At 35.5% G+C, this 144,179-nt stretch overlaps 1 pseudogene across 1 annotated transcript; it reads left to right on the plus strand.

The window, feature by feature from the left end:
- The first annotated feature begins 81,260 nt into the window (after positions 1–81,260).
- LOC309963289 (zinc finger protein 148-like) lies at positions 81,261–82,004 on the plus strand (annotated as a pseudogene). Its single transcript has one exon. The product of its transcript is annotated as a zinc finger protein 148-like (transcript).
- The last annotated feature ends 62,175 nt before the right edge of the window (positions 82,005–144,179 follow it).

Genomic DNA, 144,179 nt, shown 5'->3' on the forward strand with positions numbered 1-144,179 from the left:
GACCTCAAAGGAGCCATGAGTATTGATTTTAAGGTTACAAATAAATGTCAACAAGCAAGCCAATTTGCAAATACAGAACTCACAAATAATGGGATCCACTGTATTTCAGTGGATCATAAAAGATGTACCTCCTTTAAAACATTTATTGGTGGTCATATTCAAAGATAGGAAGACAGTGACTAATGATTTACTTCTCTTGCAGTAATGAAAGAAAATATTTATTAAAAATGGCAGAGTAAAACCCCAAGAGAACTTAATTGTATGTTGACTCTCAGTAGCTTTATATCAAATTGAGTAAAAATCAATTGCAACTTTATGGTTTTCCTGAAATAGTAAATGTAAGGCAAAGAAAAATTGCTGATTCTCTCCCAATCGGTTACTACCAACTAAATAACTTCTGGTTTCTGCCTTTTATCTGGCCTTATTTCCCAATATTTAAGTATTAAATTACAATGTTTCTAATTTTTTAAGAAATATGTTTGTTCGATACGTTACTAGAAAACATATTGTCCCTTTTGCATGTATTTAAATATCAAGCACAATATTGAATCCTATTGAATCTGGAAGGATGTTTTACAGTCAGCTGATCCTAGGTTACATATTACACATATGGAAACTGGGGTCAGGAAAAGTTAAGTGATGAACATTTCCACATAGAACTTTTAAAATTAATGGCTAAATCGTACAATTCGTATAGAAACACAAAAGACCCCAAATAACCAAAGCAATCTTGGGAAAGAAAAAGGGAGTTGGAGGAATCAGGCTCCCCAACTTCAAACTATACTACAAAGCTACAGTAATCAAGACAGTATGGTACTGGCACAAAAACAGAAATACAGATCAATGATACAGGATAGAATGCCCAGAGATAAACCCAAGCACACATGAGTACCTAATTTATGACAAAGGAGGCAAGAACGTACAATGACAAAAAGACAGCCTCTTCAATAAGTGGTGCTGGGAAAACTGGACAGCTACATGTAAAACAATGAGATTAGAACATTACCTAACACCATACACAAAAATAAACTCCGAATGGATTAAAGATTTAAATGTAAGACCAGACACTATAAAACTCTTAGAGGAAAACATGAAAAACACTCTTTGACATAAAAAGCAGCAAGATCTTTTTTGACCCACCTCCTAGAGTAACGGAAATAAAAACAAAATATTAAAAAATGGGACTTAATTAAACTTAAAAGCTTTTACACAGCAAAGGAAACCATAAACAAGAAAAAAAGACAACCCTCTGAATCGGAGAAAATATTTTCAAATAAAACAACAGACAAAGGATTAATCTCCAAAATATATAAGCAGGTCATGCAGCTCAATATCAAAAAAACAAACAATCCAGGTAAAAAGTGGCAGAAGACCTAAATAGACATTTCACCAAGGAAGGCATACAGATGGCCAAGAGACACATGAAAAGATGCTCAACATCACTAATTATTAGAGAAATGCAAATCAGAACTACAATGAGCTATCACCTCACACCAGTCAGAATGGCCATCATCAAATAATCTACAAACAATAAATGCTGGAAAGGGTGTGGTGAAAAGGGAACCCTCCTGCACTGTTGGTTAGAATGTAAATTGATATGACAACTATGGAAAACAGTATGGAGTTTCCTTAAAAAGCTAAAAATAGAACTATCATATGACTGACCAATCCCACTACTGGGCATATACCCTGAGAAAACCAAAATTCAAAAAGAGACATGTACCACAATGTTCACTGCAGCACTATTTACAATAGCCAGGACATGGAACCAACCTAAATGTCCATCGACAGATGAATGGATAAAGAAGATCTGGCACATATATACAATAGAATATTACTCAGCCATAAAAAGAAATGAAATTGAGTTATTTGTAGTGAGGTGGATGAACCTAGAGTCTGTCATACAGAGTGAAGTAAGTCAGAAAGAGAAAAACAAATACCGTATGCTAACACATATATATGGAATCTAAAAAAAAAAAAAAATGGTACTGATGAACCTAGTTGCAGGGCAGGAATAAAGATGTAGACATAGAGAATAGATTTGAGGACACGGGGTTGGGGGGAAAGCTGGGGCAAAGTGAGAGTAGCATCGACATATATACACCACCTTATGTAAAATAGTTAGCTAGTGGGAGTCAGCAGCACAGCACAGGGAGATCAGCTCGGTGCTTTGTGGTGACCTAGAGGGGTGGGATAGGGAGGGTGGGAGGGAGGCTCAAGAGAGAGGGGATATGGGGACATATGCATGCATATGGCTGATTCACTTTATTGTACAACAGAAACCAACACAGTATTGTAAAGCAATTATATTCCAATAAAGGTCTATTAAAAATAAATAAAATTGGAGTTTCCCTGGTGGCACAGTGGTTGGGGGACCGCCTGCCGATGCAGGGGACACAGGTTCGTGCCCCGGTCTGGGAGGATCCCATGTGCCGCGGAGCAGCTGGGCCTGCGAGCCATGGCCGCTGAGCCTGTGTGTCCGGAGCCTGTGCTCCGCAACGGGAGAGGCCACAGCAGTGAGAGGCCCGCATACCGCAAAAAAATAAATAAACAAACAAATAAATAAAATCAATGGCTAGATTAAATTTGTGGTTAGCATGAGAATATCTTATTTACACCGATTATTTTTCAATTTTTTTATAGAATACAGTAAATTATCCTTGGTTTAGAAACAGTGTCCAGATAATTAAGAAGCCAGAAGCAGCTCTAAACCTATCACTCAGCTTTTAGAGGTACACTATGACTCAAATAATCCCCGTGATATTCTTTCTTGTTCCCAGGTTCTCCACCTGACATTTCTGCTTTTTTTCTTTTCAATGCACATTTTTCTCAGTCTTGTATTTTTTTTTTTTTGCGGTACGCAGGCCTCTTAATGTTGTGGCTTCTCCCATTGCAGAGCACAGGCTCCGGACGCGCAGGCTCAGTGGCCATGGCTCACGGGCCTAGCCGCTCCGCGGCATGTGGGATCTTCCTGGACTGGGGCACGAACCCGTGTTCCCTGCATCGGCAGGCGGACTCTCAATCACTGCGCCACCAGGGAAGCCCTCAGTCTTGTATTTTTAATGCAGAGCTTTTGCTTTGAAAAAGTACAGACTGGAACAAAGCAAGTTGATACTCCCTAAAAGATTGGATGTGAAAAATAATCATGGGTGACTGCTTGGTTTACCTTGAAAATACGCTGAGAATAGAGTTCTACTTTCTGTTCATTATTAGTTGCAAGGTGACTCTGAAATAAATACAGGTCTGTTACTTTCTCATACCGTCTGGTGGTGTTGCAAAGAAGTTTTTTGAACTTCTGATGCACAATACTAAGTTGCAGGCACATAGGAGTTATACAAAATATTTGTTAAATGATTGTTAAATGGCTGAATGGTGGCACTGATTTAAAGAACTTGAAGTACTTTTATAGGCACATCTGGTTTTTCCTTCTCCATCAGCTTTTTAATTCAAATTAACTACTTGAGCCACAACCTACCCAAATTAGCAGAACATCCAGTTTCCCATTTGGTGGGGGTGGGGGGGTGGGGGGTGCTAAAACTAAATAATGTTGGAGTTTTAATCAGCCTAAATCCAAATCTTTTTCCAAACACTACCAAAAAATTTGCTTAGAGTGCCTTAATAATCTAAATGTGGACACCAATTTTAAGCTGTCCTTGCATTTTTCACTGGCACAGAGATCACATTTAAAACTAGTGTTACTCTTTTTGATATGTACCTATTCCTCAATAAAGGAATATTTCCTCAGAGAGTAGTTAGTGAGGAATGTGATGCCACTCCCTTGTTTGGCTAGTTTTGTTTGATTGGCATCTCAAGTGAGAGCTCTCTAGTTTATATATTCACGCCCAGCCATCACTCCTAAATATACCCTTGGGTGGGGATGTCTGAACTAGCCCAGAGGAAGACTCTGGTGTCAGCCATATGCTGGGACAAAACAAGCCCTCCAGTGATGCTAGTCAGACCTTGATACTAAGTTGACAACAGCAGCCAGACTCTCCTTTCCTTCATGATGAGTTTCCTATTGAAGACTTGGGCACATTTACAGCCAGACAATTTATGATCATCTCTAGTTATCAGAGAGATCATAAAAACACTGAGCCTCAAAAGGTAAAGAAGTAAATTCTATTTTCTTTCCTTCTAAGAGAAGTCCTTTGTATCAATAAAAAAAAATAATTTAAAAGACCATCACAAATCATAAAAGATGTATCACAAAAGATCCCTAGGGCAATGGGATGGATTGCTTTTAGATTTAGATAACAACTAGGAACATTTAAAATTACTCTTTAAATAAAAGAGATCTGTCCTCTGGATGACTTGCTGTGTCCATCTGACAGAAAAATTGTAGGAAACATTTAAGTGGCAATCTCTTGAAGTCCTGCCTACCTTGATGTCCTGCTTCAAAAATATTATTTAAAAGTCAACTACTGGGCTTCCCTGGTGGTGCAGTGGTTGAGAGTCTGCCTGCCGATGCAGGGGACACGGGTTCGTGCCCCAGTCCAGGAAGATCCCACATGCCGCGGAGCGGCTGGGCCCGTGAGCCATGGCCGCTGAGCCTGCGCTCTGCAACGGGAGAGGCCACAACAGTGAGAGGCCTGTGTACCGCAAAAAAAAAAAAAAAAAAAAAAGTCAACTACTATACATGCAATGACACAGGTCCTAAATTATTCCAAATCTGATTTTTCTTCACAATATTCCCTCCTATTCTTCTTTTCTGTATTTTTCCTATCTTCACCCTAGACTGAGTCCTCATCAGCCTGTATCAAAATTTGTTGCTAATATTTCCATTGTTTCATGGTTAAAAAAACATTTTCACGTATGTTACCTCACCATAATCTTCACCACTAAATTGAGAAAACAAAACAATGACACTGAAAATGTTTCTACTCCTACACAAAATCTGCACACATAACTATATGTGCAGCAATATACTCTAATCTTATTTATAAAATTTCTAAAACCAAATATTTAATAAAGCTTGCCTAGAAATTGGAAAGTGTAGTGAATTATAAATTAACTATAATCTAGAATGGAAAATGACACAGATTACTTCAATGATGAAGGAAAATGTTGGATTATAATTTTTAAATGAATAATATTTTGAATTTTTATACTGTACCTTGCACTACTACATTATTGTCTCCTTTGAAACGCACAAGAAATCCTAAAAGGTATATGTCATTATATCCATATACAGATCAGAAGACACAGATTTGAGAGTCAGGACATTAGAGGCCTTCTTTGAGGTCAGAGAGATTCCCCTGCTGGCCTTGAAGAAGCAAGCACCCATGAGTTCTAGAGCAGAAAATAAATGATTCTGTCAACAACCATGTGAGCTTCGAATAAGACCCTGAGCCTGGAATGAAACCCCCCAACCCTGCAGTCCACTTGAGATCCTGAACAGGGGACAAGGTTAGGTTATGCCTTAACTCCTGACCCACAAAAACTGTGTGATAATAAATGTGTACCGTTTTAAACCATCAAGTTTGTGGCGGTTTGTTACGCAGCAATAGATTTAATATTATCTGCCAGAGTTCACACAGCTGGCAGGTGTTAGAATCAGAATTGAAGCCATGGCTGTCAGATCCCAAAGACCAACTAGTCTTTCTAATGAATAATTGCTATAATCCATATGTAGCCGAAGGATGAAATGATGGATACACAGTTACATAGATGACAGGCAGATAGATAGATAAATAAATAGGTAGATATATAGATAAATAGATAGATAGATAGATAGATAGGGCTGACTGGTATACAGAGGCATTTTTATTAAACTTTGCCACCGGAAAACTACTAGAGTTAATCAATGAATTTGGTAAAGTTGTAGGATACAAAAGTAATGCACAGAAATCTCTTGCATACACTAACAACGAAAGATCAGAATGAGAAATTAAGGAAACAATCCATTTACCATTGCAACAAAAAGAATAAAATACCTAGGAATAAACCTACCAAAGGAGGCAAAAGAACTCTACTCACAAAACTATAAGATATTGATGAAAGAAATCAAGGATGACACAAACAGATGGAGAAATATACCATGTTGTTGGATTGGAAGAATCAATATTGTGAAAATGACTATACTATGCAAAGCAATTTACATATTCAGTGCAATTCCTATCAAATTACCAATGGCATTTTTCACAGAATTAGAACAGAAAATTTTACATTTGTATGGAAACACAGAAGGCCCTGAAGAACCAAAGTAATCCTGAGAAAGAAAAATGGAGCTGGAGGAATCAGGCTCCCTGACTTCAGATTATACTACAAAGCTACAGTAATCAAAACAGTGTAGTACTGGCACAAAAACAGACACATTGATCAATGGAACAGGATATGAAGCCCAGAGATAAGCTCATGCACCCATGGTCACCTAATCTATGACAAAGGAGGCAAGAATATACAATGGAGAGAAGACAGCCGCTTCAATAGGTGGCCCTGGGAAAACTGGACAGCTCATGTAAAAGAATGAAATTAGAACATTCCCTAACACCATACACAAACATACACTCAAAATGGATTAAAGACCTAAATGTAAGTCTGGACACTATAAAACTCTTAGAGGAAAACACAGGAAGAACACTCTTTGACATAAATCACAGCAAGATCCTTTTTGACCCACCTCCCAGAGTAATGAAAATAAAAACAAAAATAAACAAATGGGACCTAATTAAATTTAAAAGTTTTTGCATAGCAAAAGAAACCATAAACAAGACAAAAAAAATCCTCAGAATGGGAGAAAATATTTGCAAATGAAGCAACTGACAAGGGATTAATCTCCAAAGTTTACAAATAGCTCATGCAGCTCAATATCAAAAAAACAAACAACCCAATCAAAAAATGGTCAGAAGACCTAAATAGACATTTCTCCAAGGAAGACATACAGATGGCCAAGAGGCACATGAAAAGATGCCCAACATCACTAATTATTAGAGAAATGCAAATCAAAACTACAGTGAGGTATCACCTCACACCGGTCAGAATGGCCATCATCAAATAATCTACAAACAATAAATGCTGGAGAGGGTGTGAAGAAAAGGAACCCTCTTGCACTGTTGGTGCGAATGTAAATTGATACAGCCACTATGGAGAACAGTATGGAGGTTCCTTAAAAAACTACAAATAGAACTACCATATGACCCAGCAATCCCACTACTGGGCATATACACTGAGAAAACTATTATTCAAAAAGACACATGCACCCCAATGTTCATTGCAGCACTATTACAATAGCCAGGATATGGAAGCAACCTAAATGTCCATCGACAGATGAATGGATAAAGAAAATGTGGTACATATACACCATGGAATATTACTTAGCCATTAAAAGGAACGAAATTGGATCATTTGTAGAGACATGGATGGACCTAGAGACTGTCATACAGAATGAAGTAAGTCAGAAAGAGAAAAACAAATATTGTATGTTAATGCATACATGTGGAATCTAGAAAAATGGTACAGATGAACCTATTTGCAGAGCAGAAATAGAGGCACAGACGTAGAGAACAAACATATGGACACCAAAGGGCAAAAGGGGGTGTGGGATAAATTGGGAGATTGAGATTGACATGTTTACACTGCTATGTATGGAATAGATAACTAGTGAGAGCCTGTTGTACAGCACAGGGAACTCTATTCGATGCTCTGTGGTGACCTAGATGGGAGGGAAATCCAGGAGGGAGTGGGTATATGTAAACATCTAGCTGATTCACTTCACTGTACAGCAGAAACTACCACAACACTGTAAAGCAACTATACCCCAATAAATAAAAAACTTTATTTTAATTTTTAAAAACTAGCTTTTTCTTTGTTTGTTTCTGTTGTTTGCATACAGTGAATGGCAAGCCCTAAAATAAAATTAAGACTTCTTGTTAGCATCATTCCCAAAGCAGTGCTTCTCAAACTTGCAACACAAGCAAAGAACTTGAAGCTATTGCCAGGGTGCTGCGAAAAACGTGTTAGATCACTATTTTTCTGGCAAAGCTGAGCTACTTCTGTTCAGCACTCAGTTCATAGATACGAAGCTCTAGAAATTCCTAAATCAGGGCTAGGTTCTCAGGCCTTTAGGCCTATCCCACACTAGTGGTTTTGGACAATGTACAAAGTAGCCAAAAAGATGGCCTGTACAGTGATATCTAAATATGGTGACTTGAGATACAGAATTACACCAGTAATTGATATATAATACTGAATATATATTGAATATATATATATATATATATATATATAAATATTGAATATATAATTCCATCAAGCAGGAATGGAAAATTGAAAGTTATCGTTCATGTCACTTGTAGGCAGAATGGCTAAATTTATACTACCTGTATGTACATAAATGCTCAGATAGACAATGGTCCAGGACTAATGGAATAATTGGAACCAGTGAATAATAGTTGAATGAGTGAATGTGAAATCATTTTAGAAACATAATTGAACCCATCTGTGTTATCATGGAGAGACAGAGAATGATGCAAGAAGAATGCTTACACTTGAGTATACCATGTACCATACCTAGCAATACTGTGCTTCATATAATTCTGAGATTGATGTGACTCATGCAATGCGGCCTATGACATATATACATGCAACACTACATGCTAGACTATCCAAGACTTATATAACAGCTATAGTTATTCCAAAATGTCTGATATGACACTCACTCAGAACTTACTATTTGGAACTGTGTTCCCACTGCTGAGATTTGGGGGCTAGAAATCTTTTGCCACCCTTAAAAAGTGTTCATTCTTTCTTTACATCTTGGCTATAATAGCATACTTTTTAATTGTTTAGATGAGTAAATCTTGTTTGATTTATTCAAATGTTGTCTGTCTGCTCTTTCAACCCACATACTATTATTTGTCAAGAGAATCTTCATTCAGACATGTTGTCTGTAAAGTGGTTAATATTCTAATATCTGATGTTAATTTACAAGGGAGAATCACTGCATATTTTTCTCATATTTTTTAAATGCTTAAATACAGACACAAATTGATTTTTCATTAACTATCTTAAGGAGCATGCATTTTGGAGAAGAAATTTACAATTTTGGCTTAACCTAATGATGTTCAAACTCTAGCTTTGGATCTCCATTCTGTTCAGTCTCATTTACAATTCACTTCTTAATGTGGATTTTCTGTTATACTACAGTTGTCCCTTGGTATCCTTGGGGGTTTGGTTCCAAAAGCCCTCAGGTATAACCAAAATCCGTGTATACTCAACTAATTTATATAAAATGGCTTAGTACAGTCTTCCCTCTGTACCTGCGTAGTTGCAGAGTCAACCATTTCAATCCCACATAGGTTGAATCTGTAGATGGGAAACCCCCAAATATAGAGGGCAGGCTTTATCGCTATTGAAAAAAAAATCTTCCTATAAGTGGATCTGTGCAGTTCAAACCCCTTTTGTCCAAGGGTCAGCTGTATGTTGTGGGACTTACACTGTAGTTATCCTTGAAAAATATGGCATGCTTAATTTTTTTTTTAAATGCTAACATTTAATTGAATAGGGTAGATGTAACTTGCTTTTGAAGTTTACATCTTTTAAAAAAGTACTTAAAATCTTAATTTCCACTGAGTATTTTAAATGTTTCTGTGGATCTTTATTTAATATTTTCTATTCAACAAATAGATTTTCAATCATGAGGGGTTGAATACTACTACTTAACAAAATTGGGGACTACTCTAATGATGTTACAATGAATGAATATGCATCATCTGTTGTGTAAAGCAGAAAAATTTAAGAGTTAATATGCAAAACCTTTCAGAGTTGCAGTCCTCGATATAGCAAATATGTAATAATTTTGCTCCTTTCTCAGACTGAAAATTAGGTAAACTCTAGGGTCTTGAAATTATTGTCATGACTATTTCTTAGTTTCCTATAAAATACCTAATTGATTTTCTAACATAATAAATGTTTTTATCTTTAGAAAAAAGTGATGACAAACCTTTAAACACTAGGTATAAAAATAAAAAAGGAATTTAACTATGACAAAACCATTATCAATAAAAGAAGAAAAATGTGTTCAGCTTTATTGTTGAGTTTTATGGAATTTGAATTCATTTTTGAATTAGAGCACATTTAGTACTATACTAAGTGGATCATTTTCAATACAGTCATAATGAACATTACCATGTACTGCATAGCAAGGGAATAGAGCTGAGTTTTCCAAAATTTCATTCTTGGAAGAGCTGCCAATGCAAAAATAGTTTCCTCCCCTGGGTACAATATTTAAGAGGCTTTAAAATTCTACAGAGAATTATTGGAAATTGCTTTATAAAAGAAACAATCAGTTATGAGTTTGAAACTGCATCACATTGCTTGTTCCCATCTAAAAATTCTTTCTGCTCCCCCTGGCTGTCCTTTACTTTGCTTGGCCATTCTATATTATAAAGGAACTATTTTGTAACCATCTGCCACTTATATCTTTGGCCCCCATCTCCTCTGCTCTGATCACTATTGATTTTCCAAATGGACCCAACCATAAACTAAATGTAGAAATCATTATATTTAGGTTAGAAAGAGACTTTGGTATCTGGATTACTAAAGCATCAGTCAAAAACAACCAACAAAATGAAAGCATTTCCCAGAGGCAAGGGTTTTTTAATTGCTACAATTAAATCTACCATTAAGTCTATATTATCATCATTAGCTCATATTTCCTGTTTTTTAAAAAATAAATTAGCCACACCAATTCATACATTTAAGTCCTAAGCAAATGTTTAACACAGCTGGTTCTCCTCATATAATTTTTTTAACTTTGTGCCATTTCTATTTAAAATTGAAATATCCTTCAGGAAAAAGAACCATTTAACATAAAGAGATACCTGAATTAAAATCCTTTTTCTCCCAAGGTAAAACTATTGAGACAATAAAAAGATGAGCAGTTGGCAGGAGCTGGGAGGCTGGGGGAAAGTGGAGCACAGCTGATTTTTAGTGCAGTGAAACTCTTCTGTATAATACCATAATGGTGGGTACATGACATTATACACTTGGCAAAACCCCTAGATATGTACAACACAAAGTAATGTAATGTAAACTATGGACTTTAGTTAATAATATATCAATAATGGTTCATCAACTGTAACAAATGTACCATACCAATGCAAGATGCTAATAACAGAGGAAACTAGAGTGGGGTTGGTGAATGTGGCAGTGGCTGGGCAAGGAGAGGGAATAAACAGAAACTCTATGCACTTTCCACTCAATTTTTCTCTAAACCTAAAAGTGCTCTAAGAAATGAAACTTATTTATTTAAAAAACAATGACAAAAAATCCTCCCTCCCACTCCACTCTCTATATTTCACTCTGATTTTGTGTATCCTTCCCTAAAATTAATGTCAAGATACATGGGGAAGAAAATTTTGAAAGTTGGCTATGGAGTGAAATGGCCCAAACTAAAATGCCATGAGAAATTCAAGTAGAATTTCTATCAGTACAGATTATAACATACAATACATTGGCTTGCCCATTTAATTTCATTGTGGAACGGGGATGGTGAAGTTGAAATGTCCATTTATCCTTCCCTGAAGCAAACCAATCAATTGATGATCAGATAGATATTTAATAGCTGTCTTATATGGCTTTAAACAGTTGATATATGCAGACTACCAGTCCCCCCTTCATGCTCCCAGACTGTGCTTGTTTCCAGGCTGTGTATGACCAGGAAACTATTACGAGTTGTATTGGGTTTTCTGTTTTGTTTTTTTAGTCTTTTTATATTGTCTTCTCATTTCAAAGAAGGAAATAGACATAATTTAAATTTCAGTATATATATATTATGGTGTTGGCCCTGTCTTTTGGGATTATTAGAAAGAAGAGGATAAGTATCTATTGATGGATGAATGGATAAAGAAAATACACACACACACATACAATCAAATACTATTCAGCCACACACACACACACACACACACACACACACACACACACACACACACAAAGATATCTTGCCATTTGCAAAACATGGATGGACCTAGAGAGCATCATGCTAAGTGAAATAAGTCAGAACAAGGCAAACACCATACGATCTCACTTACATGTGGAATTTAAAACCAAAACCAAACCAAACAAAAAGCTTGTAGATACAGAGAAGAGATTGGCGGTTGCTAGAGGCGGAGGGTGGGGGGTGAGTAAAATGAATGAAGGGGGTCAAAAGGTACAAACTTCTAGTTATAAAATAAATGTCATGGGAATATAATATACAGAATGGTGAGTGTAGTTAATAATAATGTATTGCCTTTTTGAAGTTGCTAAGAGAATAATTTTTAAAAGTCCTCTCCACAAAATAAAGGAAAGAAAGGAAGATGAAGAGGTATGTAAGGATATAAAAAGTAGGAAGGAGAGAAGTAGAAAAGACAGTTGGGGCTCATAAATTAACTCTTCCTAATGCTACTTAAGTTATATAGCTGTTATAGCTTCTGTATGAGCCCTAATATAATATACTTGTAGATTCAAATATCCACTAATAGTACTTTTTACCATATTGAAATCTAAGAGTTGGTATGACTTAATTGACATCATATAATAGAAACAATGCATATTTAATTATATAATTAAATACTATATTTACTGTGTGCTTTCTTTCACTTTTAAATACTCAGATAAATGAATGAAAGTGCTAACAATTTCATTCGCTGGGCTTTAATTGATGGGGGCAACAGTAAGAGATAAGTAAGGAAAAAGATTTAAAAAATTAAACCATATCTATTGACACATCTAGTCGAACATGTAATAAGCTGAGATTTGAAAGGAACTTATTTATGACACATTCATGAAGGATGCTACTGAACACTGGGAATCCCAGAAATGTGTGCCAAATGTGTTCCTAACTCACACCTGAATTCCCCATACTTGGAATAGCTATTGCTTTAACCAGGGGTCACACTATTTGTCTCATTTTCCAAATATTACTGTTTTTTTCTGATAAAGCATGCCTTAACTAAGTGATAAAGAATAACTTGTTTCCTTAACCACTTCATTTTTTTGAATGGAAGAAAAAGTATACTTTTAGTTTAATTAGGGACATCATGTGCAAATGGGAATGAACAAATCCATTATCTCTAACCCAAGAACATTAAAAAAAAGTTCTGCTATAGAGTCTCCCACATATTCATCATTCTCAAGCTGAATTGTGAAACTTGTTAAAGTATAGATATAAAAAGCGTTGCCAATGTCAACCACCTTAATACCATCCAAACTTCCTGCAATCACTGCATTTTCTTCTGTAAGAAATGTCAAGATTTCATCAAAAAGTCTTTTAATTTGGATATTCTCCATACAGTTGTCTGGCTATTTTCACTCTCCAGTTCTCAACTTCTTTTATACCAGTTGTTATTTCTGTAACCTTTCCAACAGCAACTGTGCAGTCTTGGGACCACGATGCAGAATATCTCACTCAACAATCCTCCCACAAGCCATCTGTTCCTAGAGACATCAACAACTGTTGGCATTGGGAAACTCTATGCAAAATGGGGAAAAAAACTGTTCAAAATGATAAAGTGAAACTTTATCTCAGAGATCTTAAATCCCTAGCATAATAGGCAAATAAATGACATATAAAGACCAGTATTATTTGAGTAAAACACTTCAAGTCTGAAAAAATAAAAGAAACAAATAAAGCCAAAAAGATAAAAACTTCTTCACTTACTCTTCCATCACATTCACCCAAAGTTGTGCATCAAAAAAATTAAATTATGATACTGAATCTCTATAAATTCATGCAATATGCAAAACAAAACATCTACCAGAAAATGATATAGTGAAAACACTATATATATTTTATATATGTATGTATATATATACACAAATATAAACCTACATATACATAAAATATATATATATGTATACATATATACGTATATTTGTTTCTGAACTCTTCACTCCCAAACCCATCAATTTATTCACTGCCACAACTTTCTGTAAGTAATTATAGTTAAAACAAATAAAAAAACAAAAATTTCTTCCTCATTATAATAGTAATGGCAAAAATGGATTTTTTTTTCTGTCCTTTCTGGCATTAAAGGAAAAAAGATTAGTTTCCAGGACAAGTGCGCCAGTCCCAAATGTGTACTACTGCTCCCTGAAAATATTTCTGGTCTTTCATTATAAAATGACCCACATCAACCCTTGTGTAAAAGCATGAATGGAAACTTCCTATATTCCTGAATCTTGATTTGGAAATCCTATTGCCCTTGAGTTGTGAATGACCACTAATAATTCATGGTTAATTCCACATACTTTCATGGGGCAACTGAATCATTTTGGACAGATTCTGAAAGAAGTAAATGCCCTAAAAAGACTGATTAGTTTTATTGTTGACAGTGTGATTTCTTATACTTTTAATATGATTTCCAAAATAACCTTGTGAAATATGTAAGCCAAATCTTATTATCACCAATTTACATAAAACTATTTGGTGAGTCAAAGTCATATACCTTAGAGGTAACAGAGACAGAGCAGAAACCATGTTTTACAATTGCAAAAACATTCAAATTCTATTAAAAAATTGTTTGATTTGATTTTTTAAAATAAAATGTGCTTTTCTTCCTTAATTTTCTAAGATTACTCATCATCACATCATCTGGGTGCACAGAAAATAAATTGCTTGAATATAATATATAATTAAAAACAAAGATTTTTAAATGTCTAATAAAAATGCCAAGATCTTAAAACAACAGGATTTTAAAGGTCAGGAACCACATCTGGTTAGTCTTACATAGGATATAATAGTAAAATGACATTATGAAATGTAAGTCTTATTTTAAAGACTGTTTCTAAAGATCTAAGTTGCCATGCAATATAAATTAATTCTGGAAAATTACTCATAGCCAAAATACCTTTCACATTAACTTCCTTCTTTTTTAATGAATTCTTTTGTTACTTTGTGTTGCCTCTCAGCCTGCTAAATTGCATTTCATTAATGCCTAATAGTTATGTTTTGGTCTATTTAAGGCCTAAAGCTTAAATGATTTGGGTTTGATGATTAGCAAGTCTGTAATAGTACTGTGCCTCTCTTTGGATCTCAGGTCTGTGAATCAGAGTCAGAGCGTGTTTTATCTCGTATGTATTATTCATCACTCTCATACTCAGAGGGAATTTTCACATGACATGTGACATGAAAGTACTTCAATTTTTTTTTTCTGACGAAACATTCATGTCCAATTGGACTAATTGCCACAGCCAGTTACCTCTCCATTATGTGAGCAAAACAAATTGTGTCATTTAAAAAGTTGTGATTGTCACTACAAGTGATCTTATTGTAAATGGGTGAATGTGTCAGACTTACAGAGTTTTTGTCAGAGGACTGAGTATAAATATCCCACAGGTTAGCAGACTTTGCCAAAGTGATGCCACTGAGCAGTCCACTCCAGTGTTTTAGAACATTGGTTCTCAGCCACAGGCAATTCTGCCTTCTAGGTAATACTTGGCAAAATCTGAAGACATTTTTGGATGTCACACTGGGGAGGGGTACTACTGACATCTAGAGGATAAAGACCCAGGATGTTGCTAAACATACTCCATTGCAAAAGACAGCCCCTCGCACAAAAAATTATTTGGCTCAAAATGTCAATTATGCTCAGGTTGAAAAACCCTGGCTTACACGGAATCATACCTACAATGAGTATTAAAAAAAAAATCTGTCTAATCATAATCTTCATGGAGTTTTTTTTTTTAAGTTTGAAAACTGAATGATCAAGTTAATATCTCTTTTCCTATAATATCTGTCAGTTTTTAATTTTATTTTTCCTTCCATGTTACATATGGTTCTAAACTTGAAGTCAATTTCCTCTTCTGCAATCTTCAGTGCATAATAAGTTAGAGAAAGAGTCATTATAATTTCTTTTTTCAGCTTGGGAGAGGAGATCAGTAAAGGCTTAGTTTTAGATTCAGGTTATGTGAATTTCAGCGAACTCTACCACTCCTCTCCACTTACTTTGGTTTTTATATATATATATACACACACATATACATATACATATATATATATACACATATACATATACATATATATATACACACACATACAGAGAGACAGAGAGAGAGAGAGAGAAAGAAATGGAGTAGATAAAAACAGAGTTTGGACCCTACAGCCAAACTCCCTAAGTGTGCATCCTGGCTTCACTACTTACTAGTTGTGTGTCACTTGACAAATAACATCTTAGGATCCTATGATTTTAACTGTATAAAATTGGTACAATATAATATTAATCACTTCATTAAGTGTTGTCCTTAGAATGAAACACACAAAGCTCCTAGAACAGTTCCTCGCACATAATAAATGTTCAAAAATATCAACCCTCTGTATAGTTATTTATACATTCATTTTTACCTCCAATAATAGTGCTTTAAAATAATAAATAAAAAATTTTATCACTTAAAACTATTTTATCTTTTCTGAAACAGTGAAAGCTCTGAAAATACATGATTGTTTTGAACAGCTTCAAAGGATCAACAGATATATACAACCCTGTTCCTTTATAAAATCAATCCAATTCTCAATGTATTTCTGGTCATCATTGGAAAGAAGGAATAAAAAGGAAATGAGTCAGAAAATAACTAGATACAAATCCTAGTTTTTCATTTATATTTATTAAGGTATTTTTTGATCACCATTTGAAATGTAGAGAGAAAATAAGATGTCTGCATCATCAGAAAATACGTGGATTGTCTGATGCTGCATTTTCATTTATATCTATTAGGGTTTTTATGCCTCTGATCCGAATTGCCCAGGCTTTAGTAATTTATTTTTCCAAGTACATAAAGTGCTTTGGGTGGTTTTGATTGAACATCCTCACTTTTTCATCACTGTCATTGATCAAAGTCTCCCTACACTTTTTCTACTACTCCACAGTGACTTAAAAATGTATCCTTGTCTTCAACTTCCTGCTTTAATCTTTCTTATCTTCAAATGTCTTATCTTCCCATGTTTGTGCTGGCTTGTTTCAATTGACTCTCACCTGAGAATTACTCTCTGCTATTCACTTCTAAGTGATTAAATTTAGTAGGTACAGGGATATCTATACATATGCATAGCTATTTTATTTTTATATATTTATATTCAAAGATATAGATATAAATATAAATATGTATTAATATATGTATATATAGTTGTATTTTAAATATATAGTTGTATGAATAATAGAAGAAATGGCTCAGTAAATCTTTAGGTTTTCCTTATATTAATTTTTATGTTTAACACAAGGGATACGAGGATTATGTAGTGGAGATTTATACAAAGGGAGGTTTGAAGTTTTCCCCTATTTAAACAAGATATCTTCCAAATCATGTTGGTAAAATTAGTTCAAGTGTAAAATCCTCAATTATCTGGAGAACTACCTTCTAATACTCTCAGTCCCTAAAATGGGATTGACTTTAAATGGGAAGGTTGCAGGAGAAGGAATCCTTGGTGCCCAAAGAGGACATTTCAATAGTGAGAAATGGTAGCTCTTATGTGAATGACAATAACACAATTAGTTTTGCTTGGAGGCATTAAGTCAGTTTTCAACATGAAATCTATAAGAAAATAGAACGGTATTTTTTAAACTCTCAAATTTACAGGAAAATAACCAGACACAAGAGAGATAACAAAGCCAATAAGCAAGGGAATGTTAGGCAAGCTGCTATTTTAATATATCAACACCAAAACAGAAAGCTTTCTAATACAGAATTTTTTACGCCATATGATGGGGAGAGAGGTTTCACAAACCTTTCTTGAAATACCAGATGCAGTATTTTATGAAATAAGCAGGTTGAGCTTGACAATGTCTAGTAATATACCTACTTCTAAAGTGGCATGCTCTTATCTTAATATGGATATAAACTGAGAACACAAAAGACACAACACACTTGAGTCATTATTATGAACTCTTCTTTTCTTTTCTATTACTTTTTTAATCACCATGAAATAAAAATGTATTATTAGCCTTTATTTTTCCTGGCTACTATCACTCTGATACCTGTCACATAATCTCAAAAAATGGCTACTCCTAGGATCCTAGGTTAACCTTAAATGGTTTAACTACATGTCTAAAAATGCTTAGCATAACGTCTCTGCAAAGTGTCTGGAGCTTGAAATGAAAACTCACCTTTCTTTTCTCCATTTTCCTGTCCTGCCATTTCCATATAATCAGCTCAAGTGAACCCAGTACAGGAAACAAATCAAGATGCTGTTTCCTTCTTCAACATTAAGGCATGAGTTGGCCTTAAGTAAGTAAATCACTTATCTGGGTGTTTGTTCTTCCCCTCTCAAAATCGTATATTTCTTGGAAAGTAACACTACTCTTTCCCAGACCTATGTTATTGAGGATCTGTTAAATACTTTGTGTTTTTGTAAGAGAGTAAATAAACCACAGCATTATGAAATAGAATTCAGTGTGACCCAGCCCATGTTTGATTCATGAAGTTTTGCAGTGGAGCACTTAATGCATTTTGGTAATGCTTTGATTTGCATATCTTTTACGTAGAACAGACACTCAAATTCATGACAGTTTCTTTGGGGTTTATCTTGGTCAAGAATTCCTAGAAGATATAGCAGAGGCTCATGAAATAATCTTTGGGAATTCCAGAAAGATCAGTTAAAGCTTTGGACATCTTTTTGGAAATACAAGTTTGTTATTACTCATTATTTTTAGTCACTTGTAAGGTCAAACAAAACGTGTAGATGGGAAGAATCTTGTATACTTGAAGGCACAAACAAAATTATGACTGTAATAGGCAAATTAAGGATTGCTTGGTTTTTTTCCACATCTTCAGCAGCAACAACAGTACAATTGTCTGGTGATGATTTCTATAAATTATTGAACTAATAATATCAATGTTATGAGAAGAGTGTCAATATTAAAATAAATAGCAAAGTATTCTAAGGTTAAAAAAACATGGGTTGATGCTCATTTGACTTATCTTATGAAAGGGTCATGGTAGGTTATGAGATTTGTGAGGCCAGCACAAAGCAAAGTAAGAACTGTATCACTGTCCTTAAGAAGTTCCCATTTTTTCTCTCTTTGCTGATTGAACTCTAATATGCTTTCTCTTAAATATTAAACATTCTCTTAAATATTAAAATAGTTAATGTATGTAACAATTCAAATTTTATATAGAGAAAATGTTTTATTTTATTTATAGAGAAAATAGTTTTTATTTACAGAGAAAATGCATTTTTAAACAAATTAGCATTGGAAGCTATTGTATTACAGGTTTTTTAGTTTGTGATTTTACCTTAAAGTGAGTACAACTGATTCTTCCATGTATAACTCTTAAATCTTACCAAAATTCCAGGAACCTTATTTTTCACACACTAGACTAAATGCTCCAGCTTGCCCATTCCTGTCTCTAATTTTTTCTCCATCTAGTTTTCTTCAGCTTATTTCATACAATTTTCATCTCTACTTTTAAATTACATTTTGGGAGAGCCTAAAAATGATCCATCTCTTCTCTGCCCTATTGAGAGACAGATGTAAACATCTGAGAGAGGGATTTCAGCATCTGACAAGGATAAAGAACCTTTTTGCAAGTTATCCTGTTTACAAACAAACAAGCAACAATAAAATCTGGGCAAAATACTGACAAACGAATATGCATATTTCTGTCTGAAGCCAGGACTTGAGGAGTAAGTACCCTGAAGAGAAAGAAGCTCTTTGAGGTCAGTCCAACACTACTTTCCCTCATGGGAATAATTCATAAATGGCAAGAGTTCAGAAGCTGAGAAGATGGAGCAAAGCATGGCAGAGAATGGAAGCTGAGATGAAGGTACTCTGAGTTTAGTTTTAGGCAGACTTATGGGGCTTAATCTCAAGAATTATGACTCTAAATCATCCCTTGCATATAAATATTGATGACCTACAAAACTTTGGTTTAGCTTTAGATCTTTCCCTTTATGCTAGATGCTTCTAGGGCCATCCATAAACCAATTCGCTTGACTTCTACCTTCTTACCCAAATACATTTGGACACTCCAAATGAGACCCCAAAGTAGTCATCAAATTGGGTAAATATCAAAACTTTAAATGTATTTATTTCACTGACCTTTCTAATTTATAGCAGGTATAAAAGAGGTGTTTTGCCACTCTCCTCTGGTGTGTGATTACATACCACCTTGGTTCAGACTACAATAAACTGAAAGTAAAGATAAAATTCTGCACAGGTAGTTTTAGTCTATTAATATATTTAATCCAAAACAATTTACTTTTACATAAATGTAAACCTTCTTCTGATATGCAGACAATTTAAGTGTAAACATGCTTCTGATATGCTAAAAGTCTTCCACATATCTTCCAAGCCATCTCTTTCAAGTCTTATCACTTCTAACTATAGAATTCAGGTCAGTTTAATATTTATTTACAGTGACTAATTTGTCCACTTATACAGATGCTGTCAGTCAAAATTGCTGAAAAAAGGCAAAACTAAGTTCCTGCAGCCAGAAACTGTTTATTAAAAAGTTAAGGTTTCTTACAGGCACATCCATACATGTTATGGTCTTAGCATATTTTCTTGTATTGACCAATTTAATAGTAAATATAAATTTTGTAATGAAAACTTTTGCGTACGATTATTCTTAGAGTTTTATTTTATGCAAAAATATAATTATCTCCTATTTTGTAAGTCATTTCTATCTATCATAGGATTCTCAAACCCTTGTTACTATACTACTAGAGGGACAATTGAAATGAAATGAAGTATTAAAACTGGTGTTTACATTTACTTTATCAAAAAATGAAAAAAGGAATTTAGCTTTGCTAATATTTAATATATAAATACCAGGGTCCTTAGTCATATATCATATGCCAAATCGAGTAGAGTCAAAATATTTGAAAAGTCAAAACTGCTAAGGATTCATATGGCCACAGACAGTAAATATATTTGGAGTTAATCAAAATTTGAAAGAGACCAAGCATTCAAAATAAATCCAGTAGTAATTTTCAAAAGTATGAGTTTTTTTTTTTTTTTTCACTTGATCAGCCTTTGCAAAGATTAGGTTCCTAGTTTCTGTATACATTCATAAAAATCTGCATTACAGTTTCTGTTTCTGGAAATAGGATGGAAACCAGAGAAATCTGCAGAGCATCTGATTAATGCTGAAGCACAATTAATTGGACGGCTAGTAGATTGGAATTTAGTCATTTCAGAAATTAAATCCTATGGGGCACAGCTGACAAAAGCATCCTATATTTCACGGATTAGACAATGTTTAATTAATAGATTAAAGATTAAACTGAGCAAATCATACCCAGCTTTATATTTTGACTAGTCAGATATAATGTACAGCAGGAAACTTATTATATTTATTTAATGGGGATTCACTCAATATCAAGCTAAAAAGCACTTGTTAGTTTTGCTCATAAATCATTCCCATTGAGTCATCATCAATTTGGGTTTACATCCACTGTTTATTCATCTCATTATATAACACTATTCATGATACATAATAGAGGCCGTTATTACGTGCAAAAGTGTTCTGCCAAGGTATTTTTGGAAGATTTATTCAAAAATATTTGCTAAAGGAAAATAGAGGGTGTATTTATGGTTTTGACAAGGGGCGTGTACAATATTATGCTCCTTTTCTGTCTTAACCAATAGATGATCCCTTTTTAAACAGTGGATTCTACAGTTCCACATGCTTGCATCCTATTTATTGGAGGGTATTGAGAAGTCCTGAAGATGAGAATTACATTGCAGAAGAAAACATACATATATAACACCAGTCTAAAAACTGATAAATGTGTCGACTCTTCATACTAGTCAGAGCTTGCTGTGCCCCACCATGTAAGCTCTGTTACTGACAGATAAGGGTGGTAACCAAGCACAGTCTCCAAAAAGCCTTAAAATGGAAGAATTAGTGTTAAAAGCCACAGCCTCAAAATCACAGTTAATACTCATCATCTTTCTTTTCCACCAGCCTTTCTAGATTCCCCTCACAATCAGCCAACACTTCCAGAGGTCTGTATTTCTTTCTGGGAGATGTCATCAAACCTTCATCAGTGAGATGTGAGTCCCTACCTACCTTGCTCTTACTAGAATTGGACTGATGCAATAGCCTATGTATCTCTATTATCACATATGGAAGCACCAAGAGGCTCCTCAGTGAATCTCCTGAAAAAAGAGAAAACTAGCAAATTAAAGTAAGATGATAAAGAACTTATAGAAGGTTGTGAAAAAAAAAATAAGAGCAAGCATATGAGCAATAGCTGGCCCATTGTAAAGACAAATACAATTCATAACACACTAGCTACGCTAACCAAGACAAAAAAAGAAGACAGGTAAGAAGTGACACTGCAGAAATACAAAAGATCATGAGAGATTACTACAAGCAACTCTATGCCAATAAAATGGACAACCTGGAAGAAATGGACAAATTCTTAGAAATGCACAACCTGCCAAGACTGAATCAGGAAGAAATAGAAAACATGAACAGACCAATCACAAGCACTGAAAATGAAACTGTGATTAAAAATCTTCCTACAGGGCTTCCCTGGTGGCGCAGTGGTTGAGAGTCAGCCTGCCGATGCAGGGAACACGGGTTCGTGCCCCGGTCCGGGAAGATCCCACAGGCCGCGGAGCGGCTGGGCCTGTGAGCCATGGCCGATGAGCCTGTGCGTCCGGAGCCTGTGCGTCCGGAGCCTGTGCTCTGCAACGGGAGAGGCCACAACAGTGAGAGGCCCGCGTACCACACACAAAAAAAATCTTCCTACAAACAAAAGCCCAGGACCAGATGGCTTCACAGGCGAATTCCATCAAACATTTAGAGAAGAGCTAACACCAATCCTTCTCAAACTCTTCCAAAATATAGCAGAGGGAGGAACACTCCCAAACTCATTCTATGAGGCCACCATCATCCTGATACCAAAACCAGACAAGGATGTCACAAAGAAAGAAAACTACAGGCCAATATCACTGATGAACATAGATGCAAAAATCCTCAACAAAATACTAGCAAACAGAATCCCACAGCACATTAAAAGGATCATACACCATGATCAAGTGGGGTTTATTCCAGGAATGCAGGAATCTTCAATATATGCAAATCAATCAATGTGATACACCATATTAACAAATTGAAGGAGAAAAACCATATGGTCAACTCAATAGATGCAGAGAAAGCTTTCGACAAAATTCAACACCCATTTATGATAAAAACCCTCCAGAAAGTAGGCATAGAGGGAACTTTCTTCAACATAATAAAGGCCATATATGACAAACCCACAGCCAACATCGTCCTCAATGGTGAAATACTGAAAGCATTTCCACTAAGATGAGGAACAAGACAAGTTTGCCCACTCTCACCACTCTTATTCAACATAGTTTTGGAAGTTTTAGCCACAGCAATCAGAGAAAAAAAGGAAATAAAAGGAATCCAAATCAGAATAGAAGAAGTAAAGCAGTCACTGTTTGCAGATGACATGATACTATACACAGAGATTCCTAAAGATGCCACCAGAAAACTACTAGAGCTAATCAATGAATTTGGTAAAGTAGAAGGATACAAAATTAATGCACAGAAATCTCTGGCATTCCTATACACTAATGATGAAAAATCTGAAAGTGAAATCAAGAAAACACTCCCACTTACCATTGCAACAAAAATAATAAAATATCTAGGAATAAACCTACCTAAGGAGACAAAAGACCTGTATGCAGAAAATTACAAGACACTGACGAAAGAAATTAAGGATGACACAAATAGATGGAGAGATATACCATGTTCTTGGATTGGAAGAATCAACATTGTGAAAATGACTCTACTACCCAAAGCAATCTACAGATTCAATGCAATCCCTATCAATCTACCACTGGCATTTTTCACAGAACTAGAACAAAAAATTTCACAATTTGTAAGGAAATACAAAAGACCCTGAATAGCCAAAGCAATCTTGAGAACGAAAAAGGAGCTGGAAGAATCAGGCTCCCTGACTTCAGACTATGCTACAAAGCTACAGTAATCAAGACAGTATGGTACTGGCACAAAAACAGAAATATAGATCAATGGAACAGGATAGAAAGCTCAGAGATAAACCCACACACACACATGGTCACCTTATCTTTGATAAAGGAGGCAGGAATGTACAGTGGAGAAAAGACAGCCTCTTCAATAAGTGGAGCTGGGAAAACTGGACAGGTACATGTAAAAGTATGAGATTAGATCACTCCCTAACACCATACACAAAAATAAGCTCAAAATGGATTAAAGACCTGCAAGGCCAGAAACTATCAAACTCTTAGAGTAAAACATAGGCAGAACACTCTACGACATAAATCACAGCAAGATTCTTTTTGACCCACCTCCTAGAGAAAGGAGAATAAAAAAAATAAACAAATGGGACCTAATGAAACTTCAATGCTTTTGCACAGCAAAAGAAACCATAAACAAGACCAAAAGACAACCCTCAGAATGGGAGAAAATATTTGCAAATGACAAAGGATTAATCTCCAAAATTTACAACCAGCTCATGCAGCTCAATAACAAAAAAACAAACAACCGAATCCAAAAATGGGCAGAAGACCTAAATAGACATTTCTCCAAAGATATACAGACTGCCAACAAACACATGAAAGAATGCTCAACATCATCAATCATTAGAGAAATGCAAATCAAAACTACAATAAGATATCATCTGACACCAGTTAGAATGGTCATCATCAAAAAATCTAGAAACAATAAATGCTGGAGAGGGTGTGGAGAAAGGGAACACTCTTGCACTGTTGGTGGGAATGTGAATTGGTACAGCCAATTCACAGTATGGCTGTGGAGGTATGAACAGTATGGAGGTTCCTTAAAAAACTACAAATAGAACGACCATATGACCCAGCAGTCCCACTACTGGGCATATATCCTGAGAAAACCATAATTCAAAAAGAGTCATGTACCAAAATGTTCATTGCAGCTCTATTTACAATAGCCTGGAGATGGAAACAACCTAAGTGTCCATCATCGGATGAATGGATAAAGAGGATGTGGCACATATATACAATGGAATATTACTCAGCCATAAAAAGAAACAAAATTGAGCTATTTGTAATGAAGTGGATGGACCTAGTGTCTGTCATACAGAGTGAAGTAAGTCAGAAAGAGAAAGACAAATACTGTATGCTAACACATATATATGGAATTTAAGAAAAAAAAATGTCATGAAGAACCTAGGGGAAAGACAGGAATAAAGACACAGACCTACTAGAGAATGGACTTGAGGATATGGGGAGGGGGAAGGGTAAGCTGTGACAAAGTGAGAGAGTGGCATGGACATATATACACTACCAAACGTAAAATAGCTAGTTAGTGGGAAGCAGCCGCATAGCACAGGGAGATCAGCTCGGTGCTTTGTGACCAACTAGAGGGGTGGGATAGGGAGTGTGGGAGGGAGGGAGATTCAAGAGGGAAGAGATATGGGAACATATGTATATGTATAACTGATTCACTTTGTTAGCGGAAACTAACATGGTGTGTTAGCAGAAACTAATACACCATTGTAAAGCAATTATACTCCAATAAAGATGTAAAAAAAAAAAGAAGACAAAATTGCTAATATCATAAATGAAAGAGAAATCATCACTACTTAGCCTATGGACTTTAAAAGGATAATTAAAGGAATACTATGACTACAAATTTGATCATTTAGATGAAAAAGACCAATTCCTTGAAAGACACAAATTAACAAAACTTATACAAGGAGAAATAGGTAACTGATAGCCCTATACATATTAAAGAAGTTGAATCAATAATTAATAACCTTCAAAACAATAAAATACTAGGCCCAGATGTTTTCAGTGGCAAATTTTACCAAACATCTCAGGTAAAAATAATACCAATTGCCTCAGTCTCTTCCAGAAAATAGAAAAAAAGGCAACATTTCACAACTCATTCTGTGAGGCCAGCATTACCCTAACACAGATCAGAATGTCTCTTAAACATAGATACAAAAATCCTCAACAAAATATTAGTAAATTGAATCTAACAATGTATAAGAAGAATTATATACCAAGACCAAATAAGATTTATTCAGGTAAGCAAGTCAGGGTCAACATTCAGAAATCATCCAATGCAACCCATCATATTAACCAGCTAAGGATGTAATAATCATATCGATTTATGCACAAAAAGCATTGATGTACTCCAATACCCATTCATGATAAAACTCTTGGAAAACCAGAAATAGAGGAATTCCCTCAACTTGATAAAGAACATTTACAAAAAACAAGTAGCTAACATCATACTTAATGGTCAGAGATTGGATGCTTTCCCACTAAGATACTTGGAAACAAGACAGTGATGTCTTCCTTCACCACTTCTATCCAACACTGTACTGGAAGTCAAAGCTAGTGCAATAATATAGTTTGACATTTTCATACAAAGCTAAACATACTCTTTCCATAGAATCTAGCAATCATGCTCTTAGATGTTTATCTAACTTATTAAAAAAATTATGTCTACATAAAAACCTGCACATGGATGTCTATAAGAAGCTTTATTTATAATTGTCAAAAACTGGAAGCAAGAAGACCTTCAAGATGGCGGAAGAGTAAGACGTGGAGAACACCTTCCTTCCCACAAATACATCTACATGTGGAACAACCCCTACAGAACACCTACTGAACGCTGGCAGAAGACCTCAGATTTCCCAAAAGGCAAGAAAATCCCCACGTACCTGGGTAGGGCAAAAGAAAAAAGAAAAAACAGAGACAAAAGAATAGGGATGGGACCCGCACCTCTAGGAGGGAGCTGTGAAGGAGGAAAAGTTTCTACACACTAGGAAGCCCCTTCACTGGTGGAGACAGGGGGGTGGGTGGTGGGGGAGGCTTCAGAGCCATGGAGGAGAGCGCAGCAACAGGGGTGCAGAGGGCAAAGCAGAGAGATTCCCACACAGAGGATCGGTGCCAACCAGCGCTCACCAACGTGAGAGGCTTGTTTGCTCACCCGCCGGGGCAGATGTAGGCTGGGAGCTGAGGCTTGGGCTCCAGAGATCAGACCCCAGGGAGGGTACTGGGGTTGGCTGCGTGAAGACAGAATGAAGGGGGCTACCATGCCACAGCTAGCCAGGAGGGAGTCCGGGAAAAAGTCTGGACCTGCCAGAGAGGCAAGAGACCTTTGTTTCGGGGTGTGCAAGGAGAGGGGATTCCTTCCCAGTGTGTCCACAGAAGGCAGAGCACTGCCTAAATGAGCTCCAGAGAAGGGCGCAAGCTACAGCTATCAGCTCAGACCCCAGAGAGGTGGATGAACCGCTAAGGCTGCTGCCACTGCCACCAAGAATCCTGTGTGAAAGTACAGGTCACTATCCACACCATCTCCAGGAGCCTGTGCAGCATGCCACTGCCAGGGTCCCGTGATCCAGGGACAACTTCCCTGGGAGAGCACATGGTGTGCCTCAGGCTGTTACAACGTCAAGCTGGCCTCAGCCGCCTCAGGCTCACCCCACATTCCAATTATGACTACCATACCCATCCCTCCCCCTGGCCTGCATGAGCAAGAGAGCCCTAATCAGCTGCTGCTTTAACGCCCTCCTGTCTGGGCTGGTAACAGACTCCTGAAGGTGGCCTACACACAGAGGCAGGGCCAAAACCAAAGCTGAACCCCAGGAGCTGTGCGAGCAGAGAAAGGGAAATTTCTCAATGCAGCCTCAGGAGCAGCAGATTAAATCCCCACAATCAACTTGAAAAACCCTGCATCTGAAGAATACCTGTATACACAGCGAATGATCCCAAAATTGAGGCAGTAGACTTTGGGAGCAACTGTAGACTTAGGGTTTGCTTTATGCATCTAACTTGTTTCTGGTTTTATGTTTATCTTAGTTTAGTATTTAGTGCTTACTATCATTGGTGGATTTGTTTATTGGTTTGGTTACACTCTTCCTATATTTTATATATATATATTTTTTTTCTCTCCTTTTTCTCTTTTTGTGAGTGTATATGTGTATGCTTCTCTGTGTAATTTTGTCTGTATAGGTTTGCTTTTACCATTTGTCCTAGGGTTCTGTCCTTCTTTTGGTTTTGTTTTTCTTGGGTTTTTTGGGTTTTTTGTTTGTTTTTTTTTTCTTTCTTCCTTTTCTTCTAAGCCATGTGGCTGGCAGGGTCTTGGTGCTCAAGCCGGGTGTTGGGCCTGAGCTTCCGAGATAGGAGGGCTGAGTCCAGGACATTGGACCACCAGAACCTCCCAGGCCCACGTAAAATCAATCAGCGAGAGCTCTCCCAGACATTTCCGTCTCAACACTAAGACCCAGCTCCACCCAACGGCCAGCAAGCTCCATTGCTGGATGCCCCACACCAAACAACTAGCAAGAAAGGAACACAAACCCACCCATCAGCAGAGAGGCTGTCTAAAGTCATACTAAGTACACAGACACTCCAAAACACACCACTGGACATGGCCCTGCCCACCAGAAGGACAAGCTACAGCCCCACCCACCAGAACACAGGAACAACTCCCCTCCACCAGGAAGCCTACACAAGCCACTGAACCAACTACACCCACTGGGGATAGACACCAAAAATAACGGGAACTACAAACATGCAGTCTGTGAAAAGGAAACCACAAACACAGTAAATTAAACAAAAGGAGAAAACAGAGAAATATGCAGCAGCTGAAAGAGCAAGGTAAAAACCCACCAGAACAAATAAAGAGGAAATAGGTAGTCTACCTGAAAAAGAATTCAGAGTAACAATAGTAAAGATGATCCAAAATCTTGGAAATAGAATGGAGAAAATACAAGAAACGTTTAACAAGGACCTAGAATAACAAAAGAGCAAACAAAAAATAGTGAACAACACAATAAAGGACATTAAAAATACTTTAGTATGAATTAACAGCAGAATAAGTGAGGCAGAAGAACGGATAAGTGACCTAAGAGAAAGTAGTGGAAATAACTACCACAGAGCAGAATAAAGAAAAAGGAATGAAAAGAATTGAGGACAGTCTGGGAGAACTTTGGGACAACATTAAACACACCAACATTCGAATTAAAGGGGTCCCAGAAGAAGAAGAGAAAAAGAAAGGTCTGAGAAAATATTTGAAGAGATTATAGTTGAAAACTTCCCTAACTTGGGAAGGAAAATAGTCAATCAAGTCCAGGAAGCACAGAAAGTCCCATACAGGATAAATCCAAGGAGAGACATGCCAAGACACACATTATTCAAACTATCAAAAATTAAATTCAAAGAAAAAATATTGAAAGCAGCAAGGGTAAAGCAACAAATAACATACAAGGAAACCCCATAAGGTTAACAGCTGATCTTTCAGCAGAAACTCTGCAAGTCAGAAGGGAGTGGCAGGACATATTTAAGGTGATGAAAGGGAAAAACCTACAGCCAAGATTACTCTACTCATCAAGGATCTCATGCAGATTTGACAGAGAAATTAAAACCTTTAGAGACAAGCAAAACATAAGAGAATTCAGTACCACCAAACCAGCTTTACAACAAACGTTAAAGGAACTTCTCCAGGCAGGAAACACAGGAGAAGAAAAGGCCTACAAAAGCAAACCCCCCAAATTAAGAAAATGGTAATAGGAACATACATATCGATAATTACCTTAAATGCATATGCATTAAATGCTCTAACCAAAACACAAGAGACTGGCTGAATGGAAACAAAAACAAGAGCCATATATATGGTGTCTACAAGGACACATTTCAGACCTAGAGACACATACAGACTGATAGTGAGTGGATGGAAAAAGATATTCCATGCAAATGGAACTCAAAACAAAGCTGGAGTAACAATACTCATAAAGACAAAAGAGACTTTAAAATAAAGACCGTTATAAGAGACAAAGAAGGACACTACATAATGATCACGAGATCAATCTGAGATGAAGATATAACAGTTGTAAATATTTATGCACCCAACATAGGAGACCCTCAATACATAAGGCAAATGCTAACAGCCATAAAAGGGGAAATTGACAGTAACAAAATAATAGTAGGAGACTTTAACACACACTTTCACCAATGGACAGATCATCCAAAATGAAAATAAATAAGGAAACACAAGCTTTAAAAGACACTTTAGACTAGATAGACTTAATTGATATTTATAGGACATTCCATCCAAAAACAACAGAATACACTTTCTTCTCAAGTGCTCATGGAACATTCTCCAGGATAGATCATATCTTGCTTGGGTCACAAATCAAGCCTCAGTAAATTTAAGAAAATTGAAATAGTATCAAGTATCTTTTCTGACCACAATGCTATGAGAATAGATATCAATTACAGGAATAAATATCTTTAAAAAATACAAACACACGGATGCTAAACAATACACTACTAAATAACCAAGAGATCACTGAAGAATCAAAGAGGAAATCAAAAAATATCTAGGAACACATGACAATGAAAACACAACAATCCAAAACCTATGAGATGCAGCAAAAGCAGTTCTAAGAGGGAAGTTTATAGCAATATAATCCTAACTCAAGAAAGAAGAAAAATCTCAAATAAACAACTGAATCTTACACCGAAAGCAATTAGAGAAAGAAGAACAGAAAAAACCCAAAATTATTAGAAGGAAAGAAATCATAAAGATCAAATCAGAAGTAAATGAAAAATAAATGAAGGAAACAATAGCAAAGTTCAATAAAACTAAAAGCTGGTTCTTTGAGAAGATAAACAAAATTGATAAAGCATTAGCCAGACTCAACAAGAAAAAAAAGCAGACTCAAATCAACAGAATTAGAAATGAAAAAGAAGTAACAACTGACACTGCAGAAATACAAAGAATTATGAGAGATTACTACAAGCAAATATATGCCAATAAAATGGACAACCTGGAAGAAATGGCCAAATTCGTAGAAAAGCACAACCTTACAACACTGAACCAGGAAGAAAAAGAAAATATAAACAATCACTGAAATTGAAACCATGGTTAAAACTCTTGCAACAAACAAAAGCCTAGGACCAGATAGCTTCACAGGCAAATTCTATCAAACATTTAGAGAAGAGCTAACACCAATCCTTCTCAAACTCTTCCAAAATATAGCAGAGGGAGGAACCCTCCCCAACTCATTCTACGAGGCTACCATCACCCTGATACCAAAACCAGACAAAGATATCACTAAAAAAGACAACTACAGGCCAATATCACTGATGAATATAGATGCAAAAATCCTCAACAAAATAGTAGCAACCAGAATCCAACAGCACATTAAAAGGATCATACACCATGATCAAGTGGGGTTTATCCTAGAAATGCAAGGATTCTTCAATACAGGCAAATCAATCAATGTGATACACCATGTTAACAAAATGAAGGATAAATCCATATGATCTCAATAGATGCAGAAAAAGCTTTCGACAGAATTCAACGCCCATTAATGATAAAAATTCTCCAGAAAGTGGGCATAGAGGGAAACTACCTCAACATAATAAAGGCCATATATGACAAACCCACAGCCAACATCATTCTCAGTGGTGAAAACTGAAACCATTTCTTCTAAGATCAGGGACAAGAAAAGGTTGCCCACTCTCACTGTTATTATTCAACATACTTTTGGAAGTTTTAGCCACAGCAATCAGAGAAGAAAAAGAAATAAAAGGTCCAAACTGGAAGAGAAGATGTAAAACTTTCACTGTTTGCAGATGGCATGATACTATACATAGAGAATCCTAAAGATGCTACCAGAAAACTACTAGAGCTAATCAATGAATCTGGTAAAGTAGCAGGATACAAAATTAATGCACAGAAATCTCTTGCATTCCTATACACTAAAAATGAAAAATCTGAAAGAGAAATTAAGGACACAATCCCATTTACCACTGCAACAAAAAGAATAAAATACTTAGGAGTAAAGCTACCTAAGGAGACAAAAGATGCAGAAAACTATGCAGAAAACTATACAACACTGATGAAGGATATTAAAGGTGATACAAACAGATGGAAAGATATACCATGTTCTTGGATTGGAAGGATCAACATTGTGAAAATGACTACACTACCCAAAGCAATCTACAGATTCAATGGAATCCCTATCAAGTTACCAATGGCATTTTTCACAGAACAAGAACAAAAAATTTTATAATTTGTATGGAAACACAAAAGACCCCGAATAACCAAAACAATCTTGAGAAAGAGAAATGGAACTGAAGGAATCAGGCTCCCTGACTTCAGACTATACTACAAAACTACAGTAATCAAGACAGTATGGTACTGGCACAAAAACAGAAATATAGATCAATGGAACAGGATAGAAAGCCCAGAGATAAATCCATGCACAAATGGTCACCTTATCTTTGACAAAGGAGGCAAGAATATACAGTGGAGAAAAGACAGCCTCTTCAATAAGTGGTGCTGGTAAAACTGGACAGCTACATGTAAAAGAATGAAATTAGAACACTTCCTTACCTCATACACAAAAATAAACTCCAAATGGATTAGAGACCTAAATGTAAGACCAGACACTATAAAATTCTTAGAGGAAAACATAGGCAGAACACTCTATGACATAAATCACAGCAAGATACCTTTTGAGCCACCTCCTAGAGAAATGGAAATTAAAAAAAAAATAAACAAATGGGACCTAATGAAAGTTAAAAGCTTTCGCACAGCAAAGGAAACTATAAACAAGATGAAAAGACAACCATCAGAATGGTAGAAAATGTTTGGAAACAAAGTAACTGACAAAGGAATAATCTCCAAATATACAAGCAGCTCATGCAGCTCAATATCAAAGAAACAAACAACCCAATCCAAAAATGGGCAGAAGACCTAAACAGACATTTTTCCAAAGAAGATATACAGATTGCCACAAACACAAGAAAGGATGTTCAACATCACTAATCATTAGAGAAATGCAAATCAAAACCAAAATGAGGTATCACCTCACAGTGGTCAGAATGGCCACCATGATAATACCTACAAACAATAAATGCTGGAGAGAGTGTGGAGAAAAGGGAACACTCTTGCACTATTGGTGAGAATATAAACTGTTCACTATGGAGAACAGTATGGAGGTTCCTTAAAAATCCAAAAATAGAATTACCATGTGACCTAGCAATCCCAATACTTGGTATACACCCTGAGAAAACCATAATTCAAAAAGAGACATGTACCACAGTGTTCATTCCTGCAATATTTACAATAGTGAGGACATGGAAGCAGCCTGTTTCCATCAAGAGATGAGTGGATAAAAAAGATGTGGCACATATATACAATGGAATATTACTCAGCCATGAAAGAAATGAAATGAAATTGAGTTATCTGTAGTGAGGTGGATGCACCTAGAGTCTGTCATACAGAGTGAAGTAAGTCAGAAAGAGAAAAACAAACACCATATGCTAACACATATATATGGAATCTAAAAAAAAGGAAAAAATGGTTCTGAAGAACCTAGGGGCAGGACAGGAATAAAAACGCAGACATAGAGAATGGACTTGACGACATGGGGAGACGGAAGGGTAAATGGGATGAAATGAAAGGGTAAAATTGACATATATACACTACCAAATATAAAATAGAAAGCCCCTGGGAAGCAGCTGAATAGCACAGGGAGATCAGGTTGGTGCTTTGTCACCACCCATACGGGTGGGATAAGGAGGGTGGGAGGGAGATGCAAGAGGAAGGAGATATGGGGTATATGTATACATATAACTGATTCACTTTGTTATACAGCAGAAACTAACACAACATTGTAAAGCAATTATACTCCAATAAAGATGTTAACAAAAAAAAGACCTTCACTCAGATGGACTATTAAACTATTGGTATTAAAATTTACATAAATGTTGAATTAAATCTGGCCAAACCAAAAAAAAAAAAAAAAAAACCAACTGGAAGCAAATAATATTTCTTTAAGAGATGAATGGTTAAAGAAAATATGGTACATCTATGTAGTGGAATACTATTTAGTGAAAAAAAGCAATGAACCATCAAGCCATGTGAATACATGCATGAATCATAAGTGCATATCCATATTTTAAGTGAAAAAGCCAGTCTGAAACAGCTATACACTGTATGATTTCAATTATATGACATTCTGGAAAAGACAAAACTTTAGAGACTACAGTTAAACTATAAAAACTATAGTTTTAAAAATCAGTGATTTACAAAAGTTCAGAGGTGATGAGAGGGCTGAAAAGGTAAATAGATGAATCATACAGGATTTTTTAGTGTGGTGGAAACTATTCTGCATGAAACTGTAATAATGGAAACGTGAAACCATGAATTTGTCAAAACCAGTAAGACTTTGAAGCACAAAGAGCAAACTTTAATTTATGAAATTGTTTTTTTAATTTAGGAAGTTGGGGGATCCCAGGTTGAAATGAAGAATGGGACAAAATATTCTAACCCTATAACAAATGGATGAAACAATGGGGACTCTAAGATAAATGTAAAAGGAACTGTACATAAGAACTTTGCCCTAGTTGATAAAGATTATCCACATATAGATACGGACTAACAGTTCTGAAACCACTAAATATGTATATGGGGAATAAACAATTAAACAAATGGGTAATAAATGGGAATCAGTCTTCTCACTTTTGGTGTGGGAAGTTACAGACTAGCAAGAGAACTCTAGAACCATCAATGTGGTAATAATTTACAGTTTGGATCATCACTATGAACTCATGTGTAGCTTAATACAGATATCGATGGCTATACATAGAGATATTTATAGATATGTGTGTATGTACATTATACACACACACACATTTTCTCAACTGAGAGGACCCAGAAATAATGACAGATCAGTGGCAACAACCACACATAGTACTAAGATCTTAGTTCCTAATATTTTCAATAAAAGGAGCCAGTGGTCCTTGGAGAAATGCGTCCTTGTGGGCAGTGGCAGGAAACACACAAGATGAGTCTGGAGCATCTTATAGTGCCAAAAAGTAAAGAGGTACTAAAACAAACAATCAAACAAAGACACGAAAAGAACAAAACACAATATTGGAAGTATGTCAAAGAGACACAGGAGCCTACTGAAAGACCTACTAATGCCCACACCTGGAACAATTTGAGCAATGGAATAAATAAAGTGGCATCGGATTATAACCCAAAGTACAAAATAAGTATCCAAATTTAAAATTAAAATCCAGTAAATACCCATGTTTATAAAAATTATTCAACAAAAAATAAGTGGAGGATAAAAGGTAAACCTCCTATGTACATGAATTTCAAATAATTTAGGTAGATATGCCTGAACAGGGAACAAAATTCCCCATGTCTTAGGTGTGGGCTGGCATAGTGATTTCCTTCCAAGGTGTACAGTACAGTAAGAGGGGCGAAAGAGTAACTTTACAGTGGAGAAACTTAAAAATCACTAATTCAGCCAAGTGATCAAGGTCAACATCAACAATGCTAAGTCCTGTCGGTGATATGTGTCCCTGATGTGATGTGATGAGACTGTGTGGTCTTCCTCCCCTAAAACCTTAACCACAGTCTAATAATAAGAAAAAACATCAGATAAATCCCAATTGAAGGATATTCTACAAACTATCTCACCAGTAATATTCAAAATTGTTAAGTCATAAAAAACAAGCCAGGTCTTAGAAACTGTCTCAGTCAAGAGGAGCTTAACAAGATGTAACAACTAAACATAATGTATTATCCTGAAAGGTCTCTTGGGACAGAAAAAAAGGATATTAGGTGAAAACTAAGGAAATATGAATAAAGAGTGGATTTTAGTTAATAATGATGTGTGTATCTATATTAGTTCTTTAATTATGACAAATGTTGTCATACAAATATAAGTTGTCAATAATAAGGAAAACTAGCTGTGAAATATATGTAAATTTTTGGTACTATTTTCACAATTATTCTCTAAATCTAAAACTATTCTAAAATAAAAATTAAAATTAAGCATATTAGTTCAAAGATTAAACGGCACACTACTAGAATGCATTTTACAAACAAGATAATTATAAATTCATTAAAGATAAGCTAATATTTCAGTATAATGAGAGATAGGAGATTAAGAAGAATAGAAATAAATAATTGACTTTATGCAAAATGTAAGATAAAAGCTCAAAAATGAAAAGTTGTTAAGATAAAAATTAGAACATAATAGAAACTCTAGAGAGACAAGATAGTCATGGGAAGCTGAGAAGTTGAGAAGCTAAAAGCTTAATGTGGTTAAGGATATACTTAAGTAGAAAGAGAAAACAAATGAGAAGAGGCATAGATGAATGGATAGGGGAAAAAAAACATGTAGAGAGAAACCACATTTTCCAGTGACATCAGTTGTATGTAACAAGATTGCTGTGGATTGTGGTCCTGGATATGAAATCCATCCTGGCTGAGAACCTTGAAACAAAGAACTGGTTTTACATTTTTCTCTGTGCCTTCACTTTATGTCTGTTTCTCAAGTCCCTAGAGATGAGCTAAGCTTTCCAAAGTCCCTTGCTTCTGTACCTCAGATAAAGTTGAACAGTGACAAGGGCTTGTGAGTGATAGTGTCCAAAGAAGTTATGCATTTCCTTATACTGTTAAAATAAAAAGTAAACTTTAAAAAGAAAAGCAAAAGAACTATAATGTGTGACTATGTGCTTAAACGTTTAGACGTGGCATTTCTTGAAAATAAGATTGCATAAAAATATTAGGTGACTGTATATAATTTTCAATCACAGATGCTGGTATGCCATCTTGAAGATAATCAATTAGAAACATTAAAGACATACATGTTTTTAGTTGAAAGATATAATTATTTGAAATGAATATCAGTACATACATATTCTTTATGGTCTTTTTATAATTGAAAATATTCAGAGAGATATATTTATCATGCTGAGTAACCTGATTCACTTTTCAGAAGTGCTTTTTTAGGTTTTACATCTGAACTATCTTCAACAGGTCTTAATAAACTTGTAGAAAGACCTAAAGTTTTTATAAAACAAGAACTTTTTTTTTCTGAGCTTCACCATCAATACAACTCCTTTCCTCAGAAATCCTTTCAAGTCATAATACCCCCAGAGGCAAAGCTCTAAAAAAGGCAAATGGGAAATCAGGGTATCTGTTTTGCATCTAAATACATTAATAATTCATTAACTTAGAATCATTTTATCCTTTCCTTCACCATGTAATACAGCATTCGTTTTGGGAAGAGAGAGTAAGAACTAAACATTATATGCAAATATGAAAATAATATTTTAAAATAAATGTTTTAAATGTTGTTATATAGGAGTTCAGTTTTATAGTGAATAATCAAAAATTTTGAAAGCTGTTTTCAAAGGCAGATCAAGATGGTGGAATAGGAGGATGTTGAGCTCACGAACACATCACATGAGCTCTCCCCATGAACACATCAAAAATACATCTATGCATGGAGCAACTCTCACTGAACACCAACTGGAGACTGGCAGAAAGACTCTTCTAGAACCAAGGCTGTAAAGAAAGATCCACACAGAATTGGGTAGGAAGTGAAGAGAAGCTATCAGGTTGTGATCTGTACCCCTAGCAGAGGACACAGAAGAGGAGGGGATATCATGGGCTTGGAGATGCTCCCTGGGGAGTACAGGGTTCAAGTAACATATTGGGTACCCCACCCCTGGAATCCAAAAGTGGGAGGGCAAGTCCCCTTAGCTGGTTTGAAAATCAGTGGTACTTACTGGATGGCTGTAAGAAACAGACTCCACTCATGAAGAACACACATACATGCTTGCTTACTTCCAGGAAAAAGTCAGAGGAAACACTGAAAATTCCCCAAGGCTCTGGCTAAATTTCTCATGACAACCACAGCACATGCCCTAGACTGCATCGGGAGTCTGCTCCAGCTCTTGCTCCAGTGCAACCCTACTAGGCCAAGTGCTGCCACTGCTGACGAGAGTGCACACTTGCGGGGGATGAAGCCAGCTTGGACCCGGCTCTGAATCTGAACAGGGTGAAGGTGACCAGTGCCAGCATGCATGGAGGTGGCAACTTGGGAGCATCCTGGGGCTGTCAAGACCATCCCAACATGTGCCCTGGCTCATGTCAGGCAGCTACTGCAGCTCCTCTTGCTCTGGCATTCTTCCCCACTGGGGCAAAGGTGTCATTGCTAGGAGAGGCGCACACAGTTGGAGGAAGCAGAGAGCTCAGACCTGATCCTACCTCTAAAGGGGGTGAGGGTGGCAATTGCCAGTGAGGATGTGGAGGCAGCAGATGGGAAATGGCATGGGACTCTGACTGGCTTGTCTCAGGATACATCCCAGCTTGCACTGGACCCCCAATCTAGCCCATCTTGCTTTAGCACTGCCCTCCACTAGGGTGGACGTGCCACTGCCAGGAAGAGAGCACACACTTAGAGAGAACAGAACCAGCTGGGACACAAACATCATCAGTGTTTCTGCTCCAGCATCAGTGAGCCCACAAGAAGCCCTGGCTCATACCTGGCTCTGGCTGTAGATATGGAAGCAACCTAAGTGCCTATCAACAGATGAATGGATGAAGATGTGGTATATATATACACAAGGGAATATCAGTCATAAAATATAAAATTTTGCCATTTGTGACAACAGGGATGGACCTGGAGGGTATTATGCTTAGTGAAATAAGTCAGACAGAGAAAGACAAATACTGTATATTATCACTTACATGAGGAGCCTAAAAAATAAAACAAATGAATGAACATAACAAAATAGTAACAGACTCACAGACACAGAGAACAAGCTAGTGGTTACCGATGGGGAGAGAGACAAGACGTGAGTAGGGGATTAAGAGGTACAAACTACTATGTATAAAATAAATAAGACATAAGGATATATTGTATAGCACAGGGAATGTAGCCAGTATTTTATAATAACTTTAAATGGAGTATAATCTATAAAAATATTGAATAACTATGTTGTATACTTGAAACTAATATCTTATTATAAATCAAATGTAATAAAAAAGTTGCTTTCCATAAGGAAGCAAATTATTCATTTGTGCATATTTCAAAATGCATATTAGTACTGTCATCTGACTAATTAAATTGTCCAAGTCTTTTCTCATATATTCTACTTTTTGTTAATATTGACTACTTTCAGTGTTTGGAGTAGAAATTATGACTGAAAATTGTTTGATAAACAAAGTAAATTAGGATTTGGAAAGAGATATGCTAGACATTTTTACACATGAGAGGTTTCCTCATTAGAGTTACATGTAAAATTTGCAACAATTGACTAACAGAAATAACATGTAAAAATTTGTTTTGGAAGTGAATGTCTCTTGTTATTGATCACACTGAGTAGAACTGTAGTTTTCTGCAAGCATCTTACAGTTTCTTTTACTATCTCCTGTGTAGTGAATTTTATTTCACTTTGAACTAGGTTCTATTTCAGTCTTATAACATATTAAAGAATGTGTTAAGTCACAAAATTGTATTTTTTTGAAACTGTAAGAAACATTCCGCTGTTCAAATAAATAAATTCCTATTTTTACCAAAAAAAAGTCCAGTTCCACAAAGATAGCTAATAGCAAAATCAGAATCAAATATCTACATTGTTTTCTTTTAATTACATCAACAGAGATATACATTTGTACATCATATGATGGATGAGTATTTCCAGTTTACAAAAGTTCATTCTCCAGTAGAATTTTTAAATAATTACAAAGAAATTCTATTCATGATTAATATTAAGAAAAATATAACTATATATTTATGGTCTTCTAATACAGCACATAAAAATGATAGATGACAGGGCTTCCCTGGTGGCGCAGTGGTTCCGAGTCTGCCTGCTGGTGCGCGGGACACAGGTTCGTACCGCGGCACGCGGGGGGATCCCGCGTGCCGCGGGGCGGCTGGGCCCGTGGGCCATGGCCACTGAGCCTGCGTGTCCGGAGCCTGTGCTCCGCAACGGGAGAGGCCACAACAGTGAGAGGCCCGCGTACCAAAAAAAAAAAAAAAAAAATGATAGATGACTATTGCGTGTTTATCTCACCAGCTGGCAACATATCTTAGGTCCCTCAAGCAGGAAGAGTAAGAATTCCACTGACCACATTTTTTTATACAAAAATTAAAAACATAAAGCACACACACAGACAGACATACACAAGTACAAATAATGTGTGTAAACTACAGTAAAATTTTAAGGTACAATTTTTACATAGATATTAAAGATGTATAGAAAATAAAAATAGAAATATGTGGATAAAAATGATCAAATATTGATGAAAAGTTTAATGTGTGGTTTTAAGTTCCTTTCCCTTTTTTTATCTTAAACTCCTCTATATTTTCTAATTTTTCTAGGATAAACACATTTACCTAGTGAAATGTTTAAAAAATAAAAATTATTTTAAAATTCTAAGCATATTTAAACATTTCTTAATGAAAGTAAATTTAAATCATATGTTCTTCAAAAGCTAAGTAACTAACGGTATAAAGATTTGTTCAGAATAATACAAAAAATAGTAAAGAATTATTGACAAAATATCTAGGTTTCAACTTACTAGTGTTTAGTTTGTTAAACCCTGAAACATATCAAAGCATAGCAGTCCATTCCAAAATGCTTTTTTAAAAATCTTTTTCTACAATTCTTCACTAGCAGATAGATACTTGAAAGTTGGAGGCTAAAACAAAACTTATTTCCTAAATGAAAACAACTCATCACATGATTATAATTTTAAATTATTTAGGGCTTTTCCAGATGTTTTTAAAATCAGTTTATAAAATTCCTTGAACAAGAAAATATTTTAGTCATGGGGAAATAAATGATAAGTTACTTTTTTCTTTCTCAGATTCTGTACTTCCTTTAGTTTTATTTCAAAAGAATCATTGTCTATTAATGAAGTGACCTGAATTGGGAGTTAGAAAAAAAAATAAACAGAATTAAAATGGCAGATAACGTCCAAAAGGAAAAAAAAAAAAGAGAAAGAGAGAATGAAGGAATGAAGGAGAGGGGAAAAAAAATGCAGGAAAGGACCTCATAAGAAGGTTAAAGAGTACAGCAAAATAGTATCTACACAAAGCACATGAGGAGAGGGTAAATTAATCTCTATATGATTAATCACATAGAAATGACCAATCACGATTTTTCTTTCTCAAGTGCCTTGCAAGTGAGATTCTCACTTCTTATAGTGCTAAAATTAAAAAAAAAAAGTTCAATCATAATTTTAGGTTTTATTCCATTTGACTTCGGGTAGTTATTGAGCAACTCTGAGCCATACTTTCCTTAAGTGTAGAATGAGGTATTAAAATAGTAAGTCTATTCTGAAAGGCTTGTCACGAGTGTAAAGGCTTTTAGCTTACTACTTGAGCCCACTTAGGGAAGGTAGTCCGTCCTATTTGCCTGTCTGTTTCCAGCACCTAGCCCAGAGTCTGGTGTATGGTAAATGATTGATAAATTGATAAATAACTGATAAACCAATAAAGGAATGAAATTCTTTTTCATTCCTTTCTATATAAATAAAGTTTTTCTGAGCAGACCCTTTTTTGAGTTTGAGACATATTGGGGTCAAAAAATTTTAGAATCCTATAGGCAGGAGTTTGAATTCCAGCTACACACTTCCTAGTTATAAAACATTAAGCGTGTATTTAATCCTTATTTTCAGATGGAAATTTAAAAGGAAAAAATAACGAACAGAAACAAAAGATCTTTCTATCTTACAGCATTGTTGAAAATATGAAAAATAATATTTACTGTATGCCTAGCTCTTACTTTTTACTTGATCAAGTCAGATTTTGCTATTCATACCTTTGAATCTGATTACCATGCTGATTCAGTTTCCAGAGAAAAAGCAGCCCATTCCCTCCCCTGGCAGACCACAGAAGGTAGTTTGGTTAAATAAGTAAATAGAGCTTTGTAGGTAATACACACCTTTGTAATAGGTGTGAATTACACCTTTGTAATAGGTGTGAATTACACAATTCATACCTCTCCAAGCTTGTGAAACAGGCTATACATTCAAAGTCAAAAAAAGCAAAACCTGTTGTTTAAAAAAAAAGAAAACAACAACAAAACTGTCCATTTTCTCCTACAGGGCCTATATTAATTGGCTGTTGCTGTGCTCTCCATTTTGTCAACCCTATATAAAATTAGTCCTGGTGTAGTTTTGCACCTTTAGACAAATGGGCCTCAAAAAATGGCTTTCTTCCCTCTTCTCCCTAAATTCCTTGATGTCAGATAGGACTATAAATTTCATTTCTTGGTTCTGGTTTCTGCATTGCTCATGACAAATCTACATCGGTCTTTCAAACAGCACTGCCATAATGTACTGGAAAACAGAGACTCATTGAGAAGTACTTGACAATTATTAGTTTAACTAAATCCAAGTCTCCTAGCACCTTCCTTCTCATTCGAGCAAATCTGTTCTGCTAGGAACAAAGGGAACCAGCTGCTTAGGTTCATGAGAAAAACACATTTGGAAACCTTCGAACTGGTGGCTGGATATTTTAAGAGAATGAAAGATGCATCTACAAGTGGGATTTTCTTTTCCTTTTAATTTATAGCTTTGCTGCTTTTGCATATTTGATCCAAAGGGAGAGGTACATGTATCCTCCCAATGCCCCTGCCTTGGGAATGAAGTGGAGTGGGGAGGATGGACGCTGAGTGGTTCTGCCATCTAGTCTAGTGTAGACAGGAAACAAAGACAATGTGATAAAGAAAAGACGCTGTGCACTGAATAGCCTCAACTGAACTCTCTGTAGTCCTTTTATCTATCATCTGCATGCAAAGGATCAAACATAAGACATTTAGAGATGCATTTCAAAGAAAGGAGAAAATAAAGCTATAAAACAAAGCAAATTAACGTGGGAAAAATGTTATGTTAAATGCATTCTCAGAGTAGGAAAGGAAAACTGTAATAAATGGGTAAAATAAAAATACATATAAGAAAATGTGATTTTATAAAATTTCAGAATAAGCATATTAGCAAAAGTATATTGGTAGGCACGATACTTCTACTCTTATTATCATGACCATGTTATGGCCATACAGTGAAACATAATAGGACTTATTATTATCACCAAGTCCTTCTAGCAATGATATTTACATTACTACCTTTTTTAGTGGCAATCTTTCTAATTACCTGGATGGGATGAATATTTATGTTTATTTGCCATGTTCCAAGCGGAAAGAAATGATAGCACATTTTCTACTGTCAATGTTACTTTTTTGACCTCAAACTGTATAGAACATTCTGATGTAGAAAACAAAACAGTCTTTTATAAGGAACACAGAGCTTTCTTAGGTAAAAAAGAAATTAAGATTAATGAGACAATAATGCCTGGTTTAGAAAATAGCACTGTATGTCATTTAAATTTTGTAGTTTAAATATGGCCTTATTTTGAGAAAAATATTATTTACCATAGAATCGTTTTCCACACAACATGTTTTCGTCACCTAGAGATCACTGGCAGCCTATCATCATGTGTTTCTTTTCTACTCAGATGAATGAACCTAATATGTACTTGATTCTGCTTTCTTCTTCTGGCCTAGTCTTTTTTTTTTTTTTTTTTTGGCCTAGTCTTAAATCAAGAGAAGTAAATACATATTTAGTCAAATAAAAAACATGCTAGATACATGGGCTTTTAAAATTCTACCCCATCCTAAATTTAAAATGTTATTTGGAACAGTCAGAATTGTAGATGAGACTATGGAAAAATAATCATATTTAAGAAACAATGGTTTTCCTAGAATATAGCAATATAATCATGACTTGGTCTTTCTGAGATGTGTTGTTGAAATTATTTATTTTTTTTATTGAAGTATAGTTGATTTACAATGCTGTGCCAATCTCTGCTGTACAGCAAAGTGACTCAGTTCTACACATATAGACATTTTTTTTAATATTCTTTTCCATTATGGTTTATCCCAGGAGATTAGATATAGTTCCCTGTGCTATAAAGTAGGACCTTGTTGTTTATCCATTCTAAAATGTAATAGTTTGTATCTACCAATTCCAAATTCCCAGTCCATCTCTCTCCCTCTCCGCCTCCCTCTTGGCAACCACAAGTCTGATCTCTATGTCTGTGAGTCTGTTTCTGTCTTGAAGATAGGTCTATTTATGCCATATTTTAGATTCCACATATAAATGATATCACATGGTGTTTGTCTTTCTCTTTCTGACTTACTTCACTTAGTATGATAATCTCTAGTTGCATCCATGTTGCTGCAAATGGCATTATTTTATGGCTGAGGAGTATTCCATTGTATACATGTACCATATCTTCTTTATCCATTCATCTGTTGATGAACATTTAGGTTATTTTCATGTTTGGGCTATTGTGAATAGTGTCGATATGAACATAGGTGTGCATGTATCTTTTTGAATCTTTTTAACAAATATAAATTAGTGGGCTAAAGAGATATTAAATATTTGTGTGATGGAGGAGGAAAGAGAGTGGAGGAGCTAGTGATTCTCAACAAAAATGTCAAAATGGAGAATATGTGCAAGTTGGAGATTTTGATCAAAAATTAATCAGTTTGACTTCTATATGTTGTTCATGCTTACTAAATTAATTAATTCTCAAAGTTTCAGGGCAATGATATCATGGTTTCATAAGCTGGCTAAAATTACAGATATATATATATATACATATATATGTAAATCAGATGCCAGTTTCAGGCATTTTTTCTTAAAACTTTAGATGTCTGCTGTAGATTTGAATCAGTCACTTCAAAACTAATTAATATTATATTTTAAAAAGTATTATGAGTACAGGATTAAAATGATGATTCTTCTTACCCTAAGGAACTGAAGAAGAGAGTCCTTGAGTTTACAGAGTTGTAGGATGATATTGCTGCCCTTGTGACAGCACACTGAAAAACTGAAAATACGTTTTTACAGTTTGCTTCTATTACTGTACAATGGTAGTAGTATGTTTGGAAAGCAAGAAGAGACCACAAACGACCACCATCTCCTTCCTCAGCCCCTCAAACTTCTTTTTCATAACTGTCTTGTTGATTTTTACCATACCATTGTGGGTGAACAAACTTGCCACCCCAAAATGTCTCTTTGGCATGCAGATTATTTCAAGCTGAAACCAATCAAGGTCCAAAAGACTCAGGAAGAAACTTTGACTTGCCCCCAAACTGTCTAAAAATAATTTAGATAGAGTGCCTGTTCTTAGAATGGAAAAGAGCTATCACTAGGGATATCTGCAAAGAATATGGGCTAGGTGCGGGCCTAAAGATCAGAGTCCACTCTATGTCCCCAAATTTCCGCAAGATCTAGCAAGCCTTTGTTTACCAAACTTTTGCTTTTCCATCTCCATGTGAACTGCCTTCCTCCCCTTTGAATCCCCAAACTACTATCCCCAACATCCTTTTTTGTCTTTAGCTGAAGATGGTAGTTAAGGTGAAATTTTCAGCCACTGTGGTGAATTACTCAGTTTTCCTGGGTCTCTCCTATGTATACACGTCATTGAACTTTTGTTAGATTAATCGTTTTGTATCAGCTAAGTCGCAAACCAGCCAGAAGAACATAGTAGGGAAGAGGCAAATTTCTTCCTCCCTGACAACACCCCTTCCATTCTCTCTTACAGGTATAAAGGGTAATGAATAACGTACATGTGTAAATAGATTCCCTTTTTTCTCATTTTGGGAAAATCACCTAGCTCTTGTGTGTGTGGGGGGGGTTGTTTGTGGGTGTGTGTGGTGTGTGTTTGTTTTTCTTAGATTATCTTTAGATACTAGAGAAATTATCAAGCATGTGTCTTTTACAGAAATATTATTATTCCATTCATGTTGTTTTCTCTCAGTTCAAAATTCAAATGGATACTAAAGTTCAAGAACAATCTAATTACTATCAAACATCTATGCTATGGTCTGTGTATCCCGTCATTTTTTCCTTTACTCCCCAAAGGAACTTCATCCCTTTCCAAGCTAATGTCTTTCCTCAAAGTTTCACGAGTGGTGCAGTGGTTAAGAAGCCACCTGCCAATGCAGGGAACACGGGTTCGAGCCCTGGTCTGGGAAGATCCCACGTGCTGTGGAGCAACTAAGCCCGTGAGCCACAACTAGTGAGCCCATGTGCCACAACTACTGAAGTCCACGTGCCTAGAGCCTGTGCTCCACAACAAGAGAAGCTACCGCAATGAGAAGCCCACGCACCACAACAAAGAGTAGCCCCTGCTCTCCACAACTAGAGAAAGCTCGTGGGTAGCAACTGAAGACCCAGCGCTACCAAAAATTTAAAAACAAATAAAGTTTCATGAAAACCCCATGCACAGTTTTTTATGCATTTTCACATTCTATTTGCTGAGGGCTCTATCACTTGCATCCTACTCTGATCACTATTTAATTCATAATATCTTTTCTTTCCATTAAGATCTCAAGCCTACACATCACACTAATACCACAATCACCATGGTACACACATTTTTAAAATTATTATTTCCTTGTCAGTTTCCTACTCTGCAATTAGATCCAGCAGAGCCGTGCATTTTTTCACTTTTTAAAATTTCAGTACCAAGTAAAGAGTTTGCTAACAGGTATGTGTCCAATAACTGCTATTTTCACTGTTTTGAAAATGATGATGAATCACGCTGTTGATTATAAAGTAATGAGGTTCATTTTAATGTATGATTAGTAAACTTTCCCTAAAGAAATTGAAAAATATACATCAAAAGATTTTCAGAAATAAGTATTAGTATCACTGAAAATAAACTAGTAGTCAAGAGGGCTACTTCGAAATAAAATGCTCACTTGGAGGTGTGAGCTTTCATTTCCTTTAAGTTTTCAATATGTAGTCCTCTCCTAACTCAAAAATCTTGCTGATTCCTTGACTCCGACTTCATATCTAATGGTAGTCCCATTTTATGTGTCCTCACCTGCCTCCTACAATGGGTCACCTTCAATCGCTGTATTATTGGGCCTAGGTCTGGTCAGCACATACATTTTGATTAGTTCACTGAGAATTTAAAAATGTTTGGATTAGTTGCTCGGATTTGAACATGGAGACATTTTTCATAATCTGGATGTCATGCCTCTCTTGAACTTTGAGAAGATTTGGCTACAGTGAATCTACTTTTCTGCAGGTCAACAATTAGCTGAACCTCCCACATTTAAATAGGTACATTTCTTTGGTTTGCTACAGTCCCTACCTGATTCCTTTCCCTTCATTTCTGCTTCTGCCTGACCCTCATAAATATTGGGATTTCTAATCCTTGGACCACAACCTCTATTCTCTTATTCTCTACCTCCCCAAATAATACCATCTCTCAAATACAACACATCACGCAAACTCCAGCATATTTCTACTCCTGGCTTCCTCATCAATCTGTAGCTAAATCTAAGGAAAATTATACCTTTTAAATTATTTCTTTTGTTATCTTATTAAATGATGTTTTAAGCTGAATATTTTGTGTTCTGAATTGCAGCAACTTAAACGTTGCTTTAAATCTTTTGATAACATGAGATACCAATTACATAAAGAATAAGTACACAAGAAAGTTAAATTTCAAATTCAAGGTCAATGTGCCTTATATAACATCAGACTTCAAGTTGAAATTGTTAGTTCTGAGGAAGTGACAGTTGAAAAAAGCAGAAGGGTCATCTTTTTCATAGATGGTAAAATGGCCATCACCTTGAACTTTAAAATGTATAAATGGTTTCACAAAAAATTCACAGCAGTGAAACAGAAGTCACTGGAATAGATTCAAGAGATATATTTCTCAGAAAGTCTCAAAAGCTGAAAAATAGGCAATGCCCTTAAATCTTCCAAAATGACTATTTGAAAATGTTGGTAACAATTGCCTCTGAAAAGTTCTTATAGTTTCAGACCTCTGAAGTTATTACTTTACTTTCTGACTTGTTATAATAAAGATAAGTGAACTATTAAATTGAGAACTTTGTACTGAACGTTATGATGCTCTAGCATATTAAAATTGACTCTGAGGCAGATTATCCAGTTGGACTACTAAAATGAACCACTTTAGAAAACTAAGACTATCAAAATTTCCTTCCACAGTTAAATTGGTCAAAAAGGAATTTAAAAATACCACTGGTTGTAAACTGATATTTCAGACAGGTAACTTGCCTAGGTGGACCCAAAAGTCTAAACAATTTCTTCTGAAAAGAGTTACTTTAATTTAGTAAATATGCTATTCTTACATTAAAAAGCTGAGTATTAGAAGTATAGCCGTGATTACATTTTTACTATAAGTTAGATTTACTTATTTGATTTTTAGCATATTTAAAAGGACCAAAATATTAACAAATAAGCATGAAATTATTTCAGAGTAACTAAAGTTCTATCTGCCTGAAGAAAAGTGAAAAGATTTTTTTTTCTTCAGAGAAGGAGAACAGTAAATGTGGTTAAAAGTGTCAAGACAAACTGCCTGGGTTCAAAATCTGAATCTCCCATCTACAAACTGTGTAATCTTGGGTTGCTCATTCAACTTCTCTATGCTTCAGTTTTTTCATCCATAAAATGAAGATAAAAATAGTGCCAAACTTCTTGGACATAGGATTAGGTGAATAATGAATGCAAATTACTGAGATTAATGCAAGCACAAGTACTAAATAATAGTTAGCTGGCATTATTTTTTTCAAGAGGATTTAATAAATTTAGACTGAGTCCAAATAGTATAGTAGCTATAGACGATAGTCATAAAATCTCTGTGCAGTTTGAATTTTTAATAACTTTACTTCTGTATAATATGTAACAGGCTGAGAAATGCAACAGAGAAATCTACTCAAATGTAAATAAAATTGCTTATGATTTATTTGTCCTAATTACATTTATTTCTCCAGATAACACATTCACTACATAATAGTTACATTAAAACATATCCAAAAGCATAATGAATATTTTAAAGTCTAAATTGCTGCATTGAAATGTTGAGTAAAAGCTCCTACTCATCTCACCCAGACATGGGAGGCTGTCAGTGGCTTCATTTCAGATAGTAGAATTGGGGAGGAGGAAAGTGGATGAAATTGTATTATGCAGATTATTCCCTCCTGATATATTTAGAAACAAATTGTACAAGGATGCTATGGACACACTATATAACAAATAAACTATGTAATATAATAAATATCAATGTGTTAACAATAAAATAGTGCTTGGCACCCTAAGCATCGTGAGTGAAAAGAAGAGGGAATGGACGGGTAATGATATTGATGATATTTGAGTATTAATGAAAATGATATTGATTTGTACTTAGGTGTTGTGTTTCTTTAAATCTTGCTATATAAATTGTGTATTGCCTCTTTCTAAATAGAGATTAAATCATTATTAACAACAGCAAAAATAAAATAAAATAAAATAGTGTTTGGTAAGAATGAGAGTAAGAGCATTTGATAAACTTCTTTTATTATTTGATTTACTTGTCTCATATAAAGTTATATTACAGTTTACATATGTTAGCATGATTTCAAGGCCTTGAAGGTAAATGTAATGGGCAGATAATTAATTTTGTTGCTATTATTTCTCTCTGTAATTTTTTGTTTATATCTTGATATCATATGAATGTTTAAATTTCATAATAGCAATTATATTTACAGGTAATTGCAGCCCAGATTTTTTAATAAAATAAAGATATTTGCATGGACACTCTTTTAGCGAGCAAAATGATTGTTCATTGGTTATTTCTGCACTGAAGATGACCCCAAGTTAATTCTAAATAGCCATTACTGAGCCAGCAGGATAGAAGAGACCAAAAAAGCCACATTATAGTTTGCAGGAAAAGATGGGACAATTATTCATCATCAAGTATGGTTTTCTAGAGAGTGAGCTCATCTCAGTAATACAGAAAAGCAATCCATTCCACTATAACACAATAAACAGACTAAACCTTATTAAAATCTTAGAATCTGTTATTCTCTTTGGAAAATGACAGATACATTTTAGAGAAAGTTGGGAATTTAAAATAAGTAATCAAAGATTTATTCCTAAAATATGATATAATTATTGCATTTGTTCAAAAAGTTGTGTGTGTGTGTGTGTGTGTGTGTGTGTGTGTGTGTGTGAGTGTGCCTACAATAAGCTAGACACAGTTCTAGATGTTGGAGATACAGCAGTTGGGTACAACTCCTGAGTTGGGTACAACTCCTGCTCCCAAGGAGCATACATTGGTTGAAGCAGGTAAATATGCTGTCAAACTCAGGTTCATGTGATAAAATGCTGGGTGAACGATCTGGGAAAGTCACTGTGGCATGCCATGGAAGGAAACTAGTCTGGTCTCAGATGTCAGGAAACAGGCCCCAGAGTTAGGCAGATGTTGAAAAAAATCAAAAGAGCTCTGGACATAGGGAACAGTATATGGAATGGTCCCTATGTGAGGAGAAGGATGGTGATGGTAACAGCACAAGTAATAGAGTTAGGGAGAAAAAAATGTAGATAGATTTGAGAGATATGTAGCATAGTGTGAAGGAAGATGCTCAGGCTTCTGGTAAGAATGAGGGTAATAATGACAGAGATAAAAAACACCAGTGTTGGGTTTCCCTGGTGGCACAGTGGTTGAGAGTCTGCGTGCCCCGGTCCGGGAAGATCCCACATGCCGCAGAGCGGCTGGGCCCGTGCGCCATGGCCGCTGAGCCTGCGCGTCCGGAGCCTGTGCTCCGCAACGGGAGAGGCCACAACAGTGAGAGACCCACGTACCGCAAAACAACAACAACAACAAAAACCCCACCAGTGTTAGAGCATGTTCATGAAGGTTATGTCTGATGTAGCTGAGGAATAGTAAAGGTCAGTAGGCATTAATCAAATAAAGAGGCTCTCAACCCTAATGATACTTATTTCTGTACTTCATATATTACACCTGCCCCAGGTTTCTGTTTATGCTGTTGAATAACAAACATCTCTGGCATAAGGCATTTTTTCAACTCTAAGAAATTAAGATACTCTGAGATAGAAAGTATAAGTCTAAGAGCATGGCAGAGTACTAGAAGGAACTCTGAAATATTTGTCTAAAAAACCCCAATTCTAATCAGGACTTGAATATGATTAATTGTATGAGTTAAAGCAATTAATTAGTTAATTGCTACATGCCTCAATTTACTCATCTGCAAAATGTAGGAATTGGGTTTGATGGCACTTAGTATCTCATCCGAGTCTAGCATTCTTTGACAACATGTACATATTTGATGAACTCATTAAAGTGATCATTCTTCCTGTTGGAAATGTTTCTAAGTTATCATTCAAATATTAAACTGTTTTTTATACTTTATATTCAATTTGGACCAACAGATGTTTGATAGAATTCAAAGGAACAAGGACTGAACCACATGTGAATTTTAATATCACCTTCTTCTACAGCTCTTTCATTTGTGTTCAATGAGTTTTACTTAGAGTTATTATGAGGAAATTATAAAATATAGATTAATGGTTGCATTCTTATGCTTTTGATGTGTTGTTTAATGAGATATGTACTGTTTTATATCTTACATCAAAGAGACATCTGCTAGAAACCTTCTTATCATACACATCAAGTGATTTTTGCACTAATAGGCATAATCATCTGAATAATAGAATATGGTATGTCTTTTTTATACCAATGAACTTACCTTATAAATTTAGTTCCCATTTGAAACATAATTTTTAATTTTGAACTTTAAATTACATTTATTATTGGATATGGCTTTCCTGAAATAAACTTTAATGGTGCGCAAGATTAGAGAAACAAGCAAAAGATACAAACATTTAACACTCCCTCAAGGCCACAGAACATAATTCAGGAAATTGCCATAAAGGTGTGAACTGCATCATTAATATTTTTTATAGAAGCTATCGATCACTTTGGACTTAATGTGCATTTTCAGTCACTGAAAATCATTAATTTGCTGAAAGAGTCATCATATTCCAAACTTTGAGACATCAATTCAAATCAAATAATAGCTTAAATACAAACACCATAGAGATGATCACATTCCCTGAAGTCTACCTGCTCTGCCATTATCACAGCATCTTCCAATGTACACCTGCATGGTTTAAAGTCAAGTTGTCCTTTCAGTAAAATATTATGAAATGTGTGAACATTTTCTACATCTGTAAAATAAATCAGTGAGTCATAGGCAGAGTATTTGGCACTGCATTCTAGGTACCATTTATAGAGAATAAAGAAGGTGATTATTTGTAGATTTAAGACCACAGAATAAACTAATATAGAAGAAATTGGACCAACACTATACAATTTACCATTCTGTTTTTTTATGTATGCATAAAGTTTTTATAAAAACTAATCAAAAGAGACCAGGAACATAGTGTACAAATTCATAATATCCCTTAGTAAGCAAGGGAGGATGTAGTTACCCACAAATTTATTAGAAAATGTTAAGGTTGGAGTACCAAATATTAAATAATTTCTCAAGGCAGATGAATGAACTATTCACTAGCATGTCAATTATTGCATTATACCTGTTATTCCCAAGGATAAAAATCCAAATAAAAGTATTTAGTGAGTTTTTAACCTAAAATTGACAGTAAACATCATTTGGGTTTAGTATGTGAAATAAAGGGCTCTGTTCAGAGAATGAAAAGTACAAAAAAACTGCCCTTTAAAAATAGTTTGGCTTTATATATTTTAGAAAATTGATATGTTAACTGGTGTTCATAAAACTAGATTATATACTAAATGAATGAAGTATTATATTAGATAAGAGAAGCTTTTCCAAAAAATGAAAATCAAATCAGTAACTGAGGTGGCATAAGAAAATAAGAACACAATAATGATGCTCCTTGAGACCTAGGTTCAAGCTTCAGTCTTTCCTTGAACTCACTTTCTGACACTGCTCAAACATAGCCTCTTTGGGCTTCATTTCCCTTGTCTTTAAAAATGAAAGAAATTGAGTGAAAGGATCCTGAGTTCTCTTTAAAACAACAAAGATTTTATTTTTTAATAATACGTTTTACTGTTAACTCATAGGCACGGCAATTTTAAAGATGTATCTTCAACAATATAGTAATGCACAATAGCTCATATTTTCCTGCTTTGTTAAGATTTACAAAGTCTGTTCAGTACTGGTCACACCTTCAGATAAAACTGCATGTTGTAAATGATATTTAGCTTCTAATTCTAACTAAGCAAATATATACCTCACTGTTAATCCACATGTGCTCTTTTAGTTATGAGGTAGTTCCATCAATTGCCTATAGCATGTTGCATTACTTTGTTGATTTTTTTTTTCCAATCTGGGCATTTCAGGTAAATTACTAAGTCTCAGTTGACATTTGAATTAAAGTTTCTCCATATATATTTTTGGAAAAGGCTTGGAGAATAGAGGGAATAACAGTTTAATCTTACTTCTGTTTGACCTTGGTTACCTCAGCTCAGAAGAATATATAACATGTCATCGATCTCAATTCCTAAATTCAATGCCCTTTATCTCATTTCTTATGTAATAAATTGCTTTTTATACTTTTATATCTGAAAAATGACTTGAGGAGAAGAGAAAGATTAGGTTTTAGGACTAAGGATGGGAGCAAAATCTACTTTCAAACAAAAATTAAATGTCCTCCTAAATGTAAGGGAGTAACTTGAGAATTTCTTATATTGAAGAGGTTTTTGCTGAAGCAGAATGTAGAAAGACAATAAAATAAAAATTTTAAAACCTTTTTTTTGAAATGGAGAGTTATAATTGGGATAGGTCAAATAATATCTGTGTATAGCTTCATTGAGGAAGATGATTCCCCAAATATGTATGTTTACATGTGTGTGTATATTCTCACATTTTAAAGGCATTTCACTTTCAAATGCTGAATAAAACATTCATTTTAAAAATCATGTATACTCTTGTAATCCCCATGACATATTCTTTACAAAAATTATCAGATTCGAATCAGAACAAGCCTCTAGACTTAATTACAGAAAATATATGGAGTGGAGGGACAATTTTTAAAAGGTATTACAGGTATACAATCAAAACAATTGATAATGTGGAAAACACAATATACAAAAAAAAAAAAAAAAAAAGAAACCAACCCAGTTCATCAATTTAAACATTATAAGGAGGGAAATGCAATCAATAGATTATGATAGAATTAAAGGACAGGTCAACCACGTTCAATTCAATGTGTGAACATTTGTATTCTCATTCAAATAAATCAACTGCAAAAAAATCATACATCAATCAAGGAAAACTGAAAATTCACTGACTGTTTAATAATACTAAGGATTATTGTCATTTTCTTAAGGGAAAAAAAATATCAGTAAGCCTGATCTATTTCATTGGTCACTAAGGACCAGTCTTCTATATATTGGTACATTGCCTAAAGAAGTAGATACACAATAAACTTTTGTTGAATGTTTTTTTTAATTCATTAGTATTTTAATATATGGAATAGGAGTAAACAGTTTAAAGCCATAAATTGCAAGTACATAAAATTTTTAAAAATCATATGCAGTCTAAGATTCATGACAAAGAGTTCAGATGCATTAATTTATTCAAATTTGTATGCTACATCAAAATGGTTTAATTTCTCTCTTAGACCTTGTTCTTTATGGTGAAGGTCAAAGGTTGAAATTTATATGCTCATATCTCTTTTTGGATTCCAACATAGTCCTAATTGAAATTTGACGTATAAGCCTATTAGTTGAAATTATTCCTTTTCCATGCTTCATTAACAATGCACTTTACTATACTACAACAATTATGCTTATAATAAAAGTCTCCTTTGCAATGTGGATTACATTGAAACATGATTGATTACCTTAAATGTAACATAGAACTCATATTATAAAATTTCACATGCTGAAATTGAGTCTGTGGCTAGAATTTAAATGTATACTGAAAGAAGCAAAATAAGTTTCATTGCATGAAAATTAACAAAATTTTGAGAAACCATTACCTTTTATTTGGCTATATACCAATTAGGGATAGATATGACATTCAGGACTTTTAGTGAAAACATTTTATTTTTAAGATTTATTATTATCAGTTATAAATAGTTTCTGTTTGTAAATTTTTTCTAGAGTACACACATTTCTATGTTATTATGACTTTATATTGAGTCCAAAATACTGTATTTTGCAAAGATACTGCTATTTACAAGGTATAACTCTTCAAAGTACATTTAACAAAACAACTATAAAATGAATATCTGCTGATTTCCTCTCCAGCAAAGATTTCATTTCTCTTTTGCCAAGGGTACCCTGGGTCTCCTTTGGTAGAGTTTGCCTTTTCCCTATGCTCTAGCAGTCCTGATGTCCTCAATAGGCTTAAGCCAATCGGCAAAGGACTTGGTCACAGTGGGTAAAAACAAACATGAAGGATATATTTGCTGAAACTTTCTGGGAAAGAAGTTTCTTTACCCTTCAAAAAAAATTCTAAAAAGTGCTGTCTTTTCCTCTAGTCAGTGTAAAATAAAAATATGAATGATCCCTGTGAAAGTTAAAGGTATTTATCTACCCAAGGATGAATGTGACGCTGGAAGAGGCACAGGTGGAAGAATCTTCGAAAAACTGACGCTCAACCTTAACTGAACATGCCTAAAACCTTTCCTAGTTACCCAGATTATTTTTCTTCCATATATAAGAAAAACTGCATTTCTTTTAGTTAATTATTTGAAAGGTCAGATCCGTGCTGCGCGCCATGTGGGATCTCAGTTCCCTGGCCAGGGATCAAACACGTGACCCCTGCAATGGAAGTGCTGAGTCTTAACCACTGGATTGCCAGGGAAGTGGTTAAGAAAGGCCAGATTTTTTACAACAGCTTTAACAAGATTGTAGTTTAATTGTGGACTGTGAGGTAATAGATTGGGAATTTTCAAACAACTACCCTATATTTAAAGAATACAAATCTCTGGAGAAAGAACCAGGAATGTGCATTTTCACAGGCACCCCTACATGATTCTGATGTCATCCACCAAATAATTTAAGCTTCTCACTGCATCAAAGTCATCTGGGAGCTTGCTAGAAATGCACAGGCTTAGTCCATCCTCTACCACCCAGATCTCCCCCTACCCAAATGTTCCATTTCAGTGGGATGGGATTCAGGTAAGAGTATTTAGAGCAACACAAGCATGTTGATATGCAGCATGGTAGAGAACCATTGCTCCAACGCAGGGTTTCTCAACTTTTAACGTGCAAATTACGCAGACATCTTACAAAACTGCAGATTCTGATGCAGTAGGTCTGGCCTAGGGTCTGAGATCCTGCATTTCTAAGAAGCTTTCTGGTGATGTCCAGTTTCCTGGTCCACAGACTACACATTGAGTAGCAATGAACTGTATTATTTTTAATGGTGAGTCAGACTTGACATAGCCAGGTATGTTACAAATGAAATAGATAAGAAACTGACACTAGAAACTATCTACTATATTAGGGCAGGTGTTAAGAAAACACTGTTAGATGTTCTAGGCAAAGTCCAGTCTACCTGCCAAAGATGATGTTTGAGGTTTATGACATATATGAGTTACGGTCAGTAACATAATCATCACTAGGGACGAAGGAAAAGGTAAATGCACTGTAGTGAGAGAAAATGATGATATTAATTCTGTAGCTAGTATGTTTGCAATAATAGCAATATTTGAAATTATTTTATAAGGTGTATACAATGGAACCTGAACAATTTAATACCTTTTTTGTATCACTAATTTTTTTAAGAATAGGAAAGTCCATTTTAATGTTATGCATTTAAAAGAGAAGCCAGATATTAGAGAAATTAACATTTAGCAGTTGGAAAATATTGACTTGGCAGTAGGGAGTCTGTTATCCTTGCTGTTACCCTGAACATTTCAATTTCAGAAAGTTGCATGACTTTCGAATCTCCTCTATGTAAGACATGCTGCTTGACATAAGGATTTATTTCTGACTTTCCATCAATTTCTAATTAATAGCACCACTGTGTGCTACATGATGTGAGAATTGAAAAATCTCTAAACAGTACCACAGGAACACCATGTTGCACTTCTACTTGAAAAAAACACCTGATCTTTTATCCAGCTGTTTCCTCCAGATGTTGTCTATAAACTCAAAGGTCATTGTTTCACTAAAACTGAGATTAATTTGACTTAAAGTGTCTTACTATTAAAAAAATACAACTATTAAAATCAAGTTTTTAAATAGTGACAAGTGTATGCTTTAATAGCAGCAAGCATAAGAACTTATAAAATGTTTCTTAAAGCACTTTCTTCCCATTTACAAATCTAAATGCAAAAATATATAGTTTGTATGATTTATAAGAAAGTGTAGTGATACATTTTTTTCAGTTTTTTAAAAAAATATTTACTTACTTATTTGGTTGCACCGGGTCTTTGTCGCGGCAGGCAGGCTCCTTAGTTGCGGCTTGCCAGCTCCTTAGTTGCAGCACTTGGGCTCCTCAGTTGTGGCATGTGAACTCCCAGCTGCTGCATGCATGTGGGATCTAGTTCCCTGACTAGGGATCAAACCCGGGCCCCCTGCATTGGGAGCGTGGAGTCTTAACCACTGTGCCACCAGGGAAGTCCCTTTTTTTCAGTTTTTAAGAAAAGGTACTGTCTTATCTCTGAGTGAGGTCTCATAAAGTAAAGGAATATATCATTATTAGTGCAGAATAATGACAGAGTTCAGTTTAAGATGAAAAACTCACCAAATGGTGACTGCTTTTAAAATGGGAAATAAAATAGAATATCAATATTAGTAAAATCTCTTCCTAATGCTAATCTGAAAAGCACAATATTAAAATTCAACCTAAAGGTAGAGTTTATAGCTGTATGTGTGCGTGTTTTAGTTTATAGAGTTTTTTTTATAACAACACAATTTTACTGCATTGCATGAGATTGTGTAATAACAGGATACTATTACAGTCATAGGCACCAAAATTTGTCCTTCATAAAGGGTGTTAGGGAATTTAATTATATGTGTACTTTTTATAATAAAATCAGAATGCAAACATCAATCCTGCAATAACTGTGCAATTGAATAGCTAAAAGCAAACCAAATATGCCTGTCATGTTATAATTTTTGTGTGGTTTTTAAAGATTCAAGATTTAAACTTGTATTACTGCTGTCTTTCTATCTCTGGGAATATATTTTTCCAGTAATTACATGTTTCATCTCTTTGCTCACCAAATTAAAAAAAATAAAAATCTCAGGGAAGACTATAGCAATAACATTTATTAAATGAGTATTTACAAGTCCACTGTGTATATGGCATTTGGTGTGTACTATTCTCTAAACCAACCGTGGCCCTCCATGTAATATTAACTGTGTGACATGTATACACCAATATTTATTTCTATGATGTATGTTCCCTATGACTAAAGCATAATTTGGTTTATGCATAAATATCCCTTGTCTTAAAAAATTATTGTGTATTAAATGATTAGTCCTTCTTCCTTAAAAAGAAAATACTTTGAAATATAGAGTTTTGAATATATTCATCTCATAACCAGATTAATATTACCAAACTAATAAACAAAAAATACAAGAAAAAACCAGCAGGTGGGGAACTGAAGACACAACTGCCAAAAAACAAAAAGGTGGAATGAAGGCATTTTGGTCTCAGCCTGAGAATAACAACAGCAACAGCAGTAGAAGTGGTACCGAACACCGTGTATCCAGTGTTTGCTATGTGCCAGGCACTGTGTTAAGTACTATACGTTTGTTATTTAACTCTCTGAATCCTATAAGATAGTTAATTTTGTCATTCCCACTTTACACATGAGGAAACTGAGGCTTGAAAAAGGTCTAATTAACTTGTCAAATATCAGATCGCTAATATGTGGTACCACCAGGACTAAAAACCAGAACTGACTTCAAAGCCTATTGTCTTAACCAAGCTAACACTTTGCAGCCAGAAAGCTGTGCAGCTAACAACATAGAAAGTAGATATATTTAACTGAATAAAATTACTCTGAGATCATTCTCCAGTCAAAAGAAATGGTCTTATGATAAAAAAGGTTTGCTAAAACTAAATCACGGTAATAATTTCACAATGTATACATATATCAAAACATCACATTGTACGTCTTAAATATATACAATTTTTATTTGTCGAGTATGTCTAAATAAAGCTGGGGGAAGAAAGAGGGCTGCTAAAATCATGCTGACTGTAATCTAGGAAACAACACGGCTGATCAAAAATGCTTATTAATACGGCATGCAGTTTGTAATCACTTTTATCTGCTCCAAACAAAAATAATTTATAAATAAAATATTTTAAAATATATTAAGACTATATGGCTACAATCTAACACAAAGAAAAAATTCCCTCTGGATCAGAAATAAAATAGGGAACTCACATTGTTGAGCAGTGACAGGAGATAAGGCTGTAACAGAAGGGTCCATAGCCCAAAAGCAAGCAGTGTAGACACAGAATTTTAAGCTTATGTGAAAATGAAACTGATTACACTTCACGTGAAATGAAGAAGTATAACCAACTTCCCTATTTGAAGACTGAAATTAGGATCCTGTTCACCCTCTCATTAATGAATATAGAAAATAACTACCAACTACTGACGTAGGGTTTTCTTGGAATGGAGCATTAACTGGGAACTGGAAAGTATGTTGTTGTTTATGTGAGGTGGAGGGGATTAGAAGGCAATATCATCATGGAGTGAAAGTCTGAGCTGCTGATATAATACTGTCTCTGAAATCTGGATGTCTCTGGATGAGATAATCATGGAACCACAAAACAGAAAAGGGAGAAAAGGGATGAAAGAAAATGAAAACTCCTTCAAATCCATTTACACACGTATAAAGAAGACTAATGGTAATAAACTCATTAAATAAACCTGAAAGATGGAAGAATTTATGCCCAAAGAAATAGAACTAATACAGCAAACTGAAAGTGCTTTAAAATCATAGTTTAAAATTCTCAAATGCATAGAGTAGATAAGAGTATCTATGAAATTAAAACCTAAATCTATTAAACAGATAAGGAATCTCTGCACACGAGAATTAAGTACAAGTGAATATGACAGAACCAATTCACAATTTTAAAAACATAAAAGCTATAATTATTAAAATAAACACATGAAACACTAAATAAATTGAGATAAACAGTAGATTTGACAAATCCAAAGAATGAATTAAAGATGCAGGTATCAGCACATACCTACAGTTTGAAATAAAAGGTTAATAAATGGAGGTTTACAAAAAGAGGAAGCATGTTCCTTGATGCTGAATTGAAGAGTAAGTCCGTCAAACTGAAGAAGAAGCAGAGTGAGAATGCAGAAGCCTCATCACTACCTTAAAGAGATTTTATGTTCACTTTGTAAAACTGCTCTAAAGTGGTCCTCTGATATCCCACTGTGGAAATAAATGAAGGCCAACCAAATGAGAACAAGCAGAGGCTATTTATTAAGAGCATGCTATAGCAAGGATGTCAGCCACTACCATTTGCATTTTGGCAGAGACTCAAAGGCAGGCAGAGTAGTGGGAAAGCTTTATAGTGGAGAAAAAGGAAGGCTTCCTGTCTGTCCTGATAGGAGACAGCTGATAGGGAGAAACTGTAAGCAAGCAAATTAGAGGTGGGGCATCTTGTGTGATTGGTTAGGCGGGCATCTTTGGCTTTCTCTAGTTGGTCCAAAGTTAGAAGCAGGGACAAAAATAAGGAGGCTGTCAGTTATTAATTAATTTCTGGCAATTTGGGGCCAGTTGTTGCTGAGGACAGTGCTTGGTTTCCAGTATTGTTAAGGTAGAGATAGTAGCATGACTTCCTACAACTCTGGCTTTATAGCAGGCTGGCTTCCTGGGTTGGTTACTGTAGAAAAGAGATTGGTTTCCTGAGCTGGTTGCAGGTTAGAGTTCTATTTGCATATATGCTCTGGCCATTGGCCATTTGTATATTCAGTCTCTGAGTATTTTTGCAGCAGAATGTGCAAAAGCCTTCTTTACATTTTGACAAGATATTAATGCTGATCTCTCAGTAAACTTAAATACGTAAGCTGCCAATTACATATGCCCACAGTATACATCAGAATCTAGGAAAAATGTAGAGTTCAGAAATTATCAAAATTATTTGCAGAAGATCTCCAATTATAGCATTTATATCTTCCTTCACACTTTTTCCAATGCAGAATCAACCACCCAAGCCATCATTTCCTGCCCAGGTGTCAGTTAAGTGATGGGATAATTAGTGACAACCACCCAACTTTTATATGAGAAAATATTTGTAAATTAGCACTTTATAAAATAGTTACCTAAGAAGTGGTTTAGGCAGCCAAGCCTAAAAGAGCCTTGGATTGCTCTCTGGTGGGTATGATAATCTTTCTGGCATGAAAATCTAAGCACCCTTATTGTTAAGGTCTCTTAACAATACTGCAAGTGAAGGTGAATAGCCCCATGAACTTTCTGCCTCAAAGTAAAAGAATATTTCCCCATTTCCTTTACAGTGTGTGAAAGAGGTGAAAGAGAAATTCATCTGCTCCCCAGGATCAGAAACTCCTAATTCCATCCCTTACTTTATACAGCCTTTATCTCAGGATTTGGCTTCTAACTGCTTGACCAAATGCAGCTGCCAGCTCACTCAGTAAGTGCCTTTATAAACACATTTGGCTGCTTATCTTTAGAACATCCTTAATCCCAGCAGGAAGGCTTTTACATTTATTCCCAGAGCAGTTGCCCTCTACTTCTCTTCTCTTGACTGCTGCCATCCCCATTCCCACCCTCTCTGCCTCATCAGCTCATCACAGAAACTGAAGGCACAAGCAGCTTGCCCTGGGCTACAAGTCCTAGCTGGAGTTCCCTCTGCAGTGAGGACACCATTATCCACCAAATGACATGGGTTACACTCAAACTGTGGACTAGAATGTAATGGATTCAAAGAAGACTTAACATGAACGTACACAACCAAATGTAAACATAACTCAAACGTGAGTTATCTGGGTGAAAGAACTATGGAGTCACCTAAGCATAACTGTTCAAAATTGACGCAAAGTCCTACCTTAAATCTGGCAGTGATTCAGATGACTAAACTATTGCCTGTTATTTCTCAGACTTTGTGTTTTTTGAGTTTGCGGTTTGGGAGGACTTGGAAGAAAACTGCTCAACTTTTGGAGTATTTTTAGATTCTTCTTGCAGCCTTCAGTGAGTTATTTCAAATGAGTTAAGATTCTATCAAAGCTAGTCTGTTAGAAAGGAAATAGCAAGATGAATATTCTATCCATGGCAAATAACTCAAGACCACACAAGTCAATCAGGCATCTGCCAAAATGCAAATGCTCCAATTTCAAATCTACATGAAAGTTATGGAATGGAAATAGACAGTGACTGAGGAGCTAGAGGAAAGGTGGAAGCTGATTCCTCTGATCCTTCCTGAGGAGGATAATTATTCCTGCTGTTTGAAATTGTTAGTAGTGGAGACCAGGTGCAATGGGATTGATCATCTATGGTTATCAGAATAGCCTACTTTGTCTCAATGCAAAAGTCTAGAGAAATGCTATTAACATGCGCTTTAAGGAGATAGAGACAGACTCTTCAACACTCAAGTTTGAATTCAAAGTTACAACCTGATTTTGTTTCACACTTTTTTTTTTTACTTCCCAATGGTCATTTAGGATGAAATAAACAGTAAAATAACTGGTTTTTAAAAAGATTGTCTAATTTCCAAATACTGAATATTTTTCATGACCAGTTATTTTTTATTACATTCTGTTTTGGTAAGAGAATATATTCTATATGAACTCAGAGAATATATTCTATATGGTTCAGAATATATATGTATTTGTGCACTGAGTTTAATTTAAAAAGAATAGTATTCCACAGTTATTGGCTGAAAGTATTTTGTTGGTTGTTTACTTAGCAAAAATAATTTTGAAGAAGCAGAAGAAGATTGGAGTACTTAATACTCCTTGCTTTTAAGACTTATAAAGCTATGGTAATTAGAAGATTCCCCCTCACACACACACATAGAAAATTTGTGACAAACAAAAATAACTCCAGACATTACCAATTGTCTCATGGGGTGCAAAATTGACTCTGGTTTTGAACTACTAATCCAGCTACACCAGCTTTTTGTTTTCTTTTTTAGAACCTACAGGCTGCATCTTTTACCATAATTTTATTTTTCAACTTTCACTAATTTTATTTTTTAAACTTTCAGTACCCTTATGTTTTAGACAGGTACCATTTTTTAAAATTTAATTTTATTTGTTTTAATACAGCAGGTTCTTATTTAGTTATCTATTTTATACACATTAGTATATACATGTCAATCCCAATCTCCCAATTCATCCCGCCACTCCCCGGACCACTTTCCCCCCCTTGGTGTCCATACGTTTGTTCTCTACTTCTGTGTCTCTATTTCTGCCCTGCAAACCAGGTAATCTGTACCATTTTTCTAGATTCCACATATATGCATTAATATACGGTATTTGTTTTTCTCTTTCTGACTTACTTCACTCTGTATGACAATCTCTAGGTCCATCCACGTCTCTACAAATGACCCAATTTTGTTCCTTTTTACGGCTGAGTAATATTCCATTGTATATATGTACCACATCTTTATCCATTTGTCTGTCGATAAGCATTTATAAACATGTACCATTTTATTTTTAATTTTATCTAAATATATCTGTCCAAATACTGATTTTGTCTTTTACTAATGACATTTTTCAAACTTATCATCTTTTTCTACATTAATTTCTTTACTACTCTTTCTTTCCTTTTTGAATTGGCTTAATCAATTTTTAAAATCCCTTTATTCCTTCCACTGGTTTTTATGATATACATTGCATTTTAACATGCATACTTCTTAACAAACTTGATTTACCAATGTTTAAAATTAATTCATATCTCTATTCCTTCTCAAGGAGTATAAGCAAAGATTTCAAGACATTTTAGCTCATTTTGCTCTCTCCCATTTTACTTTTGTTGTTTGGATTTTAATATTTACTGCAGTAAGTAGAATAATGCCTCTCCCCACAATGTCCAAATATGTTCACATAGTAATTCCTAGAACCTATGAATATGTTACCTTACATGGCAAAAAGGACCTTGCAGATGTGATTAAAAATGTATCACAAGGGTCCTTATGAGTGAAAGAGCAAGGTAGGAGAGTGAGACAAGTAGGTGTCGATTGAACAAGAGGTCAGAGTGATGAGATTTTGGGAGGGAAGGCAGGAACCAAGAAGCATAGGCAGTCTCTTTAAGAATCTTCTTCTGGAACCTCCAGAAGAAATGCAGCCCTACTGATACCTGGAGTTTAGCCCAATGATACCTAATTCATATTTTTGAACTCCAGAACTATAATGAATTTGTGTTCTTTTAAGCTACTGAGTTTGTAGTAATTTGTTACAGCACAAATAGGAAATAAATAAACCACATTTCATTATACCAATTCCATTCCCATCCCAGCACTCATTATTATTATTTCAGTTAATTTTCATTTAGTGTTCTTGCTTACTGACTTATTCGCCATTGCTTCTTTCATCACACTACAGTCTTTTGGGTCCAACTTCATTTGTCATAAAGAATATCTTCATCTAGCTCTTTAGGGAAGGTCTTTGTGTGGTGCATTCTGTATATCTTTTTGTGAAACTATATTTATCATGCCTTAATCTTCAAAGGAGCAATTATGTGGGTAGAGAATTCTATTTCTCAGGGCACTACCAAGATATTATTCCACTGTCTTCTTGCCTTTAATGTGGCTTTGGAGAGACAATTAGCCATAGCATAGCTTTTACTTTTGTTTTCCCTAAATTGCTTCCTTTTACCTTTTTTAGTTAATTACCTATTAATTCATCTATTTTCTTTTATAGTTAATTAGCTACTAAGGAAGCTAATTAACTATAAAAATCATTTTCTTACATACTTTTTTTTTTTAAAGCAGTTTACTTTTGGGGTAGAATCACTTGTACTCATTTTTAAATTCTACTGTCTTCAGGGCCTCAGGCACAAGCATTTTTTTTTTTTTTTTTTTCTTTTTGGGCATGTCCCTCTAATTCTTTATTCTTAGCTGTACTACATTTGCTGTCGATCTACGTTCAGGTCCTGTGCCTCAAAAACTAACAGTGCCTCCTCAAATAAAGAAAATCCCCTTGAGGCTTCCCTGGTGGCGCAGTGGTTGAGAGTCCGCCTGCTGATGCAGGGGACACGGGTTCGTGCCCCGGTCCGGGAAGATCCCACATGCTGCAGAGTGGCTGGGCCCGTGAGCCATGGCCGCTGAACCTGCGCGTCCAGAGCCTGTGCTCCGCAACGGGAGAGGTCACAGCAGTGAGAGACCCACGCACCTCTTTGGTTCTTCAGTTTCTTCTTCTTCCCCTTATCTCTCTTTGTCCTTTCTTGGTGCTTGGCGCTTCTTAGCAGTTCCAGCTACATGACCACTGCTTTTACGCTTGCTTCCCGACATCCTGGGCTTGAAATAAAGATACTGTACTACTGTACTCTATACAGTACTGTGTAGTAAAGTACACAAAAGCCCAACCACTTGTAGAAGATGCACACACGTGACAATGTACACCAGAACTAACACGTGAACTAACATACGTGATTGGACATGCAAACGCACGTTCTCATCTTTGAAAGTTCTCAACTTGAAGGTTAGTATGTAGGGGACTTACTGTAATACTCTAGACAAAATATACTATGTATTTTGATTCTTCACATTTATTTATAGAAACAAATAGGGAATAAACTAAGTTTCACCAGACTAGATGACCTGCAATAAGTAAGTTAAGAACCTCCCTGGAAATAAACAATTGCATAGGCATGAATTTTAGCTTCTTTGGTGCAGGGTATTTATGTTTTTCTATAAATATACTTGAGATATTTTTTCTGGCATGCAGATGGAAACAATTTGGTGGCAAGGGTGGAAGGGAGCATCCTTGTTTTTAAGATTTGTTTGATAGAACTGGAACAGTACTCAGTCTAAAGCTCATTTTTCTCTAAGACTGAGACTTTTTTTTCTGAGACTGTGCACTCTGAAAAATGGCCCATTTCCAGTCTGTCTGTGGAAACAAACTTTATTCTCAGCCCTCAGTGAACACTAGGAATGTTACCTCTAAACCTTTGAGATTGATCTTTCCCCATCCTTGAGTAGTTTTCTCACATGCACATGCTGATCAGTACTCAACTGAATTGTCCAGGGGAACCTTCTGCACATCTCCAGAATTATAGTTTTGAGCAACACTCTCCTTTCCAGTACTCTGTCTTGTGAACTGTAGCTGCTTTAGTCTCCCTAGACTCTCAACTCTGTCTCCTCAATTCAGTGAGTCCACCAGGCTCTGTCTGCTTTCTCCCTTCTTGTGTCACTGGCTAAAATTTTCTCGAAGCTATAAGCTATAGTATCATAGGAATCACTTCATTAGTTTTATTGTTGTTGTTGTTCTACTCATTTGTTTTAGGTAGAAGGTTAAATTCAGTCCCTATTATCGATACTTCATTTTAGCTGGGAGGTCCACTTTTAATAAATATCAAAATGCTTTACTTGAATCTACAGTTTTATCTTTATATGTAAAATATGTTTGTAAAATAATCTTTGTACTTTTATCTATAATGTATAAATCTAATAATATGTGTTGCTTTACTCCTTTCTTGTATTTTAAATACTTTCTTTGAATGTTAAAGTTTTGAGCAAAATTTTTTGCCATTTAAAATGACTGAGAAAAGTATACGAGGAAAATATTATTTAATAACTGCAATTATATTTTATGCATGATCTCCTCTGTATAAATAGTCATACACTATACTGACAAAAGTGTAGAGATAATAGGAGGAGAAAAAATAAAAAAAAATAATTCAACAAAACTGTATTCTATAAGGTAATAGCATTAACTCATAAGACTATCAACCTGGCACTCTAATGGTTAAATATAGTTGTCATTGGCATAAATAAAAATTATCTTTCTTTAACAAAACACAAATGCAGAGCCAGAGCCCACAGGATTTCTTATCTCCTTCCTGTTTTTTAGGATCTAAATTCCAGCATGATCAATTCTTAGAACCATAATATTTTGGCTTTCGAAATGGCTCTTAAGCATGTAAACTCCAATTTAAAGATTACATTTTAAGTCTTTGTCAGTTAACATTTAACAGTGATTATAAGGCTTTACAGCAATGGAACACCAGTTACCAAAGGGTCAGGAATTAGCTGTAAACCAAAGCCACTAAAGGGAGTGTAGGGCAATGGTAAATTTAATTCCTACCACAGTAACTTATAAAATTAGTCTCGTCTATCTCCTAATTAACTAGTGTGCTATAGAACTATTTTAACTTTTATCACATAAGCATTATTCACCTTGACACTTTAAAGTTCAAGGCTATTTTAGCCTCAGTACCTCTGTACAAAGGACATTTATCATCAAACTTTACTCTAAGAAGAAAATGATCTGCTAATTTTCTGCCACCTGCCTTTAAGAGGTTTCAGCTATCAGAGAGATATTTGTTTTAGATAGGTTCTAACAAGCAGTATATTATCCACTGCAATATATTTGCTGTCCCCACCCAAACGTCTCTTCTGCAGACAGTAACAGTGAAAGTCCTTATCTCAATAGAAGCGTGTCCTTCTAACATAGGTAGAAATTAAAGTCAAATTAAATGAGGGGGAAAAAGTATATAATTACAAACAGAATATAATTCGAAGCATAAATTTAGAGTAGAAAGTTAGCTTCTTTCCAATTCTGCCTAGGTTAGCTTTCCAATTCTCCTGTAGAGCATATAATTTCTGGACACATTTTATCAGTTGATTAAAACAAGAATTCTATTCTTTCTTGCAGTATATGATCAAGTGAGATCTCCAGTAAAATTACGTTTCTGTGATATCAATCAGAACAAATGTTATTTTGTTTTGGATTCAGGTATTATTTATTTCCTCCACTTTAATATTGCTTTTATGCTTTGTAGTGCTAAAATATCACATTTTATCAAATAAGAAAAATTTTAGGTGCCTTAAAAATGTGCTTTTTAATTTTTTAAGTTAACATGTCCTATTTTATTTTCTGCATGATGTGTTTTTCCCTACTCAGAATCTCTGAAGAATTATCTTAATGTGATGGGTGAAATGAGAAATCATCAATGCATACAAAACATAGTTATAATTTAAAACTTCAAAAGAACCTCAATATTTCTTTTAATTTAAGGATCCGTGAATTGATATCATAACATGTTAACGTTGAACTCTAATTAACATTACTTGAAATAAAAGAGGGCTGGAGAGTGGATTAAATAAGTAGGGTATGTTTTGGAAAAAAAAAAAAGCTTGCGATAACTGCTCTCTTTCCCCTGATCCTCCACACCAGGCAACTCCACCACTAAATCAAAACTTTTTAGGCATGGATCTCAAAGTGCAGCCCATACCCAAGAATCCGGCACTATTTTTTGCTCCTTTCTCAGTAACCTCCACTACACTCCATGTTCACTAAGGATACAAATATGCAGCAAGAGTCTTTTAGTGAATATTAATGTAAAAATGCACTTAATGAGTATGATTTTCTAAATTATAAATTATAAGCAATAATAAAAGCATGTGTGATAGCTAGCTAGCTAGATATACATATTTTAGAGTCAATTTGTTATTCTTATGTAGCAAATAGGTTATATTCTATAAGCTATTATGACATAGAACTCCTAGCTGCAGGTGACAGAAGGACTAGTAAGATAATATTGATAAAGTCTAAGTACTGCCTTCATATCTCATGGAGGATCTCCTCAATAGTAAGATGTTAAATTATTCATTTCACAGAAAAATTTTCCTCTAAACACCATTTATTACCTAATCCTTTCTAAAATAAACATTTTACAAATTTGGAAAGTCTAAATAGCGATCTAAAAATACCATCATTACTTTAAGGTGCATTGAAAATTAACTGAAGAGATTGACATCACTTCAATCTGATATTCACACTCTGCCTAAATAGTATTGTCTTCTGGATAGCATTATGTATTTACATAATCCAAATATCATATGTATACTAATTTCACCCATATTGCACCATGAGCTCTGAGACTGCTAATGAGCCCTGATGTACACCTGATTCACATATCCTACTTGGATATTACTTTGATTTGAAATTAGCTTGGTCATTTAAAATTCTTTCAAATGAGAATTTATTGAATGAAGTGATGATGAATATAGGCTCTGGAGTCAGACTGCCTGGATTCAAAGCCACAGTGTATCCCTTCTATGTGACCTCTACCAACCTTCTTAACCTCTCTAACTCAGTTTCCTCATCTATAAAATAGTTCTAATAATAACAATAACATCTTTATTCTTAGTTTCTGTGAAGATTAATTGGGATGATGTTGATAAAGCTCTTTGAATTGTATCTGCCTAAGTTTTAGCTACTTATTTTATTTACTGATAGCACACTCCCAATATAAATGTCATGGTCATTCATCTCTACAACCAATGAATCACGAAGTCTTGTCAATTATGCCTCTATCATCCTTCTTCAATATATTCTACTCTTTTTATTTCCTTTGGGAGTGCTTTAGTTCAGTTTTTTTATGATCTCTTCTCTAGAGATCTGCAATAAATTGTCAACAGAGCTGCCAGTTTTCTAACAGCTAATTTCTCAATGTATCATTAACACTTTCATCAGATTTATCCACTGGCTCCCCATTGCTAACAAAAAAGAATAGCATTCAATGCCACCATTACATGATTCTAAATTATTTTATATAACAATTTACTCTTTTGTATATTTAAAGGTTTAGTGCTTTTCCTGAGCCTCCCACAAGTTTTTGCACATTTTCTTCTTATATTCTTTCTTCAGAATAACCTCTCCAACTTTTTAAACTTGAAAAAAAAATTTTAGGGTCCAGCATATCTGCCATTAACTCAGTAGAGACTTTCCTGCTCCCTACATTAGGCATTACACATTGCCACATTCTAAGTCACACAATTATGTCACTTACTATAGTGCTGTTTTTGTCATTAATTGACTACATATAGCTTGCTCTGGATAGAGCATAAAATACCTCAAAAGCAACGTCTTTGTCTTTATCTTTGCTTCCACCACCGCTTTTTGCACATGATGGATATGGAATTTTCCCTACCTTTAGCTCTGATTTGTGATTCATTACAAGAGAAGCCAAGATACATACTGAACTGACATTTTAAGAGTCATATAAAAGTACATTTTCTGAGTCTTTGAATAATAAAGTATCCTTTTATTAATATTTGGATAAAACTTTTCCTCTTCACATTCATTTTTCTTTTGCTTCATTCTTTTTTTTTTAATTTTTTATTTATTTATTTATTTTTTGCAGTACGCGGGCCTCTCACTGTTGTGGCCTCTCCCGTTGCGGAGCACAGGCTCTGGACGCGCAGGCCCAGTGGCCATGACCCACGGGCCCAGCCGCTCCGAGGCATGTGGGATCTTCCTGGACCGGGGCACGAACCCGTGTCCCCTGCATCGGCAGGCGGACTCTCAACCACTGCGCCACCAGGGAAGCCCTTGCTTCATTCTTATCTGAGTGTTAGTGATGCTGAGAATCTGGAGGCCAGCTTAATATTTTTACTTCTTAAGTGAGTTCTTTTTTTTCTAATTTTTGTTTTATGTTTTAGTTTTAAAATGTCACCCAAAAATTGTATAATACTTTTTCCATCCATTTAATAATCAGATAAGGAAAGACAGAATTTGAATTGTTATGAATCTCTTTTAATCTTCCTTGCACCCCAGAGAAGCCCTTTCACTTTTCATACTCAAATTCGTTTCTTTTCTGCAGAAAGTTTTCTTTAAGTACTTTTGAATTAATGTTTTTATCCACATTCCTGTTTCTTTCTCATGAATAACTAAGGTTTACTCTTCATTATCATTTCTCCACATTCCTCAGATAACGTACCATCATTCCTTCCTCCCTCTGATCAGCATTCTGGGAATATTATTCAGATTTTTACTCCGTAACACTGCATCCGTTTTTATCAATGTCACTTTTGCTCTTAAGCTCTCCTGTAGAGACTTCAGTTTATGGGGTTCAGGACATGCTATGCCAAAATACAGCACCTTCATATACTGAATATTTTAAGCTGAAGGAGTTTGGGGAAATGGCAGAAGCAGGAAGATCACTCTGACCTCCTACGCCCTAGCGCTTCTTCTCTGAAGCAGGGCATAAAATCCTCATGTGAGAGGTGCCCTCCAACTACCCAAAGGACAAAAGCATCCTTATCTCCTAAAACAAAGGGACACCAAGAAGAATCCCAACAAACAGGCCTTGCTAAGTTCCCCCAGCTCATTACAATTATCTCACACTCCTTAACTTATCATATTTCTCCACAACTGCCCACTCTTGATCAACTCTGGCATGAAAATATACAAGTCTCTTTCTTTGGGTCTTTATTTCTTTATGAGGCCTCCAATGTCATGTAAAACTGACATTAAATAAATTTGAATACTTTTCTCTTGTTAATCTGTCTTTGTCAGTTTAATTTTCAAACCCAACCAGGGATCCTAAGAGGGTTGGGAACTTTTCTCTCCCCTACACTAGTTACCACTAAAGATTCTTTGCAATTCTTTTCTATCTCACTCCATCCTTTTAGAAAATCTTAGCTTCTTATTTTTACTACTTATTCTTCTTTTCTAATTCCATCATCTTGTCTGTTTGTGTTACATACATACACATTTTCTTATATTCTATTGTTAGGGTGACCATACGTATCGGTTTGCCCAGTACAGTTTTGGTTTCTGGATGTTGTCCTGGTGTAATTACTGATAAGGCCCCTTTTGCTTCTCAAATGTGTCACTTGATGTAATAAATTATATGGTTGTGCTAGGAATGTCAGACATGTCTTCTAAAAGGTTTTCTTTTTTCATCTTTTGACTAATGTGTCAACAATTTTCTGTTTTTCTGAATATTAATTGAGTTGGTGTTTTCTTTCCCACTGTTCCTTTTTTTTGTTCTTCAGTATTGTTTGAAGGATCAACCTGTCCTAATGTTTACTCATTCATGAGTGACAAAAGATCTATAGAGAGTATTTGTGCACAGAATGTGTATTTGACCTTAGCTTCATTCATAGAATTCATTATCTCCCTGTTATTTTAACTATTTCTATACCTGTTTGACATAAATTGTTACAATGACTGTCATAAGTTCCAGAAGTGTAAGTACATTCTCTAATGGTTTTTGTCAAAATATGCTTCTACCTTTGTGCAACTGTGAAATGAATTCTTTCTGGAAAATACCAAGAATGATTTCTGTTTCATTGGGAGGGATTCTATCAACTCACCTTAGACAAATTTTATAGAGAAATATGTTACACACACACACACACACACACACACACACACACACACACTCATGCTCCCATATTTAGAATCAGATCCTCCTTCTTGCTGGCTATTCCTGTGGATTATGGATATGAGTTGTCTTCAACTGATCTCATGACTTAACTACACGTTTTAAGGATTTAAGAAAATGATCAAAATAATAAAATAACCATTGGTAAAGGCAGGAAAGATGCCTCCAAGACTTTTCTAATGCCTGACAGCCTCAAACATTTTTTTATTATCTGCTTCAACGTAATAAAATGCTCAATAATTTTTAAATCTCTCTGAGACTTTTCTTTTGCAATAATAAAGAGGAAGCATTCAAAGATAACAAAGAGAAAGGAGGGGCACAATAAAATGTACCTAAAGTACACGTATGGACTAAGAATCTTCCTCAACAAAGGAAAACTTCATCTATGTCATTATATTCTTCAGGGTTTTCCTCCCAAATCATCTCTGGTATCTAGTCCATAGCTATTCAGTATTTCTAAGTTGATTGCTCACATCTATCAATCGGTCTTTAAGCACCCATGTCTCCTTCCTCTTCCTTATATCTCAGGAAACAAATGACCAGCATCAGTCCCAGGCACCCCAGGGGTCCACATCCAGTCATGCCAGGACCCAGCACCACAAAAAGGCAGGCTAAAAGCCACTGCACAAGGCAGGGCCTCACAGCCAACCAGGCCAGAGGCCAGCCCTACCTACTAGCATACTCACAGTAGTCAGCCCTGCCACACAGGAAAGGCCCACCGAGCCCACAAAAGGGGCACAACTAAAGCATATAGCTCTGGGAACAGGGGGTGGGGTGTATTGCTGGGCCTCTCACGGCATCCCTTACATAAGGTTATTTCTCCAAGATCAGGAAACGTAACCAAACTACCTAATATATAGAAATAAACACACAGAACTAGGCAAAGTGAGGAGATGAAGGGGCAAGACAAAAGCCCAGAAGAAAAACTAAGCGAGGAGGAGATAATCAGTCTACCCAATAGAGTTCAAGGTAATGACTCTAAGGATGTTCAACAAACTCAGCAAAGGAATGGATGAACATGGTGAGAAGTTTAACAAAGAGTTAGAAATGTAAAGAAGAAGCAAACAGAGCTGAAGAATACAACAACTGAAATGAAAAATTAACTCAAAGGAAGGAAGAGATCAATGAACTGGAAGACAGAGTAGTGGAAATCACCTAAGCTAAACAAAAAAGAGAAAAAAAAAAAACTTTAAAAATGTGGATACTTTTAGATATCTCTGAAACAACATCAGGTGTACCAACATTCACATTATAGGAGTCCCAGAAGGAGAAGACAGAGAGAAATGGGCAGAGAATTTATTTGAAGAAATAATAGCTGAAAACTTTCCTAACCTGGAAAGGGGAACAGATATCCAGATCCAGGAAGCACGGAAAGTTCCAAACAAAATGAACCCAAAGAGGTTCACACCAAGATATTGTAATTAAAATGGCTAAAATTAAAGATAAAGAGAGAATCTTAGAAAAAGCAAGTGAAAACAACTACTTATGTATAAAGGAACTCGCAAACGATTACAAGCTGACTCTTCAGCTGAAACTTTGCAGGCTAAAAGGGAGTGGTACAATATATTCAAAACGATTAAAAACAACAACAACAAAAAATAACCCATATAACCAAGAGTATGTTACTCAGCAAGGCCATGATTCAGATTTGAAGAACAGATATAGAGTTTTACAGAGAAGCAAAAGACAAAAGAGCTCAGTACCACTAAACCAGCTTTACAAATAACGTTAAACTGACTTCTCTAAGCGTAAAACAAAAGACTACAACAAGAAATACGAAAATTATGAAAGGAAAAATTTCATTGGTAAAGGCAAACATAAAGGTAGTTGATCAACCATTTATAAAGACAGCAAGGTTAAAAGACAAAACTAGTAAAATCATCTATGTCTGCAATAAGTAGTTAAAGGACACACAAAACAAAAAGATTTAAAATATGATGTCAAAAACATTAAACATGGGGAAGGGGGTAGTAAAAATACAGGTTTGTTAGAATGTGTCTGAACTTGAGACCAACTTACAATAGTCATAAATATATGTAGCTACACATGCTTATGTGTAAACATCAGGGTAACCACAAACCAAAAACCATGAGCTATATACACAAAAAAGAGAAAGGAATCCAAACATAAAGCTAAAGATGGTCATCAAATCACAAAGGAACAGAGCAAAAAAGAAGAAACAAACAAAAAAGAACTACAAAAACAATTAACAAAATGGTAATAAGTACATACATATGAATAATTACTTTAAATATAAATAGACTAAATGCTTCAATTAAAAGACATAGTGTTGCTGAGTGGATACAAAAACAAGACTCATACATATGCTGCCTACAAGAAGTTCACTTCAAATATAAAGACACACACAGACTTAAAGTGAGATGATAGAAAAAGTTATTCCACCCACGCACCTATAGTCACCTAATCTAAGACAAAGGAGGCAAGAATATACAATGGGAAAAAGACAGTCCCTTCAATAAGTGGTGCTGGCAAAACTGGACAGCTACATGTAAAAGAAGGAAATTAGAATAGTCCCTAACACCATACACACAAATAAATTCAAAATGCATTAAAGACCTAAATGTAAGGCCAGACACTATAAAACTCTTAGAGGAAAACCTAGGCAGAACACTCTTTGACATAAATAACAGCAAGATCTTTTTTGACCCACCTCCTAGATTAATGAAAATAAAAACAAAAATAAGCAAATGGGACCTAATTAAACTTAAAAGCTTTTTCACAGCAAAGGAAACCATAAACAAGGTAAAAAGACAACCCTCAGAATGGGAGAAAATATTTGCAAATGAAGCAACTGACAAACGATTACTCTCCAAAATATGCAATAGGTCCAGTTTATTTATTTTGGCTTTTATTTCCTTTACTTAGGACACGGATCCAAAAAATATTGCTGTGATGTATGTCAGAGTGTTCTGACACAACCTTATAGACTAGAAATCAACTTTAAGAAAAAAGAAACTGCAAAAAAACACAAACACATGGAGATTAAACAATATCATACAATGCTACTATACAATGCAATATTAGCAATACAAAAGAATGAAATCTTGCCATTTGAGACAACATGGATGGACCTGGAGGATATTATGCTAGGTGAAATAAGTCAGACAAAGACAAATACCATAAGATTTCACTTATATGTGGAATCTAAAAAACAAGTCAAAACAATGAACAGACAAAACAGAAACAGACTCATAGATACATAGAACAAACTGGCAGTTGTCAGAGGGAAGAGAGGTGGGGGAATGAGTGAAACAGGTGAAGGAGATTAAGGATATAAACTTCCAGTTATAAAATAAATAAGTCATGGAGATATAATATACAGCATAGAGAATATAGTCAATAATATTGTAATAACTTTGGTGACAGACGGTTACTGGACTTATTGTGGTGATCATTTTGTAATGTATAAAATATCAAATCACCTGAAACTAATATAACATTGCAAGTCAATTATACTTTAATTTAAAAAAACTAATATATTATTGAATATCATCATTATGCAGACTTGTCCACCTATACTCAGGAAATGCTAGAGGAAGGCAAGAGTCTAAAGAGTGGACAAGCCCATTGAGGAAAGAGCACCCTGCATTCAGGCAGCTGCAAAGGAATAGGCAAAGAGGCAAAGAGAGAGCACAGAAGGTCTTGTTTTTCTCCCCAATTTTACCTACTGATAAGTGATTATACTTTCAGGTGGAGGAGAAACCCCAGGGTTCTGGGAAAATTTTACCCTAAGAAAAAAACATCAGGAGTGGAGAAGAAGTTTTCTCCATTCAAATGTAATTTAATTTACATTTAAGTATGTATTTTGAGATTAAAAATTACTAATTGAATAATTTTATCAATATACATAGATTATAAATTTATTTATCTGAAAAGTAAAGCTTGAATTTCCTATTATCATTTATGCAGTATATTTAATAAAACATAATATTAAGAAAAAACAGAAAAATTTAAAACTAAGAGAAATTATATCATTACATATGTAATGGGAATGTTATTCTTCCCAGACTGTCAATTTGAAATTTTAGAACTTGATATTTATATTTATTGAAATATTATGGAAAGAAGCTTTATTAAACATTTACTACACTTACCACCATTCAAAATTTCAAATTTTATGTCAATTCTAAATGAGTGTATATTATTCATATCAAAGTTACAAATAGATCTAATTAATTTTACAATTAACCTTAATAACACGAAGAAAAATCTGTGACCATCATTAAATTTGTTTATTATTTAGTTTCACATTAGAATTTCTTTTAGTTAATACGGCTTTCAGTCCCAAATGTTGATGATATAAAATAGTAATTAATTAGTACATGCAAATGAAATGCATTGACATAAAGCCACAACTCATAACTTATGCTTTCTCTACAAGGTTCTATTTTATGTCCAATACATAAAGAAGTATTTTATTATTATTTTCAAATAAACATGATATATACTATAATTAAATATTAAACAATTTGTTCTAAATATCTTTCTTCAGAAAAAAATCATAAAAATTATTTATTTTTCTTGTTTATTTTTTTGAAAAGTGAGAGATAAGATTAAGGGAAACACAGACATAGTAGTATAAGTTCATTTACAACTTTAAATAAAATGTTAACAGTTATTTTTTAGTGAACACCACTACCAATGCCATGTAAGAAAAATATGAGAATGATGTATTTAAAATAAGAGTGATTTTATCACTATCATTGATCATTTATTGAGAATATTACATGTAAAAGATCAGTATAGATATGTGTTGTTCAATATGGCAGCCATTAGCCCATGTGGATATTTAAATTTGAATTAATAATAATTAAGTAAGATTTAAAAATCAGTTTGTAATTTGTACTAGTCACAATTCAAATACTCAATGGCCGCCTGTGGTTACTAGCTACCATATATGGTATAGAATATTTCCATCATTGCTGAAAATTCTATTGAACTAAAAGCTGAAGATTCACAACATGTAAGACAAAGTACTTGCACTCAAGGATCTTGAAACAGAATTTCAAATAAATGCTGTAGATAATATAAAGTAATCTGCCATGTCATTATGAACTGAAATAATAGCATGGAAGCATCAGCAATATGTGGGATTAAAGAGTGATAAAATCTTATCCTTGTTTTACCTATCTGGGAGAAATCTTCCCCATCTCTTTTTCTGGCCCACAGTTACTCCTCTCCTCTCTTTGGTTCTCAGGATCCTTAACATAATAACTTCAGTTATTGAAGGACTAAAAGAAGGAAGGAAGAGGGAAGAAATAAGAAAGAGAGAAAGGGAGGAAGGGCTGAAGGGCTGAGAAAGAACTTCATGCAAATTTAGCTTTTGTGCTAGCCTCTATAGACCTTCTACAAAACAGAGCAGCACTGACATTAACTACCTGCTGAAATAAGAAGAGAGAAAAGTGCAGGAGACCAAGGAAATAAATATCTCAATAAAGACTTATTCTACAAGGAAAAACAAAAGATGCTTCTTTATTGTACTTATTCCCCTCCTTGGTTTCCAATGCCTTCTTAGAGTGAAGAAATTTTCCTAGAAATATTGACGATGGTAACATTTGCGTTATTCTTAGTAATCTCTTCATGGAAATAATGAAAAAGTCATAGGAACATCAACAATGAATTAATGTAAATGCAAATCACCATAAACTAGGCAGGCATGCAAGTGGAAGATCTTCCAACATTTTCCTCTTAATGTTATGGAGGAAATAGCAATTGCAAACACATCTCTAGTGTCTAGTCTAAATTTTAACATGATTAAGAGATTTCATGCATTGTGACTCAAAGAGAAGGCAATCAGGAAAATAATTTTGCATGCTGTATATAAATGAATACCACCACATTAATATTAGTAAAGATACAAACTGCAATTACTTTTTCTTTTTCCAACTCTCAGGCATTTAGCGTTTCTATCTTAATAAAATAGACAAACAATTTCTGAAGAAAACAAAGTGACATAATGCTTCTGAAAATTCTCCTGTAGTATAAAAAACTTGTCCTCATTTATACTCTTAAAAGGTAAAATTTACATGATCATTTGAGAAGAAAATGTTAAGAATCTATTTGGAGTTGGTAAAATGATATGCAAACAAAGAAACATATTAGTACCATTGTGGTGAGGTCCATAATGGAGAATAGGGAGCAATTCAATAACACATAAGGATCTCAAGTGTGAATGTCCTAAAATCAATGCAGAAAATAGATAAATGCTTGGAATAAAGATTAAAGGATATAAAATCAAACCCTGATAGATTTAGTCAAATAATAAATGAAAGCAAGCACAATAACTTGCTTCAATGGTGAAAAATTACAGAATATATTCTTCAGCAAAAATAGACACTAATGGCAATAAGTGTATTTTATTTCTTTTTCTAAACATCTTTATGGAGTATAATTGCTTTACAATGGTGTATTAGTTTCTGCTTTATAACAAAGTGGATCACCTATACATATACATGTATCTCCATATCCCCTCCCTCTTGTGCCTCCCTCCCACCCTCCTTATCCCACCCCTCTAGGTGGTCACAAAGCACCGAGCTGATCTCCCTGCGCTATGCAGCTGCTTCCCACTAGCTATCTATTTTACGTTTGGTAGTGTATATATGTCCATGCCACTCTCTCACTTTGTCACAGCTTACCCTTCCCCCTCCCCGTGTTTTTACATGCCTATGCATTTGTGTTTTTCTCAGCCACTTAAGACAGAGGAATAAGTAATTGTATTTTGTGGCATAATGGACATAAAATGATAAGGTTTAGTGTGGTAGAATTGACTTTAGAAAAGTAAAAATGAAAATGCATTGTTTGTTGAAGGAAAAAATGATTAAATTCATTTACGAGATAAAGAGAACATGTCATAACTACTTTATACCTCCTAGAAAACTTTTGATAAAGACTTTAAGTTCACTCTTGAAATAGCTGAACAAGATAAAAGAAAGACATAGTGGGAAGGGATGACCTTGCATCTTCTTAAATAACTATGACATATGAAAAGACTTTTCGGATTGTTTGGCTCATTCCAGTTACAAAGAACAAAAATATGTGGCAGCTTTCTAAGCCAATTGTGGGTTATTATGAGGACAAACAAAAACGTAAGGAAGAATAGCAAAGTATTCTGGAAGAGGATCAGCCTCAACTCCCAGTGAAGTGGATAGTTTTTCAAGACACATAACAAGTGATCTTATTGTCCTCTCTTCACAAAAGCAACATCAACAGGCATATTTTGTTCTTTATTCAAACTTTGTTATGACGGCAACTCAGATATCTTTTCCTTTATTGATTTCTTCTGTTGTCATTACTAATAAACTCTAAGTAAGGTTTCTCTGCAAATTTCACAAGAGAATATATCTGATTGGTTGAAAATTCTTCATTCAGTATACAGTGATTTGTTTCTTAATCTGTGCACATCATTGGCCTCTGGCTAAGCCATAGATGACCTCCTTTTGATGGGTCATTGACTCAAACCTAAACAACTATAGTCAGGATAGTGAGTTCAATTTATGGCTTAGGAATGAAGACAGCTTGAAGAAGCTTTTCTTAAAAGGAGGTAGTATCAAAAGGCATTAAGGAACTCAGTTTCTGCTGTATGACAAAAATGAGGACTGAGACAACCATAGGTATGAAAACTCAGGTAACTAATGTATTATGAGTCTAAATTTCCTCATCTGTTAAATGCGGATTCATCAAAGTATTTTCTGAGTCTCTACTGTGTACTAGGTACTCTTCTGGGTACTCGAAAAATAATTTTGTTCTCCAGTGAAAAATAGAGCCCTCATGGAACTTATATTCTGGTGTGGGAAATTATGGATGAAATAAATAAACAACACAGGAGGTTCAAAAGTGATTAAATGCTATGGGGAAAAATGACAATATACATAGAGAGAGAACAGGATAAGTAGGATTAGGGGTGCTTAGTGGGGGTATTGCAAAGATTAATAGGATGATCATTTCAGTGAGAACGTGTACAGTTGAGCAAAGACTTTTGAAGGAAGTGAGGTATTGTGATTTTTTAAAATATTGATTATTTCAAAAGTTAATGATGATTTTGGAAAGATGCTTCTACTGCACTGGTATTCTAAACATCAAACAATCTAGATTACTACTTATTCTCTGAATACCCTTAGAGGATACAGCCTCCATTCATTCACACATTCTTTTCTCTCTACTATGAGTAATTCCTACCCAGCAATGGTAAAGTATCAAAAATATTATTTTCTTGATTAGGTCCACATCAAGTGCTATCTGCTTTCATGAAGTCTTTCCTGACACCCAATGTACACATCCCTTTTTAAATTATTGACCCAACTGTCTAATCATTACTTCCACCTACAACATTGATGAAATTCTTGCTATGTGCCTAGTAAGTGTTACTTCTCGGAGTCACAAACATGAGTAAAAAGAATACTTAAGCTCAAGTAGTCTAAAGTCTAGTTACTATCTCCTTTCACGCTGTCTTACAGTATTTCCAATATTTCATTTCACACTTTCATTATTTGTGTTATTCATATTTAGTTGTTAGATCATGGGCTTTCATGAGACCAACCTGAACTTGCGTCCTGGTTCCCAACTTTTTCTTTAGTTCAAGTGCAAAGTTTTTATTATTGTTTTTAATTTTAAAAGTAAAATCCATAACTTCCTTAATCTACTAAGAAAGCATTACAGTAATATATAAACTTTAAAATGATATATAAAAAAGAGAAGGTTATATATTTTCTCATTTGTGAATATTGATGTAAAAAACCTTAAAAATACTAGTAAATCAGTTCAAATTACAATAATAATTAATTAATTCCTAGGGCATATTACCTCAAGAACATGTGGATTATTGAGTTTTAAGGTATCATCTAATGTACTGCATTACACTAATGAATTAAAGAAACAAAAACAACTTGTAATTTTATTGGTAGATGAAGGAAAATACTTGATAAACCAACGGCTAACATATATTAACGGGGAAGAAGAGGAGAAGGGCACAGGGGTGGGAGCTGTTGATGAAGCTACCACAGCAAAAGTTCTCCCCCCTCCCCCCTTCCCCTCCTCTTAAGGCCCCTAGAAAGGTTGAAGCTGCCACCGCCTGCAGTCGGTGACCTTGGCACCCACCAGCAGATAGAGGGAGGAATCAACAGCTTGGAAATTCGGCCAAGTGATCTGGCAGGATGGGCATTTGCCTGACCTATTTTGTAGAAGAACTGGATGGCATATGTGACTGAGGTGGTATTGAGGGTCTCTGAAGCCTATGAAAGGTAAAAACTCGACCATGATTTCTTTTTCAACTCTACAGCATTCCCTTCCTTGAAGTCTTCATTTTTACATTAGTCTCAGGCAGTTATACTTAAGCATGAACATTGACGACAAACTGGAAGGATTATTTAAATGTGGCAGCGTAGTTGAAATGCAGTCTTCCAGGGCAATGGTTGTAATGGGTGGAGTGTCTGGCCAGTCTACCGTGTCTGGAGTCAGTGCTTCAAGATTGGAGTATGCCTCACCAGGAGATGCTTGCTGCAGATGAAGTGTTAACAAGAAAGTGAAATGAGACAACAGGATATGATATCACATGATGAACTCATGGTCCATGAGGAGACAGTGAAAAATGATGAAGAGCAGATCGAAACACATGAAAGACTTCCTCAAGGTCTACAGTATGCACTTAATGTCCCTGTAAGTGTAAAGCAGGAAATTACTTTTACTGATGTATCTGAGCAACTGATGAGAGACAAAAAACAAATCAGAGAACCAGGACTTACAGAAAAAGAAGAAATGGAAACAATGTTCTCCTGCAAAAATCCTTACAATAAATGAAGATGGATCACTTGGTTGGAAACCCCCTAAATCTCATGTTTGTGAGCACTGCAATGCTGCCTTTAGAATCAACTATCACTTACAGAGATATGTCTTCATTCATACAGGTGAAAAACCATTTCAATGTGATGAATGTGGGATGAGATTCATTCAAAAATATTATATGGAAAGGCATGAGAGAACTCATAGTGGAGAAAAACCTTACCAGTGTGAATACTGTTTACAGGTGATGAGACAAACCATGCTTCTGCCACATCAACACAGGACTTTTTGGATCAAGTGACTTCTCAGAAGAAAGCTGAGGCTCAGCCTGTCCACCAAGCTTACCAAATGAGCTCTTTTCCGTGCTCCATATCATGGATCCAGAGCTGGAATGCTCCTCAGTTTAGCACTGCCAATGGACAGGTGAACCTTCGGGGACCAGGGACAAGTGCTGAACTTCCAGAATATTCCTTGGTAAATGTAAATGATAATAGAGCTTGGATGACATCCTCACCTGATGCCACAACTGGCCAGACTTTTGGCTTAAAAAGATGTGTAAATAATACTGGCACTTTAGAACAGATTAATCAAGAGTGGGGTTACTCTGTAAAATGGAGTACTGTATGGATTTAAGAGCAATGTGTTAAAACAAGGTAAGCTGATGTGAAGAGCAAGATAATCCTATAAATGCATTTTGTTTGTTAGTCAGCATTCTTTGAACTGCCTTACATGTTGTCACCTTTATAGAAGCAATGCATTATTTGTTTTAGATCAGAAACTTGTTATTCCACCTACACCAAACTTAAAAGGAAAAAAAAAAAGACTTTCGCACGATTGTTTCCTAACTGATAACACTGTACATTCTTAGGAGATTAGTAATTGTGTGAAATTTACTCATACTGTTGCTAAGTTTTTCAGCATAGTCATGGCACGTCAGCAGGGAATCTGAGTATACTTTATAGACAGAGTGAACTTAAAAGTTAAAATGTCAAGAGATTATGGCTTCAATAAATTAGTGTGTCTTATGGGGGAAAAAAGGAAACCACCTTTTAAAAAGAATGATATGCCATAGACCCTTGATTTTCATTTTGCATTATATTGACATGTTTTTTTTTTGAGAAAAAAGTAATAAAAAATCTGATAGTCTAAGAAAAAAAACATATATTGAGTATTTACTGTGAAGCAGGTAATGTTCTAACTTTACATTTATCGATTCAATTAAGCTCACCACAATCTGGTGTAATAAATACAATTGCTATTCCATCTACAGAAGAGGAAATTGAGGCACAAGAAATTTAGATAACTTGCCCAAAGTCTCATACACATAAATAGCTGAGTATGGTGTGAACTTAGAGACTTTAGTTCTAGCCAAGAAAAAAAAACTTCTTTAACATGATAAAATGTATCTACCAGAAATCCACAGGATTCATTTTAACGTACTGGAAGAACTTCCTTTGAAGTCAGGAATGAGGAAGGATATATGCAATAATCATTATTTTTTAACATTGTGTTAAGGATTGTAGCCAATGGATTAAAGGAAAAAAATATACATATATTTTGGGAAAAAAGAAACACATTGATTATTTAAAGACAGTATGTTATCTAATTAGAAAATTTTTATGAATCAACTGATAATTTCTAGAATAAGCACGCAGAAATAAAATTATTATACAATAATAGTAACCTTACCAAAAGGTCAAAAATATTTACTAAAAATAACTACAAAATTTAGCAGTAATGTATAAATGTCCATAAAATGATTTTGTATGTCATTTTTATATGAATATACTGAATATTGTGAATATACTGACTGATAGAAAATTACTTGATAAATTCAAGATAGTGCAACTTTGGGCAGAAATTAATTATAACCAGAAATATAAATGTACAAAAATAGCTAAATTTTTTTTAATAAGAAAAAAATGGGAAGTGGCTATCCATACCTATTATGCATATACAGACATATATATGTCTGAATGTATGTACACACACACACACACACACACACACAAAGCTATGGATATAAGGATTATATATAGTTATGGTACAAAAATAAATACATCTGTGGAACATAGAATTCTGAAAAGGACTTCATTTTGGGGTATCTGAAAGATGACAGGTATCTTTTTTAAAAGTCATTTAAATATAGTAAGAATGGAGACGACTTTTAAGTATAACAGAAAAACCAAAAAGTCAAAATAGAACAAAATGATGGATTTGTGTATGGCAGAGACATCTGTATTGCAAAATATACTGTGATCAAAGTTAATTGACAAATGATACACTATAAAGATATTAATAATCTCTTTTATAAAGAATAGTTCACTACTCAACATATAAAGAAAAAAGTGTTTTTTCACACATGCATCTTAACTAAATAAGAAAATGACCATTTCAAAAAAAAAGTAGGCAAAGATTATGAACAATATACAAAGAAAAAATGAAAACATGTGAAAGAATGTTACTATCATTAATAATTAAATAAAATCAAATTAATATAACAACAAAAACATTAACCTATAAAACTACAATGGTTAGAGAGAGCAATCAATACCATGAGAATCTGACAAAAATATTGGTGAGAAAGTAATCTAGCCCAATTGCTTTGTAAGTTAATTTTGCACTATCTATAAATATTTAAGTATGCTGCCTTTTGTTTCAACAATTCCAATGCTAGAGATTTATCTTATGTAAAAGGTAAGCAACCATCATGTTCGTTACAGCATTATTTATAATAGTTCCCCTACCCTAGAAAAGTTGTAAAAAATATGTAAAGATATTTAAAAATTATTGTTTAATTAATGGAATACTCTCCAATGCAATTATGTAGTTTCACGTTAGCACAGAATGCACTTTTAAGTCTTAAATAGCAATTCACATAACAGTCTGTAAAGACTGATACTATTTTTGCCAACACAAAGTCTGATTTTCTGCTTATGTGTATACGTACACGTTTGTATGTATTTAATGTTTGTTCATTAAAGTATACACACCAAATATTTATTGTGGTTAGTGCTGGGGAGTGGGATTTGCGGCAATGATGGATAAATACTTTTATTTACCTTTATAACATTTTCCACTGTGAATTATTTTATTTACAATTAGCATGAATCATTTTTTAATGAACAATTCCAATCTGCAAAAATATAAATAAAAAATAAAAAACAGTACAAATGATAAGCTGTTTGAATTTATCATTGAAAAAATCTATGTAAATTGTCCTGATTATCCTCTCATTTAGTAAAATATAAATGAAAAACACTATTCATAGATCAAAAACGTGTCAACCTATTAAATTTTAAAATTGGTGTATTACTATTAGATTATCTTTTTAATTGAAAAATTCTTCTCTACTTCAGGGTGAAATTCCAACATGGCTATTCTTTTCCCTTCACCTGTTTCCTTTTTCTATATTTATAAAGTTTAAGCAAGGTAGAAATGTTGAAAAGGAAGACTTTAAGACATTTCATTTTCAGATTTGACTATCAATCATCAGAGCAGCAGATTTCATAGGAGCTATAATTCCCTACAGCATTTGGTTCAAGCTAAAGGGCCCTTTCTATTTCTGGTAATATTAAAATGCAGACTACCTGCCTAGTTTAAACCAGACTTACCTATGTGAAGTTACACCTTGACAGCCTGCTTTCAATATTTCCCCCCTCACCATTGGCTAAAAATCAAACTGCCAAGGAGTACTTCTCATTGTACTCTGACACACAACATGTTGATTTTTCTGCTTCACTACCAAATGAAAATGAAATGATCCACAGGGTTTCCCAGTCCAAACAGCATTCTGTCATTCCTGACACTAGAAATTCTGTCTTCCTCTTGCAAAGTACTGTAGGGATATTCTGTGTGAGCTCTTGAAGCATACGAAATGGTCTGAAATCCTTGTTTTAAGATTTGGTTGGCTCAAAAAATCATTTATAAGCTAAGGAACGTTAAATAATTCCATATTTTAAAGATCTGGGAAAGGAGAAGTGATAGCATTCCAGTTATCCAGTTATCTGTAGTTATTCCATGTAATTTAAGGAAAAATGTTCAAGGCAATAAAAATTCCAGCTGACAATTTACCTTCTTCTCTTACTGAAAGATTAATTGGATCCCTTGGCAAAGGATTGTAAGAGTTTATATTTTTCCATTTCACCTACTTAGAAAATATTTGAATACTACATTTTTATGCTTTGAGATACTTCACCTTTTGAAATCACTTATTTGGTATCCAGTTAAGATATTAGAAAACGTTGTCTTTAAGTAAGAAGAATGAACATACAACTAGAAAATGACTATCATTTATGAAGTCCTTCCTGTATGGCAGACAGCACTTTAATTGCTTTAAAAATGTTATCTGGGGGCTTCCCTGGTGGTGCAGTGGTTGAGAGTCCGCCTGCCGATGCAGGGGACACGGGTTCGTGCCCCGGTCCAGGAAGATCCCACATGCCGTGGAGCGGCTGGGCCGGTGAGCCATGGCCGGTGAGCCTGCGCATCCGGAGCCTGTGCTCCGCAACGGGAGAGGCCACAACAGTGAGAGGCCCGCGTACCGCAAAAAAAGAAAATGTTATCTGAGGCTTTCCTAATTTAAGTCTCAAAACATCTCTCTATGTCTTAGGAGCTTTTCCAAATTTGAGGTACAGAGAGATTCAGTGACGTACCCCGAATCATACATCTTAAGTAGTGAAAGCTGGATGTGAACTCAAGCATTATGAGAGCCCAAAACTCTAGTTTTATTTATTTATTATTTTTTTTTGCGGTACGCGGGCCTCTCACTGTTGTGGCCTCTCCCGTTGTGGAGCACAGTCTCTGGACGCGCAGGCTCAGCGGCCATGGCTCACGGGCCCAGCCGCTCCACGGCATGTGGGATCTTCCCGGACCGGGGCACAAACCCGTGTCCCCTGCATCGGCAGGCGGACTCTCAACCACTGCGCCAACAGGGAAGCCTGAGCCCAACACTCTTAATGTGAAAGTACACATACAAACGGCTGTCACTGGAATTCTGGAAGGGAAGTCTCTGGTGGGAAGGAACACAAAAAAGCTTCCTCGGAAGTGAAGACACCTGGAGACACCTACAAAAGTGTGGGATTTCACTGGGGTCCTGAAAGGATCTTCAGATAGCTGTACAGTGGCCCAAGTGACTTCTACCCCAACATAATGTCCCATAAGTATTGGGGTTTATAAGAATAATATGTTGAAGTTATAGCAACAGAAGTTTGAACAAACTCAATATTTACTACATAAGTGAAATACGTAGTAAGATGTCAGGACTTCCTTTTATCATCTTTTACATGCTGAATTATCATTACAATAACCAACTGCACAATTCACATTGCTTTCTTTAATTCACTGACAAAAATACACCACAAAGAAAAACTGCATGGCAGTTGGTAATTCTACATCTAAAGACCTGTAATTTTCTTGGATAAAATACTTGGGGAATTCTCATGGTCTGAAGTACAAAAGCTTAGCATTATCCCTTATATTTTTTAACTACTTTAAAATGATCTACCTACAACCAACAGCTGGTTCCCAATGTGCCTGCCAGTTTCAATGAAAACTCTCATCAACAGCCTGCCTTGCCTTGTAAGCCTATTGCTTTTATATTCAAATCTACTGCAAAAAAAAAAAAAGTCATTTTAAAGCTCATGGCTATAATGGGTATGTTTCGTAAATATTCTAGGAGATTTATGATCATCCTAGCACCCAATCCTTTCTCTGCTTTCTGTAAGGAATTCCTCTCTTATATCTTTAAATCAGTTAAATTATCTTATATCTTCTCTCCTACCATTGTACTCCCATTCTTTCCAATTTCCTGCTTCCACCTCTAACAAATATACGTCCTGCTCTTTTTCTCTTTTTGCTTATTTCCAACTCTTTGCTTTCACTGCAAATGTAATATGGTTTTCATTCATACCACTAAATTCAAATTACATTCAAAAGTTCATAAATTATCTCCTACTTGCAAATTTAATGGTAAGTTTTGAAAGCTGTAAGCAGAATATAGTTTTACTGATTATTAAGTTTTTGAACAATACCTTCCTTGGCTTCCAGGAAACTGCACTATTTTTACTGTCCTTCTACATCTCTGATAATTTTCATTACTTTCTTTTATTGGCTCCCCTTTCTTCTGCTATTCGTTGAATGTTACTTATGTCTAAATTTCCTTTATTTCTTGAGGTTTTCTCTTCCACTCCATGGTTTCAATTCATACCTATACGTCAATGCCTACCAAAGACCTTTATAGATTAAATGTCTTCCCAGAATTCCAGACTCATATTTCCCCATACATCTCATTTGGATATTAAACAAGCACCTTAATTTAGCATACCTCAAATTAAAATCTACCATCAAATCTCTATTACCTTCATCGCTCATGCCTTCCTTCAAAAGTCTGCTGCTCTGCCTGCTTTGTCTATTTCAGTTAGGGGTTTTACTATTCATCCAGCCACTCAGCTAGAAATTACAAAGTCAGGTTTGATTTTACATTCTCAACACTCTTCCCCACCAACTATGCTCCCAGTCAGTCTGAATATTTTGACTCTGCTACTTCTGAAAAACATCTTTATTTTCCTACTGATATTTTATTTCCTACAACTAAACTGAAACAATAATTTCCTAAAGGTTGGAGGAGAAGATGGCGGAAGAGTAGGACGTGGAGATCACCTTCCTCCCCACAGATACACCAGAAATACAACTACATGTGGAACAACTCCTACAGAACACCCACTGAACGCTGGCAGAAGACCTCAGACCTCCCAAAAGGCAAGAAACTACCCCACGTATCTGGGTAGGGCAAAAGAGAAAAGAAAAAACAGAGACAAAAGAATAGGGATGGGCCCTGCACCAGTGGGAGGGAGCTGTGAAGGAGAAAAGGTTTCCACACACTAGGAAGCCCCTTCGCGGGCGGAGACTGCGGGTGGCGGAGGTGAGAAGCTTCGGAGCCACGGAGGAGAGCACAGCAACAGGGGTGCAGAGGGAAAAGCAGAGAGATTCCCGCACAGCGGGTCGGTGCTGACCAGCACTCACCAGCCAGAGAGGCTTGTCTGCTCACCCACTGGGGTGGGCGGGGCTGGGAGCTGAGGCTCAGGCTTCGGTCGGATCCCAGGGAGAGGGCTGGTATTGGCTGCGTGAACACAGCCTAAAGGGGTTACTGCGCCACAGCTAGCCAGGAGGGAGGACGAGAAAAGGTCTGGAGCTGCCGAAGAGGCAAGAGACTTTTTCTTGCCTCTTTGTTTCCTGGTGCGCGGGGAGAGGGGATTAAGAGCGCTGCTTAAGGGAGTTCCAGACACGGGCGCGAACCACGGCTATAAGCGCGGACCCCAAAGACGGGCATGAGATGCTAAGGCTGCTGCTGCTGCCACCAAGAAGCCTGTGTGCAAACATAGGTCACATCCACACCTCCCTTCTGGGGAGACTGTGCAGCCCGCAACTGCCAGGGTCCCGTGATACAGGGATAACTTCCCCAGTAGAACACACGGTGCGCCTCAGGCTGGTACAAGGTCACGCCGGCCTCTGCCGCTGCAGGCTCGCCCCGCACTCCGTATCCCTCCCTCACCCCGGCCTGAGTGAGCCAGAGCCCCCGAATCAGCGGCTCCTTTAACCCCGTCCTGTCTGGGCGAAGAACAGATGCCCTCAGGAGACCTACACGCAGAGGCTGTGCCAAATCCAAAGCTGGACCCCCGGAACTGTGCGAACAAAGAAGAGAAAGTGAAATCTCTCCCAGCAGCCTCAGGAGCAGCAGATAAAATCTCCACAATCAACTTGATGTACCCTGCATCTGTGGAATGCCAGAATAGACAACGAATCATCCCAAATTAGGAGGCAGACTTTGGGAGCAAGAGAGATTATTTTTTCCCCTTTTCCTCTTTTTGTGAGTGTGTATGTGTATGCTTCTGTGTGAGATTTTGTCTGTATAGCTTTGCTTTCACCATTTGTCCTAGGGTTCTGTCCATCCATTTTTATTTTTTTTTTTTACTTCTAAAAATTTTTTTCTTAATAATTTTTTATTTCTTATTTTAATAACTTTATTTTATTTTATTTTATCCTCTTCCTTTCTCTTTCTTTTTTCCTTTTCTTTCTTTCTATTTTTTCTCCCTTTTATTCTGAGCCACGTGGAGGACAGTCGCTTGGTGCTCCAGCCAGGTGGCAGGGCTGTGCCTCTGAGGTGGGCAAGCCAAGATCAGGACACTGCTCCAAAAGAGACCTGCAAGCTTCACGTAATATCAAATGGCAAAAATCTCCCAGAGATCTCCATCTCAACACCAAGACCCAGCTCCACTCAACGACCAGCAAGATACAGTGCTAGACACCCTATACCAAACAACTAGCAAGACAGGAACACAGTCCCATCCATTAGCACACAGGCTGCATAAAATCATAGTAAGGCCACAAACACCCCAAAACACACCACCAGACGTGGACCTGCCGACCACAAACACAAGATCCAGTCTCATCCACAAGAATACAGGCACTAGTCTCCTCCACAAGGAAACCTACACAACCCACTGAACCAACCTCAGCCACTGGGGACAGACACCAAAAACAATGGGAACTATGAACCTGCAGCCAGCGAAAAGGAGACCCCAAACACAGTAAGATAAGCAAAATGAGAAGACAGATAAACACACAGCAGATGAAGGAGCAAGATAAAACCTCACCAGACCTAACAAATGAAAAGGAAGTAGGCAGTCTACCTGAAAAAGAATTCAGAATAATGAATGTAAAGATGATCCAAAATCTTGGAAATAGAATAGAGAGAATGCAAGAATCATTTAACAAGGACGTAGAAGAATGAAAGAGGAAACAAGCAATGATGAACAACACAATAAATGAAATTAAAAATACTCTAGAAGGGGTCAATAGCAGAATAACTAAGGCAGAAGAATGGATAAGTGACCTGGAAGATAAAATAGTGGAAATAACTACTGCAGAGCAGAATAAAGAAAAAAGAATGAAAACAACTGGGGACAGTCTCAGAGACCTCTGGGACAACATTAAATGCACCAACATTCAAATTATAGGGGTCCCAGAAGAAGAAGAGAAAAAGAAAGGGACTAAGAAAATATTTGAAGAGATTATAGTTGAAAACTTCCACAATATGGGAAAGGAAATAGTTAATCAAGTCCAGGAAGCACAGAGAGTCCCATACAGGATAAATCCAAGGAGAAACACGCCAAGACACATATTAATCGAACTATCAAAAATTAAATACAAAGAAAACATATTAAAAGCAGCAAGGGAAAAACAACAAATAACACACAAGGGAATCCCCATAAGGTTAACAGCTGATCTTTCAGCAGAAACTCTGCAAGCCGGAAGGGGGTGGCAGGACATATTTAAAGTCATGAAGGAGAAAAACCTACAACCAAGATTACTCTACCCAGCAAGGATCTCATTCAGATTTGATGGAGAAATTAAAACCTTTACAGACAAGCAAAAGCTGAGAGAGTTCAGCACCAACAAACCAGCTTTACAACAAATGCTAAAGGAACTTCTCTAGGCAAGAAACACAAGTGAAGGAAAAGACCTACAATAAAAAACCCAAAACAATTAAGAAAATGGGAATAGGAACATACATATCAATAATTACCTTAAATGTAAATGGATTAAATGCTCCCACCGAAAGATACAGATTGGCTGAATGGATACAAAAACAAAATATATAGGCTGTCTACAAAAGACCCACTTCAGACCTAGAGACACATAAAGACTGAAAGTAAGGGGATCGAAAAAGATATTCCATGCAAATGGAAATCAGAAGAGAGCTGGAGTAGCAATTCTCATATCAGACAAAATAGACTTTAAAGTAAAGACTATTAGAAGAGACAAAGAAGGACACTACATAATGATCAAAGGATCAATCCAGGAATAAGATATAACAATTGTAAATATTTATACACCCAACATAGGAGCACCTCAATACAAAAAGCAAATACTAACAGCCATAAAAGGGGAAATTGACAGTAACACAATCATAGTAGGGGACTTTAACACCCCACTTTCACCAATGGACAGATCATCCAAAATGAAAATAAATAAGGAAACACAAACTTTAAATGATACATTAAACAAGACGGACTTAATTGATATTTATAGGACATTCCATCCAAAAACAACAGAATACACATTTTTCTCAAGTGCCCATGGAACATTCTCCAGGATAGATCATATCTTCGGTCACAAATCAAGCCTTGGTAAATTTAAGAAAATTGAAATCGTATCAAGTATCTTTTCTGACCACAACACTGTGAGACTAGATATCAATTACAAGAAAAGATCTGTAAAAAATACAAACACATGGAGGCTAAACAATACACTACTTAATAAAGAAGTGATCACTGAAGAAATCAAAGAGGAAATCAAAAAATACCTAGAAACAAATGACAATGGAGACACGACGACCCAAAACCTATGGGATGCAGCAAAAGCAATTCTAAGAGGGAAGTTTATAGCAATACAATCCTACCTTAAGAAACAGGAAACATCTCAAATAAATAACGTAACCTTGCACCTAAAGCAATTAGAGAAAGAAGAACAAAAAAAAAACCCAAAGTTACCAGAAGGAAAGAAATCATAAAGATTAGATCAGAAATAAATGAAAAAGAAATGAAGGAAACAATAGCAAAGATCAATAAAACTAAAAGCTGGTTCTCTGATAAGATAAATAAAATTGATAAACCATTAGCCAGACTCATCAAGAAAAAAAGGGAGAAGACTCAAATCAATAGAATTAGAAATGAAAAAGGAGAAGTAACAACTGACACTGAAGAAATACAAAGGATCATGAGAGATTATTACAAACAACTCTATGCCAATAAAATGGACAACCTGGAAGAAATGGACAAATTCCTAGAAATGCACAAATTGCCTAGAATGAACCAGGAAGAAATAGAAAATATGAACAGACCAATCACAAGCACTGAAATTGAAACTGTGATTAAAAATCTTCCAACAAACAAAAGCCCAGGACCAGATGCTTTCACAGGTGAATTCTATCAACCATTTAGAGAAGAGCTAACACCTATTATTCTCAAACTCTTGCAAAATATAGCAGAGGGAGGAACACTCCCAAACTCACTCTACGAGGCCACCATCACCCTAACACCTAAACCAGACAAAGATGTCACAAAGAAAGAAAACTACAGGCCAATATCACTGATGAACATAGATGCAAAAATCCTCAACAAAAAACTAGCAAACAGAATCCAACAGCACATTAAAAGGATCATACACCATGATCAAGTGGGGTTTATTCCAGGAATGCAAGCATTCTTCAATATACGCAAATCAGTCAACGTGATACACCATATTAACAAATTGAAGGAGAAAAACCATATGATCATCTCAATAGATGCAGAGAAAGCTTTCAACAAAATTCAACACCATTTATGATAAAAAACCCTGCAGAAAGCAGTCATAGAGGGAACTCTCCTCAACATAATAAAGGCCATATATGACAAACCCACAGCCAACATCGTCCTCAAAGGTGAAAAACTGAAGGCATTTCCACTAAGATCAGGAACAAGACAAGGTTGCCCACCCTTACCACTCTTATTCAACAAGAGTATTGGAAGTTTTAGCCACTGCTATCAGAGAAGAAAAAGAAATAAAAGGAATCCAAATTGGAAAAGAAGTAAAGCTGTCACTGTTTGCAGATGACATGATACTATACATAGAGAATCCTAAAGATGCTACCAGAAAACTACTAGAGCTAATCAATGAATCTGGTAAAGTACCAGGATACAAAATTAATGCACAGAAATCTCTTGCATTCCTATACACTAAGACTGAAAAATCTGAAAGTGAAATTAAGAAAACACTCCCATTTACCATAGCAACAAAAGGAAAATATCTAGGAATAAACCTACCTAAGGAGACAAAAGACCTGTATGCAGAAAATTATAAGACACTGATGTAAGAAGTTAAAGATGATACAAATATATGGAGAGATATACCATGTCCTTGGATTGGAAGAATGAACATTGTGAAAATGACTCTACTACCCAAAGCAATCTACAGAGTCAATGCAATCCCTATCAAACTACCACTGGCATTTTTCACAGAAGTAGAACAAAAAATTTCACAATTTGTATGGAAACACAAAAGACCCCGAATAGCCAAAGCAATCTTGAGAACGAAAAATGGAGCTAGTGGAATCAGGCTCCCTGACTTCAGACTATACTACAAAGCTACAGTAATCAAGACAGTACGGTACTGGCACTAAAACAGAAATATAGATCAATGGAACAGGATAGAAAGACCAGAGATAAACCCACGCACATATGGTCACCTTATCTTTGATAAAGGCGGTAAGAATATACAGTGGAGAAAAGACAGCCTCTTCAATAAGTGGTGTGGGAAAACTGGACAGGTACATGTAAAAGTATGAAATTAGAACACTCCCTAACACCATACACAAATATAAGCTCAAAATGGATTAAAGACCTAAATGTAAGGTCAGACACTATCAAAGTCTTAGAGGAAAACATAGGCAGAACACTCTATGACATAAATCACAGCAAGCTCCTTTTGACCCACCTCCTAGAGAAATGGAAATAAAAACAAAAATAAGCAAATGGCCCTAACGAAACTTTAAAGCTTTTGCACAGCAAAGGAAACCATAAACAAGACCAAAAGACAACCCTCAGAATGGGAGAAAATATTTGCAAATGAAGCAACTGAGAAAATTAATCTCCAAAATTTACAAGCGGCTCATGCAGCTCAATTAGAAAAAACAAACAACCCATTCCAAAAATAGGCAGAAGACCTAAATAGACATTTCTCCAAAGATATACAGATTGCCAACAAACACGTGAAAGAATGCTCAACATCATTAGTCATTAGAGAAATGCAAGTCAAAACTACAATGAGATATCATCTCACACCAGTTAGAATGGCCATCATCAAAAACTCTAGAAGCAATAAATGCTGGAGAGGGTGTGGAGAAAATGGAACACTCTTGCACTGTTGGTGGGAATGTAAATCAATTCAGCTACTATGGAGAACAGTATGGAGGTTCCTTAAAAACCTAAAAATAGAACTACGATACAACCCAGCAATCCCACTACTGGGCATATACCCTGAAAAAACCATAATTCAAAAAGAGTCATGTACCAAAATGTTCATTGCAGCTCTATTTACAATAGCCAGGAGATGGAAGCAACCTAAGTGTCCATCAACAGATGAATGGATAAAGAAGATGTGGCACATATATACAATGGAATATTACTCAGCCATAAAGAGAAACGAAACTGAGTTATTTGTAGTGAGGTGGATGGACCTAGAGTCTGTTATACAGATTGAAGTAAGTCAGAAAGAGAAAAATAAATACCGTATGCTAACACATATATATGGAATCTAAGCAAAAGAAAAGGTCATGAAGAACCTAGGGGTAAGATGGGAATAAAGACACAGACCTACTAGAGCATGGTCTTGATGATATAGGGAGGGGTAAGGGTAAGCTGTGACAAAGTGACTAGTGACATGGACATATACAGTACCAAAAGCAAAACAGATAGCTAGTTGGAAGTAGCCGTATCGCACAGGGAGATCCGCTTGGTGCTTTGTGACCACCTAGCAGGGTGGGATAGGGAGGGTGGGAGGAAGGGAGACGCAAGAGGGAAGGGATATGGAACATATGTATATGTATAACTGATTCACTTTGTTATAAAGCAGAAACTGGCACACCATTGTAAAGCAATTATACTCCAATAAAGATGTTAAAAACATAATAATTTCCTGAAAATTACTACATTATTCCTGTATAGCATTACTACTGAAAAAAGTAATACATGTCCAAATTATATATACTCCATACTTAGAATATTTTGATGATTCCTCCTCACCTATAAAACAAGTCCAAAGTCTAGACATCTTCAGGTACTGCATTAAAATGGTTCATAATCTGGCTCTGTCTGCATTTCCAGTTTTATCTACTGTAATTCTCTACCTTATGTTTTTTAATGAAAGTTTTTATTTTGAGATACCTGCAAGTTCACATGCAGCTATAAGAAACAGTACAAAGAGGTCACCTCTACTCTTTGTCCAGTTTTCCACAATGGTAGCATCTTTCAAAAAAATATCACAACTAAGATGTTGAGAGTGATAGAGTCGAGATACAGAATATTTCCACTGACACAAGCATCTCTCATGTTGCCTTTTTACAGCCCAGCATTGTCCCTCCTATTCCCATTACCTCCTTAACGCTTGGAACCACTGTTCTGTTATCTACTCCTATAATGCTGTCATTTCAAAAATGTTGTATAAATGGAATCATACAATATGTGACCTTTTGGAATTTACTTTTTGCACTTAGCATAATTCTTGGGAGATTCATCTATGTTGTTGCATGTGTAAAGTGCTCCCTTTTATTGATGAGCAGGATTCCATGGTAGGGATGTACTACAATTGATTTAACATTCACCCATTGAAAGGCATCCAGATTATTTTAAATTTTTGGCTACTGCAAATAAAGTTGCTATAAACATTAATGTACAGGTCCTTGTGTGAACACGAGTCTTCATCTCTCTGAGATAAATGCCTAGGAGCACGGTGGCGGGGTTGTATGTTAGTTGTATGCGTAATTTGTTTAAGAAACTGCCAGCATAACTTCCAGAGTGGCTCTACCAGTTTATATTCCCACTAACGATGTATGAGTCATCCAGTTCCTCTGCAATATCACCACAATTTGGTGTGTGTCACTGTTTTCTACTTTAGTCATTTGGATAGGTGTATAGTAATATACCATTGCATTTTAAATTTTAGTTTTCCTAATGGCTAATGATGTTGAACATCTTTTCTTTTGCTTACTTGACATTTATATACCTTCTTCAGTGAAGTCTCTCCTTATGTCACTTGCCCATGTTTTAACTGGATTTTTTACTGTTTTTTTACTGTTGCATTTTGAGACTTTTAAAATATTTTCTAGATACCAGTTCTTTGTCACACATAAGGATTGTAAGTATCTTCTCCCAGTCTATAACTTGCCTTTTCATATTCTTAATGGGGTCTTTCACAGAGCAAAAGTTTTCAATCTTGGTGAAGTCAACTCATCATTTTTCTCCTTTTATGGATCTTGGTCTTTAGTTTTAAGTTTAGCCCTAGATCCTGAAGATTTTCTCCTATAATATTTTTTTCTACAATTTTTATGATTTTACATTTAAGTCTATGTTCCATTTTGAGTTAATTTTTCTGTAGAGTGTGGGACTTAGATTGAGATTTATTTTTCTGTCTATTGATGCCCAATTGCTTCAGCATCATTTATTGAAAAGGCTATTTTTCCTCCTTCGAGTTGACTTTGACCTCTGTCAATAGTCAGTTGGGTATATTTGTGTGAGTCTAATTCTAGATTTTCTATTCTGTTCCACTGATCTTTGTATCTATCTCTTTTACAGTACAACACAGTTTTGATTACTGTAGCTATTTAATATGTCTTGAAAACAGAAGATTTATTCCTCCCACTTTATTCTTCCTTTTTGAAATTATTTTAACTATTGTAGTTTTTTATTTTTCATATAAATTTTAGAATATTGTCTATAGTTTGATATGTGTTCTCCAGAAAAACTGAACAACTGTGTGTGTGTGTGTGTGTGTGTGTGTGTGTGTGTGTTGTAGGGGATTGGTTCATGCGATTGTAGAGCCAAGAAGTTACAAGATCTGCAGTTAGCAAGCTGAAAACCCAGAAAAGCTGATGGTGTAAGTTCCAGTCCAAGTTCAAGTCCAAAGGCAGGAGAAAACCAGTGTTCCATCTCAAAGACAGACAAAGAAAGAAAGAGAGAGAAAGCATATTCTTTCTTACCAGCCTCCTTGTTCTATTCAGGCCTTCAATGGATTTGATGAAGGCCACCCACATTGGGAAGAAAAATCTCCTTTGCTCAGTCTCCTAATCCAATCTTAATCTCATCCAGAAACACCATCAGAAACACACCTAGAATAATGTTTGACCAAGTATCTGGGCACTCCACAGTCAGTCAAGTTGACACATAAAATTAGTTATTACAAAAGGAATTGGTTGAACCTATATGTCAATTTGGGGAGAGTTGCCATCTTTATTATTATCTTTCAATCCATAAACATAGTATATCTCTAGTCATTTCTTTAGAACTTCTTTGATTTCTTTCATCACCTTGTGTCGTTTTCAACATACAAATCTCATACATGTTTTGTTAAATTTAAGCCTATTTCATTTTTCTGCAATTTTAAATGGTACTTTATTTTTAATGACTGTGTCCATGAGCTCATGGCTAGTATAAAAAAATAATTGATTTTTGTATGTTTATATTATATCCAGTGATCCTGCTGTACTTGCTTATTAGTTCAAGATAGATTTTTTTTTGGCAGATTCTTTGGGATTTTTTTATGAAGACAATCACATCATCTCCAAATAAGGATAATTTTCTTCATTTCTGATCTTGTATGCCCTTTATTTCCTTTTCTTGGCTTGCTGTACTATCTAGAACTTCCAGTAAAATACTGAATAAAATTAGTGAGAACAGAAATACATGGCTTGTTCTTCAATAAAAAGAAAGAAAGAGGGCTTCCCTGGTGGCGCAGTGGTTGAGAGTCCGCCTGCCGATGCAGGGGACACGGGTTCGTGCCCCGGTCCAGGAAGATCCCACATGCCACGGAGCGGCTGGGCCCGTGAGCCATGGCTGCTGAGCCTGCGCGTCCTGAGCCTGTGCTCCGCAACGGGAGAGGCCACAACAGTGAGAGGCCCGCGTACAGAAAAAAAAAAAAAAAAAAACAGAAAAAAATATGTTGCTTCCTTGATATTAGGGTGAAAATGTTAACGGTTTTAACCATTAAGTATAATGTTTGCTGTAGGGTTTTTTTTTTTTTATTTGTAGATACTCTTTATAAACTGAGGAAGTTCCCTTCTATTTCTCTTTTATGAGGGTTTCATCAAGAACTGATTTTGAATTTTGTCACTTTTTTGCATCAGTTGATGTGAACATGTGATTTTTTTTCTTCTTTTTCCTTTTAACACATTGGGTTACATCTCTGTTATCTTGTGTTAACATCCACTGATTTCCTTTTTTCATTCAGTTTGAGATCTTCCTCGTTCTTGGTATGACAAATGATGTTCAACTGAAATGAAGACATGCTCATATTATGTTTGGAGATTCTGGATAATATTTAAATGTTCAGCTGGCTTTATCTAAAAATGCTCCAGCAGAAGGAGGGGTGACACTGCCTTGTTACAGCCAGACATGTATAAGTTCAGATTCTTCACTCAGCCTCTGACACTTTGGGAGTAGGAATATTCATTATTGCTGGGTGGAAGTTGGAGTTTGGGCTCCCTATGTGGTCTCAGTGGGGTAGCCTCATTTCCACTAGTGATGATGAAAGTTCTGACTCTGTACGAGGTCTCCTCTGATATCAGCCTAGCAGGGAAGAAGAGTTACTCATTACTGCTGGGTCAGAGTGGAAGTTCAGGTACCCTCATTGGTCTCTTTAAGACCAGCCCAGTAGTGGTGCTGGAGATCTTTATTACAGACTTTAGAGGGTAGAAATCTAAGTTGCCCACTTGGTCTTTGCCAGCATGGGTGGGAGTGTGGCCATATTTTTTTCTGTAGTGTTTGGCTGGAGTAGGACAGTTATTGTCTAAGAGATTTATCTGACTTTTTGGTCAGAACTTTTGGCTGAAAAAGCAGTCATAGTTGGGGTTCTCATTACTATTTCTGGATTGCCGGCTTCCTCAGCTCTAAATCAGAGACATATGAGGCAAAAAAAAAAGAAAAAAATACTCAAGGAACTTGCCAGTATAACATTTTTTGGGTCCTTATGTTCCTAGCCAGGCTTCTCTACACCTTTCAATGTTTCCTAAAGTATGACTTATATATAATATCCAGGGGTTTTAGTTGTACTTAGTGGAAAGAATGCACTTTTATATGTTTTATCCTTTATCCATATAAAGCAATTTAAACTTCCCCAAACACTGTAGGTTCTTTTATACATCTTTCCTTTCATCTAGTTCCAGGAATATTAATCGACTTGCTTCTTCCAGTTAAGCCCATTTTATAGATTATCGAGAACAAGATTCAAAGAAATTAGGTGAATTGTGCAATTAGGAATAGGCAAACTATAAATTTGAACACAAAACTGGATGACTATAAACTGATTTCCCCTTACAAAATGCTGCCTCATACCCCATGTTTTAATAGAGACCCTTTGTCACATATCATGCTTTGCATAAGCCTCAGAGGTATACAGGTACAATTGAAACCTCCCTATCTGAGAGCTTTGAGGTTTTAAGTAAGTCATCAGTCACTTAACTTTTCTGAGTCTCTGTATCCTCTTCTGTAAAATAATAATAATGATACCTATTTTGCAGGTTTGTTTTATAAGTAGTAATAATAAACATAAATCACTTATTATAACTCCTGCCCCAGTGTACTTTATTCAACACAGGCTGGGTATGTTACCATTGCTACATCTATAAAGTATAAAGAATAAAATGTGTATAACAGCAAAGCTTAAAAAAATGGGAGACTTCAACACTGAATATGAGCTTGAGCCAACTCTAGACATTGAAAATTATTCCTAGTTTCAACATATTCAGCAGAGAGCATGAGCCTGAGCAGATTATTTATATGTCTATTACTCAGGCATTATGGTTATTTATGTGTTTGCCTCCCTCATTATGTTACATACTTTTCAGGGATGGGGACGTTCCTTGACTACCTGTGAATCTCCCTCAGGGTCTTACAGATGAAGGGTGTTTAATTAATAATTATCATATTAAATTGAATTGATATTTTGACCGTCTACTCTTCATCTTCACACTTTATAAAATTATGACTTGACACTACACTGACTAGGATATTAATACACTTGGGTTCAAGAGCAAGTGTTGAAAAGATATACTTTACCCCACACAAAAGTTCCTGATTAAAGCTCTGAGTACAGGTTAACTAACAGTTAACTTAATGTAAATGAGGAGTCAGAATGAGTTTTAAGCTCTGTCCTCTTTTAAAATCAGTTGAGTTAATAAATTAACTAATTAGTGATTAAAAGCAAAGTGGGAATCTGCTGTATAGCACAGGGAGCTCAGCTCAGTGCTCTGTGATGACCTAGATGGGTGGGATGGGGGCGTGGGAGGGAGGTCCAAGAGGGAGAGGATATATGCATACATATAGCTGATTCACTTTGCTGTACAACAAAAACTAACACAACATTGTAAAGCAACTATACTCCAATAAAAAAAGTAAATGACTAAGCAATTAAATATTATAAAACATTTAAAAATAGTTATAAATTATTTGTCTTTAGAATTTCCTCTTCATGTCAATATAGATAAGCTACTTAAGTCAGAGTTTATGAAACATTTATGTTGTATTCAATATGGCATTCTCTAACTCAAGCTTAATATTTTAATAAAATATAATGACAACATCATCTCTCCTATTCAGAGAGAATGAGTCATAGGTCAGTAGGTAGAAGATCTGGGAGTTGAATCAAGGTAACCACTCTATTCTCTAACTGGTCATGGTACAACTTATGAAAATTCATACTTCTAATGAAACCGACAAATCACAAGACAAAGTCCAATAAATATGTGCAAGACACATGGAGGTAATTATTCAATGGCCTTATTAAATCATATGCCTAAGTACTAATGAAATGCTTAAGTGAATGAACTGACTGAAGATGAATAGGGTTGATCAGGAAAAACTTCACAAAGAAGGTGAGATCTAAGTAGTGCTTAAAGGCAGGCAAGGTAGAGGGATAGCTACCAAATATGTAGAGAGATAGATACTAAAGACTGAAAAATAAACACGCATGGAGTGAAAAAAGAGAGTTGTTAAAACCCTGGCTGGAACTGAGAGTTTCATTAGGATTTTTTTTTTAATAAGTACAATTAGAGTCTATATCTATTGGCGGATGGTATTTAGTCCTTGACCTTGAAATGCATTTCAAGTAGGTTAAACATAGTCTCCATAATCATCATTACCCTCCAAGAACTTCCAAGAATATGGAACAAATGATACCAAAATCAAGCTATATGTATTATAGATGATATTTTAATATATAAAAGTTCTTGAGAAAGATCCATAATTAAAATACAAGTATCAACTAAACATGACCAGTAAAGTTTAATTAAATCTCTTTTCATAAAAGAGAAATTATTTTTATAATGAATGGTATTTACTAAAAGTTAGTGCTCAAATAAAAATAAATAACTTCAAATAGAATTTATTCAAGTATTATATGGGGTAGGAATGGGGAGAAGCCAAATACTTATTTTCCTCAAAATCAAAAAAAAATGCCCAGGACTGAACAGATATCAGAAGGAGATTCTATAAACATAGCAGCAGCAGTAAGAGCAGATGCTGCTACAGCATCAGATATAAACACAGACTTTTTCTTTTTTTTCCTACTCATGTCATAAAAAATAAGTCATGTAAATATGCAACTTGCTGATATACTTAAACTTATTTTTGTTAAACTTATTTTAAACAAGTTTTTAAAATTTGATTTAATAAGACCATTAAATAATTACCTCCATGTATCCTGCACATATTTAAAATTTGTTTAAAATAAGTTTAACAAAATTTGTTTAATTGTATATAAATCAAGTTTTTTACTCTACCAGCACAAATGGTAGGGTTTTTATTACTCCTCCCTGGCAATGAACTGGTGATGTATAAGAAGGCATGCCAATCAAATACTGTTAGTATTTTTTCTTTTTCTTTTCAACTTGTCATTTTGTTAGCAGTCTTGATTTAATGAGGAAGAGTAGCACTGATACTACAAGCCTTAATCAGTATGTAAGTAAAAATAAATGTTTAACATGTTAATTTTTATGCCATTACCCAGAATGCTTTTCAGCTCTCAACTACTACTTGTTATGGTTAGCATCTATGTTATTGCTAAGTAACAGAGTGTCTTTCAGTTTTTAAAGAACACTTTAGAAATTAAGAAGTCAGAGGCACAAAGAACATTTTGAGGATTTAGACATCTTTATACATAAAAAAGCTTTTCTCCTCTGATGTATAGAGGGAAGAAATATGATCACGATTAAAAGAGAATTTTGCTTTTTTCAATAATACTGAAAGTTATATAGTTCAAGAAAAGTTATGTGGAGTGTGACATTAAAACTAGAAGGAAAATATTTTACTTGAAATAAAGATTGAGAATGTCTTCTATGAAATTCTCTCATCATATCTTATACAATATAATAGCCTTCAATTTAATTAAGTTCCTCAAAGCATAGTGTGTTTACATATTCTTCCAGATTCACAGTTCAAGCAGAACTCTATAACTTTTAAGGATACAGACCTCATCTATTGTTTACTCTCATTCCTTCAGTTCTTTTTTATATTGAAGTATAGTTGATTTACAATGTTGTGTCAATTTCAGCTGTACAGCAAAGTGACTCAGTTATACATATATATATTCTTTTTTATATTCTTTTCCATTATAGTTTATCCCAGGACATTGACTATAGTTCCCTGTGTTATACAGTAGGAGCTTCAGTTTTTATATAGCTTTTGTACTTCAGTCTACAAAGGCTTTGTGTTTTCATAAAAACAAAACCCAAACCAACAAAAAACAGTGACTTTTTTACACTTATTTTTTCTTTCCACAAATATTTAAGAGCCAACAAAGAAAGTACATAAGTATACAGTTTGTTGTTTAGCTTCAAGAAATTTAAAAACTGAACAGGATAGCAACACATATAAATTATTATTTGAATGAATATGTTTCCAATGGGAAGGAAGTAGTGAAATGCCATGTCTAATATGTTTTGTTTGTTTGGTTAGCTGGATTGGTAGTTTGGTTGTAGGAGAAGGAAAATCAGTTGCTGAAGGAACTTAAATAGAAAGAAGACTCAGTGGGGGAATCCTTATACTATGGCTGTCCATTTTCAGGGGTGGGGTGGGGTAGGGGGGCGGTGAGAGAGGAAGTGGATCATCAGCTCAATTTTGTTGAGAGTCTAAAAGAAGAAACCATAAAATCCCTGGGAGAGGAAGAAGCAGAAAAAAAATAGGGATTGGGAAAACTCTAAAGTCTAATATCTGTACCGGTTGGAAGGGAGGAATGTCCATGCCAGAGCACTCAGCTCCTGAGCTGTAGGGAAAAGAAACTATACATGTCTTGTAAGTACTGCAGAGGTTTGAAAAGGGGCTTTCATGCAGGCGAGAGCATTCAACCCAAGACTCACATGGGAGAAGGGACTTAAAATTTGTTCTTGATATAGAAGATTTAAATGGACAGAGTGACAGTTTACATCCTAGCAAAAGCCCCTCCAACTTTAAATGCTCCATAGTCACCAAACTTCCTGAGGGAATTACATCGACAAGTTTCCTCAGATCTTTTCTCTCTATGACCCTTTTAGGTATGTTAACCTTTACGGAAAATGGTAATGGAGGTGATTCTCAAAAGTTCTTCCATATATGTCCCTTAACTGTAACCAGTATAACTTTTTAAGCAGTTTGTTTTCTAATATAACAACCACAAGAGACTCCGATACCATTCCTTTCATTGTGTTCTGATAATGTGATCTCAGTTCTTGAATGTGATATGCTGAAAATCTACCTCTTACATCACAGAATCCTGGTTTTATCCCAGAGATACATCAAAATAACTACTTACTTCCATAATGCAAAAATATGTCATAAATTTAGCTAAACTGTTGAATTGCATTGAGATTTTTGGTGTACTCATTGATAAAATTGGAAGAACAAGAACATTTAACAAGAACATTTAATTGATATATAAACATAATGTTGAATTTGCATGCAGTCGAAACTTGTTAAATTTAGCAAAAGTCCCCAAAACTGCCTTGTTAAGATAGGATACAGAGAAAGAATAAGCATCTTACAATCCTGGACTAGAATATTTACCAAAAAATTACTCAAATCTTTCTGTAACAAAGTTAGCAATGCTAAACTCAAGCCAAGAGGTAGAAAATGTAACTATTGATTATTGAAAGTGAATTTTTTTTGTTAAATGTGATTTTAAGAAATTTATTATTTATTATTATTTTTTTTGGCTGCGTTGGGTCTTCGTTGCTGTGCGCAGGCTTTCTCTAGTTGCAGTGAGCGGGGGCTACTCTTTGCTGCAGTGCGCGGGCTTCTCATTGCAGTGGTTTCTCTTGTTGCTGACCACGGGCTCTAGGTGTACAAGCTTCAGTAGTTGTGGCACGCAAGCTCAGAAGTTGTGGCACATGGGCTTAGTTGCTCCACAGCACGTGGGACCGTCCCAGACCAGGGCTCAAACCCATGCCCGCTGCATTGGCAGGCAGATTCTTAACCACTGTGCCACCAGGGAAGTCCTTAAATGTGATTTTTTAAACTAATTAATCATATTTATTCTTCAACATAGTCAATGAAAATTGCCTTTTCATAATCAGAATATATATCAATCGGAACTTTTTGTAGATTTTAAAGGAAATTTGGAATATTTGCAAAAAGCACATTGTAATAAAATATGTAATAAAATGAAATAAATGATATGAAACAAATCCACAAATTAGCACAAAGCAATTTTTAAGTGCTCTTCTTAAAATATATTTTTTAAAATATCATTGGGCTTCCCTGGTGGTGCAGTGGTTAAGAATTCGCCTGCCAAAAAAAAAAAAAAAAAAACAATCTGCCTGCCAAAAAAAAAAAAAACAAGGAATCCACCTGCCAATGCAGGGGACATAGGTTCGATCTCTGGTCCGGGAAGATCCCACATGCTGCGGAGCAACTAAGCCCGTGTGCCGCAACTACTGAGCCTGCGCTCTAGAGCCCATGAGCCATAACTACTGAGCCCGTGTGCCACAGCTACTGAAGCCCTTGTGCCTAGAGCCCATGCTCTGCAACAAGAGAAGCCAGCTCAATGAGAGGCCTGCGCACTGCAATGAAGAGTAGCCCCCGCTTGCCACAACTAAAAAGAAAGCCCACGCTCAGCAACAAAGACCCAATGCAGCCAAAAATAAATAAATTAATAAAATATACATCATTAAACAAAAACAGCAACTGCATCTGTACAACTATCATTCATTTATAATATGTCAAGAACTTATCTGTGATATAAGGTGCTATTTTAGTAGCTCAGAGTAATACCTAACATTTATTACATTGTTATTGTGCCATTAAAATGCCCCTGGTTAAGCATTTTATATGTGTTATTTCATTTCATTTTCACAGCAATCCCACAAGCTAGATACAAAACCCATTTTAAAGTAATTAAATTAAGGTTTTCATAGATTAAGAAACTGTTTAAAAATACTTAGCTGTAAAGTGTCAGAGCCTTGATTGAAATTTAGTTCTCTCTGAACCTAAATCTCATTTTCCTTAACACTAAGTATAAACAGACCTTAACGTCACTAGTTTAAGTTAAATGTCAATGAAGAAGAAATACTCTAAAAATTTTGCCAATCAATTTTAAACAATAATATATAAATGTCAAATTTATGTGTGTAATTTTTAATATTATATATAATATATACATTATTTAATTTTTCTCTAGCTTATTTGGCATTAATCTAATTGTCTTGAGGAAATTTTCACTTACCTTTCAGTTATTTGTCTCCCAAATTCCAAATATAATTTTTACAACTTTTAAGAAATAATAATTTTGATCATAATGAAACTTTTAAAACTCTGAAATCTGGATTTATATGCAGTGCTGTAGATATGTTTCATCTTGTCCAAATAACATATGTTCAATGATAATGTAATAAAAGCAACCTATTTTTATCATATCAACATATAAGTTCATCTGTATAACTCTGATGTCCACAAACATTTAAATTCTCTAAAAGATAAATTGTCTTATTTCTTTTGTACTTATAACAAAATATTTCCGCTACAATTTCTTACACTGTAAATTGTTATCTTAGAAATGTATAAAATATAGTGAAAATCACAGAAATGGCTGGCCTTCTTAATGAAAGGCAGATTCCTCAACCATAAAACGGATATCACCTCCCTCTTTCATAAGTCAGTTAATTTACTTGGGTTCTTATTTCTGTGCTTACATTCCTTTCTTTTAGAGTGCTACAGTGATAATTAAACTCATACTATTAATTGCTCACTTTGCAACATATACACATATGTGAGAATGATAAATGTTGAAATCTAAAGATATTGTTTTTAGACTTTGTTAATACAAGCTTTGTTTGGGCTACAGTCACCCAAGAAATACTATGGAAATGAGCAAATTTATTCTTCTAACCTGAGACTGGTAAGACACTCGCAGTGTAAGACCACTAAATACCTTATGATGGGAAAAAACCCACAAAAACACAAAAAACATTATTTTTCTTATTGGAGGGCTTCTAATACAAGATAACTGTAACCCAAATATGACATTAAGAACATCAAGAAAATTAAAAGCAAGGCATTAGGAAATTAGAGATAACTCAAATGCAACTTTTTAAATCCAGTGGGTTACTGTGAAATTCATGTTTAACTTGACATCAGTCAGCCACACTATTTCCATCCATCTGACTCTACCTTTCCCTCAACTTTTTTTTTTAATAAATTAAGTTATTTTATTTATTTATATTGGCTGTGTTGGGTCTTCGTTGCTGTGCGTGAGCTTTCTGTGGTTGCGGCAAGCGGGGGTTACTCTTCGTTGCGGTGCGCGAGCTTCTCATTGTGGTGGCTTCTCTTGTTACAGAGCACGGGCTCTAGGCATGCGGCCTTCAGTAGTTGTGGCTCGCGGGCTCTAGAGCGCAGGCTCAGTAGTTGTGGCGCACGGGCTTAGTTGCTCCGCGGCACGTGGGATCGTCCCCGACCAGGGCTCGAACCCGTGTCCCCTGCACTGGCACGTGGATTCTTAACTACCACACCACCAGGGACGCCCATATCCTTCCCTCAACTCTTAATTCTCCATGATTAAGGGCTCTGCTCTCCCTTTAGCATTTTACCATAAGCAATCAACATTTTAGAAAGCATACAGCATAAACTCAGAAAAAAGATAATTTTGGATATGAGAATGAAAAGAGGAGTTAGAAAACACCTTAAAAAAACTAACATTTTTCTGTCTCCTTTTTCTATAATTTGTATTTGCAATCAATATATCAGTTCAAATGATAATTGGAACAATGTACTTTCTTCCTTTCCCTTCTCTCTAGACCGGGAAAGAGAAGAGCCTTATACTAAGAATCTGAGTACTTGCAAATGGAAATAAGAAACTTTAGTCAGTACTGTACTTCCAGTACAGTCAAGGAAGTGGTTTTTAACAGCATATAGATCAGCATGGACCAAATCTTATCTTTTGTCGGCCTAAGACGCACAGTTTGAAAGTGGGATTGATGTTCTGACTAATAAGGAAGTACTAATGCCATGGAAGTCAGGTATCCTCAAAAGCTAGGGGGCAATTAGAAGTATAGTCCTCTTGTTCTTAGAAAGTTTAGATGGTACCTGGAAGGTAGAGGGGTGTGTGTGTGTGTGTGTGTGTGTGTGTGCGTATCTTAAGGTATGAACTAAAGAAATAGAAAACTACAAAGGCATGCCTGTACTCTCTGATGAAATAACCAAGAAAGAACATGTAACTGGAAGTGTCTAGCCCACTGATGAGCGCTCTGTGGGCTACCTACAGAATTTTGTACTGAAGCCCCAGATATGGTTTATTGGTTGGACATGGCAAAGTTAGTGAAATGCCCTTCTGGGGAAGTGAGGATGAATTTGAGTCCCATATTAACCACCACTGTTAGATTTTCTCAAAAGTTGGATGGAAGAAGACATTTTCATAGATAGCTAAAATCTTAAAATTAAATTAAATTTAATTTAATTTAAATTTAGAAACTAAGGATATATAAGTAAGAATTCCTCTAGAGGAACACTTAGGGAAAGATTCAACACATTTGGTATTTTTCCTTTGTATTATGTGAAAAATCTTACTTAGAATGTAGTTCTAAATTTTAGGCCCTATATTCATTAATTACCCTAACATCTATTTAAGTCTGATATCCTGTTTAGAATTGAGTAGCTATGTAGAAAAGAACAAAAAGATGAAGAAACTGAGAGAATCATGGCATATTGACCGCTTCACTGCTCTCTGTTCAACAGAAACATCCTCCAATACCATGTCCAATACCTCAGGTTCTAAACATCACCAAAGTCAGTGTCAATCACATTGGAGCCAGGGAGACCTGAGAAAACCCACGACATTAAGGCAAGCACAGCCCAGGAAGACCGTAAAACATCTCCTTTTACAAAATATACTATAGGGCATGAAGGGGCCTATGAAAACTGCTTAACTTTCCTGAACTTATTTTTGACATCTGTCAAGGGGGAATAAAATGGGTGTTCTGCCTTGTTCGTAGATTTATAATGGGAAGTAATATTTGAGAAAAAGTTCTGTAAGTTAAAAATAGCGCCTATAAATATAAGGCATAATTATGAAAGATAAATGCAAAACTAGTGACAGAATTCTTTATTCACGAACCTAATGTAAAACTCTTTAATCTTAAATAATTTACTGCTGGAATTACAGTGCCACCTAAAGACTCCATACCAGAATTATAGAACAGCAATAATCATGTTTTTGGGGTGCTGTCTATATTCTGTCAACGTATATGGATATTTTGTTGGCAATATTCCATTACAAAGTGCTCTCTGTGATGGTCCACAATTCAATTCAGTTTAGGATGTAAATCTTTCATCAAAGAGTTCAAGGAATTTTTAGGCCTAAAAGCAAATGTGACCAGGAAACGGAATAGACATAGCATTTATATAATAACTTTACATTATATTGCTCTCTAAAAGTAACAAGAATGACATTTCCAGGAACCTTAGATAATTGGATCCTTATTAATTGAATCCATATAGTCTATACTAAGAAAAACCTACAGTAACATAAATATATACATACACACAATAAAGAAATAGAGGAGACTGATATAATGCATTGTTAAGAAATGGCTTTGTGTCTTTATATTGACCAAGGACCAACACGGTTCCTTTGCTCAAAGAGTAAGAGTGATTAAAAAAAAAAAAAAACTAATAAAATCAGTCTTACTGTAAACACAGGTGGTCTAAGATAACAAATGAAACACATATGTTATGGCTAAAGAGAAAACCAACCAGAAAAATACAATTAGCAAAGTCATTCCTTGCAATTCTGCTTAATTCCTTAAGTAAGGGTTCCTACCTTTGTTAGGCCCTTCGGTGATATATTTTTTATTTGTGGTCCCACATGCCTTCCATCACTTTACCCTATAAAAGCAGAAATGACATATATGTTATTAGGCTAAAGGTTATAGGTAAGTAGAGGTCCTTATCAAAAATTATAAAAAACACTTAATACAAGAAAAAATAAGTGCCTATCCTTCCCTAGAAAGGAGTCTCCCTGGCACATACATTCGTCTATGTAAGCTTATGAGAAACAGAAGTTCTACGTAAAGTTAGGATTTGGGGGCAAAATCCTTATTCAGTAATCAGTGTGGGGAGACAAGGGGAATATGGCGGAAGAGTAAGACGAGGAGATCACCTTCCTCCCCACAGATATACCAGAAATACATCTACACGTGGAACAACTCCTACAGAACACCTACTGAACGCTGACAGAAGACCTCAGACCTCCCAAAAGCAAGAAACTCCCCACGTACCTGGGTAGGGCAAAAGAAAAAAGAAAAAACAGAGACAAAAGAATAGGAACGGGACCTGCACCAGTGGGAGGGAGCTGTGAAGGAGGAAAGGTTTTCACACACACTAGGAAGCCCCTTCGCGGCCGGAGACTGCAGGTGGCAGAGGGGGAAAGCTTCGGAGCTGCAGGCGCCGAGCACAGCAACAGGGGTGCGGAGGGCAAAGCGGAGAGATTCCCGCACAGAGGATCAGGGCCGACCGGCACTCACCAGCCCGAGAGGCTTGTCTGCTCACCCGCCGGGGCGGGCGGGGCTGCGAGCTGAGGCTTGGCTTCGGTTGGAGCACCAGGAGAGGACTGGGGTAGGTGGCGTGAATACAGCCTGCAGGGGATTAGTGCGCCACGGCTGGCCGAGAGGGAGTCCAGGGAAAGGCCTGGCCCTGCCGAAGAGGCAAGAGACTTTTTCTTGCCTCTTTGTTTCCTGGTGCGCCACGAGAGGGGATTAAGAGCGCTGCTTAAAGGAGCTCCAGAGACGGGCGCAAGCCGCGGCTAAAAGCGCGGACCCCAGAGACGTGCATGAGACGCTAAGGCTGCTGCTGCCGCCACGAAGACGCCTGTGTGTGAGCACAGGTTACTATCCACACGCCTCTTCCGGGGAGGCTGTGCAGCCCGCCACTGCCAGGGTCCTGGGATCCAGGAACAACTTCCCCGGGAGAACGCACGGCGCGCCTCAGGCTGGTGCAACGTCACGCTGGCCTCTTCCACCCGCCGCAGGCCCGCCCCGCACTCCGTGCCCCTCCTTCCCCCCCCCCACCCCCGCACCCTGCCTGAGTGAGCCAAAGCCCCCGAAGCAGCGGCTCCTTTAACCCCGTCCTGTCTGAGCGAAGAACAGATGCCCTCTGGTGACCTACACACAGAGGCGGGGCCAAATCCAAAGCTGAGCCCCTGGGAGCTGTGAGAACAAAGAAGACAAAGGGAACTCTCTCCCAGCAGCCTCAGAAGCAGCGGATTAAAGCTCCACAATCAACTTGATATATCCTGCATCTGTGGAATACCTGAATAGACAACCAATCATCCCAAATTAAGGAGGTGGACTTTGAGAGCAAAATTTATGACCCTTTCCCCTTTTCCTCTTTTTCTGAGTGTGTATGTGTATGCTTCTGGGTGAGATTTTGTCTGTATAGCTTTGCTTCCACCATATGTCCTAGGGTTCAATCCGTCCATTTTATTTTCTTAATAATTACTTTTTATTTTAATAACTTTATTATATTTGATCTTACTTTATTTTATTTTACTTTATCTTTTTTCTTTCTTTTTTCCTTCCTTCCCTCCTTCCTTCCTTCCTCCCTCCCTCCCTCCTTTCTTTCCTTCTTTCTTTCTTGCTTGCTAGCTTGCTTGCTTGCTTGCTTGCTTTCTACTTCTACCAATTCTTCTTTCTACTGTTTCTCCCTTTTATTCTGAGCCATGTGGATGAAACGCTCTTGGTAATGCCGCCAAGAGTCAGTGCTGTGGCTCTGAGGTGGGAGAGCCAACTTAAGGACACTGGTCAACAAGAGACCTCCCAGCTCCACATAATATCAAATGGCAAAAATTTCCCAGAAATCTCCACCTCAACACCAGCACCCAGCTTCACTCAATGGCCACCAAGCTACAGTGCTGGACACCCTATGCCAAACAACTAGCAAGACAGGAACACAACCCCAGCCATTAGCAGAGAAGCTGCCTAAGATCATAATAAGTCCACAGAAACGCAAAAACACACCACCAGACGTGGACCTGCCCACCAGAAAGACAAGATCCAGCCTCATCCACCAGAACACAGGCACTAGTCCCCTCCACCAGAAAGTCTACACAACCCACTGAACCAACCTTAGCCACTGGGGACAGATACCAAAAACAACGGGAACTACGAACTTGCAGCCTGCAAAAAGGAGACCCCAAACACAGTAAGATAAGAAAAATGAGAAGACAGAAAAACACAGCAGATGAAGGAGCAAGATAAAAACCCACCAGACTAACAAATGAAGAGGAAATAGGCAGTCTACCTGAAAAAGAATTCAGAATAATGATAGTAAAGATGATCCAAAATCTTGGAAATAGAATAGACAAAATGCAAGAAACATTTAACAAGGACCTAGAAGAACTAAAGATGAAACAAACAACGATGAACAACACAATAAATGAAATTAAAAATACTCTAGATGGGATCAATAGCAGAATAACTGAGGCAGAAGAAGGGATAAGTGACCTGGAAGATAAAATAGTGGAAATAACTACTGCAGAGCAGAATAAAGAAAAAAGAATGAAAACAACTGATGACAGTCTCAGAGACCTCTGGGACAACATTAAATGCACCAACATTCGAATTATACGGGTTCCAGAAGAAGAGAAAAAGAAAGGGACTGAGACAATATTTGAAGACATTATAGTTGAAAACTTCCACAATATGGGAAAGGAAATAGTTAATCAAGTCCAGGAAGCACAGAGAGTCCCATACAGGATAAATCCAAGGAGAAATACGCCAAGACACATATTAATCAAACTGTCAAAAATTAAATACAAAGAAAACATATTAAAAGCAGCAAGGGAAGAACAACAATAACACACAACGGAATCCCCATAAGGCTAACAGCTGATCTTTCAGCAGAAACTCTGCAAGCCGGAAGGGGGTGGCAGGACATATTTAAAGTGATGAAGGAGAAAAACCTGCAACCAAGATTACTCTACCCAGCAAGGATCTCATTCAGATTTGATGGAGAAATTAAAACCTTTACAGACAAGCAAAAGCTGAGAGAGTTCAGCACCACCAAACCAGCTTTACAACAAATGCTAAAGGAACTTCTCTAGGCAAGAAACACAAAAGAAGGAAAAGACCTACAATAACGAACCCAAAACAATTAAGAAAATGGGAATAGGAACATACATATTGATAATTACCTTAAATGTAAATGAACTAAATGCTCCCATCAAAAGACACAGATTGGCTGAATGGATACAAAAGTAAGACCCATATATATGCTGTCTACAAGAGACCCACTTCAGACCTAGAGACATATACAGACTGAAAGTGAGGGGATGGAAAAAAGTATTCCATGCAAATAGAAACCAAAAGAAAGCTGGAGTAGCAATTCTCATATCAGACAAAATAGACTTTAAAATAAAGACTATTACAAGAGACAAAGAAGGACACTACATAATGATCAAGGGATCGATCCAAAAAGAAGATATAACAATTGTAAATATTTATGCACCCAACATAGGAGACCCTCAATACATAAGGCAAATACTAACAGCCATAAAAGGGGAAATCTATAGTAACACATTCATAGTAGGGGACTTTAACACCCCACTTTCACCAATGGACAGATCATCCAAAATGAAAATAAATAAGGAAACACAAGCTTTAAATGATACATTAAACAAAATGGACTTAATTGATATTTATAGGACATTCCATCCAAAAACAACAGAATACACATTTTTCTCAAGTGCCCATGGAACATTCTCCAGGATAGATCATATCTTGGGTCACAAATCAAGCCTTGGCAAATTTAACAAAATTGAAATTGTATCAAGTATCTTTTCCCACCACAACGCTATGAGACTACATATCAATTACAGGGAAAGATCTGTAAAAAATACAAACACATGGAGGCTAAACAATACACGACTTAATAACGAAGTGATCACTGAAGAAATCAAAGAGGAAATCAAAAAATACCTAGAAACAAATGACAATGGAGACACGACCCAAAACCTATGGGATGCAGCAAAAGCAGTTCAAGAGGGAAGTTTATAGCAATACAACCCTCCTTTAAGAAACAGAAAACATATCGAATAAACAACCTAACCTTGTACCTAAAGCAATTAGAGAAAGAAGAATAAAAAAACCCCGAAGTTAGCAGAAGGAAAGAAATCATAAGAAATAAAAAGAAATGAAGGTAATGATAGTAAAGATCAATAAAACTAAAAGCTGGTTCCTTGAGAAGATGAACAAAATTGATAAACCATTAGCCAGACTCATCAAGAAAAAAGGGAGAAGACTCAAATCAATAGAATTAGAAATGAAATAGGAGAAGTAACAACTGACACTGCAGAAATACAAAAGATCATGAGAGATTACTACAAGAAACTCTATGCCAATAAAATGGACAACCTGGAAGAAATGGACAAATTCTTAGAAATGCACAACCTGCCAAGACTGAATCAGGAAGAAATAGAAAATATGAACAGATCAATCACAAGCACTGAAATTGAAACTGTGTTTAAAAATCTTCCAACAAACAAAACCCCAGTACCAGATGGCTTCACAGGCAAATTCTATCAAATATTTAGAGAGGAGCTAACACCTGTCCTTCTCAAACTCTTGCAAAATATAGCAGAGGGAGGAACACTCCCACACTCATTCTACGAGGCCACCATCACCCTGATACCAAAACCAGACAAGGATGTCACAAAGAAAGAAAACTACAGGCCAATATCACTGATGCACATAGATGCAAAAATCCTCAACAAAATACTAGCAAACACAATCCAAGAGCACATTAAAAGGATCATAAACCATGACAAAATGAGGTTTATTCCAGGAATGCAAGGATTTTTCAATACGCAAATCAATCAATTTGATAAACCATATTAATAAATTGAAGGAGAAAAAGCATATGATCATCTCAATAGATGCAGAGAAAGCTTTCGACAAAATTCAACACCCATTTATGATAAAAACCCTGCAGAAAGTAGGCATAGAGGGAATTTTCCTCAACATAATAAAGGCCATATATGACAAACCCATAGCCAACATCGTCCTCAATGGTGAAAAACTGAAACCATTTCCAATAAGATCAGGAACAAGACAAGGTTGCCCACTCTCACCACTCTTATTCAACATAGTTTTGGAAGTTTTAGACACAGCAATCAGAGAAGAAAAGGAAATAAAAGGAATCCAAATCAGAATTGAAGAAGTAAAGCTGTCACTGTTTGCAGATGACATGATACTATACATAGAGAATCCTAAAGATGCTACCAGAAAACGACTAGAGCTAATCAGTGAATCTGGTAAAGTAGTAGGATACAAAATTAATGCACAGAAATCTCTGGCATTCCTATACACTAAGACTGAAAAATCTGACAGTGAAATCAAGAAAACACTCCCATTCACCACTGCGACAAAAAGAATAAAATATCTAGGAATAAACCTACCTAAGGAGACAAAAGACCTGTATGCAGAAAATTATAAGACACTGATGAAAGAAATTAAAGATGATACAAATAGATGGAGAGATATACCATGTTCTTGGATTGGAAGAATCAACATTGTGAAAATGACTCTACTACCCAAAGCAATCTACAGATTCAGTGCAATCCCTATCAAACTACCACTGGCGTTTTTCACAGAACTAGAACAAAAAATTTCACAATTTCTATGGAAACACAAAAGACCCCGAAAAGCCCAAGCAATCTTGAGAACGACAAATGGAGCTGGAGGAATCAGTCTCCCTGACTTCAGACTATAGTACAAAGCTACAGTAATCAAGACAGTATGGTACTGGCACAAAAACAGAAATATAGATCAATGGAACAGGATAGAAAGCCCAGAGATAAACCCACGCACATATGGCCACCTTATCTTTGATAAAGGAGGCAGGAATATACAGTGGAGAAAGGATAGCCTCTTCAATTCGTGGTGCTGGGAAACTGGACAAGTACATGTAAAAGTATGAGATTAGATCACTCCCTAACACCATACACAAAAATAAGCTCAAAATAGATTAAAGACCTAAATGCAAGGCCAGAAACTTTCAAACTCTTAGAGGAAAACATAGGCAGAACACTCTATGACATAAATCACAGCAAGATCCTTTTTGACTCACCTCCTAGAGAAATGGGAATAAAAACAAAAATAAACATATGGGACCTGATGAAACTTAAAAGTTTTTGCACAGCAAAGGAAACAAGACCAAAAGACAACCCTCAGAATGGGAGAAAATATTTGCAAATGAAGCAAATGACAAAGGATTAATCTCCAAAATTTATAAGCAGCTCATGCAGCTCAATAACAAAAAAACAAACAACCCAATCAAAAAATGGGCAGAAGACCTAAATAGACATTTCTCCAAAGAAGATATACAGACTGCCAACAAACATATGAAAGAATGCTCAACATCATTAATCATCAGAGAAATGCAAGTCAAAACTACAATGAGATATCATCTCACACCAGTCAGAATGGCCATCATCAAAAAATCTGGAAACAATAAATGCTGGAGAGGGTGTGGAGAAAAGGGAACACTCTTGCACTGCTGGTGGGAATGTGAATTGGTACAGCCACTTTGGAGAACAGTATGGATGTTCCTTAAAAAACTACAAATAGAACTACATATGACCCAGCAATCCCACTACTGGGCATATACCCTGAGAAAGCCACAATTCAAAGAGTCATGTACCAAAATGTTCATTGCAGCTCTATTTACAATAGCCCAGAGATGGAAACAACCTAAGTGCCCATCTTTGGATGAATGGATAAAGAAGATGTGGCACATATATACAATGGAATATTACTCAGCCATAAAAAGAAACGAAATTGTGCTATTTGTAATGAGGTGGATAGACCTAGAATCTGTCATACAGAGTGAAGTAAGTCAGAAAGAGAAAGACAAATACCGTATGCTAACACATATATATGGAATTTAAGAAAAAAAATATCATGAAGAACCTAGGGGTAAGACAGGAATAAAGTCACAGACCTACTACAGAACGGACTTGAGGATATGGGGAGGGGGAAGGATGAGCTGTGACAAAGCAAGAGAGAGGCATGGACATATATACACTACGAAACGTAAGGTAGATAGCTAGTGGGAAGCAGGGAGATCAGCTCGGTGCTTTGTGATCGCCTGGAGGGGTGGGATAGGGAGGGTGGGAGGGAGGAATATGCAAGAGGGAAGAGATAATGGGAACATATGTATATGTATAACTTTGTATATATGTATATGATTCACTTTGTTATAAAGCAGAAACTAACACACCATTGTAAAGCAATTACACTCTAATACAGATGTAAAAAAATAATAATAATCAGTGTGAACTGTACTTTTCCTTTGTACATGATTACCTTTTTCCAGAATGACAAGGGGTTGTCTATAGAGGCAACTAATAAGAAAAGCTGATGTTCAGGGACTTAGATATCATCTATCTCTCTAATTCTTTCCAAATCAGGCACATGACAAACTCGTGTAATAGGCTTGCAGGAAATATTTGTTTAATAAATAAATAAATTATAGGACCTACATATTGATTATGTCTCTGGGATAATGTCTTGAATAACATTTGAGAAATTCTGGAAACAAGTGCATTTAAGAGGTGTCTAGTTTCACTTTTATCTCTCATAAAAATGTCATTCAGTTCACAAGTTATCTTGTATATGAAAATATATATCTACCAAAGAAAGTAATGAAAGGTCTCTGTTCTTTGTTCTATACTTTTATAATCATGAGGAAAGTGATGAGGGTAAAAGATATATATATATATATATATATATATATCTTAATTTTATAGGACTGTGATATAGATTACTTAACTATAATTTAAAAGCTTACTTAGATTTTGTTAATGCTTAAAGTTGAATAAAACAGCTATTTAGAGAGGCATTTCTCCTAAATCAAGAAACTAACCAACAATATAAAACAAAACATGTGATAATGAATATTTTCAGTAAGATAAGAGGATGTACTTTTTGTCACATAAGCTGAATCTAGGAGAGAACTATGACCTTTGTTCCTAATAAAACAAGGGAGCACAACATATTTATTATGAACTAAATAATTCAAAATACCTATATTAATCAGTGGTCTCTAGAGAAACAGAACCAGTAGGAAATGATAGAAAGATAGATGATAGGTATATATAGATATATATAAACATATAGAAATAGACTTATGAGAGATTGGCTCAAGAATTATGGAGGCTGCAAAGCCCCATGATCTGCTGTCTGCAATCTGAAGACCCTGAAAGCCAGAGGTGGAGTTCCAGTCCAAACCTGGAGGCCTGAGAACCAGGGGAACCAATGATATAAGTTCCAATCTGATTCTGAAGACCCCAAAATCAGAAGGGCCAATATCCAAATTCAGGAGAAGATGAATGTCCCAGCTCAAGCAGAGAGCAAATTTGGCCTTCCTCCACCTTTTCATTCTATTCAGACCTCCAATGGATTGGATGATACCCACCTGAACTGGTGAGCACAATCTTCTTTACTGTCTACTGATCCAAATGCTAATCTATTCCAGAAACACCCTCACAGACACATGCAGAAATGATGTTTTACCAGCTATCTGGGCATCCCTTAGCCCAGTCAAGGCAACATATAAAATTAACCATCACAATACTTTAGAATAAATATTCAATATTCTTTGAGCAAAGGTCAGTGTTCAAGGTTTGACTTGAGATGGGGCCTTAAAAATGCACAGATGATAAAATATAATAGATGTCATACATGAAGTTATTCTTATACTAGACTATTCTAGAATAATTTATAAAGCTAAAAGATTATCAAATAGTTAATATAGTTGAGTCCTGGTTTACAAAATTAAATGCAATTAAGGATGCAGTCATATGTTATAAAACATTATAAAATATCAAGTTTAAAAATTCTTAGTAATAATATAAAAATACATTGTATTTCAACATTACTGAAATGTTGGCAACATGGTAGGCTATTATGAAAATTATTGTGAGCCAAAGAATGGGAATAGAACTAGACAAAAATAGAAGAACATCATCAAAGGCAAAGTAAATTATAACTGAAAAATTAAGTGCAAATTAGGAGCTGGCAATCTAAGGTCCATGTGCCAAATATGCCTTTTGGGGGTGTTTTCAAACACAACTGTGTTTCTGTCTGCCTTGTTTTAAAGAACCTGCAAAATATCCATTATCTGTTCTTAGCTTGCTGCTCTGAAGAGTGTGTGTGGTCATTATCAACACTCCAGTTGACTTATACTCTGACAAAATGACAGACAAGTTGGCACAAAGCTTTTAAAAAGTTACAACTTCTCTGAATTAACCTACTGTGGCCTAATTGACTCATTTTTTTAAAGAAAAAACTGAACAACAGCAATAACGAAGAATGAAAATCTAATGAAGCACAGCTTGGAGACACTCTAATAAACATGTGGTAGAATACGTTTTTCTTAAAAAGAAAACTCTAGGAATTTTATAATCCTAAATTGATCAACAGAGGCCTTTTATCTGATAACACAATTTCCTCAGATTGTAAGGCAGCAGGAGTCTAAGGAAATGTTGTATCCATAAAATTAGAGTCCAACAGCCTCAATTTGTACTCAGTTTGAAAGTGTTTATAAATTTTTATTAAGATTCCTTCATTAGCCTTTAATACTCAACATTCTACTTATTGTGGACATATTATTACAAGAGGTCCTAGCCTAGATGACAGCACAATCTAATTAGAATGTGTCACATTTGGTGTCACTTTTTCTACCTGAAGCTCGTCATGCCTCTGTGAACAGACACGGGCTTAACCCTGAGGAGAATTTGAAAATTCATCACAGGCGAGTCACAGAAGTGTGACCAAGTTTAGGGTGAAAAAATAATTATCAGATATAGCACTCTCAAATTCTTTGGCTTTAGAGATAACAAAATCTTGTTTAGCCAGAATGCCTGGGGAGCAGGACAATCTGATTAAATTGATTTTCTACCTAAATTATGGTAAACTCATAAAATTTTTAAAATTCATTATAAAAAAAGACAGAGTCATTAATAAGAATCATGTTTGACATAATAGAGGAAGAGATGGTAGTGACAGTTAAATATTTATGATTCTCAACCATTTGGAGGCACACACACATACACACACACTACATCTCTATAGATATGAACATAGAGATAGAGGAATAATGTACAATTACAAAGTATTATTCCATATGACATTAGATATAAATAAATTGACTTAAGGAAATATATCAGTGCTTCCATAATCCAGAAAGCACCACATACTCAGGTAACAAGAAGGCAGGATGGTTGGCCACTGGAGGTGGTCCTAGACATATATTTCAATACATGCTAAAACCTTTCTAAATGCGGTTAGAGTTATTCCTGGATTAGATGGAGAGTATACCAAATAAAACTGCCTTCTTGGTGGATGAGGATCCAATAAGTAAAGCATCATATGAATTATTTTTAAAAGATCAGTAATTACTGAAGAAGATATATGTTGGCAAAGAAAAATCTTCCAAAAACAAGTATCAAGGGAAACTCCTGATTTCCCACATATGTAAAACATATCCTAGAGATCAGAATAAGTCAATTCTCTCTTTGCTTCTCCTTGCCCGATGAAGTTTTGGCAGGACACTTTTTCAAGTTCATAGATTTCAAAAAATCTCCAATCTCACAAACTAAACACCATCTGTAATTTTTGTAACTGATGATATGGAATATTTTAAGTCTTCATTTTCTTTTATTCCTTTCATTACTATTGATTTGTGTGTGTGTGTGTGTGTGTGTGTGTGTGTGTGTGGTGAGAACATTTGAGATCTACCTTTTTAGCAACTTTGAAGTATATAATACAGTATTGGTGACAATAATCACAGTGCTCTGCATTAGATCTCCAGAAACTATTCATCTTTTAACTGCAAGTTTGTGCCCTCTGACCAATGTTTCCCCAGTTCCCTCACTTCCCCAGACCCTGGTAACCACCATTCTACTCTGTCTACAAGTACAGCTTTTTCAGATTCCACGTGTAAGGGATATCATGAAGTATTTGTCTTTGTCTGAATTATCTCACTTAGCATAGGCCTTCGATGTTCATCTCTGTTGCCACAAGTGGCAGGATTTCCTTCTTTCTCATAGCTGAATAATATTCTATTGTATATATAAACACCACATCTTCTTTATCCATTCATCCATTGACAACACAGGTTGTTTCCATATTTTGGCTATTGTAATGTTACAAAGAACATGATATGCAGATATCTCTTCAATACCTTCTTGTCATTCTCTTTGGATATGTACCCAGAAGTGGGATTGCTGGATGATATGGTAGTCTTTTTTTTTTTTTTTTGCCGTACGCGGGCCTCTCACTGTTGTGGCCTCTCCCGTTGTGGAGCACAGGCTCCGGACGCACAGGCTCAGCAGCCATGGCTCACGGGCCCAGCCACTCCGCAGCATGTGGGATCTTCCCAGACCGGGGTACAAACCCGTGTCCCCTGCATCGGCAGACGGACTCTCAACCACTGTGCCACCAGGGAAGCCCGGTAGTCTTATTTTTTATTTTTTGAGGAACTCCATAATGTTATCAATAGTGGCTGTGCTAATTTACATTTCTACAAACAGTGCACAAGGGTTTGCTTTTCTCCACATCGTCTCCAACACTTATAGCTTGACTTCTTGATGACAGCCATTCTAACAAGTGTGAAGTGATATCTCATAATTGTTTTGATTTGCATTTCCCTAATGATCAGTGATACTGAGCATCTTTTCCTATACCTGTTGGTCATTGGATATCTTCTTTGGAATAAATATCAATTCAGTTCCTCTGCACATTTTTTAATTTGTATTATTTGCTTACTTGTTTTTGAGTTGTATGATTTCTTTATGTATTTTAGGTATTAACCTTTTATCAGAAATATGATTTGAAAATATGTTCTCCCATTTGTAAGTTACCTTACCATTTTGTTGATTGTTTCTTTTGCTGTGCAGAAGCATTTTAGTTTTATGTAATCCCACTTATTTGCTTTTGTTGCTTGTGCTTTTGATGTCATATCCAAAAACCATTCCCAAGACCAATGACAGGGAGTTTTTTTCTCTATGTTTTCTTCTAGGAGTTTTATGCTTACAAGTCTTATGTTTAGGTCTTTAATCCATTTTGAGTTAATTTTTGTGAGTGGTATAAGATAGGGGTCTAATTTCATTTTCCTGCCCGTGGTTATCAAGTTTTCACAACACCATTTATCGAAGAGGCTATCATTTCCCTATTGAGTATTCCTGGCTCCCTTGTCAAATATTAGTTGACCTTATAAGAGGTGTTTACTTCTGGGCTCGCCATTCTGTTCTATTGGTCTATGTGTCCATTTTTATGTCAGTACCATAATTTTTTGATTACTATAGCTGTGTAGTATAACTTGAAATCAGAAAATGAGATGCCTAAAGTTTTGTTCATCTCTTTCAGAATTACTTTGGCTATTTGGGGTCTTTTGTGGCTCAGTACAAATTTTAGAATTGTTTTTACTATCTATGGAAAATACCATTGAAATTCTGATAGGAATTGCACTGAATCTATAGATGACTTTGGGTAGTATGGGCATTTTAACAAAATTACATTTTCCAATTTTTGAACATGGGATATTTTTACATTTGTTTCTGTCCTCTTCAATTTCTTTCATCAAAGTCCTGTTTTCATTGTACAGATCTTTCACTTTCTTGGTTAAATTCACTTCCAAGTATTTTATTGTTTTTGATGCTTTTGTGAATGGGATTGTTTTCTTTATTTCTTTTCAGATATTTTGTTATTACTATATAGAAACATAACTGATTTCTGTATGTTGGTTTTATATCCTGTAAATTTACTAAATTTGTTGATTAGTTTCAACAGGTTCTTTGTTGAGTCTATAGGATATTTTATATATAAGATTATACTATCTACAAATAAAGACAATTTTATTTCTTCTTTTCTCATTTGAATGCCTTTTATTTCTTTTTCTCACCTGACTACTCTAGTTAGGACTTTCAATACTATATTGAATAAGAGTCGTAAGAGTGGGCATACTTCTCTTGTTCCTGATTTTAGAAGAAAGGTGTTCATCCTTTCACCTTTGATTACAATGTTAGATGTAGGTTTGCAGTATATGGCCTTAATTATGTTGAGGTATACCCCTTCAATACCCAGTTTGTTCAAGTATTTCATCATGAAAAAATGTTGAATTTTGTTAGATGCTTTTTCTGTATCTTTTGAGATGATCATATGATCTTCATCTTTCAGTCTATGAAGTGGTATATCACATTTATCTATTTGTGTTGAACACAATCCTTGTGTTGAACAATCCTTGCATCCCAGGGATAAATCCCACTTGATCATGGTGGATGATTATTTTAATGTATTGTTGAATTGGGTTTGCTGATATTTTCTTGAGTATTTTTGCATCTATATTTATCAAGGATATTGGCCTGTAGTATCTTTTTCTGGCTTTGGTATCAGGGTAATGCTGCACTCGTTAAATGAGTTTGAGAGTGTTGCCTCCTCTTCAGTTTTTTGGAAGAGCTTGAGAAGGACTGCCATTAATTCTTTTTTAAGTGCCTGGTATGATTCACCAATAAAACAATCTGGTCCTGGGTTTTTCTCTGTTAGGAGGTTTTCGATTTATCAGATAAATTGTAGATCTTCAAGTCTTTGGGTTCAGTTACTGGAGGATTACTGTGATCTTTTGGTAATGTAATGTTTCCTTGATTCTTCATGTTCCCTGGAGTTTGCACTGATGTTTTCATGTTTAAAGTAGCAGTCACCTCCTCCAATCTATACTAGCTGCCTCAAGTGAAAGATACTTTTTATTGTTCCTGGTTATATCTGAGGCCTTCTCTGACCTTGTATGAATACACCTGCTCCACGCTTCTTGCTCCGTCTTATGGCAGAGTTCTCAAGCTTGTATGTCTTGATCTTACAGCTTACCAGGATGGCTGATGGTTATCTCTCTCGTTTCCCCAAAGGTGATGCTATGGCTCCAGTTTGTGGTTTCTCCCTTGCCCACAGACACTGCCCTGTTTTCTGCACTTACTCTCTGTGTACTGGACCTCTCTTCTGCCACTGGCCATAGTGTAGCTTTGGCACTGGGACATTGGGGGTGCCCATGGGCCCATTCAGTGGTTCCTCAGGTGAGATTTTCCCAGTGGCTCATGGGCAGACCTCCTGCTAGAGTCCAGAACCACATCTGTTTTATGACCTCTGATATTGTTAACTGCCTCTTTCTCAATCTCCCCACTCCCCCCAGTAGTGGAATTTCTGCCTCAATACTCCGGGTACTGTGGGAGAGAAAAGTGTTTCTCCATTAGCATCCTACACAACTGGGAAAGCTGGGTATTCATTCAATGTTTCCCTCATCCCCCATGGGACAGATCACCACAGGCTACTTCAGCCCCGTACTGTGCCACCTTAGTGGAGGAGCAATGCTGGCAAAGTTCCTCTTACCCTCTCCAACACAACCAAACTCATATTTCTGTTGTTCCTGTTGTTCAACAGAGTGCTGGAATCTCTCCTCAGGAAACCTGGACTTCTACAAGGGCTCTTTTATCTGTTGGTGTTTGTCCAAAATAGAGCCCTCCAGGTGCTTCCCAACTACTGGAAAGGAACTAAAGTTTGTTCACAGGCTCCTGCCAGTTCCACTGCCTGTATTGAGGTCTGTCTGCCCATTACCTGATGCACAGGTGGAAAAGACTCCTCCTACGTGCTGTGGCATATGGTGCTGCATCCCACAAATCTCACAGAGACACTTTTGTTCACGGGTGAATGCCGAAGTTTAGTTGTTAGAAAGAGGAAAAAAGGAGGGATGTCTTATGTAGCCATTATGCTGATGCCCAAGTCTTCATTTTCTTGATGCTTCCTGTCGAAGATGGGATAATGGCTTCTTATCCATCACAAATTCATGTATTTGACTGTATGTATATATATATATATATTTGATGGCTGTCTTCCATTAGTTTTCTTTCCAGTAAAGAAAAAAAGTGCTCCTGTTGACACTTTCATCATTCAAGATAAACTACCATCTATAGGCTGCCTAGACTTTGTTTCAGAGAATGAGTTGACATGAGTGAAGATACCACTAAAGATAGACTACACTGCCAAAGACAGAATAATATTAATTGGGTTTATGTATGATATGGGTGTTAATGCTGTTGCTCTGAAGAATGGGAATGAAGTGTTTCTCTAGAAAGCGTGCTTGATCCCAAAACTCCTGTTGTAGAAACAGATATATAAGGAACCACCTTTGTTTCTAACCTTCTAAAGTCATCTTGTAAATTCTGAACCCCCCAAAAATTAGTATAGACTTTGCACTTGTGAACAGTATACCTTGTAACATAGGTTACAAAATATATTTGACTTGGCAATGAACTACATTTTCAGAAATGATAGTTATTACCATAATGTTTCCATGGCATATGTTAACTTTGCACTAACAGCCATAAATCAATAATTTAAAATTTAAAGGCCATCTACTACTGTATTTTTAATTGTGATCCTCACACATGACCTTCATTTTTACCATGGTAATCCCTTAATTTTACACATCAAAAGTCTACAAAAAGTGTATGGGTTTCTATGTTGTCCAATCTGGTTCCTTTAGAAAGTTAACTAAGTTACTAGTACCTTATCTTATACTCCCTATGTCTGAAAGTCTCAGCCCAAAGCAACAGAGAAGCCAAGATTTTAGAAACTGAATTCAATTAGAAAAATTCTTATACATTCCTTAATAACAATAAAATATATTTACCTCAATAAAAGTAAATAATGTACTTTTCTAATATTTAATTATTTTTAAGGGCTGCTAAAGATCATTGTCCCAATTTTTTTAGTTTTTTTTTTTGGTTGACTTGCCTAAGTAATTAATTCTTCAGTGGTTCATGATGATTTATAATGTTCCTTACCTTTGTGTCAACCACAAGAACATATTTTTAAAATAAATTTCTTCATATAATTGACTATTTCAGTTTTAAAATCAGTGTAAAGGTATACAGGTTTTTCTTGTACTAACCTATCTGCTCATGATTCACCTTCTATACTCAGTATGAAAACTGGGTGAAAATTGACAATTCATGACTGGAATTGTCTGAAGTAGAAGTAGATGGCTTTGCCAAGAAATAAAGCAAAATAGCAAAATGAAGAAGCAGGGAGAGATTTATTTTCTCCTGGAATTGTGCCTGTCTGATGCAGGTACATCATTTATGCTCTACTTTTTTTCTAAAGAAGACAAATAATATCCATTCCCTTATGAAAACACCTCATTCCAAAAAAAATTGCTACTTTCTATAATGCCTTAAGTCTCAAAGTGGATTCCAGTTGTTTGTGTCATCCTGGGATATGAAATCAAATACTAAAAAGAGTGGACTAATCCAAATTATTCAACTTTAATTCCTTCAAAGTCGAATGATCAGGTTCTGGGATCAAGAGTAAAATGTACTTCAGTCTATCCGAACCATAGAAAATAATACATATTGGGTAATGTTGGTACATATAAATAATAATTTTACGATATCAAGTTGATTTCTAGTTGAGGAACCTGGAAGCCCATTCTGCAGCTCTCAGAAATTGGTGGAGTTTTCCAGTGTTTGCATATTCACTATAGGCTATAATTCTTTGTAAATACTGTAACAGAAGAAATGCAAAGAGAAAAAGATGTGAATGTTGATGTGGAATACTCTAATATGAAACTGGAAACAAATCTAAAATCTTAATTACTGAAAGCAATGCATTAACGGCAAAACAAAATTCAGGGAGAGCAGAAAAAATATTTTTATCTTTATAAAAAGAAACTGAACTTATACAGAGCAACATGTTACCTAATGCCCAACCTGCAGAGGATTTTGTATGCCTGCTACAATTCAGTTGATGTGAACCAAAAAAAATGAAAGAAATTTCTCTACATGTAGAATATTTGTCATGAAACAAATATCAGATAAGGTAAGTAATGCTTTGGGTATTCTAAAATCCCATTTTAAATATAATAACTTTAAAATATTAAGTGCATGTGATATTATCTTTCATCTTAAAATGATTTTTATTTTGTCTTAATACTTCATTTTGATGTTTCCTTTATTAAATGTCTAAATCAGGGGATAGTTTTATATGTTAATGAAATGTATAATCTTGTCACTACATATCAGCTCATACTATTATCATATAAGTATATTATTACATTATATCAGTTTGTTTTGCAGAAAACCTCTGAAACTTTTAGTATTGCCCTTTCAGAAAAATGATGCACTGTTTATTGCTATTCTTTATTTGAACATGTTTAAATAATAATGAATCAGCATAATTGGCAACATTTTTTCCTTAGTGATCCATATAATATATCTTACAGTCAATGGCATCTTAGGTTCAATGAAATAAGAAGAGTGATAATACATAACTTTTATTGAGCTTTCCCTACATGCCACACACAAAATTTTGCATGTGTTAATTTCATTTAATCATTACAAAACTCTTAAGGTAGAACCTAATACTATTGCTATTTTATGCATTTGCAAATCAAGGTACAGTGGGTATATAATAATTACCCTAGATCAAACAGTAATGAAGCTTTGAACCCAGTATAACTATAGAGGCAGTCAACTTAAACACCTCATCACATTGTAACACTCAAGATATGCTATTTACTTGGAAGTAATCTTCTTCTTTAGGGGACAATGAATAGCCTTAGATCTGAAACTAAAGTAGAAAATACTGTTCCTCCTAGAAAATCTCATCATTATCTCTCAACAATTTAATGGCATCCTGTCAAAGATACAGTTTTAAAGTTCTGTTGTGAAATACTTCAAAGTTATTGCTAAATAAGAAATATTGACCCAACTTGTAGCAGTCCTTTAAGAGCTACACTTTTACGTATGAATGTGGGTTAAAAAGAGCTACATTCTGTAGAGTTAGAGAAGGAAGCAAACAAATTAACCAACATTGCATCCAATTTTTTATGGGAAATTAGGTTTTGGTTCTCACTGGCCATACAATGTAGTGTTTACAGCCTTTAATTAAACTTAAACAGAACTTAAAACAGCAACAATTTCAATATTTAGGTGTAAACTTGATCTGGACAACATTCCCCCCAAAAATGAATTCTGCATATACATGTGGGATAATAATATCTTACACAGCATGCAGAGAATCTAAAAAGAATAGAAAAATTATATAGAAATAATGTGGAGAGTGCACAGTACAGGCAAGAAGTAAAGTGAAATTTGTATCTCTGAATCTCATTTATCAAAAATGACCTCTTAAAATTTAGAAACATTTTCTGCAATGTATTATCATTTATGATTCATAAAAAACATTCTTAATCATGAAATATTACCTAACATATTCTGCATGAATACCTATTTCTTTTGTCAGAATTAATTGAAAATTCTGTTTTTGCCAGTTTGTACATCTGTCCCATAATATAACTAAAATGCTTTTGTGGTTCTGCAAGGTTGTTCCTAAGAACTCTTAGGATGGAGTAATTGAAAACATTTGCCTTGTAAAACATATTATCTAGGTTTCTTCATCTATTAGATATTAAAGTGACGAGGTTTGAGCAGACCAATTTATCCCAGGTAGAGCATTGCTCTCAGTGCTTATGTAATTACAACTTCATTCATGCCTAAATGTAAAGACAATGGAAACATCAGCTAGGATTACATGGCTGTGATGCCAGTTAGTTTTTTTCTACTGAATAGGTTGTATGCCTTAGTAACCCCACATCTTATGTTAACATGGCATATCAGTGGTGAAAAACATATCAGCATCCATACCAGTCAACCTGTATAAGAAGGGATCATGTTTCACATCTACACCTCAAGTGAGTACAGTTAGTTTGGAAAAGAATCATCCTTTAGAGCTATCAATACAGAACTTTTCAGTGAATAAATGGAATGGTATTATCAGACTTAGGAGTATTTATAGATAGTATGAAGTTTGATTCAGTTTATCTCAAAAAATATAATTCATAAACCACATAATATTTGCCAGGGACTGTGCTAGATGATACACTGGAGTAGCAAAAAGCCACACTTCCTTCCCTCAGGAAAGCAATAACCAAGTGTGAGAGATAGACAAATATAGTCATTCAGGGTATCACCAACTACAAGGTATACCTTGACATTTTCACTGATATCAAATGAGTTCTTCTTCTTGATATAATTTTGAAGAAGATAAAATATCAGAAGTAATTTTGAAGAGTCAAATAATTCTAATACAAACTTATTTGCTGACATTTGGGTAACTAAGCATATGAATCTGCCTATAATATAAGAGTAGGGAATAATTTTATGAGCAGCTAAATCCTATACAGCCAGGTATTAGAACACATATCTAGACTCACCATTAAATAAAAGTTTGTTCCTTACTTCTATAAAATATTCAATATGAAATGTCAGGTGTAAAAATATACAAACATCACACAAGAAAAATCAATTTCTTTTTCAGAAATAAGAGTTCTTCCTCAAAATCTACAATTTGATTTTTTTTAATTTTTACATTTGCAAAGGTCACTAAGTCTCTGTCAAAACTTATATTTCATATATGTGTATATATATACATATATATGTATGTATATGCATATTAGACACACATACACACAGAAAGGAGATTATGTTTTCATGTAAATTCAAGGATCTTCAAACCAACCAGGAGTTATTAAAATTATATGTGTGTAACATAGCCTCTCTAAGAGTTTCCTACTCAAGCTCTGGCTGAGATTTTTCTTTCCTCTTTGCTTCCAGGAACATATTGGAAAACAAAGATTAAAGAGAATTCTGAAGTAAGTCATTTACTGAGAATTTAATTGTGAGTTTGCCAACCATGGTTTGATTTTTCATCGTCTTGTTCCAGGGTTATAAACCTTTCAATTCATTTATATTTATAAATAATTCCCACTACATTACCTGCATGGATTATTAGGAATGTCTCCCAACAGAATTTTGTCAACTTTCTGTACATAATTAATTAAAAGCCCTGGTTCACTTTTTATCAAACTTTCACAGTGGGTTAGAATATCTGAAATCTAAACTGAAAGTCTCTTTTAATCCAAATGACTACTCATTCCCTAGTTTGGAAGTCTCTTTATTTCATGGATTTGAAAAGGGAGATTAAAGCCATCAGAGAAATCACCTTGGGCAGAATGTGGTTTTGCTGATAACAGAATTATGTTTCACAGCAAAGGAAGCCAGACCCTGTATCTAATTAACAAACCAACTGTGATAAAAACAAGTCAAAGGAGAAAACTTCTGGACTAAAACTATGATCCCACCTACAAAAGAATGGAGAGGGTATAACAGTTGACCTCTGTCCATACAATATTTACAATTCCCATTGTATTTCTAAGAGGAACTCAAATAAGCACAGCCTTCATATGCCCTGTAGCAGAGTAAAATCCCTAATCCTACAACTTCACCTAACCCAGCTTCCTCGCAAAGGGACCTTTGAATCACCTAAGGAGATTTTAAAACCTACCATTGCCTGGGCTCTAGCACTCAGATTCTGTTTCAATTAGTCAAGATGGGAACAGAGAACAGTTTGTTTATCATATAATTATATGTATATATCATCAGGCGATCTTACTATGCAAACAAGGTTGAAAATGCTGAAGCCCTAGTCTGTTAATTCTGAGGAATTTGGAGTCATGTAAAAATGTATGGATTGTGTTAATCTTCATAATATTCACTTTGTTTATCCTATCGTGTCCTCAGCATTACCTTAAATTTTGAAAGTGTGAATTTAGCATGAAGCAGTAGGTAATATACCAAAGATGCAGAAGGGTAAAATTGGCAATGATAATAAGTATATATTTAAAGTGGCACTTTACCAAGTAAAGCACTTGAAATTTAAAAGATGTTTCATATCCGTTGTCTTATACACCTGCTGTCGGTGATGGTATTGTTGTTTTTAGATTCAGGTGCCCAGATTTGAGTTAATCGTATTCCTCTATCTATGGCACATTTACATGTTAGGCGCATGCAACATTTCTTCCATTTATTTAATCTTCTGTCTCTCTCCCATTTCCCCCACAACAGTAACAAAACAATCCAATTAGCAAATGGGCAAAAGACATGATGAGATATTTTACCAAAGAGATTACAGAGATGGAAAATAAGCTCATGAAACGATGTTCAACATCACTAGCCACTGTGCAAATACAAATTAAGATCACAATGAGTTATCACTATATGGGGGCACACCTCATTTTATTGCATTTCACTTTTTTGTGCTTCACAGATGTTGCATTTTTTTTTTGATGTTGCATTTTTTTACAAATTGAAGAAAACTGTCGAGCAAGTCTATTGGCACCATTTTTCCAACAGCACTATTGTTTAACTAAAGTATGTACATTTTTTTCTAGACATAATGCTATTACATACTTAATAGACTATACTATAGTGTAAATATTAAGTTTTATATGAGCTGAAAAACCAAAAAATTCATATGACTTGCTTTATGGTGATATTTGCTTTACTGCAGTGGTCTGGAACTGAACCTGAAATATTTCCATTACAGGTGTATAGATATGACTGTACTTATTAAAATGGACTGATGTTAATATGCTCTTTGGTGATCTGTGAGTCATTCAAAAAACCAAAGTCGAGTAATTTTTAAAACATTCTCTGTATTGCTGTAGATTTATGGTAAGTCTTGAAATCATATAGTGTATTATCTCCAAAATTTTATTCTTTTTTTTCAAAATGGCTTTGATATTCTACATTATATACATTTCCAAGTGGATTTTAGAATTATCTATTATGCTTTAAAATGCCTGCAGGAAATTTTGTAGATCTATTTTGGGGGAATCTTAATATTGTCTTCCAATCCATAAACATGATACATCTATTTATATAGGTCTTTTTCGCAAAAAGACTTCATTGTTTAAACGCATAGATCTGTCTGAAATGTTATTAGATTTATGCTAAGGTATTTGATGTCATTTCTGATATTACTATATATATATATATTTTTTTTTTTTTTTTTTTGCGTTACGCGGGCCTCTCACTGTTGTGGCCTCGCCCGTTGCGGAGCACAGGCTCCGGACGCGCAGGCTCAGCGGCCATGGATCACGGGCCTAGCTGCTCCATGGCATGTAGGATCTTCCCGGACCGCGGCACGAACCCGTGTCCCCTGCATCGGCAGGCGGACTCTCAACCACTGCGCCACCAGGAAAGCCCACTATATATTTTGAGATACTTAAAATTTTGTTTTCCAATTGTTCATTGCTAATATATAGAAAGTCAATTTTTATTGATATTGAATCTTGCAACTTGGCAAATTCAACGATTCTGATGATTTTGGAAATATAAGGTTTAGTAAGTAAACAATTATGTTATTTGGAAAAATTATAGTTTTAAATTTTGCTTTCTAAATTGATTGCCTTTTAATTTCCCCCTAACCTTATAGCACTTCCTAGGACCTTTAGAATAATGGTGAATGGAATTGGTGAGAGCTAAGCTTGTTCTCTACCTTAAGAGAAAAAATGTTTAGTGTTTCTCCATTAGACTATGCATATGAATTACCTATAGTTTTTTTTTTTTTTAATGGCCTTTAGCATCTTGAGGAAATTTCCTTTAAATCCTATTTTGATTAGAGTTTTCAAAGAAAAGAGACATAAAATTTTGTCAAATGCTTTTGCTGTGTAATTGAAATACATAATTTTTCATTGTTATTCTGCTAATGTGGTGTTTTACATTGTTTGATTTCAATGCTTGAATCAAACTTGCATTCCTGTGATAAGCCTGACTTAGTCACGATGATTTATCTTTTTTTAATGTATTGCTGATTTACTAGCATTATGTTGAGAATTTTTACATCTCTATTCATGCCAAATTTTGATATACAAATCTCTTTTGTTGTAGCATTTTTTCAGGTTTTGGTATAAAATTAATATTGACCCATAAAATACGTTGGAAATTGTTCACTCCTATATTTCTCAAAGAGTGTGTGAAGTATTGATATTATGTCTTTATTAAATGTTTAGTACAATTCACTGATGAAGCCATCTGGGCCTGGAAATCTCTTTGTGAAAAAGTTTATGATTATGAATTATATTATTTTAATAAATAAGGGGCTCTTTGTATTTTCTTGTTTCTTCTATGTCAATGCTAGTAATGTATGTCTTACAAGGGTTTTGTACATTTTATATAAATCATCAAACATGTTAATATAGAGTTGTTTGCAATATTTTTGTATTACCTTTTAATTTCTATAGGATCTTCACTTATGTTCTCTCTTGTATTATTTTTATGATAATGTGTGGTTTCTCAGTTTTTTTCTTAATCATTTTTTTCAGATTTAGCAATTTATCAGTCTTTTTAAATAACTAATTTTGGCATTGTCAATTTTCTCTACTGTGTCATTTTTTTGTTTTCTTGATTTCTGCTCTTATTTTATAATTTATTTTATTTACTTAGGTTTTAATTTGCTCTTCTTTTACTAACTTCCTGAACTGACAGTGGAGACCATTAACTGTATATCTTTACTCTTTTCTAATATAAATGTTCAAAGTTACATAATTTCTTCTAAGTATTGCTTTTACTGCATTTCACAAACTTTAATGCTATGTTTCCTTACCATTCATTTCAGTTCTGAACCTTCGTTCTAGAGACTACAATATTCATCTTTAATTGATCACAGTCTACTTTCAATATTATTACACTATTTTTAAAAAAGGGTAAGAGAATTCTTATACTCTAATTCTATTTTCCCACTACTGCCCTTTAGAGACTTGTCTTAAAATTTGATTTTCTAGGGCTTCCCTGGTGACGCAGTGGTTGAGAGTCCGCCTGCCGATGCAGGGGACATGGGTTCGTGCCCCAGTCCAGGAGGATCCTACATGCCATGGAGCGGCTGGACCCGTGAGCCATGGCTGCTGAGCCTGTGCGCCCGGAGCCTGTGCTCCGCAGCAGGAGAGGCCACAACAGTGAGAGGCCCGCATACCACAAAAAAATAAATAAATAAAAATAAAAAATAATTTGATTTTCTATACGCAAAAACACTATAATACATTACACTTTTAAAGTTATGTATTTTTATTTCTGCTTTAATTAACTGACTCACCTAAAGATAAACACATACAAACACACACATGATTTAACTATCTACCAAATGTGCACAATTTCTTGTATACTTTCCTCTGCAGCTCTTGTGATCTTGTATGATTTCCCTTCAACCTTAAGAAATTATTTTTTTTTTTTTAGAATTTCTTGTAGTTCAGGTACGCCAGGGATAAATTATCTTACTTTTAGTATCCCACTCCAAAAATGAATTCTGTCAGCTTTATTTTATCCCAGAATAGTTTTATGTTATCCTTATTTTTGAAAGATATTTTGCTGAATATAGATTTCTAGCTTGACAGTTCTCCCTCCCCTCCTCAGCATTTTAAAAATGCCATCCCGTTGTTTACTGCCTTCCACTGTTTCTGGTGAGAAGCTAGCCATTATTAGTTAACATCATTTCCTTCTCTACAATATGTTTTATCTTCACTGGCTGCTCTTATAATTTATTCTTTATCTTTACTTTTTTAGTAGTTGAACTACAAAACACCTGGGTGTGTTTTAATTGTAGGTTTTTGCAATTATCATGTTTTTGGGTTTTGTTTTTCTTTTTAAATTTTTGAATTTTATTTTATTTATTTTTTTATACAGCAGGTTCGTATTATTCATCCATTTTATGCATATTAGTGTATATATGTCAATCCCAATCGCCCAATTCATCACACCACCATCCCCCCACCACTAATCCTCCTTAGTGTCCATACTTTTGTTCTCTACATCTGTGTCTCTATTTCTGCCCCACAAACCGGTTGATCCGTACCATTTTTCGAGGTTCCGCATATATGCATTAATATACGATATTTGTTTTACTCTTCCTGACTTACTTCACTCTGTATGACAGTCTCTACATCCATCCACGTCTCTATAAATGACCCAATTTCGTTACTTTTTATGGCTGAGTGATATTACATTGTATATATGTACCACATCTTCTTTATCCATTCGTCTGTTGATGGGCATTTAGGTTGCTTCCATGACCTGGCTATTGTAAATAGTGCTGCAATGAACACTGGGGTGCATGTGTCTTTTTGAATTATGGTTTCCTATGGGTATATGCCCAGTAGTGGGATTGCTGGGTCATATGGTAATTCTATTTTTAGTTTTTTAAGGAACCTCCATACTGTTCTCCATAGTGGCTGTATCAATTTACATTCCCACCAACAGTGCAAGAGGGTTCCCTTTTCTCCACACCCTCTCCAGCATTTGTTGTTTGTAGATTTTCTGATGATGCCCATTCTAACTGGTGTGAGGTGATACATCATGGTAGTTTTGATTTGCATTTCTCTAATGATTAGTGATGTTGAGCAGCTTTTCATGTGCTTCTTGGCCATCTGTATGTCTTCTTTGGAGAAATGTCTATTTAGGTCTTCTGCCTATTTTTTGACTGGGTTGTTTGTTTTTTTAATATTGAGCTGCATGAGATGCTTATATATTTTGGAGATTAATCCTTTGCTGATTTGCTTGCAAATATTTTCTCCCATTCTGACGGTTGTCTTTTCATCTTCATTATGGTTGCCTTTGCTGCGCAAAAGCTTTTAAGTTTCATTAGGTCCCATTTGTTTATTTTTGTTCTTATTTCCATTACTCTAGGAAGTGAATCAAAAACGACCTTGCTGTAATTTATGTCAAAAAGTGTGCTTCCTATGTTTTCCTCTAAGAGTTTTATAGTGTCCAGTCTTACATTTAGGTCTCTAATCCATTTTCAGTTTACTTCTGGGTATGGTGTTAGGGAGTGTTCTAATTTCATTCCTTTACATGTAGCTGTCCAGTTTTCCCAGCACCACTTACTGAAGAGACTGTCTTTTCTCCATTGTATATTCTTGCCTCCTTCGTCATAGATTAGTTGAACACAGGTGTGCAGGTTTCTCTCTGGGCTTTCTATCCTGTTCCACTGATGTATATTTCCGTTTTTGTGCCAGCATCCTATTGTCTTGATTACTGTAGCTCTGTAGTGTAGCCTGAAGTCAGGGAGTCTGGTTCCTGCAGCTCCGTTTTTTCCCTCAAGACTGATTTAGCTACTCGGGGTCTTTTGTGTCTCCATAAAAATTTTAAGATTTTTCATTCTAGTTCTGTAAAAAATGCAATTGGTAATTTGATAGGGATTGTATTGAATCTGTAGATTGCTTTGGGTCGTATAGTCATTTTAACAATATTGATTATTCCAATGCAAGAACATGGTATCTCTACATCTGCTTCTATCATCTTTAATTTGTTTTATCAGTGTCTTATAGTTGTCCATATACAAGTCTTTTGTCTCCCTAGGTAGGTTTATTCCTAGGTATTTTATTCTTTTCATTGCAAGGGTAAATGGGAGTGTTTCCTTAATTTCTCTTCCAGATATTTCATCATTAGTGTATAGGAATGCAAGAGATTTCTGTGCATTAATTTTGTATCCTGTAACTTTACCAAATTCATTGATTAGCTCTGGTGGCATCTTTAGGATTATCTGTGTATAGTATCATGTCATTTGTAAACAGTGACAGTTTTACTTCTTATTTTCTAATTTGAATTCCTTCTTTTTCTTTTTCTTCTCTGATTGCTGTGGCTAGGACTTCCAAAACTATGTTGAATAATAGTGGTGAGAGTGGACATCCTTGTCTTCTTCCTGATCTTAGAGGAAATGCTTTCAGTTTTTCACAATGGAGAATGATGTTGGCTGTGGGTTTGTCGTATATGCCCTTTATTATATGGAGGTAGGTTCCCTCTATGCCCACTTTCCGGTGAGTTTTTATCATAAATCGGTGTTGAATTTTGTCAAAAGCTTTTTCTGCATCTATTGAGATGATCATATGGTTTTTATTCTTCAATTTGTTAATATCATTTATCACATTGATTGATTTGCATATATTGAACAATTCTTACATCTCTGGGATAAATCCCACTTGATCATGGTGTATGATCCTTATAATGTGTTGTTGGATTCTGTTTTCTAGTATTTTGTTGAGGATTTTTGCATCTATGTTCATTAGTGATATTGGTCTGTAATTTTGTTTTTTTGTAGTATCTTTGTCTGGTTTTGGTATCAGGGTAATGGTGGCCTCATAGAATGAGTTTGGGAGTGTTCCTTCCTCTGCAGTTTTTTGGAATAGTTTGAGAAGGATGGGTGTTAACGCTTCTCTAAATGCTTGATAGAATTCACCTGTGAAGCACTGGTCCTGGACTTTTGTTTGTTGGAAGATTTTTAATCACCATTTCAATTTCATTGCTTGTGATTGGTCTGTTCATATTTTCTATGTCTTCCTGGATCAGTCTTGGAAGGTTAAACCTTTCTAAGAATTTGTCCATTTCTTAAAGCTTGTACATTTTGGCACAGAGTTGCTTGTAGTAGTCTCTTAGGATGCTCTGTATTTCTGTGGTGTCTGTTGTAACTTCTCCTTTTTCATTTCTAATTCTTTTGACTTGAGTCCTCTCCCTGGTTTTCTTGATGAGTCTGGCTAATGGTTTATCAATTTTGTTTATCTTCTTAAAGAACCAGCTTTTAGTTTTATTCATCTTTGTTATTGTTTTCTTTGTTTCTATTTCATTTATTTCTGCTCTGATCTTTATGATTTCTTTCCTTCTACTAACTTTGGGTTTTGTTTGTTCTTCTTTTTCTAGCTCCTTTAGGTATAAAGTTAGATTGTTTATTTGGGATTTTTCTTGTTTCTTGAGGTAGGCTTGTATTGCTATAAACTTCCCCCTTAGAACTGCTTTTGCTGCATCGCTTAGGTTTTGGATCGTTGTGTTTTCATTGTCATTTGTCTCTAGGTATTTTTTGGTTTCCTGTTTGATTTCTTCAGTGATCTCTTGGTTATTTAGTAACGTATTGTTTAGCCTCCATCTGTTTCTGTTTTTTAACATTATTTCCCTGTAATTGATTTCTAATCTCATAGTGTTGTGGTCAGAAGAGATGTTTGATATGCTTTCAATTTTCTTAAATTTACTGAGGCTTGATTTGTGACCCAAGATTGATCAATCCTAGAGAATGTTCTGTGTGAACTTAAGAAGAAAGTGTAATCTGCTGTTTTGGGATAGAATGTCCTATAAATACCAATTAAGTCTCTCTGGTCTATTGTCTCATTTAAACTTGTGTTTCCTTATTAATTTTCTGTCTGGATGATCTGTCCATTGGTGTAAGTGAGGTGATAAAGTCCGCCCACTATTATTGTGTTACTGTCGATTTCTTCTTTTATAGCTCTTAGCAGTTGCCTTATGTATTGAGGTCCTCCTGTGTTGGGTGCATATATATTTATAATTGTTATATCTTCTTCTTGCATTGATCCCTTGATCATTTTGTAGTGCCCTTCCTTGTCTCTTGTAACATTCTTTACTTTAAAATGTATTTTATCTGATATGAGTATTGCTACTCCAGCTTTCTCTTATTTCCATTTGCATGGAACATCTTGTTCCATCATCTCACTTTCAGTCTATGTGTGTCCCTAGGTCTGAAGTGGGTCTCTTATAGACAGCATATATATGGGTCTTGTTTTTGTATCCATTCAGCAAACCTGTGCCTTTTGGTTGAAGCATTTATTCATTCATGTTTAAGGTAATTATCAATACATATGTTCCTATTACCATTTTCTTAATTGTTATGGGTTTGTTTGTGTAGGTCTTTTTCTTCTCTTGTGTTTCCCACTTAGAGAAGTTCCTTTAGCATTTGTTGCAGAGATGGTTTAGTGGTGCTGAATTCTATTAGCTTTTGCTTGTCTGTAAAGGTGTTAATTTCTCTGTCGAATCTGAATGAGATCCTTGCCGGGTAGAGTAATCTTGGTTGTAGGTTCCTCCCTTTCATCACTTTAAATATATTGTGCCACTCCATTCTGGCTTGTAGAATTTCTGCTGAGAAATCAGCTGTTAACCTTATGGGAGTTCCCTTGTATGTTATTTGTCATTTTTCCCTTGTTGCTTTTAATAATTTTTCTTTGTCTTTAATTTTTGTCTATTTGATTACTATGTGTCTTGGCATATTTCTCCTCGGGTTTATCCTTCCTGGGACTCTCTGTGCTTCCTGGACATGGGTGACTATTTCCTTTCCTATGCTAGGAAAGTTTTTCTACTATAATCTCTTCAAACATTTTCTTGGGTCATTTCTCTGTCTCTTCTCCTTCTGGGACCCCTATAATGCAAATGTTGTTGCATTTAATGCTGTCCCAGAGGTCTCTTAAGCTGTATTCATTCTGTTCATTCCTTTTTCTTTATTCTGTTCTGCGGCAGTGAATTCCAACATTCTGTCTCCCAGGTCACTTATCTGTTCTTCTGCCTCAGTTATTCTGCTATTGATTCCTTCTAGTGTAGTTTTCATTGCAGTTATTGTCTTGTTCATCTCTCTTTGTTTGTTCTTTAATTCTTCTAGGTGTTTGTTCTTTCATTCTTCTAGGTCTTTGTTAATCATTTCATGCATGTTCTTGATCTTTGCCTCCATTCTTTTTCCGAGGTCTTGGATCATCTTTACTATCATTATTCTGAATTCTTTTTCTGGAAGGTTGCCTATCTCCACTTCATTTAGTTGTTTTTCTGGGTTTTATCTTGTTCCTTCACCTGGTACATAGCCCTCTGCCTTTTCATCTTGTCTATCTTTCTGTGAATGTGGTTTTTGTTCCACAGGCTGCAGGATTGTAGTTCTTCTTGCTTCTGCTGTCTGCCCTCTGGTGGATGAGGCTATCTAAGAGGCTTGTGCAAGTTTCCTGATGGGAGGGACTGGTGGTGGATAGAGCTGGGTGTTGCTCTGGTGGGCAGAGCTCAGTAAAACTTTAATCTGCATCTGTTCTGATGGGTGGAGCTGGGTTCCCTCAGTTGTTTGGCCTGAGGCGACCAACAATGGCGCCTACCAGGGCTCTTAGGTGGGGTTAATGATGGACTCTGGGAGGGCTCACACCACAGACTACTTCCCAGAACTTCTTCTGCCAGTGTCCTTGTCCTCACGGTGAGCCACAGCCACCCCCCACCTCTGCAGGAGACCCTCCAACACTAGCAGGTAAGTCTGGTTCAGTCTCCAATGGGTTCACTGCTCCTTCGTCTGGGTCCTGATGCGCACACTTCTTTGTGTAGTGTGCCCTCCAAGAATGGAGTCTCTGTTTCCCCCAGTTCTGTCAAAGTCCTGCAATCAAATCCTGCTATCCTTCAAAGTCTGATTCTCTAGGAATTCCTCCTCCCATTGCCGGACCCCCAGGTTGGGAAGCCTGATGTACGGCTCAGAACCTTCACTCCAGTAGGTGGACTTCTGTGGTATAAGCGTTCTCTAGTTTGTGAGTCACCCACCCAGCAGTTATGGGATTTGATTTTACTGTGATTACACCCCTCTTACAATCTCATTGTGGCTTCTCCTTTGTCTTTGGATGTGTGGTATCTTTTCTGGTGAGTTCTAGTGTCTTCCTGTCAATGATTGTCCAGCATTTAGTTGTGATTCTGGTGCTCTCACAAGAGGGATTTAGCACACGTCCTTCTATTCCGCCATCTTGAACCAATCTCCTTTCCCTATAATAACTTTAAAAGGAGTATAACCTTTCACTGCTACCATTCTCACCCAAGCTGCCACATCTCTTGTCTGGACTGTTGTAATAGCTTCTTAACTGAATTCCTGCTTCTGCCCTCACCGATGCTTTTATTTTGCTGAGGTTCTTTATTCTGTGGGTTGCTGTTCTCTTTAATTTGGAAAGATTTTAGCCATTATTTCTTCAAGTTTTATTTTTTCTCTCTCTTTTGAGGCTCCAATTACATTCTTAGATATTTTGGTATTATTCCACAATCTTGGATACATTATTTGTCTTTACTATTTGTAGTCATTTTTTTTCACTTTGTACTTTGGTGTGGATTTTTTTCTACTTGTATTCAAGTTCATGAAATGAACTATGATATTTCTAGTTTGTTTGCAGCCCACTTAAATAAATCCTTCATTTCTGAAATTATATTTTAAATCTCTAGAATTTTATTACATAGTTCCCATGGCTCTTGTGAAATTAAACATTTTTCATGAAACTGTTCTCCTTAATACTTTATCATATTCATTATAGTTAATTTAAAATCTTAAAATCCCTGTTTGATTATTCCTGCATCAAGCTCTCTCTGAGGTTAATTATATTATTTCCTCCCTTGACAATGGGCTATATAGACTCGATGTTTAATGTGTTTGGCAATTATTGACTGTATGTCAGGTATTTTGTAGAAACTGAAATAAATAATATTTATCTCAACAAATAGCCAAGCTCATTTTACTCTCAGGCTGGTAGTATCAGGCCTCAGTCAGTATAATCTATGATTGAGTTTGTTTTAGGCTTTGTTAAACCTATAATTTGTTTCAACTTACCACTGTTTTCAAATGTTTTGAAGAAAGGACCAGCACTGTCTTTTCAGTAGCCCCTGGTTTCTAAACATTGGTGAGGTACCAGAAATATATCTTTTCTTTATAGCCAAGGCTCAGAGAATTTAATTGACCTGCTCAGGCTTACATCATTAATAATTTATAAATCAGCAACTCTGAGTCCTGTTTTCACAGCCAGCAAACATCTAATGCTTCAAATGAGTAAAGAAAATTGTATAGCTTGGAGGAGTACCTGAGGCTTTGTTATCAGTCCTATACATAAAACAGGTGGTTTAATTCCCAGACCAGGCAGAAAGAATGCAAAGAAAACAATGGATTTCAAAATGTGAAAAGTATGTGATATGTGAGACTGAGGAGCAGATCATATAGGTTATTAAAACAATGAAACCTAAATAATCATAAACTATATTTTATCTCGAATTTTCTATTCTTTGCCATAATATCTTCACAATTTTATTAGACCCAGGTTACTGACTTAGGATTAGTTTCCACTTCAGATTTAGGCAGATGCTGATCAGAAGGTAGAATATGTCATTATTATCTTTCTAAATCCCCTTCAATTCCAGCTTTTTACTACTCTCATGATTTCTCTTTTCACCTTCATTAGAATCTTCATTAATAAGTTTCTTTATTTGTTTTGTGACTGGTTGTTTCAACTTCTAGATACGACTTAGTGTGCACTTTTCCCCACATTTTTTCTTTCTATCTGTCTATCTTCTTTTAATCTTAGCCAATTCAACTAGTGCAATTAAGATTTCCAATATCTTGAGTAGAGAATACAAATATTTGTGTCAGGGAATTCATTGCCAATTTTGCTGTGAACTTTATAAAAATCCTTGACATAAAATCAATTTAATCCTTTGAGTAAGTGACTGGGCAATGGACTCAAGTTCACACTTAAAGAACAAATTCTTCTTTAAAAATCACAATCATTTTATTGATTATATATACATATATTATTTATTGATTTAAAATACTAGAAGAAACATTTATATGATTTGTTTAATCCTTGGCTATATTTTCCTTAAATATGTTTTAAAACTAATAATATTTTAAGTTGAACTGTTACACAAAATTATAATTAAAAGCATACTGTACTTCTATTCGGCACAATGTATCTAGTGCCACCATTTACCTTGCAACAATTTATTTAAACTCAGTTCTGCTAAACTTGCAACTCAATAGACTCACTTGAAAATATTTTAGATAATTCTGAAGTCCAAGCTTTACTCTGGACTAGTTAAATTATAATCATTGGGGGTGAGGATCAGGCCCTGATAAATTTTTTAAAGCTCAGATTATTCTAATATGCAAACTGGGTTGAGAACACTGCCCTGATTTAAGCAAGGGCATAACATTGGGAACAATGTCCTTACAGAATCAAACTTGTAAATTTATAATACTTATCATATTTTTGCATTACTTGGTTTATTAGTGTTAATATTAGTGTTAAATGAGATTGCTTAGTTTAAGCTAACTTTCAAGTTGAAAAGGATCTAACAAATTTACACTAATAAGAGCTTAACTGGTTACACATGGTAATATATTTTCCTAAAGACAATATCAATCCAAAAGAATGACACTCTGAGTGAAATTTAAAGAACCAAGGTGAGCCCAGTTGAAGATACCTGAGAGATCAGGACACTACAACAATATTCTATCATACCACCAAGTCATATTATATAATTGTTACCGTCTCACTATATTTACAACACATATAGTAATATTTTTCTGTTACCTTCCTTAATCTATATAATACTGAGTTACATATTATTATTACCAACATTTAGATTTGAAGAAACAGAGCCTCAAAGAGATGAAATCCATTATCCAAAGTTTCACAGCAGGAAATGGCCAGGTAATTAGACTCCAAAGGGTGATTTGGTAACCACTCTAATAGACAGTCTAATACACACCATCTAAAATGCAGTATAGTTTTCCAAGATACATAATTAAAATTATTCCATACTAAGCAAGAGTTGTTAGATAAAATATGTGTCGTGCAATGACAATTGCACAGTAAATAATTGATAAATACCTTATGATTGGCTTATAAACATGTATATCATCACTAGAAAACGATTAAATAAAAAGGAAGAATTAGCCTCACATTTATGATAGCACTTAGCATGACAAAAAGATTTGTTTTGTTGGCTTTGTATTTCCTTTTTGTTGGGTTTTGTTTCTTCCCCCCTCAGAGAACTCTTTACAGCTTACTTTTTGTACAGACTACACAATGTGTTATTTGGTAACTTGCAGACTTGGCTCTTAGCTTAGGTTGTATGCAACAGCAACATTTTTTTATGATATAAAGTAAGTAAAAGAATATATTTTCTCACTTAGTTAATGTAACTTTTACAGCGCTTTATAAAAGTAGTATTATGTATACAAGTCATGCTTATTCTTGCATTGATATCTAAGCCTTTAAAATTGCCCAAACCTATACAGCAGTTAAAAGAGTAACCATTGATATTTCTCAAAAGCCACATGATCCTTTTTTTCTTATCTGCAATCTTTTTTACTTGTCTGCTATCAAATATTCTTATTAAGAAAGGTCACTAGTGTCATATATAACATGCCATCAAGCACCCAATCAGGGTGCTTATAACATCATGCAGTATAACAGTAACATACTGACTGATGTAAGAAGTGTGAGGATAAGCTCATTCTATTTCCTTTTGATATTTATCAATACAGTTATTGTCATAGCTAACTTGTCATTATCTAAATTTGACCTTCCTCATTACCATTTCTTCACAAGTTATGAATTCCAACCTACATTATGTATATCTAGGTTATAATGAGAAAGCAAAAAATTAATTGTAATTTTTATTAATTCATTTTACTTATTTCATATGAAAGCATTTAGTTTACACATCA

This window comes from Leucopleurus acutus (genome assembly GCF_964270905.1).
Source record: "Leucopleurus acutus genome assembly, chromosome: 6".
NCBI classification, from domain to species: Eukaryota; Metazoa; Chordata; class Mammalia; order Artiodactyla; family Delphinidae; genus Leucopleurus; species Leucopleurus acutus.